Source organism: Phycodurus eques, chromosome 6 (assembly GCF_024500275.1).
Source record: "Phycodurus eques isolate BA_2022a chromosome 6, UOR_Pequ_1.1, whole genome shotgun sequence".
Classification (NCBI taxonomy): Eukaryota; Metazoa; Chordata; class Actinopteri; order Syngnathiformes; family Syngnathidae; genus Phycodurus; species Phycodurus eques.
The window spans coordinates 22,906,829-23,036,532 of record NC_084530.1 but is presented as its reverse complement, the minus strand read 5'-3'; the positions used below and the strand labels follow the sequence as shown (position 1 = coordinate 23,036,532).

At 40.6% G+C, this 129,704-nt stretch overlaps 1 protein-coding gene across 2 annotated transcripts; it reads left to right on the top strand.

Annotated features, from left to right (window-relative positions):
• The first annotated feature begins 55,886 nt into the window (after positions 1–55,886).
• Positions 55,887–114,152, top strand: hhip (hedgehog interacting protein). Of its 2 annotated transcripts, none has more exons than XM_061680564.1 (13): positions 55,887–56,442; positions 65,342–65,534; positions 72,456–72,600; positions 74,077–74,278; positions 81,638–81,789; positions 87,407–87,580; positions 87,650–87,793; positions 87,889–88,007; positions 91,065–91,188; positions 94,278–94,423; positions 96,119–96,200; positions 109,054–109,202; positions 111,508–114,152. In XM_061680564.1, the coding sequence occupies exons 1-13, from the start codon at positions 56,134–56,136 to the stop codon at positions 111,702–111,704; spliced, it is 2,136 nt and encodes a 711-aa protein (XP_061536548.1). In that variant the 5' UTR covers positions 55,887–56,133; the 3' UTR covers positions 111,705–114,152. The 2 variants fall into 2 exon arrangements, with proteins under 2 accessions (XP_061536548.1, XP_061536549.1); XM_061680565.1 differs by lacking the exon at positions 55,887–56,442 and adding an exon at positions 56,631–56,721.
• Positions 114,153–129,704: the final 15,552 nt, after the last annotated feature.

Genomic DNA, 129,704 nt, shown 5'->3' with positions numbered 1-129,704 from the left:
ATTTTAATGTTAACATATAATGGGAGATCCCTTTTGGCTTGCTAATGGTTAGCATAGATAGTTGCGGCTTGACAACCCTTTAAGCAGCGTGTATTTGAACAAGAATGGTGAAACAACACGTAGATGATGCAACAATACTAACAGCCATACTTTATATTATTTATGCTCTACGAAAAATTACAAATAGCACCTTTACTGTGTAGTAGGAGAAGAAGTCTATTCACTGCCTCCCAAGGTGAGCACGCCAGAAGGAGCAGCACAATGATTTGAATTGCAGCATTAAATCATGATGCACAAACTGTTGATTTCTTTACATTCTATCTAATTACATTATTATTCTATGTTTTTTATAATGTGCGGTACGGTAGAGTGCTAGTTTTATTAAAAAGAAGAGGCTGGAATAATTAATGGCATTTCTATTCATTTTAATGGGGAAAGATGATTTCAGATACAGGTGTTATGAGTTACGCACGTGGTCACGGAACAAATTTAACTGGTGTCTCAAGGCACCACTGTATTGCTTTGGCCCCATCTTGTGAGAGTAAGCCCTGATATTATATTATTATATATTTTAGCAGTGGTAATACGATACAGCAATAGCCGACCAGCAACAACACATCACGATACGGGCCACAAGTGATTTCATAAACGGACAGATGGGCCAGGTCATTCGTCAAGGAGATTTAAAAAGAAAGAAAAAGTTGTAAAATAGTAATTGCTTATTTTGTTTTACATTTGTGTTAAATTTATCTTCGAGTTACTTATAAAATTAAAAAATGTGAAATGACTTACTGTACCTGTTTTGTATTTTATGTAAAATAGTTTAATTTGATAATAAAATGATACTTTACACTCACTTTAAAATGTTATTTCTAATTAATTACATTATAATTAATTAACCAATTATTTAAAACAATACACATTTTTCATTTTACTAATATGTGTATGATTTACAATAAATTAATGAACATATTTTATATATAGATAAAAACATTTTTTTAACCAATTTTAATTTTATTAAATGATGAAACAAATATTATAGGAGTCTCATTAATGCTCAGTGAGCATTTTCAAAATACTTTAAAATTTCACAATTTCCTTCCAGAAATCATTTGTCAACGGTGTGGGGGTGTCCGGGGGTACACGTACGATCATAGGAGGGGATAGGTACATGTCAGACATATTTACAGGAAGTAGCCAATCATTCTTATTTAATAAGGGTACCTGCTCACGTTGTCTGGTGCCACAGCAGTGACAATGCTCCAGTCATGCACATCTCCATGCAAGACTCATTGCTTCACATTTATTAAAGGAAAGGAGAGGGGCCGCTTTGATTGGCAGGGAATTAACTCCGCTGTGTCCACTCCCCCAACGGTGTAGACTGCCCTTTTTCAAATTTGCACGCATCTGTGAAATTACGAAAAACCGCTCAGATTTATGCCGCCGACGGCGCCGGATTCACGCCGGAAATGAAAATACAGCCCATAGTGTCAGTAGTTTTTAGTATTGGGAATGTATGATCATGTTTATGCTGTTTTACCTTTTCACAGTTTCCAGATTCCCCCATAACCCTCCTTAGACCAACAGGTGCATGTTTCTGTTTGCAAACTGTGCAAATGAGTTGAAAACACGGACAGTTCTCTGTGTTGTTTCAAGCTCACTCTTGACCACTGTTACTACAGTCCCATTTCGAAAATGCGCACATTTACGGCATGTCCAGTTCCACAGTTTTAAGGTTTAAATCATTCCCACCATTAATTCAAGACACACGGGTAAAACTAATATCCATTTTAATAGACATGGGTCAAATTTGACACGGAATAGCCTCACTGTCCACACATTTTTGTCGCACCTGTATGAAACAATGACATTTTTATATATTGAAATGTTTCTATATTTTGGGTCATTTTAAGGAAAAGTCCTAAAATTTCAGGGTGAAAGAATGTTACGTAAGTATTAAGTATTTCTATTGCTGTCAAATGTCAAAACAGATCAAATATGACTGGTACAATATGTAAGGGTTAAGCGTTTTTTGTTTTGTTTTGTTTTGTTTTTTAAACACACCTTCGGCATTCGGCCATGACATCATGTCAGCTAAGCTATGAAATAGACGGATGTGTCCCTCCCTGCGAACCACTACACTGAGTCCATCCATCACTACACTGAGTCCCCCCCCCCCCCCCCCCCCCCCCACACACACACCATATGCAACGAGACCACTGAGACATTTCACTTTAATTGAAGAGGAAACAAAGATCCTTGACATACTTCCTGGTCACTCTTTCTCTTTAATCAATTTCCTCCCTTTTGGCCCTATATCATCTGTAATTACTTTTCCTTACCCGCCCCATTGTGGGGTCTCCACACGCACACATTGCTAACCCTACTATAAAGAAGGCAATACCTTAGGCATCAATACTCACAGCCCCCTTGGGCTCCCTCCAGTCCTGAACAATGGTGAGGAACCACTGGCTCCAGAACCCCACCAGGCCACCCCTGACCCCTTGCCCACCTACACACATTTTTACATTCATTGCATACCTTGGTATTTTCATACCTTCACTTATATCCAACCTGTATCAAACACTGGAAAACACCAAGTTTCATTCCTTGCAAAAAAGAAGAACTAGCTTAGAGCAGGATAAAGGGTCTTCTGGCAGCGGCTGTTACGCTAAATATTGAGCTGCCTTATAATAAAAATAACCCTGGGCAGTGAGCAACATGCTGCTTCACCATCTCTGTGGAATATTACGATACCGATACCACTTTTTTTTCCTAATTCATTTGCTGTACTATTATACTTCACAGTCTCCACTTTGTCACCTGTCATGCTTTTTTGTTTGTTTTTTTGTTTGCTCCTCTTGGATGAACTTTTGCACCTAGCGATGCAATACTGTCTTATGGTGCCCCCAGGTGGCCAAGGCGCACACACCAGAATGATGCAGCACAATGTGCATTGTAGGAGAAAGTGTGACAAAAACTGCTTTATTCTTTTTAATTCCATTTAATTACCGTTTGTCATCATTGTATGTTCTTTGTAAAGTATAATTAATAAGTATAATATGGTAGGGTGCTGTTTTTGTCACTATAAAAACATTGCACTTTTGGGCGGCGGCTGGAACAGATTAAATGCATTTCGATTCATTGCAATTGGGAAAGATGATTTGAGGTGTGAGTGTTTCGAGTTACGAGAATGAATTAAACTCGTATCTCAAGGCACCGGTGTAAAATGATTTTATGAGCTACAATGACCCTTTTATCTACAACTGAGATACTGTCAGAGAAAGAAAAGAAACAAACTGAGATTACAAAAAAAAAAAAAAAATTGCAATAGTGCTCTGAAGTCCAAACATCCGTCAAATCTATCAGTGCAGTATTTCATGAAAGATGATAAATAACATTGATTTATACTAACAATCCAAATGCACTGGCACACAAGCTAAAGCATTACGTACTTCTTCAATCTCTGAACCTCGCCTTCTGGGATGTCGGCCCAGTGTTGCACTGATGAATTGGGAAAATGCCTGAGTGCAATAATGGACTGCCCCCTATATGTCAAAATTGGAACCGAAGCTTGATTTAGCCCAGTATTCATCTGAAAGATATGCCCTTTCTCCATTCCTTTCTGAACTAAAAATGACGAAATGGAGTTAGCCCACTATAGTTGAAAGTGGCTCATATTTGGTCATATATTGAAGTGAACAAAGCCATTGTTATTAGTTTTCAAGAACACATAGTGTCGGCGTGAGCCTGCGGGGAAAAGGTCAAGGCTTTGGGGGACACTTTAAATACCAACTGAGCTTGTAATCGCTGCCGTTTGAACTCGAGAAGACGTGCGATGGCAGCGGGTCAAGAGTCACGTCTTTCATGGACGCCTTGCCTTTGCCCTCTTTTAACTCAGGTTTTTCCCTCTCGGAAAACTTTTTTTAGGAACAGCCATTTGTTATTGGGTGACGTTACCACTTTATTCTGGCAGCATTACCTTTTTTTTCTTGGATTTATTTATTTTCGGAACATTATTTTCTTTTTCTCATAAATATTCAACTTGATTCTTGCAATATTTAGATTTTTTTCTTGTAATATTACAGCTTTCTTTCTCGTAACAATACTTTATCCCTATAACATTAACGTTTTTTTTATCACACAATATTGAAACTTAATTTAATTAAACTTTATGTAACGTAAGGATTTTTTGCTTGAAACATATTAACTTTATTATCATACCGTTGTTTTTTATTTCAATAAAAGTAGGACTTAATTATTGCAATATTTAAACATTTTCTAGCAACATTACAATTTTATTCCCATAATATTATGACTGCAGCTGTGTAACATTATGACAGTTTTGACCTTTTGTGTGTGTGCAAATTACAACTTTACCTTGTCGATTTGGACTTTTCTCGAAACATTTTGACTATATTTGGACTATATTTTCATAATGTTAACATTTTTTCTTGTGCTAATCAAACCCCCCCGCCCACCCTGTTTTTTCTCCTGTCCTTGTCCTGTTCTATCTTGTCCTGTCCTTTATTTTTTTTTTCAAAACATTTTTACATTATTCTTATGCCATTCTGACTGCATTCTCATAACATACATTTTATTCCAGAAGAAATAGAATTCAACTATTATAAAACAATTTAAAAAACCATTACGTTACAACTTTATTGTTGTAAAATTACGACTATAGTCATGGAACATTTTCCTCGAAACGTTATGAATATTCTCGTAACAGTTTGACTTTATTCTCAGGAATGACTTTTTTCTCTTGTAAATTGTTACTTTTTGTTCTCAAAACATTGAGTTGATTCCCATAACGTTATGATTGTATTCACATAAAATAACATTATGACTTTATTCTCATAACATAGATTTTTTTTCCCCCCAGAATTGTAATATTTTTTTTAAAAATGACTTTATGACTTTATACTTATAACATAACTTTATTCTCACACCATTACATTTGTTTAAAAAGAAAAAAATATTACTGTATTCTGTTTTTTGTTATAAATTCTCATCACATTATTTTCTTTCTTGTACATTATGACTTTCTTCCTGTCTGTAACTCACATAACACAACCACTTCCTCGAACAGGTTGTTACATTATGACTTTACTCTCTTAACACTACTATTGTTTTCTTGTAAAAAAAATAATGTCTACAACTTTTCTATTCTATTCTAACTTTTTTCCCCCTATTGCCACCTTTTTATCTCATAATATTATGACTTTACCAAGTAACATTACACTTGCCTGTTATCCCTCTGATCCACAAGAGGCAATACAATAAGCCCTATGCTGCCAAATCGAAATGTTTTTTTTTATTAGCGTATAATTCCCAACTTTTTGACTCGCTTACCAGGTGGTTACAGTATAAAATGTTGTAAATATAATATCTGGAACTTTTCCCTCCACGTATATATTTTATAGGCTGGATGAAAATGCCCCTTTTAAATTACACACTTTTGGAACTTCTCCAAAATTGACCACCCAAGGAAAGGCAGTATATGTACCACCCACGCATTCACTGTCGGCGGGATTTATCACCGTTGCGCTTAACGGAAGATGTGGCTGCTGGTATTGAGCGTGTGTTCGATAGGTTGTTGTTGTTGTAGCAATAACAAAAACAACAACAAACCTATTGTTAACCACTCCCAAGGAACACACCCGCTGAGGCATAAACAGGGAAACTCCACACCTAAAATTTTAGAACTCAAGAAGCCTTTTGGGTTGAAAGTGAAGGGTCTTTAAAGAACATTAACAGTCCAGTTGCCTTCATTCAACATTTGCGGGTCGGAATGTTATGCACGATAAAGTCAAAATGGTTTGAGAAAAAAAAAGTTGTAATGTTAAGTTGTAAATATTGTATTTGTGGTCAATAAAAAAGATGGCAGGTTGCTTTTAAAAATGTCAAAAAAAGATTATATAATACTGAGTCAATATTGCCTGCTTCTTATGGTCATGTTTAGTGAATGAGAGGTTTTCAGTTTTAAAAAAAAAGTTTTGTTTGTAATCGTATTTGCGTCCACCTTATTTAACCACAGAATAACGTCAAAATATTTGAAGCAGCTTTCAGTATGATGCCATGCTAACATGACCCTAGTTGTTGTGTTGAGTATTAAACAACTGTGCTTTGTTTCTCTGCCATTGCATTACATGAATGCAAATTCCGGTTGGACAAAACAACATGTCAGTGTTCATTAGTGCAATCTACTTATTGTACTAAACAGCAGATGAGATAAAAGAGAAGCACACAAAACAACACATGACATCATATTGAAAAAAAAACAACAACATTTGTACAACCTCAATACCAATGAAGTTGGGACGTTGTGTTAAACATAAATAAAAACACAATACAATGATTTGCAAATCATTTCCGACCTATATTTAATTGAATACACTACAAAGGCAAGATAGTTAATGTTCAAACTGATAAACTTTATTGTTTTTAGCAAATAATCATTAACTTAGAATTTTATGGCTGCAACACGTTCCAAAAAAGCTGGGACACCTTTTCTTTTAACAACATTCAATAAATAAACGTTTGGCAACTGAGGACACCAATTGTTAAGCATTGTAGGAGGAATTCTTTCCCATTCTTGCTTGATGTACAGGTTCAGCTGTTCAACAATCCGGGGTCTGCATTCTCTTATTTTACGCTTCATAATGCGGCATACATTTTCAATAAGAGACAGGTCTGGACTGCGGGCAGGCCAGCCTAGTACCCGCACTCATTTACTACGAAGCCACGCTGTTGTAACATGTGCAGAATATGGTTTGGCATTGTCTTGTTGAAATAAGCAGGGTGTCCATGAAAAAGACGTTGCTTGGATGGCAGCATATGTTTCTCCAAAACCTGTATGTACCTTTCAGTCTTAATGGTGCCTTCACAGATGTGTAAGTTACCCATGCCATTGGCACTAACACAGCCCCATACCATCACAGATGCTGGCGTTTGAACTTTGTGTCCATAACGGTCCGGATGGTTCTTTTCCTCTTTGGCCCGGAGGACACGACGTCTACAATTTCCCAAAACAATTTGAAATGTGGACTCGTCGGACCACAGAAGCCTGTTCACCTGTGGGATGTTCCAAACAGGTGTTTGATGAGCATTCCTCAACATTTTTGCCACGTGTCCCAGCTTTTTTGAAACGTGTTACAGCCATAAAATTCCAAGTTAATGATTATTTGCTAAAAACAATCAAGTTTATCAGTTTGAACATGAACTATATTGTCTTTGTAGAGTATTCAATGAAATATAGGTTGAACATGATTTGCAAATCTTTGTATTTTGTTTTTATTTATGTTTAACACAACGTCCCAACTTCATTGGAATTGGGGTTGTACTTCCAGTACTAACATTTCTTCCTCGCGCTTTTAAACGTGTAACCATCACCATAGAAGCGAGAAGATCTGCGTAGACCAATGAGGGTATCCACCAAATTTTGTGTGGCGCAAAAATTCATGAGAACAAGCGACTATTACAAATAATGAAACCGTTTTTTTCACACTTTGTATCAATTGAATGGCCAATTGAGCTACTGCCTACCTTGGGGACAGTATAAGATACAGACAGATGGATACAGTATACTGTACATGGATGTCTGTACAGTACAGACATCTCTGCTCCTCGCAACTCTTCTGAGCTCCTTGCAGAGGATAAAGAATATGACTCTGACTACTGTTATATTGAATGTCTAAATGTGTTGCTGCATCATTTGTGTTCAAATATCGGTCGCTTAAAGGGTTATATATGCGTTTCCCATTATGTGTTAGCATTAGCCTTAAGCTAGCGGACTAAACATAATTCTCCTCGTTTTATGTGTACTTTAACAGTAAACGTCAACCGGGAGTGGCATTAAATAACTTGAAGACTGTTTTTCTGCTGAATTGTTCACTATTTTCCAAACTGCTGCTTCATGTGAAGTGAGTTGAGTTGAGTTCACTGCCACCATAGCATTGCTCGTTTTTTAACTTTGCGCTCACAAGTCAGAGCAAATAAATTGGCCGAATGACAGCTCGTGTCTCGAAAAACCCGTCGCAAATTTTGGGGGAGCAAAATTTTAACAGAGGGGGAAAAGTATATAGCAGTAGTTAGTAGTAGTAGAAGTTGTAGCGGTCCGAATTTGTTTAATTCAGCATTTCAGAATGCAGAATTGTTTCTATCCTCCTTCTATCCTAACCACCTGTGGAGAGATCACAATTTGTTGTCACTAGTGCTTGTAGGCTATATTAACTTAACTAACGGTGTCTACTTTACCGTTGACGTACAGTTGTGTTCAGCCAGTTTTATTTCGCAATTGGCACATTGCACTTTAGCTTCTTTTATTAAGTGTGAAATGATGCCAAACTTTGGACATTCTCTGTCTGCAATGCACTCTTTCCTCCTGGCTCGCGATTATTGCTACGTGACTCTTTAGTAACAGTCCGTGTGGAAAAATAATCTCCGCAAAATCCCGCGATATAGCGAATAATCCGAAATATAAATACGATAAAATCTGCAATGCAGCGAAGCAGCAAAAGGTGAACCGCTTGACTGTATACAGTGCTTAACAAATGTATTAAAGAACCTGTTATAAAAACGAGGCAAGACCATCCAGCGTCATGAAGTGCTTTAATGCGGACTCTTTCCATTTCAGTGAGCTCTCGCCCTGAAGTGTCGTGTGAGTGTTTGTCGCTTTACGGGGCAAGGGACCATATTTGGTAAGTCAAAATGGACACCACACACACACACGTACACACTATTGATGTGGGTCTTCTCATGTGGGGTTGAAAGCGCGGCTGGCCGGGGGGGAGGGGCTTGCTTGAAGGTGAAGTGAAGGTCGAGACTTGATTTTTTTGCTCTTGATCATATCTGGACTTCTTTCAAGAGTCTAATGTGCAAATGACAGAGAGATGTCAAAAGTGCATGTGTGTGGTCGCCAACGCAGCTGCTAACACGCACGCACACATGCGCACACACTCACACACACACGCACACGTCTACTCAGTGATTGGAGTCTTTGGTCCTCATCAGTGCACTTAAAAAAGAAAAAAAAAAACCTGCAGACCGGTTTCTGTAACTGGTGAGCAAATACAGACCTTTCCAAAAATGCATGCGTGCGTTTTTGTGTGTGTGTTCTTGTCTTTCGAGCTTCTTGGAAACAACACTTCATACCTCGCCTTTTTTGTGGGGACATTATGGCTGGAAAAAAATGCCAGGATGAGACCCCACAATATTTGGTGCCCCTGGAATTTTTAAGATTGTGATCCCTAGATCTACTACTCCTGCTGCTACTGTACAATTTTTGTTTTCTCTCATTACAGTTCGCGCCACCAAATTTTGGTGCCCCAAGTGCGGTTTTGTCCCCACTTATCCCCCTCTCCCTCCCTTCTACCACTACTATTCCTATATATTTTTCCCGTCTCTTAAAATGTTGGGCCCTCTTAAATTTGGTGCTCTTGGGGGACCGCCCCCCTTGGTGGCGTTGAAATGATTGTATTGTGAATATCATCCAGTGAATAAAAGTGGTGGTGAGTTTTCCTAATTTTCTCCTTAATTTGTACTGTTCCACGCTTTTTTCAGAATCAGAATAATCTTTTTTTTTTTGCCAAGTACGTCAAAAACACACAAGGAATTTGTAACCGGTAGTTGGAGCTGCTTTAGCACGACAACAGACGGTCAATTGACAGAGAATACTTTTGAGACATCAAGACATAAAAATAAATAAATACATAAATAAAATACAGTCACTGAGCAATAAAGGGTTGCCAGTAATGCGGCAATGCCGGTAATTTAAAAATTGTTTTAATTTAATCTGGGACAATGTCGATTGTGCAAATGTTGCAGATGCTACGCAGGCACATAAATGGCCAGTATTGGTCAACAACAGATATGCGACTCGTGCAGCATAGCGAGACTACTACAGTGAGTGCACGAGCAATGTATAATTGGCCCGACAGAAATGTGTGTCTGTGTGTGTCATGTGCATCCACACACACACACACACCATAGAAAAAGCACAGAAGGTGCACAGATGTGCAACAAGCAGAGTTATAGCTCTCATATGGCACAAGGCACCACCAGTGGAATCTGACATTATCCTAAGGGGAATGCAGATTGTATATCGGAATATTCATGATGATATGGATATTGATAATCATTAGGGTCGGGCGTGACAGCGCGTGATTAATTTTGTTTGCGTTGCATGAAAGAATTCGGAAGCCGATCAATGGGAAGACCACCTTCCCTTACACCTTTTTAGACCTCCCTGCGCATGCATAGTTTAGTCATTGAATACCAAGCGTTGTAACCGGATAGCATGTTCCTCCATCAGCAGCAGAGGTCATCTTGTCGGTCTTTCCGTATGTTTCTTTAATGGACAGCAACGTGATGAACATATGTAATCTGAGTTGAACCACTGAGAACTAGAGTGGGCAACCTTCATTTTTGTCATTTTGCAGGAGAGTGATATAAGGTTTTACAGCTGCAATAAAATGTGGGGGATTTATAGGTTGGTGATTTACAGGTATATAGCACTGATTCTTCTTCTGGATAGTTGTTTTTACAGAAAGTGGGGTTTTCCTCTGGTTTTGATTACATATAGAGCAACTTTTATCCACATCTGAGGTACTGTCGTCATCTTCAGTTTCATACTTTAGATCTGGTCAGTATCATCTAGGTTGCTTGAAAGAAAAGAAACAAATTGTGATTAAAAAAATAGTTTAGTTCTACAGTGGTCTCATTCCAAATATCCATCAAATCTATTAGTATTTCATGAAAGAGAAGAGATTGCATTCAGATGCACTGACACCCAAGCTAAAGCACTACTTCTATTAATCTGGGCCGATTTCTGCAAAACTATGTTGAGATGGGGGGGGGGGGGGGAATGATAAAAATGCTGTGGGAGGAATTTATCTTTGCCTTTTGATGTTACAGTCATAATGGAACTGATCACTGTTTATTCCTAACACCATTTCCCATTACTACTAAGTAGGGCTGCCCAATTAATTGAACTTTAATTGTTTAATCGCCAAGATCAAATTAGCCTGATCGTACATTTTTTTTTTTTACATTTAAAATGCTGTAAATGAGACTCTTTCTCAACAAGTAGTCAGCCGACCACCAGGGGGCGAACACATGGTTAAGGCTTCGCAAGCACAGCACATCCTGCAGCAGGTTCCTCAGAAGTCAGTCATTTAGTGAACGAGAGAAGAAAGTACAGTACAGCAAACATTGGAAATGATGGTGAGGAGCTAGTGCCTCAAAAAAGGGATCAACATCAATTTTCTGGACATGCTTTGATTCAATCGTTCATCATCTTTCAATAAGAAGTCATATGTAAAGAGTCCAGCAGAGAGCCCAGCAAGGTAACATATCTAATCTGTTTAACCTTGTTAAAAAACAGCAGAAAAATAGTCAACTTACTGGGCAAGTATCTCGCTAGCTCTTGCCATTTACTTCATCATGGAGCGGATACCCCCAACCTCAGAATGCATGTGGTGGAGACCGGTTTTCCTCTTCCAATCATATTTGCTCATCCGTAATGAAATAGGACAAACTAGGCACTGTGCAATTGTCTTTTTTCACCATTTGAATTGCAATGGAACTGTTCCCCCCCATCCAAGAATACAAAATTGTAGTCCTGTCTGTCTAAACCAAATATCTTACATCATTCTCCATGAACCAGGATTAAGCCTGTATTCTTAAAACAATGGACAAATGGAAATACAGCTACGTTTTTCCTCCGGTCTTTTTTCACTATTTGAGTTATGATGTATGTAACTGTTTCCCCCCATCCCAGGTTCAGAAATGGGACAGTCCAGTTTGTTTTTTCCGAATGTCCTACTTCATCCTCCATGAAAAAGGACATAGCCTGGTAGCTATTGTATGGGATGATATGCAAAATGCAGCACGCCATTTGAATCACTATGGAAACGTCTCCCTCCCACCCAGACTCAAAATGGTAGATTCCGTGCTTCATCTTAGGTTATTCTCTATGAACCAGAAAAGTAGTCTGCTAACTAACAAATGACAAACAAACAAATACAGTACGGTACTCACAAATACATCGCTTTTGCTTTTCGTTCAACCTCGTCGGATAGCTGCGCTCTACACTAGTTTTTGTTCACAAACTGACAGCAGCGTCTTCTGATTCAACTCGATCCTACTGTTATCCAAATACAATAATGGTGGTTTCAGACATTCTCATAAAACTGTGAGATAAAAAAAACCTACAACAACAAAAAACAACTAGGCGATAAAATTAAAAGCGCCAGGCACATGTAGAGACAAGGAACACAAATATTGTCAGGACAATGAAGTGAGGACCATTAATGTCAACTGAAGCTGGAGGCTGAGTAAAAGTCAACCGTGAATGTCTGCTCTAAATTGAATAGCCAATGGCCAATGTGTCTGGAAGGTCTTTCAAGCAGCAGATGCTTGAACACTCTTGCGAAATGTGTCTTGTCTTGTCACCCCATAAAATGTTCTACTCTTGTACCATTGACACTTGACTTTTACACTTAGGTAACATATCTTGAACGTTGTGGTGAAGCCAGAAAGGTTTCTCAGTTTTCCTATAATTTTCAATAATAGCGCTGGCCGATGTAACCTAAGATATATTAGCAATGGGACCGTTCCTGACGTCAGCATTTTTCTGTCCTCTGATTGGTCTGTGCAAATCTTGTTGCAGCCAAGTTCAACTGGCACAACAAATGTCTGCAGCGATTCACACACATTTCATAATCAGCATCTCTGGTGAGTATGATGTGGAGATGTTGTGACTGATGAGACTGGAGTCGAAGACAAGCTGAAGTGTTTACTCTCTCCACTTCAGAAAAACTACTATTGACGGTTTGTTCGGTTTATCTGTTGCGCTACATAAACTGGCAGCAAGAGTAACTCCTCTTAACACATTCACTGCCATTGACGGCTTTAGAAGTCAAATATACACGTTAACTGGGAGGGCTGGCAGTGAATGAGTTAACCTGGAACCGGAAGGCTGTACGCTTAATCCGGAACATTATGGCCCCCTTTCAAGTCACAGACCCTTGGTAAATGTCTCTTAACTATTGGGGGTTACCACCACACAAATAATTATTGTTGTAGCATAGAAGTATGTTAAATGCCTTCCATCGTATCATTGATTGAGGGTCAGCAGAGGTCGAAAAAGCCCCCTGATGGTGGTAAAAGTGGCGGCATGACCCGTCAATCTTCGGTGGCGGCGGATAATCCGGCATGAGAACAGACTGTCAGCGAGGCCTAATGGTGGAGGTGGAAAAAATGAGAACAACCCAATGATAGCTTTGCAGTGTTTTTGTCATCTGTACACCAAATTAGCGTGAGGAGGAGGAGGAGGAGGGAGGGGTGGCGACGGTGGTGGGGCCGAGGGGGGGGAGCACAGATGGACCACACCGACTGCCTCACTTTGGACTAATGTGGACATTTTCTCTCTCCGGGGTCAGATATTTACTCCTAATTAGCCGGAGGAATGCGACGCATGAGAGCGGAACAGATACGTTACCGTTTTGGCCGGAATTTCCTCCCCCCTTTCCACGGCATGCGCTGCTTTAACCTGATTAGGTATGGCACTTATCGGAGAGAGATGAAAGCGCTCCGGGATCAGTGACGCATCGCTGGACACCCCCATTTTCTGTCATCCCACATTCCCGCCGCCGATTCACTCCCTCTCTTTCGATTTGTGGTGGTGATTTACTGTAACGTCTGACACTTCGCCCTTGGCGTGGCACTTGTTTCGTGAAAAGGGGATCAAAAGGGTTGAGATTCTTTCCATAAAAAATGATTATTACTGTGTGTGCGTGAGGGGGGGCTAGAAATGAGATAAACAAGTTTTACAAGGTGAGAAAAGGGGCATGCTGTTGTCAGGAAGTGAGACCATTTACAATGTGTGTTTGTTGCTTTGCGAGCATCCAACTTGCTGGCAACAATTCGGAGCAGATTTTACTCGTCAATCTTTGCACACAAAACTTCATAACGTGAAAATAATCTGGACGATTCTGAACCCGATTATCGCTGGTCAGGAACGGTCAGATTCTGACAATCTGTGATGATGACAATCCTAAATCCTCTCATCCATCCGTCCATCCATCCAACAAACAAACCAACCAACGATCCATCCATCCATCTATCCATCAATCAATCCATTTTCTATAACGCTTATCCTCATTTGGGTCTCATGTAAACTGGAGCCTATCAAAGCTGACTTTGGGAAGAGAAGCGGAGGCCCACTCTGGATTGGAATTGGTGGCCGGCCAATCCTGGGGCACAGAATTAATTCTTGTCATGTGGAACAAAGCCACTTCGAAATGGAACACTAACTCGTTCGCCACCGCAACAGAGTTAAAAGATGAACTACGAGCTAGCCTCGCTTCCCCTTCTTCTCGCTCTTTCAGGAACATAACTGGAAACGCCAATCTCAGAGTTAAAAAATGGTTCTTATCCAAAAACTATTGGGGAACATTAGTAGAATTTAACCTTATACTGTTACCCAGTTTCTCACAATGCAGATGGTGGCAATGGAAGCATTAAGCTTTGGGCTTGTTTTTCTTCAGCTAGAACTGAGCTTTTGGGTTCTTTTTGGTCCAAGACCTTCAGACATCTGCTAGAAAGTTAAAGCTGAGGAGGAATTTCAAATCAAAGTTTTTAGATCGGCTTAGCCGAGCCCAGACCAGTGTATGGAGTTAAGATTTTGTACTGTACACGAGAGCAGTCCGACAGATTTGAAAAGGATTTTTCAAATTTGGCAAACATTGCCAAGATGCCATGCTGATAGGCTCCGATCGCTCGTGCCAAAAGGGGACAGGTACAGTACGTTCACAAGCTGTAGATGTCCACTTTCAAGGGGACAAGTGCATAAACTTTGACGAAACCACCTCAGTGAGAAGCTTTTTGGTTGGTGGGTGGGTAGGTACATTGTCAGAAGTAGGGGTAGAGTGGGAGTTCATTTCTGCCCTTCAAGAAACAGTCTACTTACAACTAATTACCAGCCTCTCAAGGTAGCTTTACAAAAAGACACAGGTATGTTCCTCAGTCAAGGCTCCAAGGTAACTGTTTCAAAGCTGTAGCAGGTACTAATAGTTTGAGATGCCAATGCATTCAAGATTATGTTAATCTGTCTGTCTGCTTGTCTGTCTGTCTCTCTACAGCCGAGGTGTCAAACTCAAGGCCCCGGGGCCAGATCATTTTATGTGGCCCGTGAAAGCAAATCATGCTCGTCAACTTCCGTGATTTTTGCTCAAATCTGTACCCAAATTCCAAATTGTCATCATAATAAACAATAATGTTGAGATCTTGCATTTTTCTGTGACAAAACCCTTCTTCTACAGTAATTTAAACAATACTTGAACAAGCTATTATCCTTGTCTTCTGATTTGAAAACTAGTTATCCCTCAAGTTTGTTGCGTAATGGTAATAATATGATTTGGTGATTAAACATTTCACTGTTCTAATGGCCCTCTGAGGGAAATCAGAGCTACAATGCGGCCCGAGACAAAAATGAGTTTGACACCCCTGCACTACAGTATCTCAGTGACACGTAATCGATGCTTTTGACATCCATTTTGTGCCGATAAACTTCGCCTTTTTTCCTGTCAACTTCAACCGCTTTCACCCATCTGGTTCCCATGTTTAGAAGACACAAGTGGAAAGTGGATTTTTCATGTCGTCGTCAGCTCTATCTCATGTTGTCGCTGATGCTGTCTAAGATTTTCCAGCCGGCTAACAAATGAAAGCAGTCTGCCGGCGATCACACTCGGTGTGTTTGACAGACTTGATCTAAGATGTCGGCTCAGCTGAGTCACACATACACGGGCACACACACGCAGAGCAGCATGCCACACACACGCCAAGCACTTTGCGATAAACCGCAGCCTGTTTACGCTACGTGACGCAGCGCGGTGGATCGGGGTTGAGCTCAGGCCCGTTAAATTTAAGCCCAGTGAGCAGCTTAACAATGAACTGAACTGTGGTTTGCTTTTTCTTTGGCATTTCAGATGTTACCGTTGATGGCAAGGAGGAAAAGTGTGACGATGGACTGTAGACAACCTCTGTCCAGGCAATACCACAGAAGTGACAGTAAGTTGACATCTGTACCTAAAGAAGAAGAAACTAAAAGTATGGATCAGAATTTAAAAAATGAATTTTTTTCATCAAATAAAATGTCATTAGATCATAAATAATAAAATAAAATTGCATATTACATCAGAAGTGACGAAATCAAAATATTAAGTTCAATTTAAAATTAATGAAAATAAAAAGATAATATTACACATAAACTAAAAAAGTGTGACAAAACTAGTTAATAGAATTAAATAATAGGATATTAATTATTTATTAACTATTTTTTATTTACATGAATGAAATATTAAGTTTTTGAAAATGTTTTAAATGTTTTATTTAATCATTTTATTTCATCACTTCTGAACTTCAGTTTCGCAATAGTTTGGCTCAAATTAAAGTGAAAATCAGTGTCAGACTGGATTCATTTAGATTATAAAATAAAATACTAAGCGTTATCAAATGAAATGAATTGAATTAAAATGAATGACATTGACTTAAATAATCAGCATTGGATAATCAAATTTAATAGCGCAATTAATTTTAAAAATGTATTCAAAAACTTGAATAGTTTGGACACAATCATCACTTGACCAAGTGCGTGCAAATATTGAATTTCGGCACGGAGAGGATAAAGCGGTACAGGAAAGGGGTGGATGGATGGAAAAGTGTGTTAATGAGATTAGAACAGGTGTATTAGTACTAAAGGTTGATCAGTTGCCTTCGTATTGTAGTTACTTGACTGTACGTTACTGGAACATTTAACTCCCAGCAATAATTTTAAAGAGCATACTGGCATGATTTAAACAACCTCTGCTAATGCTCTACTGGAATTTATACCAAAATATCGTTTTATAGCTGAATCCTGCATGCACAAAATTAAGGTACATCAAATTAAAAGAGAGAAAGAGAGTGTGAAAGACAGAGAAAATTTCAATCGCTTTTTTGAACCTCCACTGATGCCGTCACGCCACACAAACAGTTGCTAATGCTTTAGCCAGTTAAAAGCCAGCCAACTCTACATTCTCATTCGCTGATTTCCACGTCAGGCCCACACACACACACACACACAGACACAAACATTCAACGTCCATCCATACATCCATTATCAGAACCGCTTATCCTCACTAGGGTCGCGGGCGTGCTGGAGCCTATCCCAGGTGACTCTGGGCGAGAGGCAGGGTACACCCTGAACTGGACATTCAATGTCAAAGATACTAATTTAGAATGTGAGGATGGCGACCCCCAGTGGACAAAAATGATACGTGCCTCTCCCTTGCATATATTTTGGTATTATGTACATGAAGCTTACAAATATATAGTTATAGTTATTAAGTAATAAATGAAATTTTTGGTCATTACTTCACAGCAGTGGTCTGGAATCTAACCCCTGCAATAAACAAGGGATTACTGTATACCAAAATATCGTTGTTGGTTTTTTTTTAGCCGAATCCAAGACGTTAGCCACAATCAAACACATACGTAAATAAACCCATGGTCGCCAAAACCTTGGGTCAGTGGCTATGTTGGAAAGCATTGATTGTTGTGTGGTCCCAGTCGCATGTTCCACGGGGACCGCCTACTACTGGCCCATGGTCAGCGCGACAAGGGTGGGCATCCCTCACAAGCAGCCCAAGCCATTTGAAGATGAGGTTTGTGGCTACTTTCCACCCACGATGCCAAGCTGCCAGTGATTAGATCTCATTTAAGTGGGCCCTTAGGGAGAGGGGGGGGGGTGCGGGTCGAGGTTTTGAGGGTGGGCTCCCACATGAGGGTCCACCGTCCTCTCCTGCCGGGTCTTCAGCTCATGCGTTTTGACTGTCATCAGCTCCTGCGAACCCCACGTGATGTGTTTGGGTGCGGTAGGCTCTGGCTAATGCATGGTCGGGAACGTTGATGTAAAATGACAAGCCATTATTCCACATGGTGACTACCAAGACCCCCCCACCACCACACTCCTGATACTACTTGCTAAATATTTTTCTATAGTCTACAGCAAAAAAAAAAAAAACACACACACCCACAAACACATTTGCCACATACAACTGAGATGTCCACAGTCCAAATTGGTCAGTGGTTATTTTGCATTAGGGGCAAATGAGATAGTGCCCCACCACCAGATCTGTTAAATTGAACCAAAAAGCTTTTAAAATCCATATAGTACAAGGAAACTTCACCATTAGTGTGGCTTTTCTTTAATGGGGTTGGGGCACAGATGATTATTGTTGATATTATTTTTGCACCCCATGAATTCTCCCGAGCAAATTCTTCCTTTGCTGACCCTCTGTGCCCATTATCTGCTATGTGGGGCAGTGGAGTCTTTTGTCCCAAGTTGTCAAGTGAACAGCATTGTGAGTGTGGCTGGCTTTTATTATTTAAAATTTTAACTGCGCTTAAATATAGGGCAAAAAAAAAACTGTACTTAAGTGCTGATTAAATTAAATGTACTGCGCATTAAAATTACATCAAAATGATACCTAAATAAAAGATTTTTAAAAAACAGCCTAAAGCTTAAATGCAAATGTATTGTACCAAAACATTACATACAACGGAATTTTAATTAGGCAGTGATTCTTTCACATACTACTAAAGAGAGCCCGCGTACCACGAATGGTACTCGTAGCTCACTTTGAGAATCACTGCGTTTTACATCATTGATTATTGATCATCACAATGCTAATGGCCTGCATGGTGAAGAGCACAGCACAGTGTACATCAAACGGGCTCATGTTTCTGAGGGTACACACCTGCAGGCGAAAGGTTTTTTGAAGGTTAGGTTACCTGCTTGGGACCACCTGGGTTTGCACACCAGAACTGAGTGACCCACACGCACACGTGCACACACACGACACACACAGACACGCACTCGTGTCTGCGAGTGGAAGTGAGGAGGTGTGGTGGCAACGCTTCTCCAATGTCTCGTGTTCCACGCGACTGGCCAGGCCTCGTCACACTTCAGCACAACAATGGAGTGTTTGACGCTCACCAAAAGATCAACTTTGATGTGTTTTGCCCTTTACGGAAGGAAACGAGGATGTGCACACTGGCCAGGCCAAAACATTCGGAACACCTTCGAACAGGTGGACGATTTGGTAACGATCCCACATTTTGATGATGAGCATGAGTTATTAGATTTCATTTACTCTTTACAAAAGGATTTCAATGAGTAATTCAATTGCATTCATGGGAATAATATTATTATTGTATTATTTTATTATGAGTAGTAATTTAGTTTAATGTATTAAATTTACAATTTTGCTGTTCCTAAAGAAGGATTATTAGGTGCATTACTATTAGAATTAGGCATTTAATTCCAGTAGATATAAAACGTCACCCCTGTTCAAATGCCAGGTATATGAGATATAAAGTGATGAGACCACCCTAAATCTTTTCAAAACTTTTTCCACCGTTATTGTGACCTATCGGAGGCACTATGAATGGTGGCAGGTGTTTGCTGACTCCCATTTAGCATGGTTTTGAATGACATTTGGTTAATTCTGAACCCAGTCACATCCCCAGTTATAAGAGGGTGTGCATACTTGTGCAACGACTTTATCTTTTTACTCTCTTGAAAAAAATATTTTTCTTCCAATTGAGTTTTAGAGGTTATAAGTTTCATTAATAGTGAATTTTGTTTTGAAATTATTTCTCGTGGGGTCTTTTTTTTTATATATAACACAAAAACCTGGCATTTGAACAGGGGTGTGTAAACCTTTAATATCCACTGGAGCTGTGCACATTGGTGCTAAATGGGAATTAGGTTTATAATTAGTAATTTAAAGTATTTTATTTTATCCAGATATAAATTACGTACAGTATGTTGCTTATCCTGAATTTGTATTATTAGATTATGAGGAGTACTTTGTTTTTTTAGATTTCATTCTGAAATTGTTATTGTACTGTATAAAATGTATAATGTGGTGTTGATCCAAATTACGATTATTAGGGTTTGAATGAGTAATTTACTTTAGTTCAACTTCATTTTTGTGAAAATATGTCAAATTTGGTGATGATCTGGAATTGGGATTATAGTTCTTCCATTAGATTTTATTCTGTGCATCGATAAAATGTGTTTCATTTGGTGCTGATATCAAATTACAATATTTTTTTCCAAATTTGATACATTTTTCAAAATGTGATTTTATTTAATTTTATTCATTTAAACAGCCAATGTGCATTCTCTGCCAAAGTAAAAAAAATATTATTACTCATAATGTCCGATGATTTATCGTGTACGCGTGTGTGTGCGTGTGTGTATGTGTGTGTGTGTGTGTGTGTGTGTGTGTGCGTGTGTGTGTGCGTGCGCGCGCGCATAACAGTCCAGAAAATAACTGTACACCCTATTTATAGCTCAAATACTGTATGTACACACTGTATGTCTTCATTTCAGCCTTACATAATTTGTACTTATTTTTCTTTTTTTAAAAGCACCCTGAAAATATCTGGAAGCATTTAGCGTTTTTGTTTTGGCTCTGCAAACACTTCACATGCGGTTGACCACACGGGAATAAATACAGTTTGATGATCAGCTTGCTAATTACTTTCTTTTTTTTAAAATTATTATTAAAGAGTGTAAAAATATTGTGAGCCACCCTGGTGTAAATGCTAGCCGCTACACGCATCGTGCGGTCTTTTTTGGGTGTGTTGTCATAGCCAGCGTGATGTACAGGAGCTCTTTTTGTGGGCGCATGCGGCACGTTGGTGGCGACCAATGGAGATACTTGTTAAAAAACACGGTGTTATAAAATGTGTTTTTAATGGTTGTTTAATGACGCTCTTTTAATAGCACACACAGTTGACTATGGAAGATGGTTATGTTGACACGTGGGTTCATTTATGTTTATGTTTGTTTGCGGGTTATTTCCTGTTTTGTACCGAGCTGGATTCAGCTAAAATTTGATATTTTCGGTATTCTGTAGATACGGATAGCACATCAAGGGAGTGTTATTCATTATTTTATTGTTTGTTTGCTGTTAATCTAGAGAAAATCCACAAACAACCTGGCTTCTTAAGGCCTTTTCACACTGTACTTAGCAGAGCGCAGCGAACCGTCAACAAACCCATTCATTGGCTGGAATGACATGGGCGTTTGCTGTCATGACGCCGCGCCTGGAATTGAAAAATGTTCCGTTCCGCCCCCCAAAAAACACCACCATTTTTTATTACGTGTTTCTAATACAGCAAAATAAAACAATTACAAAATAGAAATATAAAACATGAAAAGAAAGTGTAAAGAAATAAATAGGATTTGTATAGTGTAACTAAGCCAAACGTCACACACACTAGTTTGTGGGCCTTTAAGGGGTGTGGCATCATGAGTGCTGAGTCCAGATCAGATTGGATGTTCACCACACGGTTAATCCCATGTTAACATCTGCTACACGCTCCTTGCGAGTTTTTTCATTTTGTTTTTTCATTTTGTATGAGTTTAACCGTTTGTCCGGTTCCATAAACTGCTGAAAGTGAATTGGCAACTGTCACTCTCCTTCCCCCCCCCACTTCACTCGACCAGCTCGCTCATAGCAAAGCAAGAAAATCGACCAAGCAACTAACTCAAAAAACTTGCGGCATTTGTAAATTTAAGGTGCAACTGTAACTAGGTGCTAGTTGCATTTAAACACCATACTTCGCTCCCTTGTGATTATCACCAAAAAAGGAAGCACTCATTTGACCAAACCCACAAAAAAATGTCATCTCTTGTAATTATAGTTTGAATGAAAACATCCGGCCAGTGGGTCCTCATGCTGCTTCGCCACCTACTCGGCTAATTCCACAGGCGATGGCTGTGTTTAAATCAAGGGTGAAATTGGGGACGTACAAGCCAGTCATTATATCGCGGCGTGTAAAGCGGGATTTGAGTCGAGTTTTTTTCCTTCCTCACGTGTGAATAAATAGACATTTGTTACCTCTGCCAAGGAGATTATGTGTTCTTTGTTTGGTGGTTTGTGTTCAACCGCCTGTGCACCATTTTTTTTTTTACATGATGGGTAGGTATTTATTCTAAAGCTATTCACATTTAAAAAATGATTTCATCAAGTTATGTTCATATAATATGAATGGGACAAATATTACAATATTCCCATTATTTTCATGAAATAATGTAATTCATTTTTATATTTTTAAATGAACAGAAAATACCCAATAATATCTCCAATAGTTGTACTAATTCTATTTCTATTTGATCATGCTATAATATTCCCATTATTTTTAGTCATTTATTTATTTAATTATTCTTTTTTAAATCAAAAATTAAAAGAGAAATTCACTAGTGATATTACAATTATTTTGATTTTTTTCCCTGTCTCATGTATGAAAGACTAAAAACAAATGTGTTACCTCTGTCTGAGAAAGATTTGAAAAGAATCTTCAGTTATATATCAAATATTTTTTTATGTATTTTAATTATTTATATTTTTCCTTCATCACATCTGAAAACTAAAGGCATGTGATAAATGGAAATGTGTTACCTCTGCCAAGGGGCTTATTCATTTATTTTTGTTGTTTTGTTGTGTGTACAACATTTCCACCATTTTTCATCTCTGTTGGGCAAAATTAATTATTTTTCAGGAAATGAAAAAAAAAAAACCAGCATATTTTTTGCATGATTAAACATTGGATCTTTATAAAATATGAAATTGACCAAATTTGGAGATCTGAGATTTCAGCCCAACAGTGACGATATATGATGGGTTCGTATTTGCCCAAAGATATTCATAAATTTATTTAATTAGTATTTATTATTCAACCTTACAAGATAAATATGTAAAAATAACAGAAAAAGTATATTCCCCGAAATTGTGTTTGTTTATTAAATTATATATATATATATATATATATATATATATATATATATATATATATATATATATATATATTTTTTTTTTTTTTCAATCCTCCGCACTACGATCTTGACCAATTAATTTTGCATGGGTCAAGGGTTTAAGCCTTGGTACAGGTGTTGTAGTCCATCCATCCATTCCTCTTGGCGAGACAAGCAGGGTACAGGGTGGACTAGTCGCCATTTAATTGCAGGGCACACCTATGGACAATTTAGAGTTTAAATAGCTCCCAGTTTTCTTTTGAAACGATTGACGTGACAAAAGAAAACAGGTTGCCACGCTTTCAATAGGATGGCGAAACATCACGCTAACCGCAGTGAATGGACTTCAGCATTGACTGCGCTCAGGTTACCCTCTAAATAATTTCTCCATTCCAGGCCAATCTGGCCGCGTGCACAGCGGAGTCATTACCAAAGTTCTTCTCATTACAGCTGTTCAAACACCGTTTGTAGGAAAATACTCGATCTACTTTGGCGGCCAGCGCTAAAACAACGCCAAAGTGAGCGTAGTAGCGTTTGTCATAACTCACCAAGGGGACCTGCTGAGAGGCCCTCAAATAATGCGAGTATCCAAGGAGGTAAAGAAAAAGTGCCTGTTTCATCTCGAGAGGAGGTCCGTGGATCAGAGGGTGACGTCCCTGAAGGGGGGGTAAAAATATCAGAGAACGCCCGTGTCTCTCCGCAGCGGTGGCGGTGACTCACGGGTAATTAACGAGAGACGCTTTCGCCACCACGGCGGCTGAAAGTCGACGCAAAACAAAACCGGGCCAGGATAGGTCACACTTGGATCTCACGGGAATGACCCAATCCCATGACGTATTCTCGGGTGGGTGGCGGGTCTGGGGTGGAGACGAGCACATCGGAACTTGAAGAGCTGTCGTTCACAATTTTCCAATTATTCCTGGAAAAAGAATTTTTGGATTCAACTGCTTCTCCTGCCTCTACCTCTATCCCACGTCATCTGGGCAGAGGCCAAACCGGGAGCTCGACGGCAGCCGTAACAGGCCCTCTTGGACCACCACCCCTACTCCAAACCCACTGCCTTGAGCGTTGAGTAATCCACCGAGCCGTGTGTTTTACTTGCATTGTGATTTATGTGTGGGATGCTACCGGAAAGACGTGGTGGGTAAGGCTGACAAACAACATGTATCTTATAGCAGGGGTGGGCGGTGGTGGGTTCGGGGGCAGGGGTGGATGGGATTGTCTAGGATCAAATAGAAGATATGAGTTTGAGTCAGCCGTACTAAGCGGGTGGGGCGGAGGGGTTCATACCAGACAGATGTCTTCCTTTAGGCCTCTGAGTTGGTGATTCTACCAGGTTGACACATGAAGAAATGGTACCTTGTTCCAACAACCTCAAAAGTTAGTAACATTTGGTTGGAGCAAAATTCTGGTGAAGATGCTGGAAGTACTGAACCCCACAGTTTTATACGTGCATTCACCAAACCCTTCGTAAATTAAAAAAATATATATATGTTGTTATAATTTTTTTTAGTTGCACTCAAAATCACAACTTCATAACTCAATGGATATTTGCTTGCAATCAATGTGCCAGTTGCCGTTGCCTTGGTGGGACAAGTTCAGAAATGCACAGCTTCACCTTGGCAAGTGTCAATCTCATGTCATTTTTGCAACAAAGTTTCCTATTCTCCATTTTATGTCTACTATCGTCAAAAAAAGAAAAGATAAGAGAAGAGCGGGAAGAGAGGAGGGATATCCACTGGAAATTACAATGAAGGGAAAGCCCGATGATTAGTGGTGGCCCGAAAGCTGTACAATTTGGTTGGACCAAACATGGGTCGAGTGGAACACTTCAGACCATGAAGCGCAGTGTAGAGAGTGGTAAGCACATCTCTGCCTTAGACTCAGGAAATCCAGGTTCGAATCTGTGCTGAAACATTTCTTGTGAGGGTTTTCTCAGGGTGCTCCAGTTTCCTCTCACATCCCCAAAACATGCATGATGGGTTCCTCGAAGACTTTAAATTGTCCATAAATGTGACTGGTTTGTACCTTAATGAGGATAAGTGCAACAGAACTTTTATAGACAACTTTTGAATCCCTATGGCATTTAGGGGTACACAATATAGTTATGTTTAATTGGCGTCCTTGGAAAGGTTTCTCTCCGGTAAAGGGTCCCTGGAACAAAAATGTTTGATAACGCCTAGTTTAAACTCTTAATATAGGTAATTAGATAACTAAATATGGGGAGGATGTCAGTTACTTGCTTGTTTTTTCTATTGGCGTCAGGACTTGATCTCTGTATGTGTGTGTAATGTTAATTCACTGTACCGAAAGGTCCAAGCGGCACGCTAAAAAGCACTAAGCGAGTTGTAACGAGGGAGCGGGGGGTGGTGGATTTGGGGTGTCGTGCTCTTGCGCAACATGATTAGGCCCACGCTGCGATCTTGACTCCTCGTCAAGAATGCTTGCAAATCCCCGTGAATGACATCACCGTGGGTCGATCCAAGACCTCAGCGGCAGTCGCTCTTCTCAAGCCAAAAAAACTGGACACAAGTGGGAGACAAATATGCCAGATCCCCCCCCCCCCCCCCCTCACCCCTACTATTTCACGCACCCCGTGCACCCACCCTCCTCTATTATTCCTAACCCCTCTGCCTGTCCCTAAAAGCTTAGTTACGTCATCCTCTATGTTTCAATAATGCCTCTAAAATCTCTGAGCGGCTGCGGGGATGGAGCAAGACAGGGCGGACGCAAGAATGCGTGACAAAGGACGTGAAATTTCTGGAAGGGTGGGGGGGGGGGGACAAGAAAAATGCTTCCAAGTAGTAGTTGTGCGCTCCCTCTCCTCCCAGCATTGGTAGAGGGGTGGATATGGGGGGGGGGTTCACAGCAATAGCATACATTTTTGTGGTGAAATCATTAAACCCACGTGCAGCTCTCCCTCTGTGGTCACTGGGGGTCGTGCTCCTCTGCCTTTAGCTGAATAAATCATAAAGTTCGCCCGGCGGACCACACAAGAAGAAGAAGATGAAGGCAGGGCGCTCACACACGCTCTGCCCCCACCCCGGACCCTTGCTATATGTTGCCCGATGGTTTCCCAAAAAAAGAAGCGAGAGGCAGAAGAAGGGAGAGTATATGAGACATCGTGTCATGGGGATTGACAGTGAATATTAGGGGAAGTACCCCGCCAGATCCAGCAAATGATGCTAACGGAAATTATATTGTGAAATGATGTTTAACTCATCAATAATGTATCTCTCAGAAATATACTCCCCTCCGAAGGTATTGGAACAGTGAGGCAAATTCCTTTAATTTTGCTGTTGGCTGAGTCAGTCAATCGCCAGACTTAAACCCTATTGAGCATACATTTTACCTGCAAAAGTGGAGACTGAAGGGAGCCATTGTTATATTGTACGACTTCCAAAAAAGCAGCATGAAGCAGAAGGGATATGTAGATATGGGAGATCGTGACCGAGGGGGTTATGAAATATAATGACAATTTTGTAGGATTAGGGGCAGTGCCCCACCAGATCCAACAGATAGAAGTGACAGAAAAACAGCATGCAAAATGAAGGTGACTTGTCAATATACTTGTCTTTTAAAAATACAATATACTTCTCTCAAAGGTATTGTAACAGTGAATCTAACTCCTTTATTTTTCCCATAGATTGAGTCCAAGTCAATCTCCAGACTGAAGATTGACATTTTACCTGCTAAAGAGGAGACTGAGAGGAAGGGAATCTTTGTTATATGTAGGTTATACTACGGTTCCTGAAAATGCCGTGAAAAGCAGAAGAAGAGAGAATCTATGGGAGATTGTGTCACAGGGATTATTAAATGTGAAAAGAGGCCAATTTGGGGGAGTTTCCCACCAGAGCCAGGAGATGTGAACAAGAAAAATACCTTGCAAAATTTAGATAATCTCTTCAGTAACAGCTCTCCAAGAACCACTGATCTCCAAAGGTATTGGGAACTGTCCCAGGGAAATTATATGTGTATATATATATATATATATATATATATATATATATATATATATATTATTTTTTTTTTTTTTTTTGCCAAGTCAATCACCAGACTTAAACACCATGGAGCATGCATTTTATCTTCCTTAACGGTGCAATGTCAAAGTGTTTGACAACATATAATTTTTTTACATTCTCAATTGTCATGTATGTTTAAAAATAAGCCAATCACCATGAACATGTGTCGAGGCAAAGAGCCAAAGAAAAAATAAAACGTGAAACACTTCTGACATTCTGTTTAAATACTTTTGTAGAACTTTTAGCATAGTTTCCATTTAATGTGGACTCTGAATTGACCCGGTGTCCCCATCGCCTCTCCTTGTCCTTTCTCTGTAATGTGGGGCAGCAGATCTCTCCGTTTTAAATATTTCAACTCTCCTCCAAAGGTATTGGAACAGTATTATCCGTAGACTGAGGCTAAGTCAGTCACCAGACTTCAACCCCGTAGGGCATGCATTTTACCAGTGAAAGAGGAAACAGAAGCGAAGGCAAACTTGATTATATGTTACGCGGCGGCTCCCAAAAAGCAGTGAGAGGCAGAAGCAATATATGGTCAATGGACAAGTGAAAGTCTTGGATATTTGATGAGAGAGAACCGCAGCCAGCCAATCGCAGGGCACTAATAGACCGACAACCAATCACAATCACATTCAAACCTGTGGACAGAGTGTTCAATGTACCTTATATCTGTTTTTGGGACGTGGGAGGAAGCCAGAGTAACAGTAAGATTCAGACTCAGAACTTAAGGACTGCGAAGCACGCAAGCTAACCGCTGCCCACTATATAGTATGATAATAGTAATTCTTCGTCCTTGGGGTGTTTTCAGCCTTAGTGTTATTTGGTACTCCACCGTCTCTGAAATGTGACATATTTGAAAGAACTGTACAGGTGGAGACGGTCAGGAGGCAATGTTTGTGGGGAGGTAAAACAAACAAAAAAAACCAAAGCCAAGCAGGTGATGTAAAATAAAGCAAACATTTGCGAGTAACATCAGTTTCCTGAGCATCGTCGGGGAGCGCTTCCCGCTTCGTCTGGACCGATCTTGCCAGACTGATCCCTCAGACGAGCGACAACTTACGCCAGGGAGGAAGTGCGCTGCCGTCTGAGGATTGCACACTGTCTGGGGAACATTTAACCAGGACCGGCTGAGAATGTGTGTCTGCGTCTATATGTGTGTGTGTGTGTGTGTGTGTGTGTGTGTGTGTATAGGCTGCACCAATTAATGAAATAAATGGCTCGAGCAGATCGACAGTAAAAACGTCAGTCATGTTTTTAAAACAGTTTGTGGGCGTTGGAGAGCAATAACGGAGTAAATGTTTAGACACACATCGGACATAACATTAGGCACACCTGCTCGAGTGCTGCGGAAAAACACTCTGCAGTCTCCACTTTACTGCAGGGCGGATCGGATTAAAAATTAAAAAAAAAAAAAAAAGTCTTCTTTGCGGCAGCCAAAAGAGGAGTAAACACAACGTGTTTTTTTTGTAGTTTGGACCTGACCTTGTTGCTGCAGTATTACACTCCGCAATCTCTACTTTCCGGCAGCGCTCTCTTTCTTCTGCATTCGCAGTCTCCTGTCGGATAAAAGTGGATCTCTGAGTGCAAAAGTGGCTGACCAAAATGTACAGCGTGCAAATTCAAGTCATAGATTTTTAAACAGAATATACAGTGGTGCCTTGAGATACCAATTTAATTTGTTCCATAACCACGCTCGTTCCATAACCACGCTCAGCTGTTCAACAGTCCGGGGTCCCCGTTGTCGTATTTTACGCTTCATAATGCACCACACATTTTCAATGGGAGACAGGTCTGGACTGCAGGCATGCCAGTCTGGTACCCGCACACCCGGACACAACGTCCACAATTTCCAAAAACAATTTGAAATGTGGACTTGTGGGACCACAGAACACTTTTCCACTTTGCATCAGTCCATCTTAGATGAGCTCGGGCCCAGAGAAGCCGGCGGCGTTTCTGGGTGTTGTTGATAAATGGCGTTTGCTTTGCATTGTACAGTTTGAAGTTGCACTTACGGATGTAGGGCCGAACTGTATTTACTGACATTGGTTTTCTGAAGTGTTCCTGAGCCCATGTGGTGATATCCTTTACACATTGATGTCGGTTTTTGATGCAGTGGAGGGCACGGGCATTCAATGTTGGATTTCGTCCTTGCCGCTTACATGCAGTGATTTCTTCAGATTCTCTGACCCTTTTGATGATATTATGGACCGTAGATGATGAAATCTCTAAATTCCTTGCAACTTTTCCAAACAAATATGAGCGTTCATCCAAAGAATTCCATACCGGATCGGTCGTGGCCCGGGTTAACAACGTCCGCCACTGGCGCCGTCAACCTGCAAGGCGCCGGTGGAAATTCAGTTACTGTGGGTCGAAGTCGAAGAAGAACAAGAGGTGGAAAGCGGGTTCTTCGGCAGAAAGAGAAGAGGAAAGCACAGAGCCTAGAACTCAATGTGGGGACTTTGAATGTTGGGACTATGACAGGAAAATCTCGGGAGTTGGTTGACATGATGATTAGGAGAAAGGTTGATATATTGTGTGTCCAAGAGACCAGGTGGAAAGGCAGTAAGGCTAGAAGTTTAGGGGCAGGGTTTAAATTATTTTACCATGGTGTAGCTGGGAAGAGAAATGGACTCGGGGTTATTTTAAAAGAAGAGTTGGCTGAGAATGTTTGGGAGGTGAAAAGAATATCAGATCGAATTATGAGGCTGAAACCTGAAATTGAGGGTGTTCTGCATAAAGTGATTAGCGGCTATGCCCCACAGGTAGGATGTGACCTAGAGGTGAAAGAGAAATTCAGGAAGGAGCGCGACGAAGTAGTTCTCAGTATCCCAGACAGAGAGAGAGTCGTGATTGGTGCAGATTGTAATGGCTAGAAATGGAAATATATTGACTGGTGCCAGTAGTGTGCTAGATAGATGGAAAGAATACTTTGAGGAGTTGATGAATGAGGAAAATGAGAGAGAAGGGATAGTAGAAGAGGCAAGTGTGGTGGACCAGGAAGTGGCAATGATTAGTAAGGGGGAAGTTAGAAAGGCATTAAAGAGGATGAAAAATGGAAAGGCAGTTGGTCCTGATGACATTCCGGTGGAAGTATGGAAGCATCTAGGAGAGGTGGCTGTGGAGTTTTTGACCAGCTTGTTCAATAGAATTCTAGCGCGTGAGAAGTTTCCTGAGGAATGGAGGAAAAGTGTGCTGGTGCCCATTTTTAAGAACAAGGGTGATGTGCAGAGCTGTGGGAACAATCCATCCATCCATTTTCAACACCGCTGATCCTGGTTAGGGTCGCGGGGTGCTGAGGCTATCCCAGCTGACTTCGGGCGAAAGGCTGACTACACCCTGAACTGGTCGCCAGTCAGTTGCAGGGCAGCTATGGAAACTATAGAGGAATAAAGTTGATGAGCCACACAATGAAGTTATGGGAAAGAGTAGTGGAGGCTAGACTCAGGACAGAAGTGAGTATTTGCGAGCAACAATATGCTTTCATGCCTAGAAAGAGTACCACAGATGCATTATTTGCCTTGAGGATGTTGATGGAACAGTACAGAGAAGGTCAGAAGGAGCTACATTGTGTCTTTGTAGATCTAGATGAAGCCTATGACAGAGTACCCAGAGAGGAACTGTGGTACTGCTTGCGGACATCTGTAGTGGAAGAGATGTTAGAATAATACAGGAGGGCAGCAGAACAGTGGTGAGGTGTGCTGTAGGTGTGACAGGCGAACTTAAGCTGGAGGTGGGACTGCATCAGGGATCAGACCTGAGCCCCTTCCTGTTTGCAGTGATGATGGATAGGCTGACAGATGATCTTAGACTGGAATCCCCCTGGACCATAATGTTTGCAGATGACATTGTGATCTGCAGTGAAAGCAGGGAGCAGGTGGAGGAACAGTTAGAAAGATGGAGGCGTGCCCTGGAAAGCAGAGGTATGAAGATTAGCTGAAGGAAGACAGAATATATGTGCATGAATGAGAGGGGTGGGGGGGACAGTGAGGCTACAGGGAGAAGAGATAGCAAGGGTGGAGGACTTGAAATACTTGGGGTCAACCGTCCAGAGCAATGGTGAGTGTGGTCAGGAAGTGAAGAAACGGGTCCAAGCAGGTTGGAACGGGTGGAGGAAGGTGTCAGGTGTGTTATGTGACAGAAGAGTCTCTGCTAGGATGAAGGGCAACGTTTATAAAACAGTGGTGAGGGCAGCCATGATGTACGGATTAGAGATAGTGGCACTGAAGAGACAACAGGAAGCAGAGCTGAAGGTGGCGGAAATGAAGATGTTGAGGTTCGCTCTCGTGTGACCAGGTTGGATAAAATTAGAAATGAGCTCATCAGAGGGAGAGCCAAGGTTTGATGTTTTGGAGACAAAGTTAGAGAGAGCAGACTTCGATGGTTTGGACACGTCCAAAAGAGAAATTGTGAGTATATTGGTAGAAGGACGATGAGGATGGAGGTGCCAGGCAAGAGAGCTAGAAGAAGACCAAAGAGAAGGTTGATGTATGTCGTGAGGGAAGACATGAGGGCAGTTGGTGTTCGAGAGGATGCAGGAGATACGCTTACATGGAAAAGGATGACGCGCTGTGACAAGCTGAAAGGAAAAGAAGAAGACCTGTGGGATGTTCCAAACAAGTGTTTGATGAGCATTCCTCAACTTTCTCAGTCTTTTTTGCCAACTGTCCCAGCTTTTTTGGAACGTGTTGCAGCCATAAAATTCTAAAAAAAGTTTATCAGTTTGAACAGCTTGTCATCTTGTCTTTGTAGTGTATTCAATTAAATATAGGTTGAACATGATTTGCAAATCATTGTATTCTGTTTTTATTTATGTTTAACACAACGTCCCAACTTCATTGGAATTGGGGTTGTATTTGTTTTAAATACACGTTGTGCAATTTTCTTTGTTTTGTGTTTCGCATGTGGGAGTTACAATAAACTACATGAAGCCTCTTTTTCAAAGACCTTTATCTTCCAAACTGCCACTTATTGTGAAGTGAGTTGAGTCATCTGCCACCATACAAGTGCTCGTGTATTTCAACAACATTAAGAAAAAGCCCTTCAATTTCTGCCAGATGATCACTAAAACACGACAGTTCACTTGCTACCGTAAAAAAAAAATCCCCCTATTTTTTTGCCCCTGACCCTCAGTTTACAAACTTTAATGTACAATAATAATGCTCAGTTTACATTTGTGCTGTGCTGCGCCTGGATTCCAAATTAGCCACACTGTCAGCTACATTTGTGTCCCTCAAGCTCCATTATCTGCACTCAAAGGGCTCGTCACGGGATTCCTAGAGCTAACTGTACATTCTTCGGCCAAAAAAAGGTACAGCGTGTTCTTGGGTCTGAAGAGTCGAGTGTACACAAGCATTAAGGATACCGTGTACACCCCCAAAAGTTACAAAAATGGACTTATTTCCAGACAGGGTACAGTGTTGTGGTATTGATACCGATTAAATATGTACAGGGCCAGTATCAACACGTTTTAATGATTAAGTTAAGTGCATCATCAAATTGCAACACATTTTTGTACAATTTTTGTGAGAGCTTTATTTTTGTTTCAATATCAATATTGGTATCATTGTTTTCAATATTTGTTTCGATCTGCCCAACAGCGGTAGAACGTTCAAACATCCAAATACAATAAGACATTTTAAACACCACGTAGGTAGTTTCAGATATTGTAAGTCGTCGTATAAGTTTAAAAAAAAGTTAAACAAATGGCTGTTGTGAGTAATAGCTCTTAAAAACAATACTATTCATAGACAACTTTACCTTAGATGATGACCACTTTTGGCGACGAGTAGTAGCCTTGTGAAGCGAGGATTATCTTGAGAAAATATAAGGGAGCAGCCTCGAAGTACATATCAGGAACTTGTTAATGAATTAATTACTTGATTGCTCGACACAAAGTACAAACAAAAGACATACTAAAAACACACTGAAGACCTATCGATCCGATACCAGTTAAATACTGGGCCAGTATTTGTCTTACGGATACCGATATTTTCTAAGGTGTATGCATCATTCAATTGCTAAATCAGAATGAATTTTTTGTGTCCTCTTAAGTCAGTCACCTTTATTTACAGACTCACGGTCAAGGCGTAGGTAAACAACATACACAATTAACCAGCGTGAAACAAATGTATACTTTGTGTGTGTGCATATGCATATATATATATATATATATATATATATATATATATATATATATGCATGTGTGTGTGTTTAAGAGTCTGAAAAGTGTTTGAGTATAGGAAATGTTCATGAGTAGGTAAGCGTTTAATGGGTAGATTCATACAGCTTTAAAATGTAAGTAAAAATAAAAGCATGGCCACCACTTAGCAGATTTACTTACCAAAACCCAAACCCCCGCAATAAATGAGGGATCACTGTATTCGACTTTAGCGATTTCAGTATTTAACATTCAAGTAGAATACAAACTTCGTAGTATATCATTAGCAAAAGTGCTGCAAAAAGTAAAAAAGAAAAAAATGCAATAGCTTCATGGATCTGAGGTCTTGTGATGTATGCGTGAACTCAGTTCAGACGTGTGCCTTTAACAATACATTTTCCTGATGTTTTGGGTCGGAGTCCGAATTGCAAGATCCCACGGGTGTTCAGCTACATGCCTGGACCAGTCTACAAAATTTGCCCTGTTATTGGCCCCGATTTGCCATCGTGGCCGATTTTCCAGATCGGGCCCGATATATTTTATTGGAAATGACAAAGCTCCTTGTAGTGCGACATTATCCACGATCAACAATTTGGCGATGCCAAAAATTAAAAGTGGAGCATGTTTGATTTTGTTGGGGATACCTTCCGTGTAGTGCGACATATCAACGAGAACCCTGCGACATTGCAGCTTGACTTCGACCAATACGATTGCGTCTTGCAACTAGCCTGCTTGCTAGCGGTATTAAAAGTACGTCATCATTAACTCACACTCTCCTTGAAGAATAAACAGCTCAAACCGTCCTCTCTGGAGCATCCAGGGATAACACCATACACTTTTGTCAGTTTTTTGTTCTTTTTTTTTAACACAAAACATTTCCGCAATACAAACTAGCGCCTCTTCCTCCATGATGGATGTTGTTGCTGCTATGGTAACGGTAGCATTGACACATTTTCTTGTCCCTCCTCCCTCAACAGCTTGATATGACAAGATTAGCCTAATGATCGTAAAAGACGGGATACAGTGATATTGTATTATATGTTGTGTTCTTACCGAGACACGGCAGGATTTTATGGTGGTAGTCTGACTTTAGTGTCATTGCAAGAGACCAACATTTTTGCAAGAGACCAAATTTGTCTTGTTGTCTAATCCAGGTATTAGGTACACTGAGATACATATCAAAATGTTCCCATCTCATAGCGGAAATATGCCGTTAAACCTCAGTAAACGTTGGCCGCGTCACACCAAAAGGAACGTCCAGCAACCCGCCAACTTGATGTCCATTGTCATCATCATCCTCTGATATCTTGCATAACTTCCTGCTCAGATCTTAGCGAGGGCCAGATGCCTCCATTGGCCACTGGAAAATGGCACGCATCCCCAGAGCGACAGTTTTACAATCTGCAATGATGGCGTAGATAAATCCAAATGCTCAACAAAGGCAAGGGCCTTTCTTAGATAAGCGCTAAACGCTATTCCTTGGCCAATTCACTGTCATCAAAGCTTCACCAGCACTACTAATGAACACCGCTTTTAGGACATTCTGGAACCTTCAAGGCATTTTTTTCAAGAGGTGATTCAATCAGCCTTTGTTCCACATTAACATTTCACAGAGAGCTCAGGGGCCTCAGAATCCCCCCCCTACCCAACGACTGATACAATCTCCAGGTAATGGCAGCCTCCAGCACCACCGGTGTGGTCACAGGGGCAGCGGGCCGGGGGGAGCAAAGTTCACACGCAAATGTGTGGCCGCCCAGGGGGGTCGATAGACGCCGCCGCCTCTGTTAACGGCAAAACTATCAGGTTTCACCACCCCCCGACACTTGGTTAGGTGACGGAGGAAGTCCAGAGAACACACCAGGAAAGCGAAATATTAGCCTCTTTCACACACAGATCCGGCAAAATTGCTGTGACCATAGATTTGCAATCATTTGCCTATACCTATTACACATAGGTCCTGCAAAATTGCAGCAACAGAATATGAAGGAATTATTTCCCTTTTACACAGGGACCCTGCAAAATTGCCGTGACCGTAGATCTAGCAATAATTCTCTGCACCTTTCACACAAAGATCCCGCAAAATTGGCATGACCGTTTATCCAGCAATATTTCGCCTGTGACTTTTACACAGTGATCCTGTAAAGCTTCTGTGACAGGAGTTCAAGCAATAATTTGCCGTTGCCTTTTACATAGAGATCTTGCAAAATTGCTGCGACAAAAGATGAAGCAATCACTTGCTTCCGGTTGGGGTTCATTTGGGCAAATTGGGCGAGCGAACATGCAACGAAATCATGCGCTACCGGACACTTCTCTAAACCTCATCTTCTACTAAACAGAAGAGACAGGGTGCGAGTACGTATAATTGAGTACTCGCCGAGTACCGACACTTGATGATAATCATCATGAAGTTTACTGTGCAGCATTGCGTTTTCCTTGGGCATACTTGTTGAAACAAAAGAAAGTTGATTTCCACATACTAAAGGGACACTGCTGTGTCCTCAATTCTCCAACGTGAAGAGGTAAGCTCAAACTGCACAACAGTACACTGCACTAACGACAGGTGGGTAGTAACGAGTACATTTCCTCCTTTACATTTACTTAAGTAACTTTTCGGGATGAATTGTGAATATATAATGAATTTAATATTTTTTGTCTATTTGACGTTCATGCGCTATTTATGTAAATAAATCAGAAGTTACTCACCAGTTAAGTATTCTTTTTTCACTGAATACTTACTTAAATCATATTATTGGAAAGTAACAGTGTTCTTATTTAAGTACAATTTTGGGCTACTCCACCCACCTCTGACCACTGTTTATGTACTATTCCTTTTCCCATCACCCGACAAGTTCCTGCTCCGGACACTGTGCCCCGTGGGCTTGCCCGGGATGCTTCTCCGCTATGCCCAGAAGAAGGCCTGCTGAGGCCACTCTCGGTAAACACCATAAAGGCTAACAGCCGCAAGACCTGAGGTGAACACCGGAGCGGCGCGCGGTGGCTACACCCAAGGCTGATGGCCAGTATATGATTATTGTAGTTTAAACACAATAGTCAAGATGGCACCACCAAAGAAAATGGACAAACTTATGAAAGCCGTTGAGGAGATAACAATGCCAGTCAAACGCATCTCAGGAGAAAGGTGGAGCCTAAAAAAAGGTGATCAAAGAGCTCAAAAACCTTGTAAGGGAGAAAGACGAAATCATTAAGAAGCTTGAACAACGTGGATGATCTTGAACAAATATTCCAGAAAAGATGATGGCCTCTATTTTCGTCATAAATTTCCTTTGTGGTAATTTCCTGGACCGGTGTACTCCGAAAGCATTTGAAAGTGAGACTTTGCGCTGGTGTGGGCGTCTTCATTCATGTCCAATCTCTCATTCCCTTTAAATGAGATGTAATAGTCCGGCATGGAGACATCTATATGCGGAAGAGGACGCAGCGATCCGTGCTAGACTGGAGCACTGAATGTTAGCAGGTAACCTTATTAAATACAGAATGAGCTTCTAACTTAAATATGTACACGAACCTCCAACGATCGTTCGTTTACAGAAGAACTCCAAACTCTGGAACAGCAAGTCAGATTCTTAAATCTGCGTAAAAAGTATTAACATTCACACAAACAATATATCTGGTTGTCATACAGTACCACACAAATATGGTAAAAACAATCATTACACTATTAAAGTACGATTCACTTGCAGAAATCATGAAAATATTTTTTTAAGACAGGCGGAAATATTGAAAGGAACAAAAGTCTATAGAAATGAGCGTCTGACCCCAAAAAATTGATTGCTAGAGAAGGAAGACTACGACAAAAAGAGAAACATACTTTTATCGTCGCTACATCGGTCTGGAACTGTGGTTTATGGATAAGAGTGAAAGAAGGAACAAGTGTAAGCTAAATAAAACACATAGATGACCTTACAAAATACAGACCTGAATAGATGAGACAAGATGACTTTTCAAAATATAATGGTGCCATGAGATATGAATTTAATTAGTTCCGTAACCACGTTGAACCACTAGCATGAATTCTCGCACTAAGGGATCGGGGCCGCTTCAGTTGCCATATATGGTTCACTTCCAATACAGTAGAAAAACAAGAGTACCACTGTACGCTTTAAAATATCTCTGACTGAATGCCACTTGGGCGGCACGGTGGTCGACTGGTTAGAGCGTCAGCCTCACAGTTCTGAGGACCCGGGTTCAATCCCCGGCCCCGCCTGTGTGGAGTTTGCATGTTCTCCCCGTGCCTGGGTGGGTTTTCTCCGGGCACTCCGGTTTCCTCCCACATCCCAAAAACAAGCATGGTAGGTCGTTTGAAGACTCTAAATTGCCCGTAGGTGTGACTGTGAGTGCGAATGGTTGTTTGTTTGTATGTGCTCTGCGATTGGCTGGCAACCAGTTCAGGGTGTACCCCGCCTCCTGCCCGATGACAGCTGGGATAGGCTCCAGCACGCCCGCGACCCTAGTGAGGAGAAGCGGCTCAGAAAATGGATGGATGGATGGATGAATGCCACTTGTTCAGAATCAGATGTTGGGGCATCTCTGCTGCAGGTGTATGCAGAACACAGCCCCGTCATTGTGTTGTTATCGGGACTTGCCACAATAAATCATTTTGTTAAACAGGTGGAGACCCTCGCACCAGAGCTCAGCATCTCCACCCGTAGGCCAGAAGATATTAGGACAGTGTGGGTGGGGGAGTAGGGTCACCCTCCATTAAAAAAAAAAAAAAAAAAAAAAAACAGATCCGTCTTTATGCTGATGTTTATTATGACCCCCCCCCCCCCCCCCCCACTATCCCCCAGTTAGCCTTGTCTGGTGCTGCACATATGTCCACATCGTAGCGGTGGTTTCGCAGGGCTCCAAACAACTGATAGGGTGCACTGAACCTTCCATGTAAACTTTACAAAACACACATGCAGTGGAACTGTAATTATTTACCATAGTGGAGCACGGGAGTGTTTTTAATAGGGGGTGGAGGCGCAACTGTAAATATTAAATGATGGAGGGAAACATGACGCTGCTTTTGTGTACATCAACATGTTTTAGAGGCGGAACCGTTCTGCAAAATGGAGTCCACCTTTCCTGGCCGCCCGAGGATGAGGGAGCTTGTTACAAAGTGTGTGGTGGTGATGAAGGGGGGGGGGGGGGTATTTTTGTGAGCACCCCTACAATGCTCCACCTGTGCCTCAGCCATACCCCGCAGGACCACCCACTTAGGGGGAGAGAGCGCAAGAGAGAGAGAGAATCCCTATAACCTCGTTGGGTGGGCAATAAGGCCTCACATTGAAGCGTTTGAGACAAGTGAAAGACTCAGGAGGAACGATTCTCAGCAAACATTATCACACCACCACCAGCGAAGAATTGGCAAGTGTTGGGGGGAATTAAAGAGGCTGCTGCCACTGTGTGTGTGTGTGTGTGTGTGTGTGTGTGTGTGTGTGTGTATGGATACTACCCTAAAGGTTTATTCTCACCATAAAACAGTGCCGCGATATGCGCTGTGATATTACTATGATATCATCATCCAAGATATTCCGTAAGATAATAATGATGCTTTATCATTTCTGATTGACACTCTCAAAGAGGCAGTATTTTAGTTCCTAGACCTAGTTCCAGATCAAGATGGAGGTTTTGATGACCAAACATGGAGGTTTTGATGACATTTGGTATTAGGGATCAATTGATTAGTCACGATCTGGTTTCTAATCCGTAACTGGATGGATACAATTTTGTGCTGTTTCTTCAGTATGACCCGACGAGTAACTAATTAACTTTCTTCCATGATCTGGATCCGGATCAAGAATCTGGATCTGGATATTATGTGTAACAGTGATTGATCTCAAGAAATGGATCAGGATCACAAATCAGAACTACCTGTTTCATTTTAGAAACACAGATAAAAGAAGAAGGGTTGGGGTTTTTTTCTGTGAAAAAACCCAATTTGCCTGCAGTCTAAATAGTGTCTAAGCCCAATTCTTGTTTTCTATGTAACCTCTTGTGGTGGATATTATTTGAATTGTGTAGGTGTACCTTACATTGGTGTATCCTGTGTCTCAATGAGTTTTTTTAGTCCAAAGAGTTTCTTGGGTTAACAGATTCTAGCCAACGGTTGATTTTGAAGTTGGGTGGCTTTTAGAGCTTTAGTCCCTTAACCTCATTTCCACTAAGCAGTACTGTTTGGGAAATAGTTCAGTGATAACATTGTTGAGTGTCCTAAAATATTGAATGAATTTTGCAAATCACTCTTGTTCCAGTATGGATCAAAATAAATCAAGACTGAAAAAACCCTGGATGCTTTATTTGAGGCAATCCGAGCGAGTGTAGCTACAGTAATGTTAAGTTGGAGGGATGAGGCTGTGTTTACTTGTATCCGTCTTTGCTTATGTGTATGTGAGTGATTGATGGGCTGGTGTGGGGGTGTGGTGGGGTGAGGGCCTCTTTCCCGGTGGTCCGGCTGGGCTCTTAGCCACTGTGCAATGACCCGGACCGTGTCGCAGCGCCGCTAGACGATGCTAAACCCGCCACCAATCTTCCGCCAGACCCGTCGCTTTATTTGGAACCGCCTGTTTGGATTGTGGCCGCGATGAAACTAAAACATGCCGTTTGTTTACCCGTCATTATTGCGTGTGTGTCACGCACCCAAACCCCCACCGCCCATTCCCCCGCCGAGAAAATATGCTGCGTATGCCAATCATGTGGTGCATGTGTTAAGTGGCAAACACAAGAAAGTGTTGGTGGAGGGGAAGTGGGGGGGATAAAACAGCTCAGGAACACTAGCCCGTGTTCAAATAAACAGAGGTGTGTGGGGTCCCTAGCGCAAACACACATTCATTAGGTTTCTCCGCTAGGCTGCGATGCACACACATATACACAAACACACTCAGGCACATGTCTGCTTTTCTTGCTATCTCCCCAATTAGACAATCAAACAGTTTCACTGACCCCTAGCTTCTCCGGGATGGCGAGTTTACACCCCGACATGGGCCGCCCATTCCTGTTTACCCGAGAAAGCCCACTGATGGATTGTATTGTTTGGCCTTTGGCGGCTATAATTGCCTGGCTTGTATAGGTTAAAGCTGGAGATATATTCCGCAGACCCCAAACATGCCACACATGGCCTCTGGGTCAATAACACTGGTATCAGCCCAGGGCCCCCTAAATGGTAAAAAGGTCACAAGTGAGCATCACTGGCTGGCTCAAGACGGTGGCAATGACTTCACCACCTTACCCACCCCCTCATTGGTCCTAAACCAGAGACATGAGCATGCCTCCTAACACCACAACCCCCAATAAATATTTACCAGCCAGTCCAAACAACCTGCTAAACTTGGGCATAATCTGTATACATTATTTAATGGCTGTGTGTCAAGGTAGAACGTTGGCCTTGAAACACAAAGCGAAAGCAGGTTCGAAATTTGCTCTTTAATAAAATTGAATGTGTTTGACATCATTTAATGTATTTGTGTGGTACTTGGGTAATACACATACTTAAATTATTTTATTTGTAATATATAAAGTCATTTATTCCTGATCATCTGTTCAGGATAGCCAGAAATTGATTTCACACCATCACATGGGTTTCTTTCATAATAATCGTATGAATCGTATCTTTCTATAAAATCCAAACATCTTTCTTATATCGATTTGGAAATATGGACAATGATATGAATTGAATCCTTGTTTAACAAAAAAACAAAAAAACAATAACCAAAAAAAAAAAAAAAAAAAAGGGCTGAGTTACACTCTCCTCTCGGGCATCTTTACCGCATCCGGCACAGGGTGACGGATATATGTGACGGATATAATCAGAGACTATCATGGAATTGTGGAGCAAAATGTTGTGGAGCCTTCTGTGAAACATGGAGGAGCTCTGGTTATGTTTCTGGGGGTACTTTTTGCTCCATGGTGTCTTGAATGTGTTCAGGGTTCAATGAAATCCCAAGACTATCAAGGAATACTGGATGGAAATGGTCTGGAGCCTACTATGAAAGATGGATGAGCTTCAGTTACTGTACAGTATGTTCTGGGGCTCCTTTTTGTCGCATATGACACTGGGTGTCGTGAATCTGTGCCTGGTAGAATGAAATCTCAAGACTATCATGTCATTCTGAAGTCAAATGTTCTGGAGCCTACTGCGAAATATGAAAGAAGCTCAAGTCATGTCCTGGGGAGGTTTTTGCTGCATCCAGCGCAGGGTGTTGCGAATCTGTGCAGGTTACAATGAAATCCCGAAATGATCAGGACATTCTGGTGCAAAAGTGTCAGAAAGTGTCAGATTTTTAAGATGTAAAATCTGTCAAATAAATGTTTTTTTCACACTGGAACTGTTACTGCAGAAACATTTCGGCAGCCTTACGCGAACCGGCAGGTGTAACGTATTCTTCGCGTTCTGTGTTGTTGTTAATGTCCTGCGACGGGAACACGGGGAGCGCTGGCACAATCAAGCTCGCGGCGTGACCGAGCGCTAAACCGCAGCAGCCTCGGCCTCAAAAGGCCCGACGGATCCAACCTTAACATCGCTCGCTTTCCGCACGACCGAGCAAATATTTGGAGAGAAATACTTCTTGGTGCTGTCATCCTGCTTGAACAAACTAGGCAAGGTTGAGAAAGACTGAAAAACAAAATCCACTTTCCTGTGAAAAGTAACATTTTTAACTATCATTCAAGTCTTGGACAACACTGGTGGCATGACACATTTTTTTTAAAAAAAAGCCAAAGAAAAAGCAAAACCCACTTGTCGAGTTGTATAATGTGACCTGCCAATCATTCCCTGGTTACTCTGCTGTTGATCGGGACCTTCTTGCATCTTAATAACAAACACGCCGCCTCAGCCTCCAACCTGACAAGCCGTGTTATTCAAAGACACGGCATCCGAGGAACACTGATTGATTCCACTCCGCTTCCTTCTTTCGTACTTGGCCTGCCAAAAGTCTGAGTCAAGCATGCGCCGTTTTACAACGTATTAGCGGAGCGTACGTCCAAGCTGCGTCACGCCTGTTCACAGAAGACCACCGCTGAAGCTCACAAGCACATTCAGGAGTGCTGATTTGCTACTGGCTCTCCTAATCTTATCATCTTAAATGAGCACACATACTGTATCCTCAACAACAGGCGAATATTTGCGCTCGAAGACCACATTTGGTTTTAAAAACTGACATATGGGCCAGGCCCTTCGAAGATGAGGTCAAATAAAAATGTTGAAATTAGAATGATTATCATGAAAAAAGGCATTTTTCATGAAATTACAAAAAAAAACATTGGTTACATTTGTATGATATACAGCAACATTTTATATATATACATTCACAAAATCCATGGTTCGGTTTGTATCTCGATTTTATGGTGATGGTGTTCAGGTCGCTATACGTTGACTCATGAAAATCAATTGTGTCTTCTATATTTTGTATTATTATTATTCAAATAATTTTTTATTCATCGGAAATGTATCTTTGTTTGTCTATCTATGCCAGTGGTGTTTAGTTACAGACAGAACAACTAGATGGTCTAGGATGTTCTGCGAGTCAACTTGAAACGGGTATCTTGTGCCGGTCTCCAGTCTCTTTAAGGTCCTGGCGGGCGCAGTGAATGTTCGCAGAACCGCAAGGAAATAGTAAGGAAATAGTACAAAAAGTGCACCGCAGAGGAACGCCGTATGCCGCTGCAGCCCCTCTGCAAGATGATTGGCTGCTGCATTGCTGGAAAAGCGTAACACAAATGATGGGTGTGTTCGGAAATAAACTGCCGCTGCTCTGCTACACTGGACCATTTGGAAACTCAAAACATTGTTGGAATGTGTGAAACGCGTACACTCTCAGAGTAGAGTTACAGTGTCAGATTGAATTTCTGAACACACCCGATGTGTCCTTCCTAGTCAACTACTCGATTGGGAGACAAGGCGATGCCGCAGACATGCGCGCCGCCATATTGGCTATTATTAGCGCTAATGTAGACTTTGCCTCAATAGTAAATAAGAAAATGATTTGCTGGAGCCGAGCCGAACGGGACAAATCCGAACCGAACCATTTGGACACTTTTCAAAAACGTCTGCCTCACAGTTCTGAGGACCCGGGTTCAAATCCGGCCTCGGCTGTGTGGAGTTTGCATGTTCTCCCCGTCCATGCGTGGGTTTTCTCCGGGTACTCCGGTTTCCTCCCACATCTCAAAAACATGCATAGTAGGGTGATTGAAGACTCTAAATTGCCCGCAGGTGTGAATGTGAGTGCAAATGGTTTGTTTATATGTGTCCTACAATTGGCCGGCGACCAGTTAAGGGTGTATCCTGCCTCTCGCCCACAGGCTGGGATAGGCAACGGCGTACCCGCGACCCTAGTGAGGATAAATGGTGTAGAGAATGGATGGATGGATTTTCATTATTTAATTTTTGGCTTATTCAGGGCGGCTCCCGAACACCCTCTATTGACCAGCCCCCACTGATTGAAACCAATTGTTGCCAGATGCTGATGCAGATGTCCTCTAAATATTTGATTGTGGGATGTCTCTGAGTGAAAGTCCCACTTGCAGCAATATCCTTCCTTCGTTGGGTTCTGTGTGAAAGGCGAAGGCAGATAAGTGACGTCAAGGCCTTGCTGACATAGGACGGACTATCCTCAGTGGCAAACATTTTATCGGAGCCTTTGTAGATCCAGCAGAGACGTCTACTTCCAATCCTTGGTGGTCCTGCGCTGCTATCAGCCTCTGGAATGTAGTGCAGCGCGTCCACAGGAAGGTCCTGTTCTGCGAGCTGGCAATTAGCCGCCGATAAACGAGACTTTTGCACCCTTGTCCCGATGTATCCTATTCGTTTGACGACATGATCTTTTCCCACGAGAGCCCGTGTTTATGGTCACTGACTTTGCAGCTTGCGCGGCTGTTTTGTGTTATTGCAGCAAGGACAACGACACTTCCTGTCGTACAGTGTCATATCGTGCAGTGACCCCAATTGAAGGGACTGTTTTGTCCCCAAGACCCCAGTTGATGAAGAAAAATGCTTTTCATATCAGCTAGAGAGAGAAACATTGAATCGTTTCACATGGATGAATAATGTGGACGGGCAATCACAAAACTTAACCTTTAACTTAATTTTTTATCTTCAGTTTTTCATTTTGTATTTCATTTCTTAAAATTAATTAAAAATACAAAACAAGTCATTCAAAAATCATGTCAGACACCTGAGTCAGTGTTAGTTAAAAAAAAAGATTAAAATTTTACATGGATGAACAATGTGATGGAATGATTGATAGAATTGAAATTCATCTCATACATTTTTTCAACTAATTTTTTTCCCAAAAATTAGTTGAATTTTTTGAGACTCGTACAGAACTTTGCAACAAAAAAATGTGATTCCTCTTATAATAATGTATTTATTAAAATATAATATAATAAATAATTTATTATTGTTCTTTTTAATATAATTTACTAACAATACAAAACAAGTAATTAAATAAAAAATTTAAAAAATAAAATAAAATGTGCCACTTGACTACAGAATTTTCCCCCAAAAAGATGTGTAATTCCCTCTGAAAACAACAACCTCCAACCAGGAAAGTAGTAAACGTATTTTCTTACGTTTGGCTGCAACATGTGCGGTTTAAAAGGAGGAACGATTGTGACTGTGGTAGGTTGTGGTGTAATTGAACTCAAATTTGAACTGATAACCTCTCAGTAACCTGCGCACATGCTCAAAAACTGACTCTGACCTCAACGAGGAGACCACCTTCAGAATCCCTCCCCCTGCCCTCCGGTCCTAATGAGAACCTTACCTCCTGGAGGAGGCATTAAGGCGCATTATGCATAAGCCTGTCAAGCGTCAGTGGATACACGGTGAATAATCGTAACAATAACTGTGAGGGGTGACCATAAATCATGAAAGGTGTTGACGTCAGACTAGAGAGGAAGCGAGATGTGGTGCAGGGTGGAAGCCCACCGGTAGCAAATCTGACACGTTGTTCGGATGTCACGTCAAAGCTTCCATCAAATTCTTTTCCGTGGTGACCCCAAACCCGCAGTATGAAACATTCTGGGCGTAAGACGATCTCAGTGCGGAGGCGGCGTCACCTGGGCTTTGACGTGCGACCACAAAGTCCCGGCGAAAATCATAGAAGGTCCGAAGAGGAAAAGGAATCATGCAGAGCTGAGCCTTCAGACCAATCATCCCGACAAACACGATTCCGGGACCACCTTGGAGTCTACAAGTTGGGGAAGGAAAATCGCTTAATAGAAATACAAGGGGATTGATTCATCTGAGAGCATCCTTTTCCTGAAATGTTTAAGCCGCGCACCCCACGTTTTGGAGTCCCGAAGCTGAAATAACACTGCTGGCCTCATATGATAAGATTTCTTGTTTTCACCAAAACAACACGAACCAAACCTCTCTTGCACGCCCTGCCCTTAATACATTGGTGCCTTGAGATAAGCGTGACCCCATTTGTGTGTTTTTTGAGATATGAGCCATCATTCGGCTGATTTTTGCTTTTACTTGCGAGGAAAATTTTGAGATAGGAGCGCTGTATGGAGGCAGTGAACTCAACTCAACAAGCAGCAGTTTGGCAGATAGTAAGCAATTTATCCCAACAAAAAAAAAAGAGGCTTCAAGCTGTTTCATGCCATTCCCAGTTCTAATTTACTGTCAATACTCACATAAAGAGAGTAACACCTTCTGTATTTAAAACAAATAACTGCTAAAAGAAAGGATCCGCTAGCTTAATGCTAACACAAATGGGTCAACTCACGTTCATATATTCTTTATACTCTGTGTAGAATGACTAATATTAGTGCTGCACTGATGAGCTCAGAAGGGAGTTAGACATAATGAATCCCACTTGCTTTCTGGGGCAAGACACGCTCCGCTGCAGTATGATTGGCTGCTGCAAAAAGCCAAGGACTGCCTACGACGCAAGTGGGATTCATATTAACACCTCAATCGACAGTACATCAATTGGTCTGGCCAAGATGGGCACATCATAAGAAACAGCAATTAATTGGTGCACTTTGACAAAAACTGTTGAATTCTATTTAATTATGACATTAATGTACAACCCCAATTCCAATGAAGCCAATAAACATAAATAAAAACAGAATACAATGATTTGCAAATCATGTTCAACCTATATTTTATTGAATACACTACAAAGACAAGATATTGAATGTTCAAACTGATAAACGTTATTGTTTTCAGCAAATAATCATTAACTTACAATTTTATGGATGCAACACATTCCAAAAAAGCTGGGACAGGTGGCAAAAAAGACTGAGAAAGTTGAGGAATGCTCATCAAACACCTGTTTGGAACATCCCACAGGTGAACAGGCTCATTGGGAACAGGTGGGTGCCATGATTGGGTATAAAAGGAGCTTCCCTGAATTGCTCAGTCATTCACAAGCAAAGATGGGGCGAGGTTCACCTCTTTGTGAACAAGTGTGTGATAAAATATTCAAACAGTTTAAGGACACTGTTGCTCAACGTACAATTGCAAGGAATTGAGGGATTTCATCATCTACGGTCCATAATATCATCAAAAGGTTCAGAGAATCTGGAGAAATCACTGCATGTAAGCGGCAAGGCCGAAAACCAACATTGAATTCCGGTGACCTTCAATCCCTCCGGCGGCACTGCCTCAAAAACCGACATCAATGTGTAAAGGATATCACCACATGGGCTCAGGAACACTTCAGAAAACCAATCTCAGTAAATACAGTTCGGCGCTACATCCATAAGTGCAACTTGAAACTCGACTATGCAAAGCAAAAGCCACCGGCTTCTCTGGGTGAAGGCACCATTAATGCTGAAAGGTACATACAGGTTTTGGAGAAACAGATGCTGCCATCCAAGCAACATCTTTTTCATGGAAGCCCCTGCTTATTTCAGCAAGACAATGCCAAACCACATTCTGCACGTGTTACAGCAGCGTGGCTTTGGAACGTGTTGCAGCCATAAAATTCTATAATTCTATAATCTAAATGATTATTAAACAATAAAGTTTATCAGTTTGAACATTAAATATCTTGTCTTTGGATTGTATTCAATTAAATATAGGTTGAACATGATTTGCAAATCATTGTATTCTGTTTTTATTTATGTTTAACACAACGTCCCAACTTCATTGGAATTGGGGTTGTATGTTTTTATAAAGTACATATTACAATTTTTATTTATTTTTTTTGGGGGGGGGGCGGGGGGGCGGAGGCTGGAACGGATTAATGGCATTTCCATTCATTTATATTGGAAAAGTTGATTTAAAATGCGAGTGTGGTCACGAAATGAATGTTGGGCACCCCTTGAGCCCTCTTACCCACCATAGTTTGGGAATCTCCGAGCTAAACACTCAAGGTCTCCCTCTGATATGACGAGGATGAAGTCTTATCAGCCCGATGCTTTTCGTATTCGTCAGAACTAGAGTTGGCGCACCCCCTCGGAAGCAGCGTAACCCATTCGAGATGTCACGGAATTTGATCTGGCCTACTTCGTGCCTCCTCCTCCTCTGCCTCCTCTCTCGGGATACCTGATGGAGCCCCCACCCCGGAGAGGCCAAGGTGGAACAGACGACAGCGGGGTGCTGGGGCGGTGGGGAGGAAGCTTAACTTCAACAGTCAGGGACCACCATCGCTGCTGCCCACACCACCGATGTGGACCATCCCCCTAAGAAAAATCATTTTCAGCAACCATAATGGTTTCGCAATTGGAGCGCAGTGGCCAAGGTGGTACGACTTTGGGACTAGCGTAACCCGATGGAAACGTTTACCAGCGAGTGGCCACAGAGTCATCGCTGGGCTGACTGAACATTAACTTCTCACGTGCCTTTGGGGGATTTGGTCCTGGTTTTCTATTATAAGGCTGCGGCTGGGGAGGAAGCCCCCTGCGCACACACACACGCACACACTTTTTTTTTTTTTTTTTTTTAAGCCCACTATAAAGGCAATTAGCCACAAGGCCCAACTGGTCAGGGGCGGTGCTTAATGTCTTCTTGCTTCTGGCTGAGGAAAGACATGCACGACAGGAGCAAAACCAGCAATCGGAAAAGGAGGGGAGAAATGATCAAGGCCACCATAACGATTAGTAGACTCGAATAGGATCGACTAGCATCAGAAGAACAAGATAAATGAAGGAATGAACGAACCCTTCGTTCTGTTAAACCTTAAACAGGAAAAGTTTGGATGTTGAATCCTTTCACTGGGATAAGTATGGATGTTGTACACTTTAAGTAGGAAATGTTGAAACAGCCTGTGTCTGTGTTAAATCCTTCCACGGGGAATAGTGTGGGTGATGAAACCTTTCACTGGGAAAAATATGGGTGTAGAACCCTTGCACCGGGAAATGTTAAATCACAGACGTTCCCTGTGGCTGTGACAAAAAGTGTCTGTTGAACCCTTTCACTGGGAAAAGTGTGGGTTTCGAACCCTTTCACCAGAGAAAGTTGAATCCCTCACATTCCCCATGGTTGTGATTAAAAGTTGTGGGTGTTGAACCCTTTCACCAGAAAAAGTGTGGGTGTTGAACCCTCTCACCAGACAAACTGTGAGTTTTGGACCCTTCGCCACACCCCTGAAGCTCCATTTGCCATGTTTGCGCCGTACTTATGGCCCAAACATCTCATGCCACCGCGCTAGAGAGTCTTTGGGTGGCTCGGCTTAGTCACGCCATGTGTACACTTGAGTCAAACAAGGCCTGAGGACACTCCAGGGTGGTAGGGAGGACAGATCTGAAGGTGAAACCGGTGTGGTCCGGCGGTTGAAGTCGCTGATTTAGTGACTGTTGACATCGGGCAGGCGGCCCGGGCTGAGTCACCACGCGTGATGCTGCGTTTAAATGTCCCGGTGTGTTTCCGACTGTTCACACAGCTGGGGAAAAATGGGGCTACTGCATCCCATTTTGCGTCATGGAACCCCCCGAAGCTTTCGTAAACAGATGGACGAGGCTCATTAAAGGGTATTAATGGCGCTGGATGCCTGGAAGCGGAGACAATTGCCAAACGGCGGGCCGTTAAAACAAAGTTGCAAGCATAACACAAGGCTGCTGTGTGTTGAGAGCAGAACTGTGGGATGATTGGTCGCTGATGTCACGCCGACGGCCTCATGGAAAACCGAGGAATGTGATAAGTATCGAAATCAGGGCGACACCATGAAAGCTCAACACCAGAAAAGATGTCCAATGTGGAATTAATGATGGTGTAACATACCACTGGTTGCTCATTGTGCTGTAACAGCGGTCAAAATGTGGGTGTTGAAAAAAAATCACAGGGAAATGTGCGGGTGTTGAAACACCCACATCCCGTGTGGAGCAATGAAGAAGGTGGGTTGAAACCATTGCATGGGAAAAGCAAGGGTGTTAAAACCTTTCACTGCAAAATGTGTGGGTGCTGTACCCTTCTTTTTTGGGACGCTTTCACCAGAAAATATGTGGGTGTTGAGAAACCCACATCCCCCACCAGTTAGACCCGAAAAAAGTATTGATGGTGAACCTGTGTTCAACCCTTTTACCGGGAGTGCAACGGGTGCAACAACAATGTTTGGGTGTTGAAATGTTTAACTTGTTGAAACACTTTCCCCGTGGGTTTAAAGAATGATCTTGGTATTCAACCCTTTCACTGGGAAAAGTGTGGGTGTTGAAACATCGACATCCTCCACCAGTTTGAGAAAATGTTGATGTTGAAACCCTTTACAAAGGAAAGTGTGAGTGTTGAAACACACATCCACTGCAGGTGGGATGAACAGTGGGATTGTTGAACCCTGTCACTGGGAAAAGTGGGGTTGTAAACACTTTCAACAGTAAAAGTGTTGGTGTTGAGACACCCATAACATCACTGGTGTGACGAAAAATATGAAAACCTTTCACTTGGAAAAATGTGAGTGTTGAAACAGCAACATCCTCTGCAGTGTGAGAGAGGATGAAATGAAGAGTGTGGCTGTAGAAAACATTTTATCTGGAAAAGTGTGGGTCTTCAAATCTTTCATCAGCTAAAGTGTGTGTGCTGAACACTTTCACCAGGAAAAAATGGGGTTGTGCATATTTTTATTGGCACAAGTGTGGGTTTTGAAACACTCCCATGGACCTGATGATGTGTGCACCCACACTGGAAACATTTGGGTGTTAATAACGTTTGTCAGGAAAAGTGTGGGTGTTGAACATTTCACTGGGAAAAGTGTGGGTCTTGAATCACCCACATCCATATCCCTGTGTCAAAACGTTTGGGTGTTGATATCTTTCACACAGAAAAGTGTGAATGTTGAATTTATTTACTGGGGAAAGTGTGGGTGCTGAAACACCCACATTGCCCACCAGTTTGACAAAAAGTGTGGATGTTGAACCTTTTCACAGGGAAATGCGTGGGTGTTGTAACACCCACATCTCCTCCGGGTGCCTTGAAGAGTGTGGGTTTTAAAACCTTTAACTGGGAAAAAGTGTGGGTTTTGAACCCTGTTACTGGAACAAATATTTGCATTGAACCCGTTCAACGGGAAAAGTGCTGGTGTTGAAACACCCATATAAAGCGTGAATGCGAAATAAAAGTGCGGGTATGCTGTCTCTTGGAATCTCTTGAGTCCCTCCAAGAAGGAGCATCTAAGGAAATATAAGGAAATAAACATGCTGTTGTTGTCATCTTTTACGTCGTGTGCTTGGCGGAGGGGAAAACAAATGAGAACAAAAGGACGAGCCGACTCCGCCGAGGTTTGGCGGTTTCCGGTGGCGCTTTTTTGAGAAAGCACAAATGGTTGCGCTGTCATTAGGCAAACAAAAGAACAAGACAAGGATCACAATGTGGGTATTTCCTCCATCTGGCGGAGCTCCAACCTTGTGTTGTTGATCCTTGTGTGTCTACGAGCTGACCAGCGTCCTCTGGCATGTCTTCATGGGAGAATTTCCTCACTGACTCAGCAGGACTAAGACAGGCAAATAAACTTTGCTTTGTGGCAATAACAATAAGTCAGAATTATTGTTTTCTGTTATATTTTTAGTCGTTGAGAAAGAGTTCACTGTTTTCTTTGGAATACGTTCAAATGTTGTACCTTTATAACAGTCCTACACTGGTTGACTTCAGAGTTGTTCTCTGCATTCCATATTTGCAATAATGGATCAGACTGTCGCAGTTATGAAACCTTTATTAACTGGAACAGGGAACGTTTGAATGTTTAATGTGATCAATTTCACTTTTTAAGGGGATATTGTTAACGCCGGAACTCTTTTGGCACAATTTGCAAAAAAACACGCTTATCGAGGCTTCCGTCAAGTAGTTAGTTATTTTTTAAATGAAATTTGCCTCCCATCAGTCCTAGCAACGCTGTTTCATCCAATTCCTCCATTTTGGTAGCCAAGCTCTGACGTGTGTGTCAGTGTCATCGATTTACCAGGAACTTGCGCCACTGACACGGGTTTCATGTTGTTTGGAACACAAAATGCGATTAAAATGCGTTCATTTTTTAAAACTAATTCATTTGTTTGTCATGAATTAATCGCAAATAAGTGGGGTTGTTGAACCTTTTCACTGGGAAAAGTGTTGGTGAAAAATGTTGAAACACCCACATTGACTGCAGGTGTGAAGAAAAGGGGAAAACAGGGGTTGGTGAATCTTTTTGCAGGGAAAAGTGTGGCTGTTGAAACATCAACATTCCCATGGGTACAATCAACCTTTTTTGGTTTCATCAAAATTGGATGTGTGTCATATTTGCGTAATCGTGCAAACTAACAGACCGACAACATCAAAACAAATACAAGGACCTCGTGCCCCTCACATGTCGGCACTTGGCGGAACTAACCGTGTTTGGTATTGGCTGGAAAGGGAATGCGGAAAGGGAGCTTCGGAATTCTTTCACGTGAAGCCGATGTAGCAATTGCAATAAAAGGACAAGACAACGAGGAATGAGACGGCTTTGGAAATTGAGACTCTTGCAAGAGAACAGACATGCTCGGTGTGAGTGTGTGTGCGCACACGTGTGTGCGTGTGTGTGTGTGTGTGTGTGTGTGTGTGTGTGCGCAATGATCTGTCTCTCAGTAGATGGGCTGCGCTCTGCTCCACAGCTGCATCCCACATGTTTTTTCGTCGTGGACTCCCAAACTGAAGCTACAGACCTTCTGCGCGGGCTACAACAGGGTTTATCCGAATGGTAGTGTGGGCGCCCCCGGAAGTGACCCACGTGAAAAGTGCATCGGCCTGATCTGGTTTAATAATGATACATATTTGCAAGATTTTTTTTTTACCTGTAGTTTCCATTTTTTTTAAGGGATATATGCATAAAGGCGGGGGTGTGTGGCAGTTTTGATGGGCTGTTAAAGGGGATGTAAGGATTTTAAAAAAGCATCGCCGTCTGCCTTGCAAAAAACGAGCATGGAAATAATTTACAAGATGGGATGTTTTTCCCCAGTTTTGTTTTTTGTTAACTTTTTTAGGTGGTGCGCCAACTGCTTCAGCATGTTGTAGGCGGTGCACGGCTTGACAAAGGTACAGGAAAAGTTGAATTGTACGAAAACAAGCTGGCTAATGTAATGAATGCAGAAGGTAGGGATGTTTTTCCTGTACTTTTCTTGGTATTTCTTTTCTTTTTGAAGGTCTGTGGAAAAGAGAAGGGGTGCGCCAGCTACGTTGGGATATTAAAGAAAGAAAAAACAAAACGGGAAAAGCTGTGTTGCACTGAAATGAGCCAGCTAATGTAAAGAATGCAGAAGGTGGGGGGACCATGGGGGTGCATCTTCCTCATAGCCGGTCATTTCCATAATTGCCCACAATCAAACCGGACCCCCATCCTGGAAGTGGAGACCCCCAAGTAAGAACAGGTGCCAATTCTCTGACTAAAAACAAAAAAAAACAAAAAAAATGGGGGGCGTTGTTTCCCGTAATCGCCACGGTCATCAGCTCTTGAATGGCTATAGCGTGACTCTTAGGGGGACTGAAAGGGGATTTGTCCCACATTGAGGGTGGTATCAAGATAAACAAAGACACCTTATACAAGGGATGCCAAATGCCAGACAGTGGAGTCACTTTTTCAAAGCGATCGGTCAACTTCAACTTTTTCTTGCATACTGTTTCTGTTTGATTTGAGAGTGGCACTTACCGAGGTGAAGCCGTGCATCTCTGAACTTATCTCTGTAAAGCCCGCCGCAGACCGAGCGATGCCGCCAAACCCGACTGGACTGCGTTGTCCGGCAACTAGTTTTCATGAGGGGCTGCTGGTCGGCCACCGGTTTCGCGAAAATTCAAAATTCAAAACTCGGTGAAAAAAGTACTAACTGGTTGAGTAACTTCTGGTTTGTTTGTTTTTTTAAAGCATGCCTGTCAAATTAAATTAAAATAACTAAATCAAATATGAATGTGCAAATTCAGATATTGTTGAACAATATCACTTAGTCTGAAACATAATAAATAAAATATTTTTAAAATAACAAATGATGAATAAAATCACAAATTAAGGAAAATTCAGCTCCAAGAAATTGTCTTCTAATATTTGGTTTCCACTTGTTAAACAGAACAGTATAGGCTAAGCAAGCAGAGATTACAATAACAGGAATAAGGCTGCAGTGGATAGAAAAAGTCTACACACCCCTATTCAAATGCCAGGGTTTTTGGGGTTTTTTTGAGAGGGGTGTTGAAAATAATAATAATAATATAATCTTGTATATGATTGATTTGGGCTTGACGTTTAACTTGCTGCCTTCTTGGCCAGGTCACCATTGCAAAAGAGATGTTCTGTCTCAGTTGATGGTTGTTGGAGAGCAAAGTATATTTTTGATGTGGTACTTGGTGTAGAAAGTCAGAACCACTGGCGTAGGGTATTAAAATTATGACTGTCAACTGTCTTTCAAGATTCAGACCAGCGTCGATCCGACGCCGCGGGCAGCGTGAATCTGCGTGGTGGCAGAACCGGGTTTTGGTCATTTTGCAGACGCGGGCAGGCGCGAAAGCCAACTTCATTCGCCGCCAATCAAAGTGTCACTCGTGCCACTCTCCACTTCATCTCTACTTCGTCCTCTTTGACTGACACTGACAGCAGTGCTACTGCTACTGGCAAAACCTGGCTGTTGCTGTTGTCGGTCACGCGCATTCAGTGTCACCGTGAAAAATGTTAAAACCTTTGTTTGTTTTGATTGTTAAAAAAATTGCCTTCCTCTTGCCTTCTCTACTCCACTGGGATAACTCCGCTTTCTTTTCCTCACGACACGCCCACAAGTTTGTAACTTTGTTTTGGTACCTTCTTCCTGAATCAAGTCCGTACATATGGAGTAAGAAGATAGAATAGTCAGTTGCATTAGAAGGTAAGGGGGTCGGTCGAAACGATCATGATTATACATTTGGATGTTTTTAAGCGTGCGAATTAAGACAAATAATAATAATTGATCATTAAAGAAAACGTTATGAATCAGTTTTTATGAGACGTTTGGGAGGCCATTGCCTGTCCGCCCTTGATCTTTGTACGTATATAATGCTTGACGTGCCTTTCTTCGTATTAAACCATTGCTGTTCATCTTTAAAGTAAGGCAAAGTTTTTTTTAAACTCTTTTAAATATTAACTGACTTCTTTTTACATTTGTGACATATGACAATTCAGAAGAAGAAAAAAAGGTTTGAGGCGCATTTCTTCACATTCATTTGGCAAACCAGTCTATGCCAGCTGGGCGTTCAGAATTAATTGAATGCGTTATAATTATTATTATTATTATTATCATTATCATCATCACTATTATATTTTTAAATCATCCCACTGGCTGGCACGCAGCTCTGGGGGGTGGGGATGAATACATGAGGAGCCGCTTTGATTGCCGGCGAAGGAAGTTGGCCGGGGTTTGGTGGGCTACGAAATTTCCCACACCGGTCTAACCTGCCTACGGCCGCCGCGCCAGATATATGCCGGTCATGAAAATACAGCCCCGACTGTTTTTTCTTGCTTATTTAACAAGACTCTTTTGTTGTTTTGGGCTATACAAATCGACTTGACTTGACTTTTTACTCTTTCGTGACCATGGAGAATGCTGCAAGTGTTTATGACGTGAATCATACACCACTAATTGTCAATTTAGTTAAGCCCTGAGTGTGAGGTGGGCTTATTTTTGCACTTGTATGACAGTGAAGAATGCCTGTACTGACAAAGCTTTTAAGATGTCCACAATTTGACCATTGAAATTATTATTTCCATGTCCATTTTTTCTTGGGGGTGGGGGGGGGGGGGGGGTAAATAACTAGTCATAAATAATGCATTTAAAGCACTATAATAGCACATATTAATGTCAATATCCTTGCACATTTTTTTAAACGGGTGTTCTAATTGCATCATTGCCAGTGAACATTGCCATATATTGGACAAATTACAGGTTTTATTTGACATGAATGCCAATATCATCGTAAATGTGGATTATTGTGGTGTGTTTGAATCCTCATGCACGCACTCACTCTTCCTTGCAGCCAGGTGACCGTCGACTTAGTCGTGTGTGTATGTGTGTGTGTGTGTGGATGTGCGTGCGTGTGTGGATGTGCGCGTGTGTATATGTGCGTGCGTGTATATGTGCGTGCGTGTGTGTGCTGCGCGCGCCCCCGCCGCACATATACGTCACGGCGCTCTTCTCGCGCGCTGGTTAAAAAGAAGGAGGAAAGCGCACGGGCAAAACATGTGAGCCCTCACGAGGACTTTCAGAAAAGAAGAAGGAACTTTTACTGTCTTTTTACCTGGGTTTTTTTTTTTTTTTTTTTTTTTTTTTTTTTTTTTTTTTTTTTTTTTTTTTTGGCTCAATGCATCTGCACAAAGAGGGATTATCATTATTATTATTGTCAACCGCAAGGGACGCCCGGGCTCTGCTTTTGTGGATAAATTGTCACCTTTTTTTTTTTTTTTTTTTGCCGTTTTCTGGGAAACCACGTGTATTTATTGTTTTACTAGGAGACAGACACCTGCAGCATGCTTGTACTAAATGTAAATGTAATGAACTCACACATACATAGAGTTTTAATATAACAGATTGCTTAATTATTTTTGTGCATCCGCCTGTTTTGGAAATATTGTGGATTTATTTGTTTGGATTTTTCAGTTATTTTTGTTTGTTTGTTTTGTTTTGAATTATTTGTGCATTTACAAAAAAAAAAGAATACTAATTATAAAACAATGAAGCACTTGCAATTCGTGCTGGTGCTGGCCATCGCTGTCAACGTTTGGGAGTGCGGCGACGCCAAATTCGGACCCGAGCGCGGTGGCGAACTGAGCGCCAGGCGGCGACGCTGCTACGACGGCAGCCTGCCCAAGCGCCTCAAGAAGCGGGAGAGGAAAGTCCTCTTGGACGGCGGCGGCTCCACGACCACCACGACCGCCACCGCCGGCGGCGGAGGCGAAGTGTGTCACCGGCTCTACCCGCGAGTGTCTTGCTGTCCCACCAGGAGAGCGGCGTACCAGATCGCGCACCGCAGGGATGCCCGGGTGAGGCTTACAATAGCGACACTGGGGGCTTTTTACGACCGTCGTTACGCTGTTTTATTTTGCTTTTTAGAGGTTGGTGCTTCGAAGGCTTTACAGACGTAATCTCAGGTTGTACCGTAAAGCGACTCTTTCGTTTAGGGGGTGGGTGGTTAAAATTGTTTTGTTTACGTCATTTTGGCACCGTTTTACGTTACGTGCCGCTCGGTGCGTCGGCCAGGTCGTTGCCATTGGTGACGGCCCACCTCTCGGTGTGGCCACTCGGGGGCTTACCGGCGAAAGGTAAGCAAAACGCGACGGGGGCTACGAAGTAAACGACGTCTGTTTAAAACCCTGTCCGCACATTGTCTGTTACTTTGCGAAGTTTTCCCAGGCTGTCTGTAACCACTGTGTCGTTCTTGAATGCCTCCCGCCACTAATTTTCCACATAAAAGATAAGGAAAAGATAAAAGATAATTCGCGTAATAACTTCATCAATAATTAATATTTCTGCCTGTTTAATAACTTCGCATGCATGTTGTCTTTTCTATTACGTTTTTACTGAGGTTTTACAGACCATTGTGTTAAGCGAAATGAGCTACAAATGCTCGTTAAATATGTCGTTCTTGAATGCCCCACCATCGCTGCAATTTTGACGGTTAAGGAAGGAACGTGACCTGGCTGCTAGCTAAACAAGGTCTTAACTGTTATTTTGTCCGTTTAGTGGCGTTTTGCAGACTGTTTTGAGACGTGAAATGAGTTTGGTGATCCAAAAACAAGCTCTAATAAAAAATGTGACGTTCTTAAATGCCCCCCCCCACACACACACACACACGTACATTCTGTTCACGTACAGTAAAAAAGGTGAGGCACGCGACCAATAGTTTTTACTTAATTACTTAATTTAAGTGTAACAACTCTGGTTGTGTCTTAGCTGTTGTTTTGTGGGCCAAACGGCGTTTTCCAGGCTATACTATGAAGCGAAACAAGTGAGATGAGTTTAAAAAAAAAAAACATGTCAGAATCCTCTTTATTTACCAGGTATGTCCAAAAAACACAAGGAATTGGTCTCCGGTAATTGGAGCCGTTCTAGTACGACAAAAGACAGTCAATTGACAGAGAACACTTTGGAGACATAAAGACATTGACAACAACAACAAAACATGTGCGGCTAATGTGCCTTTCTAGAACGCCCCACCACTACTTTCACGTAAACGTTATGGAACGTGACCTGGCTCATTTCAGCTAGTTTACCAACCCTTGCTGTATCTTATGTGTTATCTTGTTTAATTAACTTTTCCAGACTATTCTGTGAAACAAAATAATTTGGCGTCAAAAGCAATAACAAATGTGTCGTTCTTGAATGCCCCCCACCGTCATAACCATTTTCATGTAAAAGGTAAGTTTCAATAAAGTTTTTTTTTCTTTCTGTCTGAGCAGTATCATAGCAATTAGATTACGTGTTTTTCAAAGTGTTGCCATACTATTCTACCAAGCGAAATAACATGAGTGAGTCAGTATAACATGCCCCCCACCATCCTCGGGTTATGGTTAGCTTACCTAAAAGGTAAGAACGTAACCTGGCTTCTAGCTAAACAACTTCATTTTTGTCAGTTGAACACCATTGACTGCATCTTGTTGTTTTACATTTTTAGTGGAAAAACTTCAAGACTATTAAGTGAAGCAAAGTTACTTAGGCGAGGCCAAAAGAGCTATAACATGTTCGGGAAACGTATCATTCTTGAATGCCCCCTCACCCTCCTTGCCTGACTACTATTTTCATGTAAAACCATTCCTGGAATTATTCAGGGGGCTGCTGGGTGGGGAGCCATATTATTGCATCATTTAATTTCCTCAAGTCATGCAAATAAGCAAGGAGGGAGTTGAGGGTGGGGTGGGGACGGGGGGGTGTTGGGTTTGAATAAAGTCGACTTCTCCTCCCAGCTACACTGCCCACACACGGAGTCCATTCTGATTATGGCCAAAGAATAACAAGGCCATTGTGTTTGTTGGTTTCGCTAATGGGAGAAGCTGGAGAACATCACCCCCTCCCCTCTCCTTCCAGTCATCAACCCCGTCCAAGTGTTAATGCCTTTGGGAGTGTTCCCCTCCTCTTTTGCCAACCCAGATACACCTATTCCCCCGAGGACAAGTGTTTTGTTGGAGCTTAGTGTTGCCCACATCGCTTTTGCCACTGAATGACAAGTGCTCCTTTCAGATGTCTGGTGATTGGTTTCCATATCCTAAAATTGCTGTAAAGGGGATTATATTTGTTTAAAAAAAAAAAAAAAAAGGTCAAATGCTGAACTGTAGACTGTAAAACCGTTATTAATTGTACAGACAATGGTTAGGTCAACAGTTCTGTTACAAATACTCTTAAGGAGGGGTAAAAACTGTCACAGAAGTATAAAATGACGTCAGTTGCATTAGAAGCTAACTTAGCTGTCACTCTTTACTCAAGTTCCCCAACATATGGACTCAAACGCATTGCACCAGTCACAGAAATCCCAGTCCTCATCACCAGCTTCGCTTGAGAATCTTATAAGCTACCCAGTCAGTGGCCAGCTAGCTAGAATCAAGCAAGAAAAGTCTGTCTCCGACTGAGAGTTTTATCAGTTTAGCAGTTAATGGGCGGGTATTAAGCACGAGAAACTAATGTCGTGGTCTGTATCTTGACTCAGTGCTCAAATGTGGACTGAAATACGTGAAATCATTTACCAAAATCAAAGTCCTTGTCACCAGCTCCCGATCAGACTATTACAAGCTAAGCAGTCGGCTGTTAACAACTGAGAATCAAGCATGAAAAGCTAATGTAGCAGTGTACGTCTTTCTTCAATGCTAAAATAGTTGGACACAAATACCGCATTCGGCGCAGAATATCCAAATTCAATTATTCAATACCAGCTCCGACTCAGAGGCTTGTAAGCTAACCAGTAAGTTACTAGCAAGAGGCAAGTGTGAGAAGCTAATTTAGCAGTCTACATCTTTACTTGATACTAAAACATTTGGACTCAATTGGATGATCAAGGCCTTTCACTGTCATGACACCGGTAACAGAAATCAAAGTACTCAGTGCCACCACCAGATGAGAATCTTGTCAGCTAACCAATTGGCAGCTGGATAGCTAAAATCAAGCACGAGGACCTAACGTAGCAGTCTACGTCTTTACCTGCTGCCCAAGCAGATGGACGATCACAAGAGATTGATACCGGGTCCGACAGAAAGTCTTTCCAGCTAACCACTGGACAGGTAGCCTGCTAGAGGTAAACACAACAAGCTAACGTAGCAGTCTATGTCGTTACTTGATGCTCCAACAGATAGACTCAAATGCGTGGCAAGAGTCACTTCTGCATCCACATGAATTCTGTAATGCTGGCTGTAAGGAGGTATAGTGAGGTGTGCATGATATGCTGACATCATGCATTGTAACTGTTCAGTGTCAAAAAGGTTTATTTTTAAAGGCATATTTTCCAAAAATGTTGTGCCCCAGTGCCCCCCTTTTTCCGATTTTTAGGCATTCAACCTACCTAAACGCTAGGCTGTCATTGACTTTTTGTTTTTACACTTCTGCTCGACCACTGCCAGAAAAAAAGAGGACACAAACACAAAGCCTTGCTTGTTCCGCTTATTGGACGGCGAAATTTTGGAGTCCGTCCCGGCAACATATGGACGCGGGGCACGGCTGAGAGCACACGAATGCTACTCACCAAGGAACCTTTGCCAGCTCACGCCACTCGGAGTCACTAGGCAATTTAGAGTAGCAGGGCAGGCATGCCCACCACACTGCAGGGCAGTCTGGAGGAACACGTGTGGGGCTTGAGCTTTCCTTTTTAGGTAATGGAGACAAATGTTCTGATTTAAAAATGTTTTTTTTCTGTTTATTGACTGCACAGGCAATATTTACTTTCTTAATGGCCATACAAGCTTAAAATAAGCACTGGAAAAAACACAAAACAATGTACTAACCTTGATTACAAGTGACGGCTCAAAATGTTGCAACTTTTCACAAAACAGACTTATCTTTGTAAGAGCTGACAACTTCACTTCTTGGACTTCAGCTACTTTTCTAACGTAACCGTAGTTAACGTCAATAAGTGGTGGCGCTTAAATGTAAAAACAATTCAGAAAAAAACAGTCTCATCTTTGATAACAACTGACGACACGTAAAGCCGCTTTTCACTCGGCGGCTAAAGTAGTCAACTCCACTGCCTGGACTTGACTGATGCTATTGTACAGTAAACAATGTTAACTTTGATTGATGATTAAGTTATGATGTGTACATTGACGCTGGACATTGCATATGCTTCTTCTTCTTCTCTTATGCTGATCCTTTTGCGGCATGGGTGGAGCAAAAAAGCCCCAAAAAAGTTAAATGGTAGCTGAAATGAACTGGCAGTGTGCGCTGATTGTAAAATTTGCTGACATCTTGTGACACTTACGCTTGCGTTTTGTTACACACAGTTCTTGTGCGACATATTTTGTGTAATGTAAAATGTAAAACAAAAAACAATACGATAGTCTTCATTTACTCTACGTTTAAAAATAGCCAACAACTGACAATGTGTACGGTGAAACTGTAGCGCTTTGAACAAGAGTCCCCATAATTTATAATTTTCTCGTTTCTTTCTTTGAATAAATGGGGAAAAACTTAAGAAAAAGCAAAACGCACAATAAACTTTGCTAGATGAAATGAGTTGAGTCGCGCATACCTAGCGAGACATCGTACTTGCGAGATTTGCCAATATGCGTGATGTCATCGAGTTATTGTGCGACCTTTGAGGCATACTCGTTACAAATTGTACGACTTTTTAAGTGTTTGAGCCTTGAGTTCCATTTTTTGTCGTGAAATTGTATGGTTATGGACTGTACATAAGCATCATCAGATCAAACGGAGGTTCTGCTACCTTTCAGATTATACAATCTTTTAGGCATTCAAACTTTGAGGTTCCGTTGTATCGTGTTGGACTGTCCAAAATTTTCCGTATACGTTAGCATAATCAGCTTGGCGCTGGTGGTTCTAGCTACCTTTTTCGGGTAAACACAGCTTCCAAACAAGAGCGTCTTTCCCCCTCAGTGGCAGTTTGTTCCGCAATCAGGGAAAAGGCGTCCTTATGCTGTCCTTGGGTCCTCGCAGCTAATTGACTTGGACGGACTGCTAATTTGTTGATACCAGAGAGAGGGAACGATGTGCCTGTCTATCTCTACATTTGTGTTGACACATGGACCTCACACAGAGTAAAGTACTGCCAGCCTGCCTCTGCTTGCCCAAGCGGCAACTGCTCTTGACCCAAACCAGATTACATTGTGTTTTATTGCAGCTAATTTGCTACATAAATAATCCTGCTCTTTGCTTTTTGGATTAACTCTCGGGCTACTAACGATCCCCCGAAGTCGAGCTCTTATTTTTGTGCTTCCTTCGTTTCACGTGTCCCGTGGCTGGGAGTTGTCAAAAAAAAAAAAAAAAAAAAAAGAAGACTTGCCAACCAAAAGGGATAATTTGGTGCTCCAGACAGGCTAATTTACTGTCTAACTTTATGTGGGGAAAATGGGGTAAGGCTACCAGTGACAATTAGTGGAGTGAGGCTGATTATTATTATTTTTTTCTTTTTTTTGGTAGCACAACCCGACGATGTTGGCATTGGACCTAGGAAAAAATAAACAATGCAGTTGCTGCTTGGTGCAGTTGCAGTTTATTACTGTATCATCGTGTTGTACCTTAACGGTCTTTCTGCTTTGGCTGATTTGTGCCCACTTAAACTGGTTTGTGCAGTTTTTATTGACGCAACAGTCAAAATTGAAGTTAAACCACCCATTTTATGCATTACTTGCTGTTTTTATTGATGGCGTGGTCACAAAATTTACACTTAACCACCCATTTTATTCACTACACGTACTAAAGAGAGAGTACCAGGCGTGTAATTAGAGTGAAGCATTTAGTTTTTAATTTTTTTTTTATTTTGCAGAGAGTAGCCTACCAGGTGTGTATTAATGGAAAGGTCTGCATGACGTCATTTTGAGCGTTGGCCATATTGCAATTGCTGCTATATAGTTTACAATAGTTGGAAGCGATGTCTGAATGTGTTGTACCTTGATTATCTGTCTGGGGTGGCTTATTGTTGGTCATTTAAACTGTCTTGTGCAGTTTTTATTGATGGCGTGGTCTCCAAATCTGAATTAAATCAATCATTTTACTCGTCACACCGTTTTCTGCAAAGCGTACTGGGTATGTATTTGGGGTGAAGCATATAGTTTTAAGTTTGAAGTAGATGTCATATCCAGTGATTAGTTGGTGGTATACTTGCTATGACCACTATTGCACATGGTGCTGTATTATAGTTAATAATAGTTGGAAGTGATGTCTGAATGCGTTTTATCTTGACTGTCTGTCTGGGGCGGCTTATTGTTGGTCATTTAAAATTAAACCACCCATTTTTACTCTCGACCTGTACTATATTCTGCAAAGTGTACCAGACATGTATTTGAGGTGAAGTCTTTAGTTTTAAGTTTGAAGTACACACCCTGTGATTAATTGGGACGTGGTGTTAATTCGGTCATAGGTCACTATTGTGCTTGGTGTCCTATCTAGTTTATAATTTAGTTTAGTTTATAATAAAGGGCTTGAGATTGCGACCTTTTTTTCAGCATGTGCGACTAACAATTTCATCTAGTCACGTTTGTGGAAGTGCATATGTTTTAGTGCTCCCTCTAACAAAAACACTGTATTGGACATTGTGGTTTAAAGTCACCCTCTTTTTCCCGCTTGGCTAGTTTTCACATTGTGTGTAAACAGACTGCTTTGGACTGGCACATGGTTCCATGCAGACTACATTTCAGGGTTTAAGTCGGTACACATTCCACGCATGTGCATTGGTCCACGCACCGCATTCTGACCATCTCTTAATCTGAGACCATGTTACTCAATTGGAAAAGGGTGAAGTGCCCTCTCCAGGTCGGGAATTAGATCTTGCCCAAAGGGGATGAGTGGAGGGTGTTGTCCAGGAGTGAGGGAAGAATGGAGCGGGAGATCGACAGGCAGACCGGTGCAGCGGCTGCAGTGTTGCGGTCCCTCTATCGATCTGTCTTGATGAAGCAGGAGCTGAGCCGACAACTGTTCATCAGCATGCATGGTCATGCTTTACCCCCCAAAAAAGAGTGTGACCGACTGACAAAGTCAGTGCCACCAATGAATAAGTTAGTGTAGAGCCCGTGATAGTCGTAAGTTATGGCTGAATGTGTTGTTTCTTGACTGTCTGTCTGGATGATTTTTGTCCATTTAAACTGTTTTCATTGACGCATCAACATTTCTCAAAATCTCTGTCTCATTTGGGGATGCAAGAATTGCCTCCCAGAATTACTGTTCAGGCATCCACCCTCATAGAGCTTCCACAAGCCACATCTTAAAATGGTACCTTTTGCAGAATGCGGAAGGCACAGTTCTTCTTTTTATATATACTATGTTGGGGAAATGGCTAGTTAGAAGCTCATTTTTGACACCTTCAGGCATCTGAAAGGGCCCTACCATCTCACTCCATATTTTTGCAGCCCAAAACATCACTCTACAGCCTCGTTACTGACTTTGCAGCCGTATCGGGACATGCTGACTGTCCACCGACCATCCAGAACTCCATCCATCTAGACAATCCAGTAGCGCGGCATTCATCAGTGAATAATGTGTGCCACAGAAGCGTTCCCTAACACGCCTTAACAGTACAATGATTTTCTTGATATCCAGTGTTTTCTGTCCTTTGGCAAGGCATTGAAATATTATGTGCTTGTCATCAGCAGAAAGAGTCATTTACCTTACCATGCATAAACACTGTGACTTTATATTGCAGAACAACCTCGTTAAGGAATTTCCTTTTAATTAGGCTCACCTGGGAATCTGCTTTACAAGTCACAGTTCTTTCGTTAGGGTTTTGTTTTAATTGCGTTGTTATAAACTAATTATACACCTGCACCTATTTAATCAGAATCATCTTTATTTGCCAGGTATGTCAAAAACACACAAGGATTTTGTCTCCGGTAGTTGGAGCCGCTCTATTACGACAACAGACAGTCAATTGACAGTGAATACTTTTAAGACATCAAGACATAAAAAGACAATCACTGAGCAATAAGAGGTTACCACTAACGTGGTAATGCCGATACATTTTTATTTTTATTTTTGACAATTGTGAAAATGATGCCGAGTCCTCTAACAATTTAGAGTAGTTTGAAATGACTACTAGAACAATACAGTAGTCTGGTGCAGTGACCATTGTGCACATGGCTCAGAGGCTTCAAGAAATTATGCAGTTTAAAATTACTAGTAATGCGATAATCTGGAACAATGTCAATTGTGCAAATGGTGCAGATACTTCTCAAGCACATGAGTGGCCAGTAATAACTGCATTATTTTAACAGCTATATACAACATAGTGCCTCACAGAAACTTTCCTCCACATAATTGTACTTAATCGTAGGCTTATTTGCATTTTTCACCATGCATTTGCCTTAATACGCCTTTAATGGAACAAACTAGTTTTTTTGTGAACATGAATTAACAGTGTGATGTTTTTCTTGAAATGTCGAAGATCTGTCTTCCCCCCGCGTTATGCATAACAACTGTAACTTGCATAATTATGTGGAACAACCTAATTTCCCTTTAATCAGGCTCATATGGGTGGGGAAAGTAATTATCAAACCTGTCTTTGATCAATTAAATAGAATGGACAGGAGAAACAACGTATGCAAAATCCTCTCAGATGAACAAAACGTTTATTTAGCCTAAATCCTATGTGTATAATCATTTCGTACAGGCAAACAGCAAACAGGCCAAGTAGTTCACTCCATTTTTTTCAAACCTAACACGATTAATCAATACTAAAAAATAATCAGGCGTAGATCCTTGTTGAATGTGTGTATGTGTGTGTGGTCTCCCCAGATCTTCACCACCAACAACACGGAATGCGGCCGTCTGCTGGAGGAGATCAAGTGTGCACGCTGCTCCCCCAACGCGCAGGTGTTATTCCACGCGTCGGACCCAGGCAGGATGCCACACAGGGAGCCCGACCTGCCCCAGCTCTGCCAGGACTTCTGCCGCGAGTTCTACTACACCTGCCGGGGACACGTACCGGGTAAATAATCCCGACAGAACGTCTCCAAATCACAAGGCTTTGTTTGGTTACCTTGTAAGATTCACTCGCGGTCAGTCAGATGTTACGAGTGTATTTATTTATCCATTGCCTTACCTCATCTGACCTCTCCTTCATTTGTTGCCGACCACCCCTCGTTTGTTTGCTAGCTTGTCCTCCCTTTTTTTCTTTTCAACTCATCCTCTCACTCCCTTGTATCTTTTTTTTTTTTTTTTGCAAGCTTATTTTAATTAGCATAACAAACACGGACATGTTTTCCTGACCTTGATTGTCGCAACCACACACACGCCCAGATTTGTGTTACCTTCTGACATATGCGTGGAAAATAATATGGTGCAAAAACAAGCCAGCCCAAGCAAGCAGCCAGTTATGGACTAAGAAACAACAGCAAGATTTTTGTAGAAGAAATTCTTAAAATAAAGATGTGGAAAATGATCTTTTCTTCGTATTTTCTGATAATAGTAATTAAATATCAATATCTTAGTTTTTTGTAACATTTTCAAAAATGAAGTAAAATTTTTCTAAATGTTTCAACATTTTTTAATGTCCTTTTTCCCAAAAAGGAAATTTTGTCAAATCCAGCCCAAACGAGCAAGCAAAGCAGTCAACAAGAGAAGCAAAGAATTTTGTAATAAAAAAAAAAAAAAACATTTAAAAATTAAATAAAGATGTGTTAAAATGGAAAAATACCATAGTGAGGATAAGCAGTACAGAAAATGAATGGATGGATGGATATATATAATTAATATGTATAAAGAATATTTTTTTATTTAAACATTTTTTTTGTTTACATTTTTCATCATTATTCCCACCATAGTCAATCGAGGAAATTTAGTTTCTTCCATTTCCTGTTTTGTACCATTTTTGAAAAATGTTCAGTATTTTCCACCTTTTTGAAATTGTCTGACTTATTACACATTTTTGGAAATTTGTAGTTTTTTTTTGTAATTTTTTTTTTCCCCGCCCCAGAGTCAGATCCAGGAAATTTTGTCAAATCCAGGTGAAGTGTGCCATCAATCATGGGCCAAGCAATCACAGCATATTTCTATAATAAAAAAATTCAAAATCTTAAAATAATAACAAATAAATAAACTTTCCTTAATATGTTCTGATATTGAAAATTAATAGAATGTTTAAAAAGGATTCATTTTTTGTAGATTTTTTTTGTATGTCATTTCTCCCCCAAATTGATCAAGGAAATCCAGAAAACAGACCACTAAAGCTATTTCATACAGAGATTCAGCAACTGACGATGTGCTGTTTGTTCTCTTGTGCCTTGTGCACAGAACCCAATGAACAAGAACTAATGTCACTACGGTGTGTGCTTTCACACACAGGTACAGCATCCTGCGGTCGGATAATTTGAGGCGTGATGTATAGAATTCAAAATGACCAGGCGAGAGAACACAGTGTCATGTGTTGAACTGTTGTCAGCTGTGCTATCACATTTGTTTTTTTTTCACACAAAAAAATAATACAAAAATAAAAAAGATCAAGCTTTCCTGAGTATTTTCAGACATTGAAAATGAACGGAATATTTAAAATTAAAAGAAACTGAATTTCATTTCATTTTGTCATGCATGCTTGTATTTCTTTAAAATACATTTTCAACATTGTTTTTTATTTTTTTTAATTTTATTTCTTCTTTTTTTTTATCCCATAAGTAAATTTACTCCATCTGTGTCCATCTGAAGTCGCTGTATATTATCTTGATTATACCGATTGTAATGATCAAATAATCCAATATGAATCCAAAAGCGTAACTGTTTTACATGGAAGAAAAGCCTCTTTGCGTTATGGGTGGGCAATCCACAACAAGAACAGAAAATCTTAATCTTAATTCCTTCACAGAGTCCGAAACATGACCCACAGCTCAGTTTTATCCACTGGAAAGTTAAAAAAAAACAACAAAAAACATTAACCCCTGACACCAGTTTCACCGATCCACATGACATTTAGTCAACACGTCTGTCATAACAGAACACACAAAAAAGTCTCAAGGATCAATGCCTGAAATTGAACAGGAGGTCTGTCATTTTGGATTGAAGCCACTTCCAATGGATGGTGGAATCCATTCAACACCACTGCTACCATCCTTCGTTGAGCCACAGCAGAATTCCGTTTGAAAGGATGCAAGATCATAGTAGTGCATTCCAAAACATGATCAATAACCCTGCCTGCATATGCAACACTACAGAATATCAAACATTGCAACATAACTCGTCCTTGTCTGCGCTGGCGGGCACATACTGCGACATTAGCTCACAGCGTGTAGAGGAGGTGCGGTTGGTTGGCAGTTACTGCCCAGGAGCTGACACAACATGTGGGCTCGGGGAGTCAAAGCAAAAAAAAAAAAAAAAAAAAATGAAAAGACGAGCCCCCCCCTCCCCTTTTACTTACCACCCCCCTTTTCTCCCGCCCTGTGTTGTGCTCCTTCTCCACGGGCCCCCGCCGCCACAGATCAGCATATGTGGTGACGAATGACACATTTATTTTTCTACAAAGCCAGTGTGTATGTAAAACTGCTGAAGTGCATCAAGATGTCAAGTACTTGCGCCGGGCCACCCAGGTTGCCTTTGGAAGATAACCAGATGGAAGCTTCAGCGCCGGGGAGCCGCAAATATGGACACAGCTCTCTCTCTCTGTCTCTCTCTCTCTCTCTCTCTCTCTCTCTCTCTCTCTCTCTCTCTCTCTCTCTCTCTCTCTCTCTCTCTCTCTCTCTCTCTCTGTGTCTCTCTCACTCGCTCGCTGCCTCTTGCCAGCATGCTCGCTCACTCTTTTGGTGTATTCAACTTTGCCTTCTTTTCAAATTTAAAATGGACAAGATTTTTCAAGTCACACGCTTACTGAACAGCGGACATTGACTTTAGCACATTAGTAATGGATGGGCGTAGCAGGTGTCCTTGTTATTGACACGGTATTTCGTCGCAGTCCGATAAACTTCTCCCAATTTGGCAAAAGTTTGATTTTTATACGAAAAAAGCATTTCTGCGCTTTGGGTCAATGGTTAGCATGTCTACCTCACAGGTCTGAGGTTCAGGGTTTGACGCTCAGCTTTTTACATTTTTTCCATTTATTTTTTTATTTTTTTATTTTGTTCATTTATTCATTTTTATTTACTTATTTACTTTTTTAATTTTTTTTTTTATTTACTCTGGCTTCCTCCCAAATTCCCAAAACGTGTGTTTGGTTCAATGAAGACTGTAAATCAGGTGTCACCAACATTTTTGAAACTGTCAGGTGTCACCAATGTTTTTTAAACTGAGAGCTACATCATGGGTACTGATTAATGCGAAGGGCTACCAGTGAGATACAAACTTCTGAGAGAACAAATGTGTATGTTATTATTAATATACAAATTGTATGTTATTATTAATAATTAATTATATTCATTTATTGATTATTATGAGAAATACTGTAGTTTTCACTGAGTTAAACAAGTTGGGACATATCTAAATATTCATTTGCAAGACTTTATTTCTATATCTGCAAGTGGTTACATTTTCAAATGATCATTTCTACAGCACTCCTAGGAAATCACAGTCTCCCATCAGTGGATAGCTCTTTTTAGGACATGCCCGCAGCCTCTTTATGAGGCCTTTGGGGGTTACCTGGTGCCGACTCCACCTCACCCGTTACCCTAACTGCCAAAATGGAGATGCTTTTTATTGGACAGTGACCATACGTACCACCAAAGTGAAACTGCCTCTGCACAGAGTCTGCATATTTCTTCAGAACTGCAATAGTAAAAAAGTCGCTGGTATTGTGGCTCTCGAATCCTAAAGCCACGTTTTAAGGCAGACGACCTGGAGTCTACAACCTTTTTCAAACAGATATCCCGCAAAATTGCCCCATAAAAGCTATAACTGAAAGATCTCTCCAGGACAAAATCCAGAAAACAGACCACTAAAGCTATTTCATACAGAGATTCTGCAACTGACGATGTGCTGTTTGTTCTCTTGTGCCTTGTGCACAGAACCCAATGAACAAGAACTAATGCCACTACGGTGTGTGCTTTCACACACAGGTACAGCATCCTGCGGTCGGATAATTTGAGGCGTGATGTATAGAATTCAAAATGCCCAGGCGAGAGAACACTGAGTGTCATGTGTTGAACTTCCCTCGCCAGTCCCAGTGTTGCAGAATACCCTTACACACAGGTCTCGTTCCACCTTTGTTACAACTCTCCGAAAGTGGAAAATCTCAGTCAACTTCATCCCCCTTTCTGTGTCACTTCTATTTGTACAGAACAGTGATCTGTAAAATGAGAAGAAACATTCAGACTTGTTTGCCTTTTTTCATGTCTCCTTTCTGTATGAATGGCACTAATGAATAACAGGGGTGGAAACGTCAACTGCAATTTTTCCGCCTTCAGAGGTAGTATCAAACTTTTTTTTTTTTTTTGCCAAAGACTGGTTTCCACGTAAGACATTTTGACGGAAAGGCACTGAAACAAATAAAAGCAAATGATTAAAAATGCAACTTGCCATTATGCTAATTATAGTTTTAATTAGTAGGAGTCCTGTGCATGTTTCTCTTGAAACAAACCAGGAGGTTGCATCTTGTGTTCCATAGCTTAGCATATTATAAGACGGGACATCTTAGCAAGACTTCGAAACTTAAGCATTTCTCTGTTTCAGTGTTTCTGTTTCACTTGTGCTTTTATTATATTTGAGGATAAACTTGCTACGGGCCACATTTTCCTATAATATTTCTAAACGCTTGAAGAATCCAAATGGCCATATATTATACTGACGTCAGTTAAGACTATGTCGTCTTGTTGACCGGACATTTCGCTGCTGCTAGAGTCTGGCAATGTCAGGAGACGGACAAGTCGAAGGATCGTCTGTAAATTGGTCGATTGGAAAACAAGGTGTCAAAAACACGATTAGCGATTAGTCAACTTCAAGCTTTAAACGTTGATGCGGAGTAGTAGCGTTGACTGTTCGGTTCAACCCCTTGTATTTGGTAGCTGCACTTATGAAACCCTCCATTAGGTCTCACTCCCACATTCCCACCACCACCACCATTCCCTCTTACCCTTGCACTCCCTTCCCCAACCCGAGCTCCCACACCAGTGTGTTTAAGATAACTGCGGACACAAAAGCGGGTGGGTGGTAGGTCGGCGTGCTTGGGTTCCTGTGCTACTTTGATCTCTGTTGTGTTTAGATGTTCAAGGGGGATATCCTATCACCTCCACTATTTGCTGCGGTCAGCCCTTGCAGTGTGGCAGATGCAAGGAGGGGGTCGGGGTGGGACCCTATTTGTGTTTTTATAACGGGTGGGTTTGCTGTGGGTTTGCTCCCCCCGTCTGTCCTCTGGCTTTGACCAAAGGAAACAGTATTGGTAAGACTGTTTTTAGGTCAAAAGGAGGGGGCTCCGGAGGTAGGACACTCTGGGAATAATGTTGTGCCGGAGCTGTTTTTGTATGTGTGTGGCTAAAATATCACTTTTACTCTTAGGGCGGTCAAAGAGAAATAAGGATTCATACTGTACATGCATAAATACTTGGGGTGTGCCAAAAATCACGGTTCGCTACATACCTTGGTTTTAAGGTCACGTTTGGGTTAACATTTGGTACAGTAAGGGAACCAAATGCAAAATAAATAGATTGTGTGTGAACACCAACACATTTAATGACATTAAAGCAAACCTTTAAGGCAACACCTACCAGTATTTTCTTCAATAAATGAAAGATTCTCAAATAAACAACATTTATACAGAAGTGGACTTTACATTAATATATTTTTATTATTAATTGTATTTTTTATTTAATAATAAAGAAGTACTAATTATTTAAATTGACTAAAAATCTTAAATGTCAAAAAAATACAAATACATTTAAATATCAGCCTCAAATAAATATCAAATTAATTTAAAAATAAATGAAAAATAATGCAATGAATAAAGTTTTCATTTCAATATTTTTGGAATGAATGAAATTATTTAATTACATCTGTCCTCTGTACTACCGATATTTACCATTTGCTTGCATTTTGCACTTTTCACATTTATCTCCTTACAATTCCACTACTGAGAATTTTGCATTATTCCTCACATTATCCTTAGTTATTGTTGTTTTTATGTTATGTAAAGCAACTTTGAGTACTGTGAAAAGCGCTATGTAAATACAATGTAGTATTATTAGTATTCAATTACATACACAAAAAAAATATTGAGAAAATATTGCCTCTCTCTTCCATGTCTGTGAGGAGTCGTTTTACTTCATTTTAGCTTTATTCCCCACTGGATAAATTCTCTTTATAGTCGAGCAGCATCATTGAAAGGCCAGTGTTTGACTTTCTCTTTGGTTGGTCATAAAAGACAAGTACACATTGACGGTGCACCTCTCGGATCGACCTCCCAGACTGATACATGATAGTTTTGTTTCGAAAGAGAATATTAATATCCTAAACCCACTCTGTTCTGTTTATTATATACCGAAGGCCAAACATTTCCCTGAGTTCCTGAGGCTTTCCAATCTCCAAATGCGTCGTTTCTCGCTCACCCACCGGGAGACGCCGCATTGCAATCATATCAGACTGACAGTTGGTGTACATTGTCAATAAATGTTTTTTACAAAGTCGAGTATTTATTATTCGATATGCACAAACACGCCTCCTAAGCCAAAATCATGTCAGTGTAAATTATAGTCTCTCTCCTCCTTGCAGTTTTAGCCTGAAAAAACCTGTCCACATTTGGTTTGGCCCGCTGTCTTTTGCTCGTTGTGGTTCGGTTTGACCCAACACACACATCATATCTTTTTTCCCTTCTTGTCCATCACTCGTCTCCTCTTTCTTCTCCAATGACCGACAAACTCATATGCCGTTATATTTTCTGCTCTGGCTCGTTTCTAAAATTTACCCGCCCATATTTTATTTATTTTTATTGTTTGTTGCGCAGAATTGTTCCAGGCTGACGTGGATGAGTTCTGTCAATACTACGGCAGACGAGATGCTGGCCTGTGCTTTCCAGATTTTCAACGAAAGCAAGCACAGGGCCAAGATTCCAACTACTTGGGAGACGAGAAGATGGAAGATATCAGCAGGTTTGTGGTCACGTTTTAGTTAGCGTGTTGTTTTTTTTCTTTTTCGGGATCAGATTCAGGCATTAAATCTTGATTGTGTAGTAGCAACAAGTGGAGTCGTGTGCTGAAGTTTGTTCAGGGGGGCTTTCGCTTACACAATGCAAACGTCCCCTGTCTGAGACGAGGCCTTTTATCACCACTTCCTGCTGGCCAAAAGACCAGACTGTATCTGCCACCCGACTAGGCTACATTTGCCCCATTTTTCAAATCCAAGGACAGTTCAAGTGACTAACACTGAGCGGAAACATGCACACATGGAGTCAATGTGATGAGTTGATTGTCAGCCTTGACCTGGATGTGTGACTCAGAGGTGTTGGTCTAGAATGTTTCGATATTTTTCATGTAAATCTGTCTCTACAGCCTTGCAAAATATCTATAATATGCAATCTGTGGAGTATACCTGCTTCCGATTGGGGCTCATTTGTGCGAATACCCTAGTAGGAGTTTGTCAAAGTACTAACCCAAAATGGCTGCTTCATACCAAAATGGCTGACTTCCTGTTTAATCTCAGCCAGGGGTCCTTGAGGCTTTTTTGCATCCTGTTCTTATAGACACTGACAGAACTCAGGGGCGAATTTAACTATGTAGGCCCCCTTGGAGAAAAGAATAGAAAGCCTTTATTGTCATTAGTGCAGATACAACAAAATTGGGTCGAAACTCCAAGTTTGTGTTTTTGAAAATGAAAAATACAAAAAAAATCTAAAAACTATAGTAAGACCAGCATAAACTATGCAAAGCAACTAGCAGCAAGGCACAGTGAAATAATGTTAGATGTAGAAGTAACAGCAGAGTCAGGAATATTTTGAATGTAAAAAAAATAAATTAAAATAAATAGTAGCAATATGAAATACAGTGGGGCAAAAAAGTATTTAGTCAGCCACCAAATGTGCAGGTTCTCCCCACTTAAAAAGATGTTTAACCAAATATAATTAATTAACTAAATATTAAATAATAATTAAAAAATTATTTATTTTAAAATTTATATACCCTAGTAACCCCTCACCCCCTACCAGATGCCCATTGTTCTCTGCAGCAGAGTAACAAATGGATCTACTAAAGCTAGTATATTTATAAAACATGTTTCCTACTTGAAATTGTGTATTTGTAAAAAATATGACAAATTAAATATAAAATCTAATATACAGGTGCTAGGAAATACTTAGAAAAGGTGTGTTTTAATAATTTTGAGTGTGTTTTAATAAGTGTCTTTAAATGGTGTGAGAGGGGTAACAGTTTAAAAAATGTTTTAAAATCTCGGGTGGGTCTGGAACGTATTCCCCACAATAAACAGGGGTTCACTGAATAATATAATTTCATATCAAACATCCACTTATAACCCTTGCTTTAGATTTTCCCACACCCCTTTTTTTTTTTTCACCTTCCAACTGGATGATTCACACCTCTCTCTGACTTTCTTGTATCTCCGCCATTGCCCAGGAAACACAAACACAACTGCTACTGTGCCCAGGAGGTGTTGAGTGCTCTGCGGCAGCCGGTGGCCGTGGTGCACTGCGGCGACGGATCCCAACGCCTCTTTGTACTGGAGCGGGGGGGATTTGTCCGGATACTCACCCACGACCTGCAGCTGCTCAAGGAGCCCTTTCTGGACATCCACAAGCTGGTGCAGAGCGGCCTGAAGGTAAGGAGGACCCGCAAGGAACCTTGAGGAACATCTCGGCAGTGCCTGCTCGCTATTAGCGTTCCAATTATATTGTTATGCCAAACAAGAGACCATTCATCAAACGTGATGGCAGCCAATCATTGCGCTATTTTCTGCTGATTAACTGTACATACAGCTCGCATTGTGCTGCGGCGCTCGCTCTCACAAGATGGCTTAATGGCCCGCCTAATCTATCCCACATTGTTCCTCTAAGGAGTCACGCTGAATTACAGTTGAAAGCCCCCCAAAAGTGGTATAATTTGGCAGTTCGGGCAACATGTTCTGGAAAAATAGACCTTAAAAGTCGAACAAAAAGTGATTTTTCTTTGGAAGTTTTTTTTTTCTTTGATGTGTGATGGTAAGCAAAGAACCGGAAATACAGTGGTACTGTACCTTGACTTTCGAGTTACATTTTTTTCCGTGAACAAGCTTGCAAATCAATTTACTCAGTCACATAAATTTTCCCCATTAAAATGCAATGAAATGCCATTAATCCGTTCCAACAAAATCACAACCTTTTATCGTTTTTGATAAAGAAAAATAACATTGTATTGTATAAAACAAAACAATAAAAGAGAATGTATAGAAATAAACTAGGTTTATTAAGTGTAGTTACTGTATGTATTATAGTATTAGTGTGTTGGGTGTGTGCCTTTAAGGGGCGTGGCCGAGTGAGTGACATCAGGAGCTGGAGTCTGGTTGCTTGAGTTCTGGCCAACAGCAAATCCTTGCGATTGTTCTCACGTTGTATTTTTTTGTTTGACTGTTTGTCCCGTTCAATAAAAGTCTCTCTCTCTCTCTCTCTCTCTCTCTCTCTCACTCTCACTCTCACTCACTCACTCACTCTTTTTTTTCCACTCAAGCGGCAACACACCCTGAAGCTCACTCGTAACTCAGATTTTGGCATAAGAGCATAATTGTCTTTACAGGTGTCATTTTTGACAGTTTTACGAAAACAACACAACAAACAAAAAGACTCCAGTTGCCTCGATTCAGTCTTTGCGGATTACCATGACCTGGATGACTGAGAATCTATACTGACATAAAGAAAAAAAACACGTTTCGCATGAACATTGTTATTTTTATTGATATTGTGACAGTAAGTTAAAAATGGCTTAGACAATTATGCTTTTAGGCAAACGAGATATGTAAGAGAACAGTGGGAATGGAATGCAAGAATAGGTAGTGTTAAATTTCACACTTGTTCCAAACTGTTGTGTCCAAAACGACTCTTTTTGCTCTGATTGAATCTTGCAGGATTTTTGTGTGGAAGAGTTTAGTGGCAAATTAAGATGAATAATGTGTCTTTGCTTATCTTTTTGTGCTAGCGACGTACAGCATACATTGCCTGTACAGTTACACGGTGACAGTTAAACCCTGGAACAAATAATTTTTGAAGAATTGGTTTAAAAATATGGACAAACCGGACGTTTAGACTCTCATCCCAGAGATGTTCAACCTTTAAGTTTCAGCTGTGCAGGCAAGGAGTGATCGGAAGTGTCTTGAATTCTTCAGATTGCATGAGGAGATGGCATTGCCGGGATATTTTGGGGAGGAGGAGGAAGGGGTCCACACGCTCCCGGACAGGAAGTTTGTCCCCTCATGCATGCCTCCATTCACAGTTTGTTTACCGGGAGTCAAAGCAAGCAGAGCATTTGAATATATAAGTGGCCTCTTGCGGGACACTCGGCATGCTCCCTCTTATCGTTGGCATCATCGCTGGATGTGGATGAAGCCATCGTTATGATGATTCGATCCCGCGAGTCTTGTTCTGTGATCCCTCCTCCCCGCGGCCCCTTTCCAGCCACACAGAGTGGACAAGGTGTTTACCGGCAGCATCAACAGGATGGAGCTGCCTTCAATACAGAGGCCCCCCCTAGAGAGGGACCAAATAACTGGTTTATCATCAGTCTCATGGCCATGCTTTGATTGTAATGTCCTGTGTTTCCTTCTCCTACCCCCCCCATACACACACACACACACGCACACTCCAGTCCTTCTATGGACGCCCACCCTCCTCGTCCTCTTCATGTGCCAATTAAGCTGCAGCGAAACAATGGCGTGCTGCTTTGGTGTGGGCTCGATCCTGCGCTGTGGGTGTTCTGCCTGTAATTCGATCTCTGTACGCTTGTCCCCGCCGCAAATGTGCACCATCCTCAGTCATCCTCACCGCGGTCTCTCTGCAACTGCTTGATATTTTCCTCCCTCACCTCTAATGTGATTGGACAAGACTCAGCTTGAATGTATTTACTTGCAGCTGCAGCTTTTTTTAAGGGGGAGAGACATGTCACTGCCAATTTTGAGGCTCATTTTTGTATGAAAACTTCTTCCCTTGGCATGACGAATACTCTCTTTAATGACAAATTAGGAGGGAAATAAACCTCAAACCAGCAGCAAAGAAGACCTCGCACCCCCATTTTCTTTGACGACATGCTCTGTCCGCATTAGGTGGTTTAGGGAAAAATGCTCAGCAATTCATCGGTCTTGGAAACTTGTTTCCGATCGGTGCTCATTTGGGCAAATTTCCTAGTTGGAGTTCGTCGAAGTACAAGCCCCGAATTCGCCTATAATGGCTGCTTCAAACCAAATTGGCTCACTTTTTGTTCAGTTTTGGGCATTGTTCCTTGAGACTTTTTTTCGTTCATCCTGTTAAGAAATGTCCACCAAACTTTGTTTCAAACCTTGAAACTGGTGAAGTGTAAAGGAAAGTTTTAGTTTTTTTCCCCATGTTTACAGGCCCACTTTTTCACGGTGAATGTTTGAAATGATCGTCAAACTTTGATGCCATGCTCCACCCACATTGGCCAGCGTCGCCAAAAAGCTTCACAATTTAGCATTGCCCATCTGTCTAGGATACCTGCTTCCAATTGGGGCTCATTTGGGCGAAATCACTAGTAGGCGTTCGTCAAAGTACGGGCCCTGTGATTCGCCCGAAATGGCTACTTTGTAGCAAAAAGGGGCATGGGTCCTTGAGACTGTTTCATGCCTCCTGTTATGACATATCAACTGAATTTCATGTTGACCTGTGAAATTGGCGTCAGGGGCAATTTTTATTTATTTATTTATTTATTTTTGACCGCATGCGCTACTGGGCGAGTTTTATTGGTCAGTTCAAGACCCCTAAAATACAAAAGCTTCCTGCCCAATTCCCAAATGTAATGTAAAAACTACCAGTATTACTCTATCTTTTGATCAAAAGTGACAAGCCTATGGTACTTAGCCACGATACTAATTTAGCATCGTCTATGGTCTACATCTTCTTCACTCTGTGCTCCTTTTTGTCAAACAATGGAAACAGATGGAATGTCTCAAATGTCACAGGCAATCCAAATAAAGGTAAATAAACTTAGTGGCTATTCTATCAAGCAAACCAGAATGGGACATAAAAAAACAGGATGTAGAAAACTTAAAAAATAAAAAGAACCACATCAATGTTAGGCCAACTTGGTATGGCTTGCTGAAATTAGTTTTAGTGATGTGCCCTGATGACTTATCGCGTTAAAGACGGTCCAATCTAAAAAATTTCTGTGACATTTATCGTATATTCTCGCGGTACCACTGTAGCTTCTTCTAAAAGATTCTGTGCGACCTTAGAAAAGACGAGCTGCGTAACTATTCTAAAATGTTCCCAATGAAGACATCTGTGCGCCACAACAGAAAGCCGACAGACCACTGACACGTATCAGCCCTTGAAAACGGCAGCAGTGAAATATCACATCATAGTTTGAATAAATAAGTTCCAGCGCCTCGTCCTCTTTATCTATCAATCTATCTTGGATGCAGACAAACTTGGAATAAATGAAATTTTGATACGTACAAGGCTGGCCAAAAGGATTGTTTTTCTCTTATTTTTATGGAGCAGATAAAGACAGTCCACATGCTTTTAATTCCTTAAGGCTGGATTTACACTGCAGGTCAAAGACTCCACTTCCAATATAGGGCCTATTATTAAATGTATTGTGTATGTATATGTGTATGTACAAGTGATGTAAATTCCAATATCACTGCTTTTGCATTTACTAAACCACTGAAACAACCTCCAAGTATATCTTCTTCGTGTATATACATTATGATTGCTATTTTCAGATGACGACAGGGTAGATCTAATCTGTATGTTTACGGCGCAGTCACGTTGGCAGATATTTTGATTTCTAAGAGGCCTGATTCTGATCTTAAGGGATCCGATTCCCTGTATTTTGTTTTCGTCTTTACACTGCCATTATCCGTGTCCAAATTGTGTCACAAAACACCATAATTGTGTTGCCCAAGGGACCATTTAAACCTGTTGTCACTAAATGCATATATAAACTGTGTTTGTTTTTCCCCTGCACATTTACATAACAACGGTGTTTCGCACCGAAGAATGGCATGTTTTAGAGAGACTGGAAATGTTGTACATATGCTGTCCAAGGAAAATGCCTTCCCCCAAAAAATCATAAATAACCCAAGTACAGTACTTGGAAACGGATTACAAAGAGGAGGTAATTGAAGAGCAGCAGTGTCACCGTTCCCACCGGTGAAAATGGAGGATATGCATTCAGCCTAGGCATGCATAAATATGTAAACAACAATGGCAAAACAGAGGGCAGTTGTAGAATTCGCATTTCGAATGTAGTGTACAATATTGCTTAATACGTCAAATTCTAAACGCACTTTCACAGCAGAGATAGACAGATGGATATTTCAGAGGGAAGGACAAGCAGTCGGTGCACAATACATATCGTGACATCGCCGATTACTGGGCATTAAACAATATTTTGTTGTTTTTGAAGGTCAATGTGAACTGCTTATCATTGCGTCAACGTAGTCATCTGTATGTTCACGATTTTACAGGGCCTTTGTCGTGTAGAGTAAAAGCAGCCAAAGTGACAGTTTAAACCGGTTTTGACTGAATATGAATATAAAGTGTTTTCCTTTTGACTATTGTGGGAAATATGTCTAAATGTGTACATACAGTATGTATACTATGGAAAACCAATTGATGTTAGTTTTTTTTTATCAAAATGTAAGCACGGCCTTCAAAAATGGGTCTCTTTGAGGACGTTTTTGGAGGTCCATGCGAACGGGCATCGATCTGTACATTCCAATTTTTACCAAACCTTTGTCATGTATTTGTACCCAAAACTAGGACGGGCTTACCATTGCTTGTATCTTGAGATGTTATTATACAACCCCTCCTCATCCCTGCTTTTACAGATTTTTTTGCAATGCCAAAGCCAGATACCCCAGTTAACACAAGTGGAGGGAAGGAAGGAATGTAGCAGCAGGTGTTTATGACAAATGAAATGATAATACCTTGAAAGATTCATTCGGACCCCCCCTGCCTGACTGGAAGTCTGCTGACAGATGCTGTGTTTAGGACTCCCATAGAGGGATGGCTATTGTACAATGAAGCAATCCAAGGAGTTATTACCAAGGGAGGAAATAGTTCATTCGGTTGCAACACTGTTTATTAAGGGTGTCACCCCCTGGGCGCCTCGGGTCACGGCGTCTTTGGAATTGCAGTTACCTTTGGTTTATTTTAGGGATGTGGGTCGCTGCATCTCCAGATCCAACATATAGACATCTCCATAAAACATCCTGAAATGTTTGCCCACCCCCCCCCCCCCCATTTTTATTTGACTTGAGCGAGCTCGTCAGATTGTCATGCATCTCAACAAATTTCACATCATCAATGGAACCCCCAAGGTTCCTGGTGTGGGTCTCTGTTCTTGCTCCTCGGCACTTCTAGTACATTCCAGTGCGCCATGTCATCCATTTTGGTTCCACAACTGGCCCATGTCACTGTCTGCATACACCTTACGCCATCCAAACACGACTTCGAGTGGTGCTGTAAATCACTACGTGATGTACAAACTTTGGTCCAGTTTTGTTGAGCTGGAGCTTATCCCAGCTGACATTAGCTGGCGACCAGTCCAGGGTGTACCCTGCCTCTCGCCCGATCGCAGACCTCTGTATAATAAATGGAATATAAAACAAAACTTAACATTGAGGGAACTAGGCGAACCAACTTTATGTGTCACACTTTTCCACTTTCTTAACTGTCAGTCAAGTGGAAAAATAGGTTAACTGCAGTGTAATAAAAGTAAAGTTAAAAAAAATACTCTTTTAAAGACGCGTTGCGGGACCTGGAGATGTGAGTTGACTTCATGCATCACCCTTAACGTTCTTAACTGTCGTACAAGTGTATAAGTACTGTTAACTATTTAACAGTATAATAAAGCTAAAATAAAACTACTCATCCTTTGGTAATGTGTGGTATTGAGGTCATGTAGATGGAGAGGCGATTCGACTTCATGCATTGTGCTTTTTCTTAAAGGATGAAGATAAGCGGTACAGAAAATGGATGGATGGATGGATGGAATTATTTTAGTGTAAAATATGTTAACGACTGTATCATCCACCATCCAGAAGCACTTTCATAAACATTCTTCACACCTAAAAAGCCTGTGCTCGTTCTTTTGTGAAGAAGAGTGCCACATAAATGGTCAATCTCCCTGGCCCAGCCTAGTTTGGCTTGGTGCTATTGCTGATTATTACAGCAAGTGAGCGAGCTATGACGGCAGGACCACCAGGGTAGTGACAAGCGGCAGAGCTGTCTCTGGGGCTGGGACAAAGGTTTACATATTACACAAGCAATTTAGATGTTTTCTAAACATGTTGCCAAGACAGTGGGAGTTGGCAGCCTCCTTCGAAGTTTTTTTTTTTAACCCCCCCGCCCCTCCCCCCTTCATTTGCCCCTTAAAGTGTGAATTTTGCATGCATTTTGTGGAAACCAGGAAGGAGCGCGGACGACTGGGGTGGTGGGGGGGCACGGAGTTGAAGCACTCTGCACTTTTGTGCTCTCTATGAACTGTGAGCGAGCTAATAAATTCTTTGAGCCACTCAGCTCCGCATTCACGGATATCCCCCAAAGATTACACACACAAATCACCGCACAATGGGGGGCCACCTCGGAGGGCCCCGGGGCATCATGGGAGGGGTGGGGTGGGCGGCTGCGGGGACCCTGATCCCTGAGGACAAGCGCACATAACCAAAGAGGAGTGGGCGGGGTTGTAAGAGGAGGCGCGAACCGCTGCGCTCAGAGTCAAATGCTTTATAATGGCGGGTAATGGTATATTCAAGGAGGTTGGTGGAGGTGTGAAGTGAAACAGGCGATGGTTTGAAAGGGAAGAATGAGAGAATGCGATGGCTGTCAAAGAGAATGTGATGGATAAATAAAAAGGGGGATTAGAGGGTGTGTTGGGGGGGGCGATTCCGAACTCACACGACCAAGGAGAGGCCGAGGCGGGACATAATTAACTCCTGGATCTTTTGTGCTTTGCCATCTGACTGCAGGGCGGAGATGAAAGGGGCCTGCTAAGCCTGGCATTCCATCCCAATTATAAAAAGAATGGCAAGCTCTACGTGTCCTACACCACCAACCAGGAGCGCTGGGCCATCGGGCCGCACGACCACATTCTCCGCGTTGTGGAGTACACCGTGTCCAGGTAACGTAAGACCAGTCAAGCACAAGTGCACGTTGATCACATTCTGTTATCACAAAGAAAGCTAATGGGCTCATTGCACGTCATCTACCGTGTTTGTTTTTTCCCGGTTTTGAAAAATTGCCTTATTCTACATGGCGTGTTCACAGGACTTGCCCAAACTAATTAACTATCACAAACCTACATTGCCTTTTTAAGTCCTCCTCCAAAGCACAAAGCAGCAAATTAGAGAAAGCCTTTAATGTGTGCCTCGTCTTACATCCAGGGATATAAAGTTATATTCTTTATACGTATATTCTTCCAAAGGTTGCGTTTACATTAAAGATAGGTTATCAATCCTGCTAATAAACAATCCCGGTTAGTGATAGAATATGGGTGTGGTAATGTTTTATTGTCCGTATGAACATATACAATTCCAGTGTTCCCCTCGCTATATCGCAGTTCACCTTCATATTCCGCACAATTCACCATATTGCGGGATTTAGAGTGTGCTGTAATTTTTTGTGGTAAAATAAACGCTTCCTAGCCTAAAACATTAAAACTGTTTAAAAAAAAAAAAAAAAACTTGTTAAAACATTTTACAACGAATAAAATATACATAGTGTATAATACCACTATGCATGAGGGATTACTGTATTTAAGCAGAAAGTATCTAATGTTGTGTTCTGTGTTATCGTTTTCAGTTCAAGTCAGCAGTAGAATATCACTTTCTGACGGCCAGAAGTAGCCTGGCGCATGTTGTTTACAAATATTATGAAAAGGTATATTCGCGGATGGTTTCCATTAAGCAAAATTTTGTCATTGCATTTTTAATAAAAACAGTAGACAAATCTTACAAATATGACAAGTGCACAAGTTAGTTCTATGCAACTGCATATTTAGTTAAACAAAAATGATTTTAGTCCAACATAAACTCAAATATTTTTATGGAAAATGAAAAAAAGATTATTTTACAAGAATAGGGTTGTTGTAATATTACGAGAAGACATTGTGACGGGAGGCAAATTTTGTAATATTTTGAGATTCGAGATTACAGTCATATTACGAGAAAAAAAACACAACATTTTGTTGTAATATTACAGGGGAAAACAATTATATTCTAAGGATACAGTCGTAAAATCTCAAGAAATAAAATGTGTAACTACACTGTAATATTATTAAAACCCAAAATAATTTGAGATTTAATTCGCACTATTATGACAAAAAATTGACAAAAGTTATAAAATTACGAGAATTATTATTTTATTTTACAAGAATAAAGTCATTATAATATGAGAAAAGAATACGAGAAAATGATTGCTAGATTAAACTAGTAATATTACGAGAAAAAAATTACATTTTATGAGACAAAAAGTATTAATATATTACTCCTATATATATATATATATATATATATATATATATATATATATTACTAGAACAAAAAATAATAAAGTTGTAATATTATTAGAAAAAGACTCAATGATACAAAAATGGAGTTGCACTATTATGAGCACAAAAATCAAAATACAAGAATGAAGTTGTAATTTTTACAAAAACAATTACTCTGGTAAAGGGTAATGAAGGATTATAAAGCAGAAGTGTTTTTTAATGAAATATTTAATCATATTATAGTCAATATAAAAAACAACCTTTTGTACTTTTACTGGTGTTAGAGCCCTTTATACTCTGTGTATACATTAAGCATTAGAGAAAATACGAATTGGCGCCAGCCAATAATTCAAAGTGTATGGAAACGTCCAAACTGTCATTATGCGCATGAAGTTAATTTGGGGTTTTAAGCTACCTTGCCAGTAAAACTAACAAGCAGAAGTAGTATAACTGGCCAGTACATTAACTGTACATCAATAAAGACGAGTGAGCCCGTTCCAGAAGCAGCCATGCAAGCCCAAGCCATGACATTACCTCCACAATGCTTCACAGATGAGCTGGTGTATTTTGGATCATTAGCAGATCCTTTCTTTCTCCATACTTTGACCTTCCCATCACTTTGGTAGAGGTTAATCTTGGTCTCATCGGGCCATTAAACTTTGTTACAAAACTTTTGTATTTCATCTGTGTACTACTTTGCAAAGTCCAATCTGGCCATTCGATTCTTTTTGCTGATGAGTGGTTTGTATTTTGTGGTATGGGCTGTATATTTATTCTCTCAAAGTCTTCGAACAGTGGATTGTGATACCTCCACCCCTGTCCTGTGGAGGTTGGCAGTGATGTCACTGACTGTTGTCTTTGAGTGTTTCTTCACAGCTCTCACAGTGTTTCTATCATCAACTTCTGTTGATACCCTTGGCCGACATGTTCGATGTCTGTCGCTCAGTACACCAGTAGTTTCTTTCTTTTTCAAGACATTCGAAATTGTTGTATTACGCCCAATGTTTGCAATTTTCTCTCTTCAATTTTCCCTCTTCTCTCAGCTTCAAAATGGTTTGCTTTTCTCCCATGGACAGCTCTCTGGTCTTCATGTTTGCTTAACAGCAAATGCAGTATTCACAGGTGAAACCCAAAGGCAAAAACAAGCACTATCGAATGTTTAAGCAATCAATCTAAGAGCAACTACAAACACCCATCACTCACATGTCCCAATACTTCTGCTGACTTGAAAAGTGTGTGGCTCCAAACAAAAGGTGCTCTGTCCCGAGTTGTTCAACACATCTAGATGTAAATACCATGAAATAAAAACTGAAATTCTGAACTTCTGTCTAATAATCTTTTGATCTGAAACTCAAATGTCTTCAATGTGCAACAAAAACAAGGAATTGACCTCGCCGTTCTGAAACTTTTGGATGGGACTGTATATAATGATAAGGTGACAAACTTATTATTTCTGACAATTTAATGATACATTTTTAAGCCTCTGTCACTGAAATAATAGTTATAAAATATTGGGGGGGGGGGGGCGGGACATTTCGAGCTATCATATAATTGACTCTAAAACCTCAACACTACAAAAAAAGGTGTTAAGAGCAGGGACACCTCAGCGTTCTGCTAAATTAACATTATGGCATTTATTTGAATCTCCTACGATAAAGGGCTGTTGGTGAAAACAATCTTCTCTCACAAACCTCTTTTCAATCACACCAGTCCATTTGCCATAATGATCTAATCGTAATTACAGTTTTGGCACGCCGTCTTGCTGACTGACTGCGCTGCACGGGGCCGTAACTCAATTAGAGTATTCGATGGCACTTTTACAGCGTCGTTATTTTCTTTATAAAGCTGCTTTTTATTTATTCGTTTATTTATTTATTTATTTTGGCAAATTGCAGGACCTTTAGTCACTGAAAGCGATGATTAATTGTTGCTCGTACGAGCGAAGCCAAAGCCTCACTTTCCAATAGACTGTGTAATGTCATCGCCCGCCCACTGTCTGCCTCGTGTCTCAATTTGACATTTCTAGGTTTTTTAATGCCACTGATCGGTTTCACTTGGTCTCAGTCAGTATTTTTACCTTTCGTTTATCAGTGGCGGGAAATAGCGTAAAACTACAAAAACAGTAGTGCCTTCAGCTACAAACTTAATTTGTTCCATGAGTACGCTCAGAACTCAAAACAATCGTATCTCAAATCATCTTTCCCCATTGAAATGAATGGAAATGCAATTAATCTGTTCCAGGACCACCACGCCCCCACCTCCCAAGAACTATGTTTGCTATGTGTTTTTTAATAAGGAACGTAGCGTTCTATAGTTTTGTACTTCATTAAAAACGTATAGTAATGACATTATTAAATGGAATGCAAAGAATTAGTTTTTCTATCATGATTAATTCCTTGCAGCTCCTTCTATTGTGTGCAACTTTGCCACCAGGAGAGAGTAAAGTACGTGCATAAATATATACACAAAAAGTTTCACAACTAAGTGCCATAAGGCTGCAGTAATATTAGTCGATTTTCGCAGAGGATAAAGAATGTATGCCTGTGAGTACTCTTATGTTCTGTCTACATGTTTTTTTTTCACCATTTGTGTTCAAATAAGGTTGCTTTAAATGTTATTAATAGAACACTTCCATATAGATGCTATTCGTTAGCCATTCTGTGGCGTTTCCCATTTTGTGTTAGCATTAAGCTAGCAGACTAAGTTATGTGCGTGTCTTAAATATACGTGTATTTAAAAAATTTTTAGTTTGAAGGGAAACTTCAACTAGGAGTGGCAATAAACAGCTTGAAGCCTCTTTTGAAGAATTGTTCAGTATCTACCAAACTGCTGCTTGTTGTGAGTTGAGTTGAGTTCACTGCCACCATACAGCGATCCTATCTCAAATGTTTACTTGCAAGTCAAAGCAAAAAAGTTTGCATCGCAACGTACCACTGTGCTATTCGTGGGACATGGGGATGAAGCCTTGCCTCTAACAGCAAAAATCTACGACTAATTGAGGTCCCCCCACTGATGATTTTATGATTGCCTATAGATACTATAGCATAGCAGCAAAGCACTATTTTTTTCTCAATGAAACTCCTCAACTCACTTCAACGTAGTTTCTTGACACCAAGATGCCACAACATGGTGGCAAAGCACAATTTTTGGGGTCAAAACGAAACTCCTCAACTCACTTTAACATAGTCCATTGATGAGAGAATCCAGCATGATGATGGCAAAGCACTACTTTAGTGTACATGAAACAAATCAACTCACTTCAACGTAGTTCCTTGACCCCAAGATGGCAAAAGTAATACTTCTATTACTTTGACCTTAGTACAAAAGCAGTGAATAATTAAAATTTTTAGGTGAATAACAGAGGATAGGTTTAAAAAATGTATAATCCGCGAATAGGTAAATTTGCAAATGCCGAACTGCAAACATGCAGGTTTTCACTGTACTTTATTACTGCACTTAAGTAGATATTTCAAGTGTCTATATTTTATTTATTTTTCTGACAACTGTATTTTTACTACCTCCATTTGAAAACATACAGTATCTGTACTTCACACTCATTACTTTGTTAAAATAGGCTTGTTCCATTTTTAAACCTCCACAGATGATGACAAGGCCTAAAAAAAAAAAAAAAAAAAACTGTAAATGGAGAGAGGTATGAACTCTTGATTGATTGAGATCTGGAGGCATTTACGCATTTTACTGCACCGATACGGCCACAGTACGGCAAGGGATCCTGGTTATGGTAACCCATTGTAAACTAAAAAGAAGCGTTTTGGAAACCTCTTTTTGGCAGTTACCAAAATGCGTCAGCCTCCTTGGTGTTGCGAAAAACAACCCCCCCCCCCCCCCCCCCCCCCACACACACACACACACACACACACAAACCTCCCAGGATGTAACCAGGAGGCCATAAATAGTTTTCAAATAATCAAATTGGATTTTTTTATCTGTTGGTCAATGAAATGCAGGTGTCTTTATTTGGGAATAGTATAAAGAGTAAAGATTCCGTTTTGATTTGCTTGTCATTTTTTACTGTCAATGCGAATAGTGATTGGGGATTTAGATGGTGAGTCCGACCTTTAACGACAACTATTTTGTACTAGCTCTGTGTCACTTTGCTGAAAGTGAACACTGTCATGGCGATAGCTCTCTTCACTGGGTTCGGTATAAAAGACATAGACAACCCCATGCCAGGTCTGTGACACAGGATCTGTGTGTGAAAGAGTCTGTTTTTTCTTTTTTCCCTCAGAAAGAACCCAAACCAGGTGGACACCCGGACCATTCGGGTACTGATGGAAGTGGCCGAGCTGCACCGGAAACATCTGGGGGGGCAGCTCCTTTTCAGCCCCGAGGGTCTGCTGTACATCGTCTTGGGGGACGGGATGATCACCCTGGACGACATGGAGGAGATGGATGGACTCAGGTGAGGAAGGTTCTAACGGTATTAAGGCAAGAAGGTGGTCCAAAGCCTAAAGGGTGCATTTGTACGCAGTGATTTCACAGGGTCCATGCTCAGGGTAGACGTGGACACGGACGGCTGCACGTCCCCCTATTCCATACCTCGGGACAACCCGTACTTCAACAGCACCAACCAGCCCCCGGAAATTTTTGCACAAGGCTTACATGACCCGGGCAGGTTAGTCAATCACAAAAAAGAAAGGGGTGGAACACACAGACATCACACTTATTGTGTTGTTCTGTGTTAATTTTTTGCCGTTCTATGTGGCGTAGGTGCAGTGTGGATCGGCTCCAGACGGAGAACGGGAGCCTCCTCATGCTCTGCACGGATGCTAGTGGCAAAAACTCCACCACGGGAAGAATATTGGAGATGTCCAAGGGGAAAGACTACGGTGAGTTCAAGTTTCTTACTGTATAGGTGCAAATGACTCAACTGCAGATGGGGGAGAGCCATTTATTTTAGAATTATTTTACAATTTATAGCATGTGAAAGTGGAGTTTATCATACTACAAAAAGGTAAAAATGTAAGATCATCTTTAATATTGTGCAGGCGGTAAATCTCCGAACTACCCGAGAGACTGTGTATGTGGTATGGTGCTGCTATTTTGGTTAGCAAAATTTTTTGGTGACATCTTCTTCCATGCCGGCACGGTGGACGACTGGTTAGCACATCTGCCTCACAGTTCTGGGGACTGGGGTTCAAATCCCGGCCCCACCTGTGTGGTGTTTGCATGTTCTCCCCGTGCCTGTGTGTGTTTTCTCCGGGCACTCCGGTTTCCTCCCACATCCCAAAAACATGTGTGGTAGGTTGATTGAAGACTCTAAATTGCTCGTAGGTGTGAATGTGAGTGTGAATGGTTGTTTGTTTTTATGTGCCCTGCGATTGGCTGGCGACCGGTTCAGGGTGTACCCTGCCTCCCGCCCGAAGATGGCTGGGATAGGCTTCAGGGGCCCAGCACCCTAGTGAGGCTAAGCGATAAAAGAAAATGGATGAATCTTCTTCCATTGTGAAAAAGGGGGTGTCTATTTCAGGGAGCGCCACACCCAGGGTAAGACTCCTCACTTAATCTGAGAGAGATTTGTTGCTGTTTTGGTTAGCAACAGAGTTCAATTGCGCTCAGCAGTCATCTCTTGTCATATCTGTTTGGAAACCATACAGTCTACATTTTCTTCCCGGTGGAGAAAAGTGAGGTGTCCATTTGAGGGACCTTGTTGACAACACATAGAAAGATTCCACCCTTCATCTGAACGAGATCTAAGCTTGCTCCTGAATTGATTAGCAACAGTGTTCAACTGGGCTTAGCAATAAATTCTTTAATGGGAACAACATGTTCTTTACCAATGGGGGGAAAGGAGACATCTATTTGAGGGAACTCATCTCCACACATGAATTCATCTACGTAACTGCTTATGGGCCTCGGTGGATGTTGCTCTGTTGGTTAGTAATGAAGTTCAAATGGGGTGAGCTTAATGTTTGTGTGAACTGATATAGTAATTACTATGACGACAAAAATGGGTAGTAAAATGGAGGCATGCATACAATAGAGGTTGTTTATTTATTTATTTTTTCTAATTGAGGTATGAGGTCTAATTCAAAGAAGTATTTTAAGAAATGTGGTATTCAGAATTCCTTTATTCTGTAGCATTGTTCATGATGTAAGTACTGTTTGAAACAGAGTGCCTGCTTGAGATTTTGGCTTTAAATCGAGAACAAAGTTTTTTCAAAAGTTTTCCCCACCTCTTCTTTTACAAATGGCATTTTGTAAGAACACAGCTTTGGCTACATGTTGAGAAACAATTCAGGTCAACTGCCGAGGTAGAGAAGGTTAAATGTAAAAATGTTGTGAGTGCCAGAGAAATAACGCCCCCTATGCACATGCACACACACACATTCACACTTCCATCCTCACCCCTCTTGTGCAGCATAAATATGCCAACAGAGTGCAAAATTACATTCACACTTTAGATTTAGAGCTGTCGACAACTATAACCGCAGGGGTAACGGCTAAACATTGTTGAAAACGCAAATCTCAGCGGGGTTTCGCTCACAATGAGAGGGGAAAAATGGTGGTATTGATCATTTTTAACCCACTTTCCTTCCACAAATAAATTACGGGTGTTTGTCTTAATAACGACGACTTTGGCAACCAGATTGTATACTTGCCCCCCCAAGAGGGATGGTCCACGACAGGGGCCAATTATCTCAACTGGAAAGTCATTACCGTTGGGAAATCAGCGCGCCAGCCGCCATTCACATTTCCCATTGCCAAGACCACTGCACTCCAAAAATAAGTCTTATTACATCAGCGTCAAACTTATGAACCGGGCAGGGGGACAGTGCGGACGTCTGCCAAAGTCCATGCGGTACGGACAAAATGCCGACCCAGAGAGTTGTTCCACGAAAACCTCAGAAACTGCTCCACTGTCACATTTAATGGCCATGGCTCTATTGTTGTTTGGCCTAATCTTTCTCACAAACTATACTGTAATTATGACAAGACACTAGTTTCTAACCTCCCTTTTCCAGATACTGAGTGATGCTTTACTTAGTTTGTCAGTTATATAGTAAATACCACTTTTTGTACACACAAAAATAAAATTAAAAATAGATTTTTATAACATTATTACCCTTTTCTGGAAAATATTCATGTATTATTTTAATACTATGACGATTTTTGTAATACAACTTTTTTCTCGAAAAATAAAATTTTCGTTCATAAAAAAATGCTACTTTTTTTCTGGAAATGTTTTTATTCTTATGGCTAATTTTCTCCAAAAAAAAAAAAACTTTATTCATGTAATATTGTAATGCTTTTTCTCAAAATGTACGACTTCATTTGTGTAAAAATACTTTTTCTCTTGAAACCCCCCAGCTTTTTTTCCACCAAGAAATATGACTTTATTTTAATAATAATACAAATTTTACAATCTGTGTTGTTTAATAAGATATACACTCACAAAATTGTATCTACCTGCACAGTCTAATGATTGTGTTTGCGATATGTCACATCATTATCTCTTGTAATGCAGTATCAATACTGTCCCTGTCCAAATATAAACAAGTACGGATTTTTTTGCGTGCACTAACTCCACCAAATGCCAAGTCGTTTGTGTTGTGTTTTTACAAAATACTGCTGACCCCGTTTACAATCAATTTTCCCACGATCACTCTACCGCAATATTATCATTATCGCTGGGAAAATATTGCCATAAAATGGCCTCGTACCTACTCGACCCTGTATGGCTCTGCGCACTATTGACACTTTTTGGGGCAAAACCAGGTAGTCTCATTCTGACTGATACGATAAATGCTGCATGGTTTCTGCTGCTTTTAGTATACCTATTTTGAAGCAGGGGATTGATTCTGATATTTTTTCGGTACACAGAGACCATCGTAACACTAACAACTGACTAAATCCCCAAATTTCCTCTTCTTCACACTGTGCAGAGAACGAACCTTCCGTCTACGACCTGCAGTCCATTCGAGGAGCACCACCAGTGGGGGGCTTCATCTACAGGGGTTGCCAGTCTCGAAGATTGTATGGCAGTTACGTGTTTGGAGATAGGCTTGGGTAAGGCCATTATACTCAAACAGGATTTCTGCAAAGCGTGGCTTACTTACACAACTACAGATGGGTGGCATCTACAGTATTGGAGCGAAGCCTTTTTTGCAGTAATGCATTAAAAAAATCGAAAAAGGGACTATTTTCTATGAAGGAATGCTGAAGAACTGCAGACTGGGTGACACTAATAAACATTAACATGGGCGCACATCATTGTGGAACGACCACCTGTCAGTTGACTGGAACACCATCTCCACATAACATCCGATCATTCTTAATAGTGCACATTTTGTGGTAAGTCTTTACAATACCTGAGCGACTGTTCACATAGTTCAGGTGCTGCTGGTTTGGTTAGCTACAGAGTTCAAATGAGCTCCCCCGTCAAAGCTTAGTTTTTGTGTGAACTGTATCACCTACATTTGTTTACCTGATTGTGGGTGGGTAGGAGGCATCTTTTGTAGGGAGGTCTTTATTTTTTTCTAAAACGGATCACACCAGTGGTTGTACCTGATTACTAATTGGGGCATGGCATCTTTTGAGACCGCATCTATTTGAGGAAATATGGTATGTATTTAGTATTTTATCTGTCAGACAGACTGGAATGTTCCACGCTGCATACGGCAGCACTTGTTCATTGAAGTAGACTGTCAGCTTGACAGATCCCACGTCAGGCTACGCAGGCATGTGCGTGTTTTATGGTAAAGATGCGACACCTGGTTGTATGATTCAGACAGACTTAGGAATTTTCTGTGCTCCATGTGTCATAGAGGTGCAACAATTAATCGATTAAGCAACAACTAATTGATTATCACATAAACAACTATTTTGGTAATAAATAAGTCAGTGTTTCATTTAATATTTTCCAAATCCTCTGTTTTCAGCCTCTCAACTGTAAATATTCTCTGATTTCTGTAGTCTTCCTTGGAAGCCGACTGATTATCTTTATGTTTTATCCAAATAAGTAATTTGCAAACGTCTGCTTTTACCTTGGAAAACAATGATCAACATTTTTGCCTATTTTCTGACATTATGGACCAAACCAGAAATTGAATTCTAATCAGTTTATGGCCAAAAAAAGTCGGCCTTAATCTATTATGAAAATAATCATTCTTTGCAGCCATAGTGTGAATAGCCTGCAACTGATGTAGTAGTTCAACCTGAAGCAGCCTCAGAAGTGTATATAGAACTAGTAGACCTTCTCATTAATCAGTACCAAAGATGTAGCTCTGTTTCAAAAAGGTTGGTGAGTACAATGTCCCTCCCTCTCATGTGATATTGGCTTAATTGTTATTTATTTGTTGTTTATTTGGTATTGTTTAATCATTAAACAATACCAAATAAACAACAATAAGCAGTCATTTGGTAAAATGATGTTGAAGTAAACTGCTGCAAAATAATTTTCGAAGAAAGGAAGAATCGATGGAATAATCGATTCTAAAAATATTCGATAGCTAGCTGCAGCCCTATGTCAGTACTTTCTCTTCTCAAACTAACGTCACCTTTACAGATGTCACATCGCGCCCTTGCGGCATGTGCATGTTTTACAGTTAAAGGTGCGACACACACTTGTATCCATCAGACAGACTTGGGAACTTTCAAACGGGCTTCGCAGTCAACTCTTGCCACAATAACCTGTGATGTGCCTGTGAATATTCTCATTCATCCAGATCATTTCATTCTCAGGGCATTGAATCGATCGCAACTGGACTGTTCTGTTTGTCTTAGAAAAACAAACAGAACAGTCCAGTTACGATTGATTCAATGCCCTGAGAATAACCTGTGAAATCTTGTATTTCTTAGCCTCAGAAAGTGTTGTTGTTTCTCAGATCTACGAGACTGGCTCACCATTTTTGCTCTTACTTAAACATGATCACGACTGTCTTCTCTCGTTCTCACCCTATTCAGTCTGTCCCTTGCATCAGGTCGTGCCAGGGTAAATACAAAGTTCCAACTGCGTGGGGGTGGGATTTGGGGGAAGCAGATATTGTGTTACTCTCGCCACAGTGGCCCGGCCAGTTCGGTGTAAATGGAGATGAGACATCCTGCCCTGCGCTGTTCACACTTTTCTTTGGTTTGTAATTCATCCTTGATTGTTGATGTCAAACACTGACGCTTGAAGAGGCAAAAAGGAAGTAAATAACGGCGAGAAAATTCCCCTCCTCGTAGGATGTTTGGGATTGGGTTTGAAACAATGTGCGGTGGCCTTAATTACGTGCCAATTTGCGGGTGTTTTGTTGTGGCTGAAAAATGTATTGGTGATGCAACAATGTCTCAAGTGGCTTCATAGGAAAGTGGTCAGAGTACCATATTGCACAAAGTAAACAGTTCACATGCTTTATCGCTATACAAAATTAAATAAATACCCCTTATCACCACATTTTCTCATATAGCAGCCACGGGGTTGTTTATTTACTATACTGTTGAGAGTAAAGAGCATTTAACAATGACTAAGGCATTATATCGCTTATTTCCACGAATAAACTACGGTGTTCACACAAAAAAAAGCTAACCTGTTTGTGCTCAGTCGTGAACCAAAACAGCAGGACCTACTGAAACATGTAATGTAACGTTCCAGTAGAGAGGTGGTCATTCGACAATGTTGTGCGCATCCATATTTGACATACCGTGAACCTATTCACGGTTCGATATTCACAAATTTAGCTAGTCACATTTTTTTCAGTGGAACCTATCAGCTATTCGCTGAAATGCTCCATAACCATGTTCTGTTTCGTTTCTTTGTCTTTGACCTCGACTGTCAGCATTACACATACCATGTCAGACTCTTTAGGCAACTTTGTGTTTTATAGCAAAAACGTGACACAGCCGACAAACAAACTCTGGAATGTTCCACGCTGCATATAGCAGCACTTTCTCTTTGAACTCGACCATCAGCTTTACAGATGGCACGTCCATGCTTGCATTTGAGTTTCAGCATTTATTCATTCAATTGGAAGCCACACCCAGTGTTTAATTGAGGCGTCAATTGGAGTGGAGGCCACTCTTCGAGGTTATGTGCTCCATGACATTCTCTAAACAACCAATAGCAAGCAAGAATAATTTGTTGTTGTTGTTATGTCCCATCTATGTGTTTGTCACAGAAACCTGCGGATTCTCCAGAAGTCATCGATAACGCCGTCAGCAGCAAGCGACCAGTGGCAGGAGAAACCGCTTTGTCTGGGCTCAGCCGGATCCTGCGGCTCCATGCTAGTGGGAAATATCCTGGGATTCGGAGAAGATGAACTGGGTCAGTGTGGCAATGATGATCGAAGATGTACAGTACTACTAATGTTTTCATTATTTATTTGCCCTACAAATGACCTGTAATGAATAGAGGAATCATTTAATCTAAAAATGCTTAAAGCAATTGAAATGCTCTTACAATAAAACACAACTGCCTGGTCAGAAGAAATATCTTGGCAGACAAAAAAATAAAAACCATAGTTTCCCTGATTTGAGACATTTAATCTTGGTTTGATTTTAATTTTTGCAGTGCAGGTTCCAACTCACCCGCGACAAGCGGTATGGAAAATGGATTGATGGATGAATGTTATTCTGGTTTATCATTTTAAAATTTTCATGATTCTGGCAACAAGATTGAGGGGAGTAAAATGAACTAACATTTTCAAAGGGACTTGTAAGTTTGCCGTATTCCTGCAAATAGTTGCTGGTAATATTTATTGGCGCAAGGCCTTTATTTGGGTAATATTAAATATTAGTACAGCCATCCATTTTCTGTAACTGTATTAGGATCGTGGGTGTGTGGGAGCCTCTCCGAGCTGACGTTGGGCGAGAGGCGGGGTTCACACTGCAGTGGTCGCCAGCCAATCGCAGGGCACATGTAGACAAACAGCCATTCACACTCACATTCACACTATGTAAAACTTACGAGTTTTCATTTAACCTAACATGCATGGTTTTAGAATGTAGAAGGAAGCCCAGAGAAAACTGTTAATATATATATCTATAATTTATCAATTGTCATGACTCTGGCAACAAGATTGGGGGGGGGGGGGAAACTGCAATTTTCAAAGTGACCTTTAACCTTACTGTATTTCTGCCAATACTGGTGGTCGGTAGCATTTAGTGGTGGGAGGGCTTTTATTTTTTTTAGACTAATACTAACCAATGTTACCATTTTATAATGTATGCTAAACAAAACAAGAGTTTACAACAATAAAGAGGACAGAAGCAGACTGTAGCTATTGACTACATCTGCTAATCATTGTTAGCGACTGTTTACATGCTTTGGTAGGTCCTGCTGTTTTGGTGAGCAACAGGATGCAGTTAACTCTTGAATTTCCGTGTATGAGCAATTCGAGATAAGCAACGTTACTATTTGAGGGAGGCGTTTGTTTTGTCAGTGGATGACCCACCCTGCGAGGGACGGCCACTATTTGAGGAAATACGGTTTTGTCTTTCAGTCAGCAGGATATTAAATTTGTACTTCCTGCTGGATTAAATGTCCTTTCCATAAAACAGCACACATATAATCCAAAGACCTCACATTTTGCATACTGGGCCACCTACGGTGCAATGTTTTGCACGGGTGTACTGTGTTGCTGTCAACTTGGGAGCGCTCGGGTGAAGTGAGGTGAGCGGCCTAATGTGATACAGAACATTATATCAGCTGCAGACCACCAGTCACTGGCGGGATTATAAACTGTCAGCTGCAGTGTTTCTGATTAAATCAAACACTCACTCAACAACAGCCATCATAAATGTTTGATCACCTCGCCCACGCCAGCTGTCACACTTTTTAAGGAGGTATTTAGATTCCCGCTCGCGGGCGTGCGTCCCGAAAGACGCGGGACCCCGCAGACATGTTTACACATTGTCCCCTTATGGAATTTTGCTGTTCTTCATTAAATGATCCCCGCATGCTTCCTTGCCATGAGTGTTTCAAACGTCTTTCATGTGAGCTTTTTCCATTTTGTTTTAGGTGAAGGCTACATACTGGCGAACAGTAAAAGCATGGCGCAGTCGCACAGTGGGAAACTCTACAAGTTGGTGGACCCCAAAAGGTACACTTCAGCACTTCTTCTTAAACTTTGTGCACTCATCCGTCAGTGGTTGAACACATCCTTGCTGTTGTTATAATGAGCTTCATAACGCTTCTCCTCCCATAGCTCAAATTCACAAATCAAAATGTTAATAAATACAGAGAGGCTAATCAGTTGGATTTAAAAAATTAACACAAAGAAACAAAAAAAAACTTTCAACGTTTCAATAGAGATGGTGTGCCCGTTTTTACCTGCTTACACCCTAAAAAAAGTTGCAAACGTGAGCCGCCAATTTTGAAATTCTGTGTGAGTTTTAAAAACGTTGTGGTCCCCATGTGGTCATTTTTAAGCAATGTACAGCCATTGTAGCATTTCAACAGAGATGGCCCACCCACTCTCCCCTGCACACCCTCAAAAAATTGTCAGAAATAAAAAGCTCTAAAAGTTTATCTTTATTTTAGAATGCTGGCGGAAAGATGTTTTGTAAAACGGATGGGATGTCCATGCGCGAGTATGTCAGACGCAACTTTTTTAAGCCAGGTACACCCCTTTCAACATTTCATCTTTGCTTGCACGGTGCTCATCCCCACACACAGACTCAAGTAAAAAGTCGTACACAAACGGGTCTCAAAGTATGAAACCCTCATTAAACAAGATTAATTAATCAAGATAATGTTGCTCGTCCCTTAACTGAAATTTGTCAACGACTAAAATATTTGGCGAGGTATTTTGGTGCGCCTGCAATACAGTCACGATATGCAAATTCCGTTGCCTTCAGGCAATTTTGTGTTTCAGTGTGCGACATGGCTGCATTTTAATGACACTGTTGCCTATATGCAGAACATTTCAAAAATGTAAAGAAGCAAAAATGCTGTTCAAACCATTTCAACAGAGATGGTGCACCCCCTCTCTTGCCTTAATAGAAAAAAAACATTTAAAGGCATCGTGTTTAATCATGCACACATTGGAAAAACATAATGTTAATCTGTAATTAATATACCAGATCGCCATTACACTTTTAAATCTCGCTCAGGCCCCGGGGTGCACGTACCACAAATTCAGAATTGGATCTTTCTGCTGCAAACGTATGGTGTCAGCTATCAATTTTTTTTAATGTCACTTAACGATGTGTGCAGTAGGTTGTGGACTTAAATATCTTCGAGGAGGCAGAATTAGACGCAGAGGAGCCATAGTGGAAGTGTACCCAATAAAATGGCCGGTGTGACACGATCCGGCGCTGATGCGACCCACAAGGCCACCGTTAATCACCAGTCTTGCAAATCCTCATCAATGCCAATGGGTCATCACATGATGGTCCGCCCTGCCTCGGCCCCCACCAGCATGGAACTGTAACCGGAGAGCGAGCGTTGCATTTCGCTACGTTAGTGTCAGGTATTGCTAACAGCTTAGCTGGATGGATGCACGCTGTAATTGGCAACGTAACCGCGCGCCGGTTATTTTCAGAGCACTCGGACTGCAGGTTTTATTTTGCTGAGAGTGGCGGAAAAACACCAGGGCACCTGTTTCGTTCCGCCCGGCGACTTTGACACGCCATTTATTTCAGCACATGCGCTAACATAGTGCTTCGCTAACCTTTTATAACCAAATACTACCACAAACAATACTTAGCTCTCCAAGTACCATTATATTGACCAACAGTAAAATACATTGTGTTTTCATCAAAAACGAGGCAAAGGGTTTATTCCTCAAACATATATTTAATATTATTGCACAGTTAGAAGTTTGAACCTTAACACTGCGCTTAAATGCAAGTTAAATACAACTGAATTTGCTAAACAAATGTACTGTACTGGATTTTAAAAATGTTTAAGCCACCTTAACATTATGCACAGTTTGAACATTTAATTCAGTGATTCTTTCACGTACCACTAAGGGGAAAGCAAACATGCCCATGTATGCGTACAGTATCTCACAAAAGTGAGTACACTCCTCAGAATTTACACTGTTTAAAGCTGTGCACTGACTACTTTACACTGTAGCTAAGTGTCCTTACTTCAGTGTTGTCCCATGAAAAGATTTCAAGGCTTCCAGTAAATCTCGAGAGATTTCAGCAGGAGCGGTGTTAAACTTTTCATCGTGGGTCATGTTGTCGTTATGGATTCCCTCAGGAGGGCAGTTATAACAGTGAAGCTATACACATTATGTGTTTAATTGCTAGGGGTGTAGCAGTATGCCAAAGATCACGGTTGTGTATGTACCTTGGTTTTAAGGTTCAATTCACAATCAGTACAGTGAAGGAGCAAAATGAAACAAAATATCTTTTGTGTAAATGGGGTCTGTAATTGCGTATAAATACCAAAAGATGGTGGCAAAGCACTTAAAACGGAAAGGATCATAAAGTACCAACACCATGCATCTAACATGTAAACAATCATGAACCCATGTTACATAAAGGACTGTATTCAATAGTTATATTATTCAGCACAAACAAACCACCTTCACTTGAGGCCGATCAACAGTATTTGGATCAATAGTATTAGCTAGCAACTTAGTTTAAATAACACACTAGAACAAACTGATGTGACACAAACGGGCAAGCAAATGTGTGCACTGCACTTTACGCAAATAGTACTGTCACTGTTCTCACCTTTTTCCATTTACACACAATAATAAATTGTAGACTACACAGGTTATTATTAGCAGCATGGGAGAGAAGCAGAAACATATTTTGAGTTTCCCTTTTTGAAAGCACAAGGTGCATTTAATTCCCGCCAACAAAACAGGAAATCTGAAATGCAGAAAATTAAAACTATCGATGAATTAAACCAAACAACAATGCCAAGATTCCAGCCCATGAAGCCAAAGTAATACTTACTGCTTTTGCCTGAGCACAAAAAAACAGCAAATGGACAAGATTTTCATTGAATAACGGATGACAGGTTCAAAAAAGAAAATCTGCTAAGATGCGAATTCGTAAATGCTGAACTGCGAATTTGAAAGGGTTCACTGTACTGTATAAATGGCACCGACATTGAATTGGAGGTATGAAGTCGACCTTGACAATTTTCTGCCTTCTGAAATAGTATTAGAAGCCCTCTGTTACACAGCCCGTAAAAGCCGGCATTACATTATTTCTTATAGTAGCGAAGCATGTTTGACTTTGGAGGTTACACTGTATGCAGCGCGTGCATATATTTTTTCCATGTCAGTAAATGGGTGGCATTTAACTGGGAAGAGCCAAATGAAAAGCCTGGCAATGAAGTATCTCCTTTTAAATGAAGAGAGATAGATTACATAGAAAAAGCAGACTGGGAATCACACTTGAAATATGTTATGCAGCTGATCAGTCGCGGGTGACGACAGTGCCACCCAGGCGTCTGCGCAATTAATTACGCCGCAGATGTTTCAAGAAGGGGCCCCGATGACTTGCTCCGTATTTATGCTTTCTGGCTCCAGCGCTCGATGCGTTTCGCCCCCCCGTCACAACAATTCTTTCCACCGTGGACTGGACTTGTTTAGTCTACAGACTAAACGTTATACGGATCTTCTTATGGAGAGGACGGGGGAGGGCTAAAGTTTCTGACCTCAGAGCAGGATAAAGTCGGGCAGGTCTTCCACACTGTGGAAGTGCCTGGTCACTAACCATCACTCTGAGACATAACGATAAATGAATTTATTCTCGTAATACAGTGGTGCTTCGACATAAGACTTTAATTTGTTCTTTGACCACAATTGAAATTCAAAGCACTTGTATCTCATATCCTCTTTCCCCATTAAAATCAATAGAAATGCCATTAATCCATTCCAGCCCCACGAAAATCACCAACAAAATGTTTTTGCGTTTTACAACCCCAATTCCAATGAAGTTGGGACGTTGTGTTGAACATAAATAAAAACAGAATACAATCATTTGCAAATCATCTTAGACCTATATTTAATTGAATACACTACAAAGACAAGATATTTCATGTTCAAACTGATAAACTTTATTGTTTTTAGCAAATAATCATTAACTTGGAATTTTATGGCTGTAACATGTTCCAAAAAAGCTGGGACAGGGTCATGTTTACCGCTGTGTTACATCACCTTTTCTTTTAACAACATTCAATAAACGTTTGGGAACTGAGGACACTAATTGCTGAAGCTTTGTAGGTGGAATTATTTCCCATTCTTGCCCTCATGATGTACAGCTTCAGCTGTTCAACAGTCCACGGTCTCCGTTGTTGTATTTTACGCTTCATAATGCACCACATACCAAGCCACGCTGTTGTAACATGAGCAGAATGTGGTTTGGTATTGTCTTGCTGAAATAAGCAGAGGCGTCCATGAAAAAGACGTTGCTTGGATGGCAGCATATGTTTCTCCAAAACCTGTATGTACCTTTCAGCATTAATGGTGCCTTCACAGAAGTTGCCCATGCCATTGGCACTAACACAGCCCCATACCATCACAGGTGCTGGCTTTTGAATATTGCATCCATAACAGTCCGGATGGTTATTTTCCTCTTTGGCCGGAGGTCACGACATCCACAATTTCCAAAAACAATTTGAAATGTGGACTCGTCGGACCACAGAACGCTTTTCCACTTTGCATCAGTCCATCTTAGATGAGCTCGGGCCCAGAGAAGCCGGCGGCGTTTCTGGATGTTGTTGATAAATGGCTTTGCATAGTAGAGTTTCAAGTTGCACTTATGGATGTAGCGCCGAACTGTATTTACTGACATTGGTTTTCTGAAGTGTTCCTGAGCCCAAGTGGTGATATCCTTCACGCATTGATGTCGTTTTTTGATGCAGTGCCGCCTGAGGGATCGACGGTCACGGGCATTCAATGTTGGTTTTCAGCCTTGTCGCTAACATGCAGTGATTTCTCCAGATTCTCTGAACCTTTTGATGATATTATGGACCATAGATAATGAAATCCCTAAATTCCTTGAGGAACATTGTCCTTAAACTATTCGACTATTTTCTCACGCACTTGTTCACAAAGAGGTGAACCTCGCCCCATCTTTGCTTGTGAATGACTGAGCAATTCAGGGAAGCTCATGGCACCCACCTGTTCCCAATTAGCCTGTTCACCTGTGGGATGTTCCAAACAGGTGTTTGATGAGCATTCCTCAACTTTCTCACTCAGTCTTTTTTGCCAACTGTCCCAGCTTTTTTGGAATGTGTTGCAACCATAAAATTCAAAGTTAATGATTATTTGCTAAAAACAAGAAAGTTTGTCACTTTGAATATTAAATATCTTGCCTTTGTAGTGTATTCAATTAAATATAGGTTGAACATGATTTGCAAATCATTGTATTCTGTTTTTATTTATGTTTAACACAACGTCCCAACTTCATTGGAATTGGGGTTGTATTTTCAACTTTTTTCCTCATATTACGACTCTATTATTGCTGTAAAATGATCGTTTTCCTGTAACGTTACAACTTTTTTTTAAAAGTCCCTTTTTTCTGGTAACATTACGACTTTATTTTCGGAAAATTCAGATGTTATTTTTTCTCCTAATGACTTTATTCACGTAATATTACAACTACATTTTCTTTCATAAAAAACAATTTTCCCCTAACATTGCGACTTTATCAAAATTATTTGACTTTTTTCCTTAATGTTATTGTCAAGAAGTGATATCTTATTTCTGGTAATATAATGACTGTCATCAAAGTATAACGCTTACGCATGACACTACGACTTTATTTTTGCAAAATTCTTACTTTGTTCTTGTAGCTTGTCAACTTTTTTGCCTCATAAAATTCTGACTTTTTTGTAATAACGTAACTATGTCATTTTGTCCTGGTAATCTTCCGCCTTTATTGTCATATAAATATGTCTGCTTTGTCATGTCATTGTGACTTAATTCTCCTCGTGTGTGTTTGGGAACATGGAGGAGCTGTTAGGTCGGGCGCTAAAGGCCCTTCAAGGAAACGTTAGCCATAAAACCCCTCAGCAGTTTTTGTGTAAACATGACTTGGTCCGATGACTTCATTTGGAGGTATTTGTTTGTCAGTGGAAGTGTGCCTCCGATAATAAATAGGCCACCATGCATTGAAAACTGCTGAATGTGGGGGTTGTAAATCAAAGAGAGAAAACAGCAAAGCTTGTGGTGGTTGATGGTTTTGCGGTGTGATTGAAGTAATCCAATCCTGCTAATTTTGCAGATTCTGACTCAGGCCAGAAATCCGGCTTTAAACGTTGAATTGTGCCAATATCTGTTTTTTATTTTTCCCTAATATTACTTTGTTCTCGTGTCACAATGGGGTTTTTTTTCCTCTCTTTTGGTTATATTCATATATTTCTCATAACATTCTGACTCAATTCTTGTCATATAATGCCTTCATAAATTATCTCTTTTTTTTCGGATTATGCCTTTTATTCGCAAAAATAAAAAATTCTTGTAACATTCCAACTTTATTTTTGTAATATAATTGCTTTATTCTCACAATATAATGTATTTTTTCAATTGATATTACAACGTTGTTATGAAAGTAAATCTTTACATTACGACTTTATTCTCAGAAAATTCGTACTTTTAAAAAAAATTCTCGTAACATTACAACTTTGTTCTCACAAAAGTGCACCAATACATTATGACTTTATTCTCGTAAATTGCAACCTTTTTCTGGTAATATTATTACTTTGTTCTCATGTTAGAATGACTTTATTGTTGTAAAATTGTTTTTTCATGTAATACGATTTTATGGTCATAAAAGTACTATGTTTTTCACGCAACTTTATGTACAGTTCTACATTATGACTTTCTCGTAAAATTACAACTTTTTTTCTTCTGTTACAACTCTTGCCAAATTAAAAAAAAAGTTGCTATCCACTGTTAGGGATTGGCCATCTTTTGTATCTCCACTCATTTTATTTGTGCAAGAATATTTACTGTGTATTGTAGCAGCCGCTATTCAGACTGCTTTGTTGAGGCAAGGACCACAGCGGAGATAGTGAAAGATTTAAGAGGGACAGGAAAAGAAAGGGCTTTTTTTTTTTTTTTTGTGCGACACCATGCTGGGAGTGAGCATATCACACGCTCACACAGGCCCACAGATGTGCATGTTCGCATGTACCCGCCACCCACACAGTTTATATCTGTACACAGCAAACACACATACACACGCACGCTCAGATAAATACATACGTATAAACAAGAAGCTGGAGACATTCGCCGATATGTGACTTGTCTGACGTTGGCTGTCAAACAGGAAAATTCTTTCTGTATACTTTACACGCTCCCTTCTTCAGCACCACCTCTTACTGCAAGAATATACATGCAGTATACAGTGAACCTCGTTGATACAATCCAGACCTACCTGCAAAAATACATGTGATATACAGTACAAAGATAAAACAAAAACATTTTATTTATAGTTGTACCGTACACTTTTTAGATTAAAATGTATCAATACACTTTTAAAAGTATTCCTTAATTCTCACGCTCTCATTCACACAGTTTGCCAAATAAGAGGCAGAGTGTGCTTGTTTGAAGCAGTTATTGTCATTCCCAGTTGAAATTTACTGAAAAACTGACACTTAAAACAAAAGATAATTTAACATTGTACAACCGCAATTCCAATGAAGTTGGGACGTTTTGTTAAACATAAATAAAAACAGAATACAATGATTTATTGTTTTTAGCAAATAATCATTAACTTAGAATTTTATGGCTGCAACACGTTCCAAAAAAGCTGGGACCGGTGGCAAAAAAGACTGAGAAAGTTGAGGAATGCTCATCAAACACCTGTTTGGAACATCCCACAGGTGAACAGGCTAATTGGGAACAGGTGGGTGCCATGATTGGGTATAAAAGGAGCTTCCCTGAATTGCTCAGGCATTCACAAGCAAAGATGGGGCGAGATTCACCTCTTTGTGAACAAGTGCGTGAGAAAATAGTTGAACAGTAGGACAATGTTCCTCAACGTACAATTGCAAGGAATTTAGGGATTTCATCATCTACGGTCCATAATAAAAAAAAGCTCCTCTGTCCTAATGTGACTTCTCTCCTGATCCTTCAATGTCTCTCTCTTGATTCTTCTTAACATCCTCATTTCTGTTGCCCCTGTACATGACGTGCCCAACTACATCCGACCACACTTGATATAGAAAATGACTCTGACTCGTACGTGAAACAGGCTTAATTGAACTGATAGCTGGCTTTTGGCTGGTTCCAATTAATTGATAGGTTTGGTTTCTTTGCACATGGTAAAAAAAAAAATCGAAGTGAACAGAAATGAAATGTGTCACAGCACTCCACCATCATGGTTGGATCACTCACTTTCCATAGCTTTTAATTGAACTTAACAGCCTTATGCTTTGGTCGTTTAGATAAGCACTGTTGATTACACATGGACAAGAACAATGAGAATAATGAGATTTGCATCATATTAAAAAGTCCAACTTTATCTCTGTTCTGGTTATTCATGCTGGAGTAGCCGCAACTTTCACAATACAGTCAGTTTCTCGCACAATTAAAAAGAGGAGCTATAAAAGTCAGCCAGCCCAACAATGATTGGCAAAAGAGATCACATGGACAAATCAGTTATCATATTTCATATCATATTTCTATTAGCATTTTATGTATCTGACTTCATGCTCAGTGTTGGTGTAACTAGCTCATGTGTGAGCCCTCTGTGGGTCGCACCCCTCCCAAAGTTGCTAAATTCCCACAGTGGCTGTTGACCCAGCTGCCTTTGTCAAGTGGCGCTACCAGCAGGTGCTGTTTTCACAGCCACCCTGGCAGTCGTAGACTGTTTAGTTGCGCCGCTGACCCCATGCGTGCTATTAACAGTGTTCGCCGTGGAACTCCCTCCCTCCCCCACCCACACACACACACACACACACACTCACACGCCCCTTCCCTCTACAATCCCCAAGGGTTTTTTTCCCTCTATTTTTTTCCCTCGTTCACTCCCTTTTTCCCTGCCACTACTAAGGGCCAACAGGGATGAAGTCTAGAGTGCTGGGTGCTGATGGGAGCATGGGAATCCCGCCCCTTCTCCGCCACCATCGTCATCCTCCGAAATTGGAGGCAAATTTTAAGAACGCAGCATCGTCTTGGACTCATGCAGTTCCAGTGTTACCTTGATTTATGTGTTTGATTCCTTCCGTGACAAAGCTCATAACTCAATGTAACTCAAATCAGTATTCTCCATTGAAATTATTTTAAATCTCATTAATCCATTCCAGCCCCCAAAGAACACCACAAATGTTTTGGTTACGTTTGTAATAAAGACAAATAGCACTGTATTGTCTGTGCCTTTAAGGGGTGTGGCCTATTGAGTGACATCAGGAACTGGAGTCAAATTGGCCGGTTAGTCTGCGTGTGAGCGTCTGAGCGTGAAGCTCAAGCCCACCGCAGCTCCTTGCAAGTCTTCTCATTTTGAATTTGTGTGTTTGACTGTTAGCCCCTTCCTTGCCTACGTGCAGGGGCATTGCAGTACCTTAATTGCGCTATTGTTTTTTTTTTCACTTCACTTGAGCAGCGGCATGTCTGTTTTTAGCTAGCAACAGAAGGCAAAACGCGACAAAGTAACAGCTTGAAAAACTCGAAATTTGGGTCACTCATAACTAAAGGTACTACTGTACTGTATTATGCAATATCTTGCTGACAATGATGGTAATATCGCAATATTGCGTTAAATTATAAGAAAATCACCTGCAATACCTTATGATATCAATAAAACTAAGGAAGGTTAAAGATGTGGAAATGTCTTCTTCCACATCATAATACATTACTTGTAAAGTGCTTTGGGTTGCATTCTTTGTTGTATGAAAAGCGCTTAAAAATAAAGTTTTGACTGACTGATTGAGTGATCGATTGGTTTTTACATACAGGCACCTTGCTGGGCGCTCAAGGACACTGTACAAAAACAGGCTGGCCTCAGATCCTCAGAAACATTTTGAAATATTTTGACGCACTTTAAAGAAAAAAAATTGGACACGTTTAATTAGTCTCTAATCACTATAACCAAGAGTCCACATGACAAGGTTCTTAAAGGAGGTACTAATTTTTTACCCGACCTTCCAACCTCACTGGATGAACTTAATGACTCACAGCACGATCAGCTGATTTGGTGCAGTTCTTGTAAAGACATTAGGGCTGAGTGATATGGGGGGTAAAAAGCCTATTGCGATATTATTTTTCATATCAGTCGATAGCGATATATTTTACGACACAAAACAAATTGCCTTTTTTTTTTTAAATCTTAAATTTTACTTGCTACCCTTAAATGAGATTTGAAGATACTATAAGGTTATTTGCGATTTGAATATTTTCTTTTCTATCAAAAGTGAACATGACATGGAACATTAGAGATTTTACAGAATCGCTACGGTACCACACTACTGTTTTCCATTTGACTGTTTTATATTTATGGCCTAGAAGTCTTTTCCATACAAATATTTACTGCAATTCTGACTTTACTACATGCATGGCGTGCATAGCACTAGCATAGGTTATTTGGCACTCCAACTTGCATACAAATCTCGCTTACATCGCAAATGTATCAATGGCACTTGTCGTAAATGGAAGACCCCTGTACTAAAAAGTTGTCCATGCGCTTTTCATCCGTTTAATAAACGCTTGCAGAACAATAAATATGGTCTCATCATATTGCAGATTTGTGGCTGGTTCTGGAATGCATCCCCCGTGATAAAGGGGGATTCACGCTATGTCCCTTCCCCCTGTAGTGTATCAGTCAGAACCTCTGCAGCCATAGGAACATTAGCGCACCAAATTAACATCAGAAAGGCAACTGATTTAATTCCCCTAGTGATTTTAAAGTGCGTTAGGTAAATCAAACTAAACACTGGCGCCTGTTTTTTAATCTGCAGTGTGATCTCGCCAGTAGTCGGTCTTAAATCCTATCTCCACTTTCCCTTCCGACTGCCGAGTGACCATTTGCTTTGCTTGTGACCGTGATTGATGACGCCTGTTCTTGTGGACTTGACTTACACGTACTGACGTCAGTATCCAGGCCTCCGAGTTCTTGATGACCAGCATCGGGAGTCCAGTCACCATTCCTGGTCACTCGCATTGTGTTGGGCTTTTCGTTAGTGTTTCTTCTGTCACAGTGTGTGTGCGTGCGTGCGTGCGCGTGCGTGTGTGTCTGTCTGTGTGTGTGTGGCGAGCACATTTGAACTTGATTATGCACTTGGCGTATTACTTCCAGATTTGTAGCGCGTGATATGGAATAATTATTTTACAGCCCATTCGCCGATGTGCGTGTCTGGGTGTTTGTCTTAATACGGAATGATCACAGCATGTCCCGTTCCCCCCTCCAAACCCCCTTTTTAGCCATGTGCTTGCTATGATGTTGAATATGCGGTGGGTCTGGTTTTTATCTGAAGCTGCACTTTTATTCCTCAGTTAGGATTTCATAATGCAGGATACAAGTGACAATTTTTAGAAAGTGTGCCAGTCCCTCAGCAAAACATAGCAAACAGTTCAAGACAGTCACTGTTTCGTAAATGATGACCCCTACAGTACATGTTTGGCCCAGGAATTTTTGGTTCACAATGCTGCATGTTTCCTACGGCACCCCTCCAACCAAATGTGTTGAATTATGACATAAACCGGGGCCAACAAACAAGTTTTGTTTTTGCTCCGCTCCTTGCTTGTTCTATGTTTTCTGGGGGTGGGAGTCGTATTTTCTTACCCCTAAAAAATTATTTGCACAAAAGCTTTTACAGACAAACAGAACCTGTTTCGGGGTAAGGAGGAGACCATCCATTACTCCGCCTGTCAAACATCATAAGTTTGCGTTCCCTACTTTTGTCATAGTCATATGGTTGGAAAAATGGGATTTTTTTTTGCCTTTTTTTCAGCTGCAGATTCAAGCAAATACTTAATCTGCGAGTGGTAATGAAGGGGCCCTCACGCACCTTCTGCCCACAACTTTCAGTTTATCTTATTCCAGTTTATCGTTGGCCATCTGTCTCGGACAGTGATTCCCAACCACTGTGCTGTGGATTATCATTATTTCAGTGGACAGTATGTGACACTTTTATTTGGCGGTGTGTTGGGGGATTTCCTCAAGTAAAATATGTGCCTTGGCTCAATAAAGTTTGGGACCCACTGGTCTAGGATACTTGGTTTTGATTGGCGAGCATTTCGGTGAATTCCCATGTAGGAGTTCGTAAAAGCCTTGGAATTCACCCAAAATGGCTCCTTCAAACCGAAATGGTTGCCTTCCTCTTCCATTTTGAGCATGGGTCCTTGAGACTTTTTAATGCATCCTATTATGACTGACCTATACACCGAATTGTGTGTTGATATGTGATACTGGTCTCAGGGGCGATTTAATTCATTAGATGACGTAGGGGCAAAGAAGCTGTAAAATTTAGCGTCACCCTTCTCTCTAGGATACCTGCGTCCGATTGGGCCTCATTTGGCCAAATTCCCTAGTACAGTGGAACCTCAGCTCACAAATGCCACAGTTAATGAACAATGGGGTTGACAAACTACATTTTCGATGAAACATTGCCTCAGTTCAAGCTCTATGCTTTGGTTCATGAGCAGTAGAAAAATGATTGTTGGTGAGGGAAAATGAAAAAGAGCTTACTGTTTATAGTGTTAGCATCACTAGCTATCGCTATAGCCTCTTTATTTTAAAAAGGCTCAGAAATCCCTCAGTAATTTGCTTGCAAGCACTGTTATTCATTAAAAAAAAAGTGTTTTTTCACTTATTTTTATATTGTACTGTATTTATTTTACATACGCACCGATTTAAAACAGGGTAAACATAACTTCGTTCTGGGGTTGGAACAGATTAATTCTGTTTCCAATCATTTCAGTGGAATCCATTGCTTCAGTTCGCAAATGTTTTAATTCGCGAACGGTGTCGCTGAACATGTCCCTCACCCCACACAGACAAACTGACTTTTCCTTCCCCCCCTTCTTCCAACTGTTTCAGGCCCCTAGTCCCCAAGGAGTGCCAGCGTCAGGTGGAGCCTCCCGAGCTGTTGATGACAGCTTGTTCCAGACACTGCAAGAACGGACACTGCACGCCCACTGGCAAGTGCTGCTGCAGCCCTGGTTGGGAGGGGCTCTTGTGCCGTATCGGTGAGGCTTGTTTTGTTCACATTTTTTCAAATGTGCCATGACTTAAGTTGTGATCATGCTAAAACTATCAAAGGTCTTTGGTAGTCCTAGAAAGCTAGCAGTCTGACGTCCTGCCAAAAGCCTATCGCTAGCCATGATTTGCGCTAGCCAGACGCTGAAATGCACTGTGGGCATCGTTTATGGAGTGGCTGGAGTGTGAGGCAGTTACACCTCCTATCCCTGACCTCATGCGTTCAGTGTGGGAACTCGGTGCGCCTGTGTACCATTATAGAACGCACGCTACAGCCTTCAACCCATCCCTGTTTGGCATGACGGAAGACAGTAATGACGTGAACAGGGTCAGCATTGCTGAATAAATTCTTTGAAGTTTGCTGACAAGGTCTTGTTTTGGCCTACTTCCTCCCGCATTGCTGAACATGAGCAAGAAGTACGGTGCTCCTTTGGAAGTCAAAAGGATTCAGTAGTGGACTGGGAAGGGGGCGATCACCCTCTGCATGAAATTTAGAGGTATCAGTGGTTATAATTTTAAAAGGAAAAAAAAACTTGTTCCCTCCATTCCCCCCCCCCACCCCCTTCTCACACTGACCTTTACAATGTGTGTATGTGAATGCACAAACATTTGTGCCCCGGGACAAACAAACATGACGTGGTTTGTTAAACACCCCAAATAAGGACTTGTTTTGGCTCACTTTGGTATTGCCCAACATGAACAAGAACAAGTACAGTGGCTGGAAAGGGTCAATGTTGTACTGGTTTGACCCAGGGATTGGTTTGAGGGTGATTGACCACCCTAGGTTTTTTGGGGAGAAAGTTAATAGTTGTTGTAATAGAAGTAGTAGCAGTCATAATTTAAACATAATTTCAGTGTTGCAATGGGCAGACAAACTGGGTATAACTTAGGAACACCACCTTTAAATTCCACATGATGTAGAGGTAACCTTAAATGTGCAAATATTGGTGCAACCAGGGAGTGCCACAGGTGCCCGGATTAGGAGTTACCTGTTGCGATCATAAAGCCATCTCGGACTAGTTTTGGCCCACTTGTGCATGAAGTACGGTGGCCCTAAAGGGATCAAAAAGACTCAAACCGCCCTAACCACTTCCTGTCTTGAGCCGGGCTGCAATGTGTTGTCATTTGGTGCAGACCGCCAGAAATGATTTCCTGACTGACGTTTGCATTTGGCATGTATGCAAATGGACACACAGTTGAAAAATGTGAGCTAAAACGTCATATGACTTGTTGAAAACACCATCTCGCACTAGTTTTGGCCTCTTCCAAAAGAAATACAGTGGCCCAAAAAGGCTTGTATTAGTGAACCCATGACGCCGTAACCCCTTGTCTTGTCCCTACCTCCAGCCAAATGTAAGCCAGGTGCCTTGCTGCCTCGTTTGGTGCAAAACAGAAAACGTTTCTGTTTTTGTAGTCATTTGGCTTGTAGAAACACAGTTTTGACTAGTTTTGACCTACGTTTGCACCAGTATAGTAGGGTCAAAAAGTCTCCAAACTTTATTGGTGGACCTGTAGAGCACTACAGGTTCCTGGGTTAGGTGGTGACCAGTAAATAGTGACATTTGTGGGGGGGGGGGGAAACATGGAATGAGCACTTCAAACAGCTCTAAAATCCTCCATAAATAAATTCGGGGAAAAACAACTATTGATTACTGAAGTACATGACCTATTCTACTGTACACACTGCTAATAATGTAACTTTTGCGCTTTTTAAGTGGCACTTTTAGGGCAAGTGACTCCGTTTGTAACTTCACAGTCATTTTGACACGTTGACTTGGAGCACCCTCAGAATTTTGGTCCGTAGCAGCATATTGATGGTGGTATATCTTTAACTAAAACTTGTCAGCCAAGCATAGAGTTGAGGACGAAACAAAAGAGTCAAGGAGATTTGTTGAGAAATAATCAAGTTATACTGTTTTACTTTAATTTGACGATATTTTTTGACCAGATTTTCTGGAGGCGATATAAAAAAAACTTCAAAATCCTCTGTATACTCAAGTTGAAGTGGCCATTTCAACCAGCCTCAGCATTTTGACACACTGTCATTTTGGGGAATTCTTGTCACATTGCTATAGTAAATGTTTTATTTAGTAGTTTTAGCCCACTTCTACATACTGTAAGTATGGTGGTCCTAAGTGTTCAAAAAGGCTCAATACTATACAGGAGCCGTTTGGCGTTACTGGTCACAATTTTCCACCGCTCTTCAAACTTCACCTTTCAAAAACCTTCATTATGACTTCATCCGACCCACCGTAACCACTTCCTGTCTTTTCTCTACCCACCCTCCCATTCCAGCCAAGTGCGATCCAGGCTGCCGCAACGGAGGCGTGTGCATGGAGCCCAACAAGTGCCTGTGCAAGAGCGGCTACTCGGGCGGCCAGTGCGAGCAGAGCGAGCAGGGCATGCCTAACGATCAGGAGAAGGACGGCCTCCTGGACCATATCATCGACATGACATCGTACCTCCTCGACCTGACCAGCTACATCGTATAGAGAGACTGCGCCACCTACACGAATCTGCCTAGCGCCACCGGCTGACTCCAACGAGGTAGCCTTAATTTTTGGGGGGCCCACGCTGACACAAAAGAAAGAAGGATCTCCGTCACAGCTGCCTTTTGTCAACACCACCGGACGTTACGGTTCCTCACCGGACGATAAGCTACTTGCTCCCCTGAGCACCTGGCCTGGCATCCAAGTCACAGAAAACGGCCCGCCAAGACATTTCTGCGCCTCTCCGGGACAAATATAAAAAACACGGCAACGGAGTAACCGATTATTTTGGCGATTTGCTGTGATGTCTTTAGGACACATCCACAACTGTTGGACATTTTCAACGCAGGATGAAGAAGAGACGCCTGATTGCAAACCCGCCCCCATGTCCCCGCTCTGCATTCTTGACAAAACGTTTCAAAAACAAACACAAACACCTTTGCGCAGGTTCCTAACACTGGCCTCTTTCACACAGAGACCTCGCAAAATGGCAGCATCAGAGTTGTAACGGAGCGAGATACTGCTGCAACTGTACTGTACGTCTTTCACACAGAGACTGATAATTAGATGACGTCAGTGCCTAGTGTGACGTAAAAGATACTTGTCGGGCTGCGACAAGTGGTTTCAGCGCATCAGGGCGGAAGAAATTAGTTCCCCCTCACAAACATGCGTGACGACGTCCCGCCTCTGTTACAGCTCTGATACTTCCTCCCCTGCAGGAAAGCTCTTTTCTGCCTTCTCTTTTCACACAGAATCCAGCAAAGGTGGGATATTGCTGCAACTGTCTGAACTTTCAGGCAGGAACACAGCACTCCAACAATCAGATCATTACATGACGTCACCATCTGGTGTTACGTTAAAAAAAAAATTAAAAAAATACTTGTCAAACAGTACTATTTACTTTCAATACAACATGGCGGGAGTAGTGAGTTTCAGTTCCTGTGGCGCCCCACCCTCTGTTACGGGTCTCCATTCGTGCATTACGCCTTTTTTCCCCTGTTCGTGTTCTGTAAAATTGGCACCTTCATGACACAAGAGCAAGCATTTATCCGTCTTTTGCGCAGAACCCTTGCTTTCACACAGCCACTCAGCATCCCGCAATCAGATAATTTGACGACCTCTGTGTCTGATGTGAGAAAATTGCTTTCAATGAAACAAGGCTGGAAAAATGAGTTTCAGGTGTTAGACTTTACTCACCAACATTTACACAGAATCCAGCGAAGGCACCCCACACAGTGAAACAGCATCCCGCAATCAGAAAATGTCGTGACATCAGCGTCTGGTGTTACAATTGCTTTTGACACATCAAGGCCGGAGACGTGAGTGTCAGGTGTTACACTTCACACCCCTGTCCTTGCAATTGCAGAATAACCTTACACACAGATGATGTCCCGCCTCTGTTACGGCTCAGATTCTACCCCCGAAGGTTCAAAATTGCCGGGTCGACTCCAGACAGTAACAATTGCTTTTGACACAACAAGGTTTTAAAATGTATACCCCGGCATTGTAGATGAGATACTACCTCCAAAGGCGCAAAAATGCCAGGCTGATTCCATCCCCCGCACACCTTCCATGTCGTGTCGGTGCCTTTAACACAAAACATCGACACTGTAAAAAACAAAACAAAAAAAACGTTTTATTTAAAAATGCCGTCTTTTCCTGGGCGGTATAAAAGGGGCTAGTGGACATCCAAAACATAAAGGGAAGAAGAAGAAGAGGTAGCGAATGGTAATGTATATTCTTCTATAGAGCTTACCCACTACTACTTAGCTTTCCAAAAAAAAATAAAAACATTTAAAAATAAAAATGATGAAAAAAAAAACATAGCATTATTATGATAGAGGGGGTTTATTTTTCTAAGTGTAATAATATATGGGAGAGAGTGGTGTTTATAAAAATACATTTTACACTAAGCCTTGTGTCCCTTTAGTGTACTTGCAGCTTGCATTTTAAACGCCCGTCCCCCAATAATCCGCAACACAAAGCTTCACTATAGATCCACGATGTTAGCGTTTATTTGTGTTCAAGCCCCAACACGCTGTTGTTGTTAGTATTATTTTTGGTTTCAACCTGTATTGGTTCACCTCGCTGGTGTGTTTGTTGACATAAATCAATAAGTCTACCTGGTCGAAAACAAATCCACAGTGGAATTTTTATGCTGTAAAATGGGGGGGGGGGGAGATTTTTTTTTTTTCTCTTTGTTTTGTTTTTTTTGTTAGCACTTAATGTGAACGTTGTTGCATTGTAGCTGCTGAGACGGCATGGTGTGAATAGAATAACCATTTTCATTATTTAAGTAGTAGTTACACAAAATGAGATAATTATTTAAGTATGTCATTGTACTGTATGTGTGTATTTTTCTTTTTATATTTGTTTTGTATCATTCATGTATTGTAAATACAACTTTAGGGATAACTTTCTCTCTTCAGAAATATCAATATGTCTATTAAAATCTATAGCATGTCTCAAATGTGGGTGTTCGGTGTCTACTTCCAACAGGACAAAGCAAGAACACTTGATTTTTAAAAGATGCCAAATGGCAGAGATAACCGAAAGGTGAGTATTTTGTATTTTCCTCCAAGGGTGTCTATTTTCTAAACTGCTGAGAGTACCAGGTGTCTATTGAGAGGGTTGGTGTTTTTTTGTTTTTTTTTTAGGAGACATTTATTTATTTTTGTAAAAAATAAAAAAATACTTTTTATTTATCTTTTAGAACTATATTGAATAAATCATAATACCTAAAGTTATTCAATCCCACATTTTTGTGTTTAATATAATTTTTCATAGATACGGTACATTGTAATAAACAATTATATTTTATAAGAAAACATTCTGTTAAAAACTGACTTTTATGTTTTCCATAAAATAAATTGCTTATACTTATCTAAAATCTTAAAATGTATTAATGATAAATAAACATTTATTATGAATTTTATACTCCTATACTACACTTAGTACAAATAATCTTTAGATTTAAAAATTATATATTTCTCCACAAATAATACAAATAATCTTTAGATTTATAAAAATGATATATTTATCCACTAATTCTATTTATCATTATAACAAGATGCTGCATTAGAAATGTACAAATGCATTTTTATATTAAAAAGTACCAATTATATTCTATAATGTCAAAAATATTAGCTTTTTTAACAATCATAAGAAAATAACATAAATCAAAATGTTTTGTACAATGCATGTGAAAATTAAATTACATTTTTTCAATATTTGTTGCTAAAATGAATCACAGTAATCATGTATTTTTGTTATAAATTTGTTTTTAACTGTTAAAAACATCTATCATAAAATTCTCAATTTTCTTACACCAATAAAACCTCAAATAAATAGTATATCAGTAAAATTATCCAATATTTCTATGCGTATGCATTTTAATGATTAAATATGTAGCTGCAACACGCAGTAAACTCCCCCTAGTGTTTTTTTTTTTTTTTTTCACGCTGAGAGGCAAGAAAGGAGGCGTTTTTCATTTAATATTTCTATATCTACGCCCTCTTTGACTTTGAAGGCCACTGAGACAATGTGGTCGGTAAAACGGTTATTTCTGGTCCCTATTTCTATATATTTTTTGAAAATAGAAAGAAAGAGCAATGATGCTAATAAACACAGGAAAACGTGGGTGATCTTTTTTCACTTCACTTTTTTTCGGAAGTACACACACACACACACACACGGTGAAGATATTAATTTCCTTATGAAAATACCAATGAGGTTTTGTCTTGTTTAATGATAGCGAGCGCAGACCACCCACCTCACTGCCTCACACTCGCGCGCACACACACGTTGCAATATTGTGAGTGGTAATGCAATCCTAGCCTTGTCTATTGGCATCCAGTCCAAACTGTCCAATCTATGTGAGTTTATACATCATATATCAGCTGCATGAATCATGACCTTTCATTTTTGGAATAATCTTTCCTCCCAGAGGACCCTTCATGGTCCGGTGGTCTATCTCTTCCCAAACAGGACTGGGAATAAACACGAAGGAGAAGGAAGAGGTGGACTGTATACCAAACACTTGAGACGGTTCTGATGTTGTACACACCAATGTGAATGTCCTCCATTGGTGTTTTAATGAGCTTTTTGTCGTTTCGATGCAGTAAAAATCATTAAAGTGAAGCGTCGTTTATTGCGGGAGATACGTTCCGGAGACACCCGCAATAGGTGCAAAAAAAAAAAATGCAATATCGAGAGACTGAACGAGAGTGGGCTAACTCCATTTTTGTCATTCTGCAGGAGAGTGATTTCGAGTTTTATGGCTGCAATAAAATCTGAGGGATTTTTATCTCGGTGATTTATATGGCAATGCTGACTTCTGCATTCTTGTCTTAACAGAAATTGTGTTTTTTTTGGGAGGCATATTGGATATTTACATTGGATCATACTGCTGGCGCTGGCGCTGTCACAGTCTGTCAACCACGGTAAGCCACACCCACCTCTGCCAGTCAGCCACACCCACCCGTTTAAGGCTTTGTTGACAACTCACTCATTGTCAGATTGTTCGACACTCGTACATGCAAGACGCGAAACACTTCTCGGTGAATCCCCTCCGCCTTTTACCTCCGACTACGAGTTCTGCCTTATTAGCATGTTTGGTTGCCTGTCCCCGTGGCTATCACAGATTCTGCTACTAAGACAACGAAGCGTGAGTTTCCTCGTCCTGCTCTTTGTGAATTGCGGATTCAGACAACAATCTTTGCCTGCTACTTGTGGATTACAGAGCATTGCATGACTTTGCCCCAAATCCCAGTCTTCAAAGTCTCCCCATCTCAACTGCAGTTAACTGCTCTGTGTCCCGGCTTTTAAGCCGTCTGAGGTACTGTCGTCTTCTTCTGTTTCGTAGGTTGGATCCCGGTCAGTACCATCTAGGTTACTTGTAAGAAAACAAACCAACTGGGATTAAAACAAAGACGTTTAGTGCAATAGTGGTCTACGTCCAAACATCAGTCAAATCTATCAATTGATAGAATTCAGTGAAAAATGATAACTAGCATGCAGATGCACTGGTACCCAAGCTAAAGCACTACTTACCTTCTAAATAGCACTGTGAAAATGAAATCAGCTAAATCGACCACAAACATTTATTGGGGGGGGGGGGGGGGAATTACTCGAGTACTCGATGGAATATCTGAAGGAAAATTGATTCTAAAAAAAATTCAACAGTGACAGCCCTACTTCAAATTTAATGTTCTATCACTCTCGGAACTTCACTTTCTTGAATGTTTTTGTAGGATGTGAATCCTGGTTTGATGGGCGTCTCCATCTTGGACATGGGGGTCGTTCCAGTGTTGCAGTGATGAATCAGGAAAAGTGCTGAATGCAATCAAGGACAGCCCCCCCCCCCCCCCCCCCCCCCCCCCCCCCAGACGTCAGACTTGGAACTAAACCTTCATTTAGACCAGTATCATCTGACACATATGCCTTTTCCCTATTCTGGACTTCACCACTGCAGTGTTGTAGTGTTTTTTTTTAGTAGAAAATCTTACAAAATTCCATTTTTGGCTTATGATGTTTCATTTGCAGTGTGATCAAAGCAATACATTTTCATTTGTTCAGAGAAATTAGTTGGAAATTAGGAAACATTTAGTACAATGACTATATTTTACTAAAATGTTAGCAATGATGTGTTGGTCTGCAAGCATATTCCTTTCATAATCTTATTTTTTACTTCTTTTTAGGTTTTTTACTATTACTAACACACACAAAATATTCATTTTGTATTTATTACAGTGCATTTTTGCATAAAATCCTACTAAATTCCAATGATATAAAGCTAAGTATATTGCAAAAGGTGTTCACTGTTTAGCATCATAAACCAAGCAACAGATGTGAGCAAAATAAAACCTCTGGATCTGGTGCACAAAAATGACTAGGAGATTGTACAAAATGTTTTACATTTACCCAAAAACTTACTATATTTTATTAAAATCTTTGCAATACGGGGTTGGTGTTTGAGCATTTTGATTTCATAACTTTTTTTTTAACTTTGGTTTGTTACTTTTACGAACTCCAATATATGTTGATTTTCTTACTAATGACATTGTATTTTTGTATTCAGTCTTACAAAATTCTAATTGGATTTGATTAGAAGTTTTTTGCATTTACTGTACTTTTAGTATGCTGCCTTTACTAACTCGAAAATATGTTCATTTTCTTACAATTAGATGGCATTTTTGTATGAAATCTTGCAACATTTGATTGAGCGGCACCTTGTGTGTTTTCTCCAGAACCGATTTGTTATCAGATGATATTTCCTATTTTATTTATTATGCTGGCTTTACCTTTCTGTCGTCACACGGCAGATTCCGAGCTTGTTTACTGGCTCTTGTCCCATGGAGTGATGCAAAAAAGCGTCCCACTGAGACTCAATCTGTCATGAGAAGACCCCCGTCGCCGAGATCTGGACCACAGGTAAGACTGATGGGGGCTGAAAATGAATGCAAAGTAACCAAATAAATCATAGATCATAATCACTACAATTTTAGCGGTTAGGGGTTTGTTTAATGGTATCCTCATCTTTTTTTATATAATAAATAAATAACTTAAAAGTATGTTCAATTTCTACTAATTACAATGTATTTTGTACGAAATCTTATAGAATTCTAATGGGGGGGGGGGGGAAATGTGTACCTCCAAATTTGTGGATTTTTTTTTCTTTCAGATGAAAATAAAAAGCAACATTTTGCTAGACAGCGACAATATTTACAAACCCCAATTCCAATGAAGTTGTTTAAAACATGGATAAAAATAGAATACATTGATTTGCAAATCTGCAAATTTTTTGCAATTTGCAAAAAATTGAATACACTACAAAGACAATATATTTAATGTTCAAACTGATTCATGTTTCTAGGGTTTTTTTTTTGTTGCAAATAAATAATTTTCAATTTTGAATTTGAACCCTGCAACCTGCAATATGTACCCAAAAAAAGCTGGGACGGGGGCCACATAAGACTGGGAAAGTTGAAGAATGATTAAAAAAAAACAACAACAACAACAACACCTGTTTGGAACATTCCACAGGTGAACAGGTTAAATTGAAACAGACAATGTCATGGCTGGGTATAAAAGGAGCATCCCCGAAAGGCTCAGTTGTTCACAAGCAAGAACGGGGCCAGGTTCACCACTTTGTGAACAACTGCTTGAGCAAGTAGTCCAACAGTTTAAGAATAATGTGTCTCAACGTACAATTGCAAGTAATTTAGGGATTTCATCATCTACGGTCCATAATATCACCAAAAGACTCAGATAATCTGGAGAAATAGCCGCACATAATCGCCAAGGCTAAAAACCGACATTGACTCTCTGCGAGCTTCAATCTCTCAGGTGTCACTGCGTTCAAAATCTGCGTCATTGTGTAAAGGATGTTGCCACGTGTGCTCAGAAACGCTGCTTGCGTCTCAGGGCACGAGCTCATCTGAGATGGACTGATGCAAAGTGGAAAAGTGCGCTGTGGTCTGACGAGTCCACATTTCCAATTGTTTTTTTGGAAAGCATGGACGTCGTGTCGGCGGCACGGTGAGAGCGACTGGTTAGCACATCTGCCTCACAGTTCTGAGGACCGGGGTTCAAATCCCGCCCTCGCCTGTGTGTGCTGCATGTTCTCCCCGTGCCTCCGTGGGTTTTCTCCGGGCACTCCGGTTTCCTCCCACATCCCAAAAACATGCGTGGTAGGTTAATTGATGACTCTGAATTGCCCGTAGGTGTGAATGGTTGTTTGTCTCTATGTGCCCTGCGATTGGCTGGCGATCAGTTCAGCGTGTACCCCGCCTGTTGCCCAAAGATAGCTGGGATAGGCTGCAGCACGCCCGCGACCTTAGTGAGGAAAAGCGGTACAGAAAATGGATGGACGTCGTGTGATGGTATGGGGTGTGTTAGTGCCCATGGCATGGGTAACTTGCACATTTGTGAAGGCACCATTAATGCTGAAAGGTACATATAGGTTTTGGAACAACATATGCTGCCATCCAAGCAACATCTTTTTCCAGGACGTCCCTGATTATGTCAACAAGACGATGCCAAGCCACATTTTGCATGTGTTACAACAGCGTGGGTTTGTAGTAAAGGTACGAGACTGGCCCACCAGCAGTCCAGAGTTGTCTCCCTTTGAAAATGTGGTGCAGGTATCAAATTCCAAATGAGAGAGTCAGAGTAACATCTTAAGGGACCTGGTCAGCGGTGGGTCCCAGAAATGTGTGTGCAGGCCGACCAGTTTACATCACATTTGGCAGAAGCATAGAAAATATACAATCAAGATTCGCTTACGGATTTGAAAAATGTCCTTACTCAGCTAGACGTTTTTGAGGTGTGTTTATCAACTACAGATTCAGGAAATGTACGTCCGAATATTATAACGTGGGCACTTGTTTCTATTAAAAGTAGGACACCTGTTCTACATCAGTGTTTTCATTCGTCAAAATTAGTGGTGTATAGTGGTTAGGTGATTCACGTAAACGCTGCGGAACACAGAAAACAGCCGTTGCAATCGCTACTCCAATTTTGCCCGTTAAGTGACCACTTCTGATAGCCAGCCAGCGGCCGATGCGCACAAACGTACAAAAGGGTTCTACTGGAATAGATACTGGCGAACACGCTAGCATGTTAAGCTAACATCACTTGCTTACTGTTTCTAAGGTGACCTCAAGACAAAAACTCTAAAGGTGCTGCTGTAATAGATTGAGGTCAACATGCTAAGCTAACAAAACTCGCTTCCTGCTCCCTGGTTTTAAGACTACTTCAACAAACTATAATAATAACAAAATTCTCAACCCACACGCAATGATTGAAAGGCATCCAATCAGGCTCCAAAAATGAATGCTAAATAAATCCGCTCCTAAAATGGAGACGAGTAAACAACATCAACACGGGGAGGAAAAATATTGCCTATTCACTTCTTGCTTGGCGCTTTCTCTTTTCTTCGCACCGCCTTCGCCAAAGCGCTAATCCTTGTTTTGGTACGCGGGGCCGCCTGCGTCGCGTTCTAATCCGTGCAAAGCTCCGTGTCCAATGGCTGCTGCCGTGGCGAGCTGGCGCCACGGAGAACACGCTGACCCAAAAGCACCGAAGGAAAGCAAGGAGGCGGCAAATCTAAGCTCGTGTACTTGTACGTTGGCACCCGTGTCAATAATCATTACAATACAAATGTTTATAATGGATTAGCAGAGATCCTGCAAAATTGACGCAGCAGAGCTGCAAGCACAACAAATTTAGTAGGATTTCACACCAAAATAATCCACCAAAAAAACAAAAACAAAATGGGAGATTTCAAGCAAAAGATAAAGCACTAAAAAGTCTGCCTTTCGCCCAAAAGTCAGCTCGGATAGGCTCCAGCATCCGGAATAGGATAAGCGGTATTGAAAATTGATGGATGGTTTCAAGCAGAAAATCAGGAACAAGAACATTTAGTTGCCAAAGGTAATGAATGCACTGTAAAAAAAAAAAAAAAAAAAAAAAAAACATCTGGCTTTCAAGCCAAATAATTAACACACTAAAATACGTGTAGGATTTCTAACCCCCCAAAAAGTGCCTTACTGATTGTTGGAACTCCAACAACAACAAAAAGTAACGCAGTCAAACATTTGTTTTCATGCAAAAATAAAAATGTTCAAACATTTTCTAGAATTTCAAGCAAAAAAACGTAATGCCATTTTCTTTTAGCAAAAAAGATTAGAACAATTGTTTTCAAGCAAAGAAAGAAATTCTCCTCAAAAAATAGGCACTAAAAAGAGTAAGAACTCAATCAGTAATCCATTTAAAAACATTTTTCGCAACAATTAAAATGCACTAAAACATTTTGTAAGATTTCAAACAAATAAGATAATCTACGAAAAAAATATTTAAAGGTAATGCACTAAAAAACAGTATGATTTTTCAACAAAAATAAGACCAAAAAAGTAAGAATTGTACCCAAAAAAAAACATACAAATAAATACTGCACAAAAAATATTTAAAGCAAAATAACTAACTTTAAAAAGTCACTCCCAACTCAACAAATTTTAAAAAAGCACAAATCAATGAGGATTTCAAACAAAAATATGCACTAAATATTTGTAGAATTCAAAAAAAAGAAGTTCTTAAATAGTGTCAAATTTCTCGCAAAAGAAATGCAGGATATCATGTTTTCAAGCAAAAAAATAATTCACTAAAGTCAGACGGATTTAAAACAAATTGCTGGCGTAATGCACAAAAATATTTGTAGAATTTCAACCAAAAAAATGCATCGCAAAAAAATAGTGGGATTTCAAGCAAATATAATACAGCAAAAATGTGTCTGAATTTAAGCCAAAAGTAACACATAATAATTGGATCTGTAGCAAAATATTTTGCATTCATTCAGACACGTGGAGCTCAGACCAGCACAGTGGTCCCCTGGAGCTCGTGGACCCCCCCCCCCCGAACGTTAACCCGAATCCTACGTGGAGTCTTGAAGCATCCAGACCACTTTGGTGGGCACTTTGCTCAGCTATTTCCTCCATTTGTCTGTACGGACTCATATTTCTCTTTTCATGTGCACCTGCATGTCTACTTCAAGTGCACGTGCAAAAACATCGGCGCAACACCAATATTGACCTCCAAATGTTCATTTTGCATTTCTGCGCGTGTGCGCGCGTGCGTGCGTGTGTGTATGTGTGAGAAGCACTATATTTTTTTGCAGTTATTTTTTTGGCGCGCTTTTGATTCACGGGAAAAAATGTCAATATTTCCTATCTTGTCATTTCTCGGATTTTTTTTTTCTCTCTTTTCTCTTCATCCTTTTTGGTGTATGTTTTTTGTTCCGTTCTAAAATCGTCTTTCGTTTCACAGGGTCGCACCGTCTCACCTCCGGCACCCTGCAATTAAACCAGGTGACCTCCCCCAAGGCCGCCTCCGGCCCTACCCAGAGGACGACAGCCGACACCTGCAGAAGAACTTTGTGTGTGTGTGTGTGTGTGTGTCTGGGCGTGTGTTTTTTGGGGAAGCACACTGATGGATTGCGGATGCTAATATGTCGGTAAAGCTTTTTATTAAAAGCTACGCTGAAAGAAAATGAGTTCGTTAAGTCGTCAAGATTTTGTGGTGATGCTACAGCTTGTTACCATCTGCTTGGCTCATCAGCAGCCCAGGTAACAAAATCCATATTGTTGATATTTGATGTTTTTATTAAGAGATATGTGTGTTTCTTGTTGGACCAGCAGTTTTTGTTGTTGCTTTCGGATTTGTTGTTGGACTGTCCAATAAAAAGCATACTGAATATCTCCCAAGTTGTACTAATTCCTTCCAAATAATGTGTAGGGGGGGGGGGGGAAATATGCCTTACATGTGGATGACCACAGTATAGTCATCCACATATACTGGGGAGAAGCCAAATGTCTTTTTTTTTAATTTTTATTCAAAAGTTAAAATAGAAAATATGTACATGATGTACATGTATTTTGTTGGACAGTCCAACAAAAAAAAGATACAATTTGGAGATAATATTGGATTCAAAATAAAAAAATTTAAAAAACATTACAAATTTGTAGATACATGCTGGACTGTCCAACATAAAGTGTGTCTTCAAAGTTAAAAGAAACACGATTTGGCAAAACATGCTTTTAAAAAAAAAAAAAATCACTTGAAATGTAAGCGGTTTTTTTTCAACTCACAAAATGTGTCGTTATGTGCAGATTACAATTTTTATTTCGCACTTCTCAGATATTTATTTTTTTTTAATGTAAAAGAAAAATTGGTCGTGTTTTTGGACAGTAACAAAAAATGAATGCATTTCTGAGCTGCTGTACATACGTTCTAAAATAAATTTTAAAAAGAATCACAAAATTTGGTAATATATGCGTTTTACGGTTAAAAAAACATTTTGGTTCAAAAGTCTCACAAAAAATGCTTGCAATATGTAGAAGCACACTTTTCAAAATAACAATAAACACTAAGCATAGAGATGTCTTTTATGCTAGCCAAAAAAAATAAAACACTTGTCTCAAAATGTTTTGTTTTTTTAGTGTATTTATTAACGAAACATGCTTTTAGAAAATAAATCACAAATTTGATATGTGCATCGTTAAATTTTCAAAATGTAAAAGATTGGAAATTGCATGATTTCTTTCCCCAATTAAATGTTTTTATTGAATACAAAACACATTAGTCTGACAAATCTACACACAATTAGGAGTATATTCTTTGTAAACAAAATAAACTCACCAAATTTGGACATAGAATTCTCATCTCAAGACCCCAAATTCGGAAATCTGGCTCTTCCCCAAGAAATAAAATTACAAAAATATAACATTTTATCATGTTCACGAGATTCATGTACTAATACATAGCATACTTGTTGTTAAAGAACATGTTCCAGCAGAATTTTATGTTGTAATGAATACTAAAACAGACACGATATTGGTGTGCATGTGAAGCATGTTACTTTGCGTGGCACCCCACAGGGAAGTGTTCTAGGTCCATGATACAATTAAGATTCTCTCGAGGCACCATCGTTTCACCACGTTATTGGTGCTCATCTAATCATATATTGAAATGTTGTTTTTATGAGTAACCCTCTCTCCCACAACAGGTCAGACGAGGATAGGGGCGACAGGGTCTCCTTTGGGTCGGACCCAGTCGGGGCTGTGCAGCTACGGGCTGACGACTTCCTGTTGTCCAGGATGGACCAATGTGAGCAGCGTTTGTCAGCGTAAGTCCATTCGCAGTTCAGAAGTTACCAGATTCACATCAACCGTATCTCCAGTGGTTTTGAGCTACTGGAAATGGAATTGACCAACTTTGAAGTCCATAACTACATTTTTTTTTTTTATTCCATGTGGTTAACCCGAAATTCCTTCATTTCGCTTTCCTGGTCACATGTGCCTGGTCACTTGTTGCTCGGCAGAGTTCATCGGGCTCAGTTACATAGTGTACTGTATGTTGTCATCAATCCACAAGAGTCTGTCGATGTTTTTATCTGCATTCCTATTGCAATTTAATTAAAAATAAATCCGTTGTAAATATTGTATGTGTTTATTAAACATTGTCTATCAATAAAATAAATTAAATTGTAAATGGAAGCAATACATTTTGTAAAATAAAATAAATCACAAAACAAAATCAGAAACATACATTTTTAAAAGGTTATCTAAATTTATTCGAATGAAATGCAAAGAAAATACAAATATATATATAAATAATTAATTTATCATATTTCAGATCCAAAAAATAAATGTTTCAGTTTCATAGTTTTAATTGAATATTAACAAATTTTATGAATTATATATAAACACTAAATGTAAAACATGAATTAAATCTAAAATACAAACGAAATGGCTCTAATAAAAAAAAGAATTAATAATACACCGTGACTGTCTATGACTGTCAGTGTTTTTGGAAACCCTGGGATCAGAAGATGGGTACCTCAAGATATTCTGTTGAGGTGAATTATTGATAAAACTGAAATCACTTGAAGTGAGTAAAAAAAAAAAAAAAAAAAAAAAAGGGTTATTCTTTAATTGAGCCACTGAGAACTAGAGTGGGGTAGCTCCATGTTTGTCATTTTGCAAGAGGGTGATTTAAACTGCAATGGGTGCAGTAAAATCTGGGTGATTGCTATGTTAATGATTACTTCTTCACAATTCGTGTTGTTTAAAATTGCAGTTTTCAAACTGGGGTTCTAAAAGAAATGTCTAGAACAATAGTGGTCTAAGTCCAAATGTCAAATCTATCAATATTGCATGAAAAATGATAAATGACATTTATGTTAACATCTAGACGCACTCATAGTGTCCAAACTAAAGTCCTACTTACTTTCTGAATCTTCTATCAATCTCTAAACTTGCACTTGCAAAGACGTTGGCCCAGTGTTTTGCACAGTGCAAAAAAAGGGACTTGCCTCTTCTTCATCTTTCTTTTTCTTCCCCCTATATCTCACAATTGGAGCTAACCCTTGAGTTAGACCAGAATTAATCTGAAATATATTCCCTTTACTAAAAAGACAAAAAATGGGGTTCACAGTGGCTCAATTGTTCTCCACAGCGGTGTGTAAGCAGACTTGTGTACACGGACAATGTGTAGGACCAGACAAGTGTTTATGCTACGCAGGCTACAAAGGACCAATCTGTGACCAAGGTACCCTCTAAGAACTAATGAATCAATACATGAATCTATCGTCTAATGCGAATTAATTAGATGATGATAATTTCTCACATCCAGACGTGAACGAGTGCGGTTTCTCTGTGCGGCCGTGTTCCCAGCGTTGCATGAACACACTCGGTAGCTATCGGTGCTACTGCGAACCCGGATACGGTCTCAGTACAGACGGACAAACCTGCCCCAGTGAGTCGTCATTTCTTCTACACTTTCACATGTACAGATTCCTTCTTGAACTCATTCACTGCAGTAGACATTATTAGTTGTCAACCGGAATCCAAACGTTCTCTGCCACAGACGAATATATACGTCAAGTACGTTTTTCGACGGGTAGGCGTGGAAGAGGATCTCACCCAGCTCGTCTGTGAAATTCGAGCTTCTGCAATACTGTACTGGTAAACAGACGCCAGTAGATGGCGACGCTGAATCACTTTGGATTTGCGATCAGCACAGCTTTTGAGTGAAGGATAAAGATTAGGTGTTGAAACTCGGCTCGTTACGTCGATTATGAGGGGGAGAAATGCCAACGCGTTGGAAGTCGGAAAGGTTTAGGCAGATGACACGCCAACAGAATATGTATATGTTTGGTATAAAAGGAAGTAGTAGTGTGTCGGTAGTAGAAAGTATGTGTCGCGATCAGGAAAAAAGATGACAGATCATGGAGTGAATGTAAAAAAGTCAATGACTTTTCAACACCCCTCCACCAAAAAAAAAAAAAAAAAAAAAAACAATTGGGGGGTGGGGGCTAAGCCACCCCAAATGTCAAAACCTAGTGACGCCCCTCGGATAAAAAAAATAAATAAAATAAAATAACAAGATCAGAATTTTGAAATATTTGTACTTGTATCCTAAATAAAACTATTTTAAAAAAATTATTTGCTTTTATTTGGATGAAAATTAGATGTAAAAAAAAAAAATAAGATAAACAAAGATTTTCTTTTCTAAATGAAACTAAATGTACTTTTTTTGCTTTTTGTATAAAAAACAACATGAAAAAAAACAAAATCAAATACATTTTTATTTTAAACAAAACAAAAACATATTTGCTTTTTCTATTTAAAGAGTGTAAACATAATAACCATTATCATAAATATTTTATTTCAAAGCTAAGAAAATCTCTCTATACTTTAATTCTTTTGTTATACTGTAAAATAGACATTTTAAAAAGAAAATACATTTAAGATTAAAATAAAATAAATACAAAATAAATACAATTTCTCTCTCTTTTGGGTCAATAAGAAATAAAATAATCTTGTTTTATCTGAAACAGAACCAAAAGTATTTTCTTTTTTTTTTTCATTCATCTTTTCAAACTATCTTTAAACTTTGTTTTTAATTTGAGAATACGTGCATTTAATTGGACAGTGACAATATTATTACATCACATGTGGTGTCTCCAAGAAATATGTTTGATTTCTACAAATCACAAGGCGTTGTGTTTTCTTACAAAATCCTACTAATTTCTTGCCAGCGTGCTTTTGGATGTAGTAAAGTCATGTGTTCTGTGTTGTATTATCAGGAACGTGTTCAGTAGTGATTGCATACAATATGTGTCTTCCAGAAGAAGTGGCATGCGCCCCATTACGCTGCCAGTTCGGCTGCCGCACAAATGGTCAAGGAGGAGCGCTGCGCTGCCTGTGTCGGCCCGGCCTGCGCCTGGCTGCGGACAACGCAACCTGTGAAGGTAAAACTTTCCCTCTTGACTTTACTGGTGGTAACCACTGGCGACCATAATACCGTAATTTCTCGTGTATAACACGTACTCGAGTATAATGCGCACCCCCAAGATTTACTCCAAAAATCTGAAAACCCTTCTTCCTATGTATAATACGCACGCATGACTTTCTATCCATTGATATATTTATATGCAATAAATGTTAGTGGTGACCCTCTCCTAATTAGTTTTTCTAATCAATTCTGATCCGTAATATTCTTAATACTGAGGTTTACTTGTTCTTTAATAATGTATTTAATATTGTAGCACACCCCAGTGTTTACTTTTAACACTGCGGCTTTAAAACGTATTTATGGCTCTTCTAAAACACATCTACTCATATACCTCAGCTCGCTGGAAAATAAATTTCAAACTTTTACTATACCTATGTATAATACACACTATTGACTTTTGAAGAGGTTGTTTTTTTTGGGGGGGCGGGGGGGGATGCGCATTATAAACGAGAAATTACAGTATGTCCGAGGAGCTCGTTATCTGTCTGCCTGTACCCCGATCAAATTCCCCAAAATCGTATTAGCTCAGCAGTCTACCTTGCGCCAGGATTTAGACGTAGTAAGAGATGGGGTCAAATTGAATGGACTTTCTGCCATCAAATTGTCACTCCACCAGGCGCATGTCCTAAAGACACGGCCAGCTTGGTACAGGCCGGTCTGGCCCGCTTCAAAAGCCTCGAATGAGCCGACGTAAAGACTTATTAAAGACTTGTTGTCATAAGAGACAGACAACTCTTGCCCTGTAATGATGTCAAGCCCCCCCCCCCCCCCCCCCCCCCCCAGTCTCACGCCAAGAAAAGAAAATCATGTGTTGATGTATGTGTATATGTTTAAGGGGGTAGGATTAGGAGTTTAGGGTTAAGTTTCGGACTTAGGGTTATAGGTTATATGTTTGTATTTTTCTGTTTTTTATTTTTCTTTAATTTGTTTTCATTTACCTATTTTTTTTATTGAATTGTATATTAATTGTTTTGTTTCTTTATGATCCCACATATATACATTGATGTATATTTGGTCATGATTTATTTTTTTGTTTGTTCATTGTTGTTAAGGGTTTCAAAAATGTATTTATTCAATTATTTATTTATTTAAATTGGTTTCGTCGTCTGTTTTATTATTCATAACGAGTATTTATTTATTACCCAAAATGTTTATGGGAAGCTCACACATTCTTTTATTTGTTATGTATAAATTAATGTACAGTATTAATATTATTACAATATTACTATTTTCTGTTTTGTTTTTATCCAAACAGCAAGAAAAAAATAGTTCTACATTTTTTAAAGTTGTTTTGATCTTCACTGTATACACTAAATCAGTGGTTTTCAAACTTGTTACAACAAGTATCACTTTTTTTTAAAAATACTTAAATTTTAAGTACCGCCAGAATGACCAACATTAAAATACAGTAGCGTAGTAGGCGAATAAGAGTTTTATTCCAAAAAGGTATATTTAATATTGTAAGCCCTTGGAACATTATGCATAGTTTGAACATTAACACTGCACTTACCTGTAAATATATATATTTTTTTTTAAAACTGTACTTAAATAATGATTCAATGAAAATGTATTGCACATAAATTGTACCTACATAAATGTTTAAAAACAAATAGTTCTAAAAGATTAAATGCAAACGTGTCTAACTTAAAAGTTAAATACAACTGAACTGTACTTCGGCAGTGATGCTAACGAAATGCTTTTTTATGTGCATTCCAGATGAAGTCGACCATTTTTTAAGGCCTCTTGTCAAGTAGATGACCTTTAAAAAAAAAAAAAAAAAAAAAAAAAACAGTGCTACCATTGTTATTTACTGTTGTGGGTCAATTTCAGGCATTTGGCTTTGAGGGTGAGGGGGTCGCAGGGCTCATGAAAGATTTATCGCGGACCCGAGGGGGGACGTGTTTGCGTGTTTTGGGTCAGCGCTTGTTCAAAGCGCTTCCCACTTCAAAGCGCCGCCTTCAAGGTCAAGATAGTCATTTGGGCGGCTAATTGTTGTTTTACGGCAAGCCCCTGCGACATTCAGTGTTTGCTATTTGGGTCGTTGCTGAAAGCTCGAATATGTGTGTGTTGCAGATGTGGACGAGTGTCGCCGCGTGTCCTGCCCGCCGCGCCGGGCATGCAACAATACTTTCGGCAGCTTCGTGCGCG

What these genes read in the sequence shown, in the direction of transcription:
- hhip (XM_061680564.1), top strand. Translation starts at nt 56,134, where the DNA reads ATGAAGCACTTGCAATTCGTGCTGGTGCTGGCCATCGCTGTCAACGTT. An exon ending in CTGCCGGGGACACGTACCGG is followed by an intron (nt 65,535 to 72,455) that starts GTAAATAATCCC and finishes TTTGTTGCGCAG; the next exon opens with AATTGTTCCAGGCTGACGTG. An exon ending in AAGTTGGTGGACCCCAAAAG is followed by an intron (nt 96,201 to 109,053) that starts GTACACTTCAGC and finishes CAACTGTTTCAG; the next exon opens with GCCCCTAGTCCCCAAGGAGT.